This window comes from Rhinichthys klamathensis, unplaced genomic scaffold (genome assembly GCF_029890125.1).
Source record: "Rhinichthys klamathensis goyatoka isolate OS25496 unplaced genomic scaffold, OSU_Roscu_1.1 h1tg000157l_1, whole genome shotgun sequence".
Classification (NCBI taxonomy): Eukaryota; Metazoa; Chordata; class Actinopteri; order Cypriniformes; family Leuciscidae; genus Rhinichthys; species Rhinichthys klamathensis.
The window spans coordinates 3340295-3462190 of record NW_026606692.1 but is presented as its reverse complement, the minus strand read 5'-3'; the positions used below and the strand labels follow the sequence as shown (position 1 = coordinate 3462190).

Here is a 121896-nt window from a genome sequence, read left to right as displayed (position 1 = left end):
ATCTTAGAGGAGTTCTCATGCATAATAAACGATCCTGTTATTTATGGCAGCGGAGGGGCGTATTTTGCGCTTCTTCATGCTTGTGTGTGTGTCATGGACGTTTAGATGTCATAGTCTTATCACTTTGTGTACGAAAAGGACCTCAGAAGGAAATTTATAGGGGTGAGCGTGTTCACAAATGAGAGTTTATCTAAACTATTGCATTGCTTGACTTTTGACTGTGTGATCGATTTTTAAACTATCTTTTAAACTAACCATGATTCTAACATCTAAACTTTACTTCCCTTTTGGCTTTTTCAGGCCTAAACACTCTGTACTAAACGTTTTGTTTTTTCTATTTGTGTAATGGAAAATTCTAAAGTGCTAATGATGACAAATATAAAAAATATACTGTGTGCATTGTGTCATGATATATTGAGCAATCAACTGAACTCTTAAAACTTTCCACTTCTTTTTGATGATTCGAGATAGTTTTGTTTATGCCAGTAACAGAAGGGATAAAGGTGGAGGCTTTCTTTACAAATTGAACCAATCATATTGATAGAAGGTGACAACATGTTAGTCACGATGATCTCATTTGTTGTGTTTGTCTCTATTCTATAAAAACTGTTGTATTCGTGTTAACTGGTGGGATTCTCTATGAAATTTCTCTGAGATCCTCCGGCCTTGTTCCTTCTTGGGGGAGATTCTCTGAGAACTGCTCGGGAAGATCTCCCGGCCGTGATTAAAGCGTTTAAAGGACATTTGCTGAAGTCTGTCTGTCATTACTGCTGCAAAGCAGGTCAGTGTAGGGAACCAGGTGAGTTAGTTTAGAAAAATAGATTACTGTTAGGGAACGTCCATGTGGAGACGACCCAGGTAGACTTAGACTAGGTACGTGGTTAAGTTTAGGGAAAAATCTTCCACAACTGTCAGCATAAAGCGGCTTACAAAGGAAGAGGCCACAGCTTTTTTAGTTTTATTTATATAGCATTTAATTATTTCAGTTAGCTTTTATTTTTATATTTTAAGTTTACCTTTTAACTTTTAGTTGAACATTTTGTTTTGATTTGTTTTGATTATTTCATTTAGTATTGTTTATATTTCTATGTATCTTTTTTAATTTTTATTTCCGTTTTAGTCATTTAGTACCTCAACTTAAACTTACCAAAGTAAGTTAAGCCAAAGTAACAAGTTTTCCCATCTAATATTTATATTTTATTTTTTATTTCAGCTTTATCAGTTAACGAAAATTTTTTAGTTAGTTTTAGTTAATGAGAACAACACTGAGAGGTGTTCTTACTGACATACAAATCGACCAATCACATTTCACTTTTATTTGTTTGTTTGACATTTTAGGGATGGGAAAAGTCTCTTTAAAGGGGTCATATAATGGTACATGCACTTTTACAAGTTGATTACTGAAATGTGTGTTGGCAGTGCCTGTACACAACCATCATATAATGATAAAAATCCATCCAGTGTTTTTGTTTTAATCTCCTAATATGTTTTCCCCTGCCTCAAATCGAGCCGTTCGACCGTGTGACGTCACACGCTCGGAAGCCCCTCCCACGATTGTTGATTGACAGCAACGTTTCAACACAGACCCGCCCTCGCTCGTGAGCGAGCGAGCTGTCAATCATAGTCTGCGCGGACCGGCGCGGTCATTGTTGATATGCTGGAGCACTGTGTATGAGCAGAATGGCGTCTAAGCGATTGTGGTGTTCTGTTCTTGGGTGTAATAACGAACACAGCAGTCATTTTAATGTTCCTAAATCCGAACCGCTGAAGACGCAGTGGCTGAGTTTGTTTTCGAAAAGGGAATATTCCCCACGAGCAACCTCAATGCTCTCATGTTTGCGTGAATCATTTCTCACACCAGACTGCTTATAAATGAGGGTCATAAAGCTGGTTTTGCTAAGAAGCTGCTCATGAAAAAAGGATCGGTACCAGCTATTCCTGTTCCTGCTGAACCTCTAGAACATCTGAAGTGAGTGTAACGTTTTATTAAACTTTATATTAATATTTATATTAATCTTTGCAAATCGCTAGCTGCACGCTTCACAATAAAATGCGTCTAAGGTTTACACTTAGGGTACATTACGGCATGTTTTCTATGTATGATGGTAGAATAACATCTTACAATACTAATGAGAATTTCTAAAGTATATTACAAACTTTTAATTTAGACCCTAAAGAATCAGCTTGCACAAAAATGGCATTATTATGACCCCTTTAAAGCAAGTCATTTCCCTTGACAGCCATATTTGAAATCAAAATCTCCAAAACTTTTGGTCAAAGTTGTTGCTCAATAGCATATTTCAAATCAGGAATAAAATTTGACAACAATGTGACAATATGACAACAATCACAAATTGTCACAAATCATGCAAAAATAATTTTCTGGCTGCATGGTCTAATGAGGATATGTGTTCTACAGTAAAAAACAAATGAATCGGCTCTTAAATGTATCAGGACTTATTGTTGACTTTTGCACTGCTTCCATCATAAAAACAATTGACTTAACTTTTTAATGCAGCCATTTAATTTTTCTACCATTTATTGTTGCCCATTTCTATGGAGATTCATTTCCGCCACAGAATAAAAAATAAAAAAGGTAATTCTGACTTCAGACTTTTTTTGTTGTTGTTGCAATCGCGAGTTTACAATTTACAGAATTTACAGAATTGCTTGATATAAACTCGCAATTTCATGTTATAAGGTCAGAATTGGGAGATATAAACTCACAATTGCGAGAAAAAAGTGAGAATTGCAAGTTATAAAGTCAGAATTGCGAGATGTACAATCGCAATTGCAAGAAAAAAAAAGTCCGAATTGTGAGATAAAAAGTCACAATTATCTTTTATTCCGTGGTGGAAACAAGCTTCCATTCATTTCTGCTTTAACGTCTCCCTGAAGTAGCTTGTAAATAGTAGTGTACGGCTGATACTGGTTCATCTAAGATTTGAATCTTTATAGAAATGACTTTTAAGACTTGTAGAGAGAGTGATGGTTGGGTTTTGTTTTTTGCTGCTAATCTCCAATAAAGAGTACAGACTCTTTCATTTGTATTCTTAATGTGACAGCACTATACCGCCAGCCAGGCCTTTCGCACACATCTGTTCCTCATCACTTTTCAATTATCCCCGTGAAAGTGACCCAGTCCCTTAGCCGTCACCCCATCACATTCTCAGTTTGTGCCATTCGAATGAAAAACAAACCTATACTCCTTTTTTTGGTGTAATGTTTTCTTACTTTTCCATTCTTCATTGATTGATTAACATTTTCAGCACACTCCATGTGTAAATGTTTGGTGACAGTCCATGAAAACTATGAAGCTGAAATGTCACATTTCTTGTGGTAGCCACAAATACCACTGTTGGTTTAATGTGGTATGCTGAAAGACTTTGCTCTTTCCCGAACGCTAAAACACAGAATAAATGAAGAACGAAAGAAGAGTTACTGCTGCCGTCTATGTGTAAAGTCTGTCGAGCAGAAATCAAGGTTGTGTTTCTCAATCAACTCTTTTGTTAAGATAGACACAGAATATGATCTGAGTATCACCCTTTAGGAAAGCCAAATACGAAGTGAAATCTCTTGAATATCTCAATTGTTTTTTTTTTATTATAAGCAATGAGATCAAATGGTGAGTAAATATCACCTTTTCCCAGATGTTTCAGTTAAAGTAGATATCTCAACAATGTCTCAAATTCAGCTCAGAATTGCCCAGATTCTAAGTCTGGATTCAAAAGCCAGAGATCTCAATATGAACTTCAGAATTTCTCATCAAATTCTTCCAAAATCAACATTTCTCATCAAATTCTTCCAAGATCAAATCATTTAGTTTTATGTTTGTACTCTTACTGTATGTCAACAACTGTCTTATTTTGTGTGTATTTTAATCTTCCAAAGTAATTTTAGAAGAAATTAAAGAAGTTAATGACATTTTAGAAGTTAATGCTCCATTATGTCTCGAAATAGGAACGCTAAACCTCAGAGCATTAAATGTACTTTTATGGTGGTACGTTTGCCTCATGTTTCCCAGATTCTTCCATGCATGGATGAAGAAATGAGACGTGTGGATGGGCATAAAACATAATATTGCAGCAGTGCTTTTGGAAGAAGAGGGCTGCACGAATGGGATATTTAATGTTGACGTGTAACGGAGAAGCTATGACTCACGCCCTTGTGTAAATACCGAAGTTCCCCTGAGTGCTTGGCAATGCCACAAGCAATACATGTTCATAAGTGTTTATGCATTCATGCAACACAAGGAAAGGAAGTGCACGGGAACACCAGGGAAAAATCCGATACGTATTCATTGAATCATACGTACCTTCATCTAAACTAATTACTCACAGGATGCATTCTTGCAATCTGTCTTCGCTGTTTTCTAGCAGGTTTTCTGTGTCCACATGCGTCAGAGCACACTGTTGTCACAATTTTGAGTTTTTATAAAAAAAAAAATGATTATGAAGTTAGAAAATCGTCCTTCGTGAACGGCCCCTTATATAGTAAGAAAAAATAGAAGTCTCAGAACCTCATTTAAACCAAAGATGTATTTTAGTGGATAAAACAAACAGAGGAGAATGACAGCAGGCTTATGGAGTGAAACAGGATATGACCTCATAGTCTTTGAAGCCCTGCCATTGCTCCTGTGTAGAGAGGGGTGTTGAGTGAGAAAGACCTGATGACCAATTGTACACATGGTGCTCTGTTCCTCACACACTGGAAAAATGATTTTGTGGTGATGTATATAATAGAAAGGATTCAGTACTTTCTATTCTGAATATATGGTAGCATTTTATTTTACAGTCCTGTTCTGCATGTCCATACTGTACTTATTATAGCAATTACAATGGGTTCTAACTACTAACTCTGAACCTTCACCTAACCTTAACCCATGTACTGTAGTTACCTTATATTACCAGTACTTTCTTGGGTAACTATATATTATAATGTTTGAAAATATTAAGTAAATCTTATATTTGTACTCAGTTCAAGCATGAAGAAATGCTCTTGTTTGTTATGTGTCCTCAAGACTTGATCCAAAAGTAACATAACTCTTTAAAATACGTTTACAGAGTAATGCAATTAAATAAAATCTAGACAATTTGATGGTGTTATAAAGTCATGTTATCATACAGATTAGACAACATGCATTCAGTCCACCACATTATTGTGCAGATTTATAATGTTCCTTAAACAAAAGTCTATGACTGTTTGTATATATTTTTGTTATTTTGAAGTTATTTTATGTGCTATCGCATCAGATATGTGTTATTCTGTCAACTGAAATGCTGTAAGATTTAAACTAGAGTTTATGTATTGTTATATTTTTGACATTTCCCCCAAAAAAGGCAAAACATGTGCAACATTTTAAATGATATCTCTCACCTTTTTTTGTTTAAGTCATATATGCACGGATATGCTCAGACAGACAAAATGCACAAAATCAGCCACGCAGGAACCTTTTCGAGATATGTTGATGGATGTGATTTTCAGAGGTGAAATTATTATTTTAAATGTGAAGGTAAAGCTGTGCTCACATTAAAGCTCAGGTCACAAAACATTATAAAACACCCATGCATTATAATCGAAAAAGTTTCTAAACAACCATAATTTAGTTTATAATGACTATTTCGACCTTCTAAAAGTTTGTGTTTGTTGTTGTTGCTAATATATCTTTAGGATTTGCATATAAATGGAATCTGTTGTGATTGGCTCTTCATCATATGTGGCCAGAATATCTGAAATTATTATTGGAATTTTTTTTTATTATTATTATTATTTAGATTTTTAGATTGTGGCATGAAAAGCACTCCAACCTTGTCTGCTTAAAGTTAACTTAAAGTTGCATACATGCATAAAACTATGTAAAATTAGTCCAATAAATCGGCCCATTGAAGTACTAAAGCTGAATGTTAAACACTCTGCTGTGTTGCATGAAAATCTGTCCTTCCACTTGACTACTGTAAATTCCTGGTGTGAATGCCTCCCCAAAAGCAGTTCTCAGTGAAGTATTTTCGGCATGGCATAGCTCTGCTGTGTCATTATAAAACCTCTGTCTGTAGTTAGAGCTTGATTGTAGAGCTTGGTTTGGGTGGGGTGGGTTGTGTTCTGTGGCCGCCGGTCCAGAAACATATGACATTTCGGCCTTAGCTCACGTTTGTCATTTAGTCTGTGCCAACGGACTGAGAAACACACCTTTAATCCTTAAATTGTGTGTTTGGCACAACAACAAAAAAACATTCATGTTGAGGCTTTAAAGTATGGAACATTATACTTCACTGTATACATTTTTACATAAAAAGTTAAACAGTAAATTATTCTATGATTTACGGCAAGTTTAAGATTTTATGCTAAGATTTAATGTGAGTGGCATTTAGTTATCATTTTGGAAATTAAATAGTCTTGCATGTATAAGTCTTAAACTTTTGTCTCAACTATGAGTGAAAAAAGAGATATTGGGGAGTTATAACTTTTGGTTCAATCGGAAAGGGAATGTTGAGCACATTGGATTCTAGGAATTATGTTCTGTTGTGTTTTGGACAAATGGTGATTTAAGTATTTTATGCAACACAAAATTTGCATGCTGTATATACAGTCAAAACAAAATTTATTCAGACACCATCAACATTTCTCACATTATCACAGTTTATTCGCTATAGTTTAGAAAATGGTAATACAATATGTCAAGAACTCATAGTTATCAAATCACTCAGTTGATACACTCCAAACAATGCTGGGTTGTTTTAACCCAAATTTGGGTCAAATATGGACAAACCCAAATGTTGGGTTAAAAATGTAATTTAAAATTTTAACCCAACTTCAACTTTCACTTTCAACTGTACATTTTTTAATTACATTTTTAACCCAACATTTGAGTTTGTCCCTATTTGACCCAAATTTGGGTTGAAACAACCCAGCATTTTTTAGAGTGTAATACCAATTTACGGTCAACCAATTACCAAGCAATGCTTAATTTTGTTCAGTCTGTGGTGTAAAAAGGTCGCAGTAGCAATTAAAGGAAAAAACACATGGTCAGGTCAAAGTGTCTAAATCATTTTTGGTCCCAAATTTGTATACATTTTACTTGTATTTTTGGGTATAATATGTCACAGTTTACTTTATTTTGCTCACCTCACTTACATGAATGAACTATATAGTGTCCTGCACCCACTAGTAAAAAAAATCAAAAATGATATCTGGTGTCTGAATAATTTTTGGTTTGACTGCATACTGCACAAATAATAAGAGTACTATTCTCTTCTGAACATGAGCATTGTGCATGAGTGAGGTATAAGAAAAATGAAATCCTCAATGTATCCTTTAACAGTCTAAAAGGATGAGATTTTTTGAAATAAGAAACCGTGAAATGTTAGTTCATCAGGAAGGAATGGCTATGCACTAGACATTAATCTAGTCCAACTGCTGTGAAGGTCGACAGATCTGGCTTTGCTCCTGCTCTGCCCTTGACGACCCGTGTGGTCAGGTCTGTCCCCCTGCAGGTCAAATCAGGCAATGACTTCTGGGCAATGGCAGAACATGAAATAAACATTGCCACACATTGCCTCATGTAGCCTAATTGTCCATTGCCCACATTGTCTCATATCACGATGACCATTACTATGCACGTGCATGGGCAAGATTGTGAACTTTGCATTTGTGTCGCGTGCATGTCACCTTCCTAGAAAGGTGAACTTGAATTTGTACCATTTATCATAGTTTCATCATGTCATATGATATCTCGAAAGTTAATTGCATTTCAGGCTGTGTATTGCTAGAGAGGAAGGCCAGTCAAAATCCAAAAATAACATGCACTGTAGCTTTGTGTGAGTGTGCGAGTGTGCGTCTGAGTTACTGGAAACTGATGAGGTACACAAGTGTGTGTGTATGAGAGAGCGAGAGGGGGGGAGAGAGAGAGAGAGTGCTGATGTCTGATTCACAAATGAATCATTGCTTTTGAAACAGTTAAGTATCTGTACGTCACATGACTCTTAGAGAGAACATTAACAATTTGTCTTCAAATTGTGTTCAAAAACTGATAAAAAGTTATCACAAGGCTATGTAATACTTCTCATTGTTAAATTGCTGCATTCAGCAAATATGTTTGTAAAGACAATAAACTGAATAATGTACTGTTGTGCTTTATACTTTACAGTAGCCTACTTGTACTTGTATTCGAAGTAGTGATAAAAATAGGATTTCATTTCAAATAAAAACATGTAGGCAAAAATGCACCAGTTTTGTGCCCAACCAAAAAATAAAATAAAATAAATAAACAAATGATTTTTTAAAGAATTCATTGAAATTAAGCGATTCGCTCAAATGAATCCGAGTAGGCTATCAGTGCTTACGCGAGAGAAAGAAGGATGATTCACTAAAAGATCAACAAATATTTTAATAAATCGCTTGAATCATTCACATTTATTTAGTTACAACAATAATAATAGAAATATTAATACATGTAAAATTTCACGCTTCGACCTCTGTGGTAACTTTGAGCGACGGCCGTTTCTATGGACTCGTTCATTGAAATGAACCGAATTGTTCAAATGAATCCGACTCTCAGCACTCAGAACTCAAGAGAACAGGTGTTTAACAGATGTTTCAGAGACATTTTCATTCAATACTTTATGTACTGCTTAATACAGCGAATACATTATTTTAGAATAAAGTTCAACATAAGCCTATATTATTTAAATACCATAAGTGGGGTCTATGGTTTTAATCAGTTTTATTTTGATGAATATAACATTGTGACTACATGAAAATAGCTTTTACTGTTATAAAAAGACGGATTTGTGAGCATTAGAGGAACTGAAGGTGCAGAATAAACACGAAACACAAGTGATAGTTGTCATGCGGTGAATCCGTCCAATCAGGGAACAGCTGTGTTATTATCAGAACTCTGGAGAAACTGCGATGGCTGAGTCAGCCGTCTGCTCTCTGCGCTGTCTCAAGTCAGACAACATTTCTAACCAGCATGCAGTGCATGAAGCAGTGCATGCTGGTTAGAAATGTTCATGCTGGTTAGAAATGTTCATGCACTGCTGCCTCGATCTGAGCAGCGCTCCATAATGCCGAACAAGATTAAAGAGAGATCATTCAGGTAATGATTTAGATTACAGCCCGGAAAGTGTGTAATTAAGAGGAATTTACAGTGTAACTTTCTGTAATTATAGTGTCCCTATAAAGTACTTACATGTAAGTATAAGGGAACAATATGTAAAGTTTGGGGAATAAAGGGGTAACAACCAGGAGAATTAAAAAAATATTTACACTGTAAGTATTATAGAACTAAGGGGTGCTAATTCTACTATTATACAACAATCTTACATTTGGGAGCAATTTAGCAAGAACATACACTGCGTACCTTTTTGTAACAATTGTGTACCAATACATACTGTATAGGCTTTTTAAAAATTATATACATATCTATGCATATCTATTTTTTTTTTTTTTTTTGATAGTGCAGATGTTTATGTTTGGGCTAACATGTTTCAAGGCAAGAAAAGCTAAGACTATTGCAATTTTTTTTAAATATGGGAAATATATCTGGTTTTATGTGGTTACAGGGTAAGGGGTGCTTGTATAATAAATAAAGGTTTCCGAGTCAGTGATATAAGATTGTGTGTATGCATTTTTATTGTACTTACCCTGTAACTACATGCACAAGAGGGTAACAAGAACCACTTTAATTTACAGCCCGCAATGTCACACTTACCCTGTAACTACATGGAACAAGAGGGTAACAAGCACCACTACATGAAACAAGAGTATATTTCCCCAATATTTAAGCAAAAGTTGCAATAGTTTTTGTTTTCAGTGCACTTTTGTTAAAAAGATTACTTTATAAATGCATAGATATGTACCCTGTGATTTTTTAAAAGCCCATACAGTATGTACTGGTTCACCATTATTTCAAAAAGGTACGCAGTGTATGTTCTTGCTAAATTGCTCCCAAATGTAAGATTGTTGTATCATAATAGTAGAATAAGTTCCCCTTAGTTCTATAATACTTACAGTATAAATAATTAAAATAAATTCTCCTGGTTGTTACCCCTTTATTCCCCAAACTTAAAATATTGTTCTCTTATACTTATATTGTAAGTACGTTATAGGTACACTATAATTACCGAAGGTTACGCTGTAAAATCGCTTTAATTACGCAGTACTTTCCAGGCTGTAATCTAAAGCGTTACCATAATTCAAAAACGAATATAAAAAAATAAAAAATAAATAAAAAATTGAATCACTGGAACCTTCTGTATTTATTTAGCTACTATGCTAATAATAATAATTGGTCACGCGTAAAATGGCGCGCGGGACCTGTGGTAACTACTTGTACAATGACCAATTCTATGGATCCGTTCATTGAAACGAACTGATTCGCTGAAATGAACCTAACTTTTAGAGAGAGAGAGAGAGAGAGAGAGAGAGAGAGAGAGAGAGAGAGAGAGAGAGAGAGAGAGAGAGAGAGAGAGAGAGAGAGAGAGAGAGAGAGAGAGAGAGAGAGAGAGAGAGAGAGAGAGAGAGAGAGAGAGAGAGAGAGAGAGAGAGAGAGAGAGAGAGAGATGTTCTCTAATCAGTGACAGAGGGGAGGCGGGCCAAGAAAGCTCAGTGTAATGCGATAGCTGCGCCGCTCAGAAATGCTATTACACACATACTGACTCACTCACTCGCGCTCTCGAGCACATACATCCACACGCGCTACTGCCACAGCTCTGCGCGAGCACACCAGTGCGCTTCAACACGCTTCTGCGCAACACCAATCCCTCTCCAGTCTGCCAGTTTGGACAAAACTTGGTGCCTCCTGAGTGTGATCGAATGACTTACGAGAGCAAGAAGATATCAGAACACTCAAGCTGTGTCCGGAGGGCAGCGTGTTTTAAGCAGACGATTAAGGGACAAATCCCTGCGGAAACCTCTATCAACCCATCGGAGACCAATAAGGCAATGGAGCGCAATAACGCACGCAAATCCGCGACTGCTTTATAACGGAATACAGCTGAAGACCTCTGATTTATTTTAAAACAGGCTGTTTTATGACAAGGCATGACTTTTTATCAATACATGACATAGATCATGTCATGCACAGTTTGCATTTGCTGTGCGCAATGGGCTCAACAGAACTGCCTCTGAAAAGGACATTCTGAGCATTATAAAGACAAAACGGCTTATTTTGTTTTCTTTTCTTAGTCTGAATTATAGACATTTGTTCCTTGAAGAAGATCACTAGTTGAACACAGGTCACTTCTTCAAGGCAGCACATTTTTGGAAAGATGGATTTCTGGATATCTCACCAAGGGATTGCATTTATCTTTTGCTTCGTTCTGAAAGTCAGCGCAAAAGAAAGTAAGTTTGTCTTTTTCTTTTTTCTTTAACTTTCATAACGGTATCTGTGTGTCTAAATTCCCATCCAGTGAGGCTATCCGCAAATGGCAAACAGATTTCTCTCCTGGCGAAGCGAACGTCTGCTGTCCGGGCAAACCATGCCGAGGAAAGGAGTGCTTCTGGTTTTATTTAGTGAAGAAAAAGAACAGCTTTATATCTAACAAAGGGAAAATGAATGGTACAGATTATTTGAGCCATGACCTGCGTTCCCTCGCACGTTTAATGATTCCTTAAAATAAACGTTTTGCTGAGACATTAGCCTACCTATTTTTCCACAATATTCATTAAGATGAAACCGAGACGGACTTAGGAAGCTGGACAACTTAGACTTCCAGACCAAACTGGGCGGTAATTAGTTAATTTATAATTATAAAAAGTTTGACTAAAAAACTTAAAATAAAGGCTTTTAGAGCCGGATGTCACATGATAACTTTTTTTAGTTTCTCAAATAAATCATAATGCAGCTCTATACCCGTAATGTAGGCTATTCAATAAAGAACCATATAGCCTAGCAAATGGGTCTAGCATATTGCAATAAAGAACGATTGAAATACATTTTTAACAGGAAAAAGCAGAAATCACAAAGTGAAATCTAGCCATGTTCACTGCAACCTTGGCAGAAAATATCACTACGTCGCGTTACGAGTTTAGTGTAAGTGATTTTGGGTATTCAACTGTTATGTGTAAGTTTTTGCGCTTCTTTATATGGTAGCTATAGGAGGCTAAGATATACCGGTTGTATGAAACTGAATAAGTTAATTACGATTTTCATGTTCCATGATATTTGCGGTATTCGAAGTAGGCCTACTTCACAATATAGCTAGTGTTTTGAAAGGCAGTGCCATATAGTTTTGTTAGTGTAGCTATTGTTGATGGTTTATCCGTCCTAAAAAAAGATTATTTAGGTTTGCGCGTGAAGAACATCAGCAGATTTTTTACTTTAATTTTTTAATTAAAAAGGTCTTTGTATACTTGGTTCCTCACCGTTGAATAGTGAACAGTCGTTGAGGACGTTTTGAAACGGTCATCGTTGGTCTTCATAGAGGCTTTTACTGGAAAACAGAGTCAAGGCGCGAGCGGACGGCAGCACGCATGTACAAAACATGTAGCCTATCGCGCATTTGTTCATTACGATGTGTTTCGCCCATTTCTCCCGGAATAGCAAAACAATGGTTCATTAGAAGCTGTTAAATAAGCAGAAGTGATAAGTCTGCAACAACACAATGCCGTCCAAGTTTTCTCGGGAGATGTCAACAATGCATTTTTAATTTTAACGTCAACTGCTACTAAAAGAGAAATTAAGCATTTGAGTTGGCTAATTGGTCTTTTGACTCAAAACCTTATTACTGTGACAATATACATCTTAACGATGTTTTGTGTAAGTGGGCAGTGGGCACTACCATGTTCAACGACCTATTAAACTGTCATCTGTCCTAGTCATCTCAAAGAATATGCTGTATTTACACCTGCAGTTTTAGGCCAACAGGTTAAAGAAATGATGAAGCAGCTTAATAAGTGAAAGGTCTTCAAATGAAGGAAAGTTGCAGCTGCAGATGAATGAACCCTATAGAGTCTTGGATGATATGAGAATATAGATGACATTGTGGCTTGACTTGGACTCTCCACCAATGTTGCATTATTGCTCTTAATAATACAAACTTTCACCCAAAAGCTGCTGGCTTATGGCATTGCAAATGCTATTTCTACAAAGGAATAACCACTTTAAAGTGGCTGACGCTTTAGAAATGGAGCTCATAATTTGCAGTAGCTAGTGTGAAGAGCAGATGAATATGAGATGGCGTTTTACATTATTGTTTATTTTCTGCAATCACTTGAAAAATCTGTAATTACAATTTGATAATTATGTTCATATTTATTTGGGGAGTAATTCATGTAAACTGTTTTGATTTGTGAGCTTATATCTTGTGCATACAATGGCAATATTTCAAGGTCAGGGGTTAAAAAACCCATTTGGACTAATGCCTGAAACTGCACACATGCAGCGGTATCTGAAACGCCCCCTCCCAGAGCAGCACCGACTGCAACAAGCTCAACACAATACGCTGAATTATGGACAACAAAGACACAAAATCTCTTGTTTGAGGACCATGCCTTTAGGGGCCCTTCGCAGTTTCTGTCCTGGCCAAAAAATGACACGTTGACCCACATAGAATGATATCAGACAGTCCATATGTTAACAGTGTCTTAGCAATGGCTCGTTTTCTTTTATGATCAAAAGCACTATATTCACTTGCCTCTCATTTGTACCTCCCAATCACACCTCTTATTTACAACTTGTCAAACACTGCCCTCAAATCTGGAACCTTTACTAGGAGTTCTTCCAGGGAGTTTACCCGATGTTTACCCTAGACTTTTCTTGAAAAGTCCTGTTTAAAAAGAAAAAGGTTCAGGAGGATTACATTGATGCATTTTGCAGTGTATTGCAAGTTTTAGGGGTTTAGCTGATGTTTTTAGAGGGAGGATAGTGGGAGAGAGCATTTTTACTCTTTTGAGTGATGTTTTTTCATGCATAACTTGCTGCCATGATGCTAGGGTGTTTGCTATATGTTTTTGCTTGGATATTTTTGGTAGTTACTTAAGAAAAAGAGCCAACCTCCAAGTCATGATGTTCTGGTACTTCTATGGGATGTTTTTGCCAATTTGATCACACTCCAGGCAAACATCCCAAGTCTTATGTCTTAGAAAAGTAATGGCATGCTTCTCCAAGTTGCACAGTTTGAGGTATCGCCTGTGTATGTAGCGCAAACAGTGCAGTTTTAACCAAAGTAAAATGTTTAGGATTAAGGGTTTATTTAAATCGATTCTTAGCATTAGTGATAGTGATATTCACCCTAGCAGCTTTCCTTTACCTCTAAGACAGCTTTTTTATGTCCACTGTTTAGCTTGACACACCTGATTAAAGGATGAAAAGACACATATAAATACTTCATGTGAACAAACAAAGCACTTAGTTCTCCCCAGCGTTCCTGCAAATAGACTGAAAGACGCACACACGTATCTACTCACACGTACACACGTCGTCTTTTCATCTGCGACACCCAAAGTGGTTGTGTATGCCGTTTCATCCTATTTTTCTGGTGTTCATGAATAGAAGAGGTACTAATCTATGCAGAAGCTAGCAGTCTCAGCTCGGAAAAGAAGGTCAAAAATTTGCATTTGAGGCCAGGAAACCACGACCGGATCAATCCCTGCAGAGGCAGTGGGTGCTGAGTATTCCCTGGATTGCTTGAATTGAGGAGGAATTAAAAATATAGCATAAATAATTGAAAGGGCCCCTCCTAGTTAGTGTCATTTTGAGCTTTTAGTGGAGCGTGCTTGTGGGTGTAAGAGGGAAGACAGATAACGTGACACATTGATGTTTGTAAATTAGGACACCGCAGAAGTTCTGGTGAACAGTAACTGTAAAATTCACGATGCATGATCAGATGTGCACCGGGAATTGGTGACTGGAGTGTATTATAAAATCTGTACAATCTGATTGGACGACGCACTGCCTTCAGAGTCTTTGTAAAATAGCTGATGCATATACACATGTGACCGCACATCATTGGAATTCCATGATAATTTAGCAATTGTTGTTCTTTGTTTCTTAGAAACAGCCTAAAGTTGGTCTAAAAAAACTGTATTGGTTGCTTATTATGATTACTTTTATTACATGTTATTATTTATTAAATATTGATGTATTTTAGACTATTTATTTCTGGGCTAATTGTTGGTCTTGTGGTTTACAGTGCTGTTTATAAAGTTCTGTAGCTCTTCTAAAGAACATAGAAAAAGTGAAGTCAGGAAGTTTCAGCAATGAAAATGAAAAAGGGAATGTTCTTTAAAGGGATTCTCTCAAAAATGACAATTCTGTTATCATTTACTCACCCTCATGTTTTTACAATATGAAAAAATTAGACCATAAAGGTACAATGAAAGAGGCCAATAATACTTTAGTCTGTTATATTTCATGTCATGTGAAGCCGTTTGAAAGCTGTGTGTGAAGAATAGAATGAAATTTCATTCGCATGGACTCTTTTGGTAGCAATGAAACTTGTGAAAAAGAGAACGAGAAAGAGTGCGAGTGAGCAAGAGAAAGAGAGAGCTTTGGTAAGGATGAATGGATCGGTGCTGATTTCCTCACCGCGGGTGACAGCACTTTTTAATTAAGGTGCGAATGGAAGGATGGAGAGAGAAACGGAGAGAGAAAGAGCGGGAGAGCAAGATGGAGATATATCATGCCCTCTCTACATGGATGCAACTTATCGCAGCGGTGACAGCTCAGCACAGCGATGATTCCATTAATAGAAATTAATACCAGCAGAGATGAACAAAAAAACATCTGGGCACACACACACACACACACACACACACACACACACACACACACACACACACACACACACACACACACACACACACACACACACACACACACACACACACACACAGCGATTGGCATATAGGGAGCTGTTCATTTAGGTCCTTTGGTTTTTCTGCATTTTGACTCTTTTAGTCTTTTAAATGCATCAACTAGAACCTCGTTTTATTTAAGGGTTAGACTAAAAAAATGAAAAATTGATCAATTATTATAATCTTTGTCGTTCAAAATATGTTGGTCTTTCAGACTGAAAATGAGTCATTATTTACAATTAATCCTTCCCTCTAGTGATCCATAACTACTGCCACTGGATCACCGAGTCAGTGAATTGAACCTGAGAACTGAATCAGTCCGATCTGTGAGAAAAATATTCAGACTGGTGTTGTAAACTGGATTAATTGGAAAGATATGACTCAAAAGAAGGTTTTGTTCACAAATCGGACATGGCTACACCTCTCAGAGATTGATTAAGTTTGAACTTTGTGAGAGAAGTGGCGATGTGCATTATGAACAAATCATTCAGTCAGATGTCAGATCTTTTGAATGAATCGGTTACTTCAGGTCTGAAATGTTTACAAAGACTCACTAAGCCAGGGATCCTGTCACAGTTTACTGTTAATGACTTTTTTTCAGTGTGTTCCTCACAAAAAAAGATGGTGTACAAATCATATCATGTTTATGGATTTTATTTTGGGATGAACAAACCATTTAAAATGACACAAAGCCTTATTTTTATTATTTGTTCATTCCAAAAAAACAGGTCTGAAATCTCTTCTCGAGGCTGTCTGTAGCCCCTCTCCCCTTCTGTCTCCCTACATGAAAGGACAGATCTGTCTAAAAAAGTGCAGAGCACGCAAAATCCCCCCTCATGGATTAATCCTCAAGACCCTCTTCCCTGAAAACACACAATGGAGCGGTAGACACAGCCAGAGAATACATGCAGACTGAATGAAAATGCTAGAAAGATTGCTATCTTTCTGTCCTTTTGTGTTCCTGTAATATATTGGGTAATAATACCGAGATGAGGTGAGGAATTCATAGGAGGAGGGCTGGAAGGGAACTGTCAAGTTATCTTTATAAAAAAAAAAAAAGGAAAAAAGAAAATGAAGCCTATTGTTAGAACCATTTTTCTCCCATTGTGACATTATTTTCATGATCACTATAACAACAAACCCCCAATACTCATTAATCTAATAATTTGATTTAAATGGTAAAGTATTTATCATCATATTAACATTTCCTTTACATTTCTTTTATAAACTGGCTTTGCTGATTTCAATGATTTCAACCATTACTGTAATGGTTTTCAAAATCAGCTTAATTTTTTGTATGCTATAGATAGATAGATAGATAGATAGATAGATAGATAGATAGATAGAGTCTAATTGTATACAATTGTGATTTTTTTTCATGAGTATCTATGTGTGCGCTTGGCTTTTCCTCTTCAGATGATATAGTTGAAAGGGTTAGAAGGATTCGGTTGTTGCCTTAAATGCCACCTCATTTTTAAGTGCACCTTTTAAAGAGACATAATAGCAGTGGAAATGTCAACACTTGAAAGAAGCCCCAACCATCCTTATAGCTTTTATTCAGACTCTTATGACTGGCACATCAGCACGTATGGGAGTCTTGGCTTCAGGCGATAGTCAACTCCTTGTCTCAAGATTTTCCACCACACCAATGCATAGCGCTGAAGATCTTTAACGTGGTTCTAGGATGCCCTGCAGCTCGCTTTTGAAGGGCAATTTCACAAGTTTTCTGAAAATTCGTGGATATTGAGGGTTCTGGAGTTGTGCATTTGGGGGTTATGAGTCTCTTTGTGTCTAATTTTTACTGAGTCTCATTTGAATTTTGATTCTTTCTGGCTTCATCTCTATTCCTTTGTTGCTTTAATATCAGAGACTCGAGCAATGTTAGAAATTCTAGATTCTGTATAGATTTGGTATAGATTCTGTTATGCACTAGCTTTTACCAGTTGTGGGGTAAGGATGTAGTCATGAAGTTTGTTCAGTCAGAGAGAAGGAGGAGTTTTCCTAACGCTTGCTAGACAGCCGTGTTTATCTATATTTGCAGAAGCCAACATCAGACCCAGAACTGTCAATCAAACCACCCTCTTCCTCTCTGAACCTGCACTATTCCCACTTTCCCTTTCCGATGAGTGCTGCGATGTATCCTTCTAAACATAAGTGTGTTAGTGAGTTCCACTCACCTTTTGTGGAGGTGTACATATCGTTTTTTTATCAGACAGAAAATATAATCTTCAGGCTTGTGGTTGACGGTAATAATCATGTGCAACCAAGTTCTCAATGTCTTTATGATGTCTCTAGTCATTCACTTTATGCAGTACCTTTTTAACTCTGTAATGAATATGCTTCTATTATATGAAAAATAAAATATGCTCAGTTCAAGCTCAGCTTACATATACATATATAGTGCGTGCGGTGCGTGTGTATACCATCTGTTTTTAAAATGTTGATATTATCAAACTGATTCCTGTAATTTGGAATGATTTAGGCATGTTTTTAAGCTGCTGTATTCTCTACAATAATGATGTCACTTCCTGGAGGATGATGTCATTCAGGAACTGGCTTTTGTAGGTTAAAGAGTTTTTACTGAAGACTAACAGGATATAAAGTGAAGTGCACGAGGAGACACATTAATAACCTATGAATTGATCACCAATTTTAAACAATATTTCAAAGAAAAGTTTAGTTAACAAATAGCTATGAATATTGCTAACAATGTTTAATTAGTATGTTCCTAGTTTTTAATTTTAGAGGAGAATATCACACAGAGACATGACAAGTAAGGCATCATCAGTTCAATCTTAAAGTGTGAACTAATTTAAAATGAATATAATTGGGATGTAAAAGCAAACAAATTTATTTGATTTGCATTTTTACAAATTGTCAAATATTCAATGAAGGTTACGTGAAAATGTGCTGCTTAGTAGGAATGACCTGTCTACTTCCTCAGTTGTCCTTTGGCTGGTATGTGCTTAAAAACCCCTCACCGCACGGTTGTCATGGTGAAAGACCAGAAAGTATTTCTGTCTCCTAATCTTAGCTCCATTTAGAATAATAATGACCAGAATGATATCTGCTATGTGTGAGGGCGGCATAAAAAAGGACTGTTGCGCATGTTAGAATGAACGCTAGCATGTGGAAGGAGTGTTCGGTGAAGAGAGCAGGGAAAGGACATTGGGTGGGGTGATAGAAGAAGGCTTTGTTATGCTGGATCCTATTGCAGCTTTGGGGATGACCCCTGAACCTCCAGAGAAGAGCCCTGCATGTCACTTCCTGTCTTAGAGTTGGCTAGACTATAATATTTTGTAGAGAGCATCATAAATGTCTTGAATGCTTCTATTAGCATTGTGTAGAAAGGTTGACAGAAAATAAGGTAATTGGAATAAGGTAAATGTTATGAATTGTCAAATTAAAACTTTATTTATTGTAGGTATACAGTATCCGCACAGCAATACCATTAGGGAGATATTATTTTAGCTTTAAGTCAGCATTCCCGAACAGTTTTACTTCTATAATGTGATGTAGCCTGTTTCCAAGAGACCTTGGTGACATCATCCAACATGCATTAGTTAGTTGCATAGGAACTTATATTAATGAAGGAAATATGTTTAAGTTTAACGTCATATAGCAGTGTGTTTGTCTCTTGTGTGTTTTGACAACTTAAGTATTCCTCTTAGCCATGCAGTGCTCACAGAGGGATTTGGTAGCACTTGTGATTTATGTATTTAATTTGCCTTGCGTTCACGCCGCTCTGCTTGGCCAAACAAGCGTTAAGTATATGTGGCTAATAACTAACTTATCTGAAACACTACCTCACCTCACTTTCTTTCTGTTTGTCTCTTTCCCATTTGTCTTAGTTGAGACATGTGGAGGCCACCTGGATGCCAGCGATGCCGGTTACATCACTTCTCCAGGATACCCTCTGGAATACCCGCCCCATCAGAGCTGCCAGTGGGTGATCAGCGCACCCGAATCCTCACAGCGCATCGTGCTCAACTTCAACCCCCACTTTGAGCTGGAACGACTGGATTGCAGGTGAGAACAATGTGTGGGATAAAGGAAATTAGATTGAAAAAAGGGGAAATTAAGAAGTAGTCCTACAGAATGACGAACGATAAGGATGTGTGTGCAATTAATTTACCTCCGATGGAGCATTTGCAAACCCTGTCCTGTGTGCTGAATTGTTGATGAGGTGAAAGTGGAAGATAAGGGAAAAGAGGGTGTGAAAGACGTAGATGTGGAATATACTTAATTTATTGGATGAGAGAGAAAGATGTGAGTCAGGGGGAAGGGAGAATGTGGAAAACAGAGATATGTGGTATGAAGACTTTAAGAGAAAAGGGCGACTTGAAGAGCAGAAGTGCAAGGTGGAACTTAGTGAAAAGAGGAATGCCGCTAAGAGAGATATAATAGGGTTCAGAGTGAGCCTAAAGGGCTTATGCAGGGATGCAGTGCAGCTGTCACTGGGAAAGGGGGTCGTCTAGAAGGCTTTTTGTGGAACTGTTTCCCCTCAGCTGTAAAATTAATTATGTTCATCCACAGGCTCTCACTTCTCAGAGTCTGACTCACATTATGACCAGTAAATCAGTTCTACCAATGTCAAACCGTTTCTTTTACCCTTAGGTATCCTAAAACAGGGGTCAATCCTGGTTCTGGAGGGCCATTATCCTGCAGTGTTTAGGTCCAGTTCTAATTAAGCACATCCAAACCAGTTAATCAAGGTGTTCAGGGTTGCTAGAAACATTTAGGAGAATGTGTTGGGGCAGGTTGGAGCTAAACTCAACAGGACAGTGGCCCTACAAGAGCAGGATTAGACACCCTTATCCTACAAGCTATTTGTTTAATACATTTCTTAAGTTTTACTGTTGTACAGATGCCAAGATATATTCTGTTCATCAACAAATTAAAAATTTTAATGGGGTGTAGAACTGTAAATGGCCTATCACACTTGCAATAAGAATAGTGAGAGCTAGCAACGAAACAAAGTTGAGTAGATCGCAATGTGGCAATCTATTCCCCAAAGTCATGACAAATCTGGACAAGGTGTACATCGTTAAAGGGATAGTTCACCTGAAAATGAAAATCCTGTTATCATTTACTCACCCTCATGCTGTTCCCAACCTGTTTGACTTTCTTTCTTCTGGGAAATTTAAAGGGATATTCTTACCCTCAGTTTTGAATCAACATGAGACTGAGAAAACAGGGTGAACTATTCCATTTCATTTTTGGGTGAACTATTCCATTAAGTCTCTCTAAAAGACTAGTGACAAATGGTCTTGCACTTTGGATACATTAGTCTAAATTACTCTCTGTGAATTTATTGTCTGAAATTACAATTTGTCTTCTTCAGGGCTGCATTGTCCCTGCTGGTGTGAAATGAATGTTGTTTTTAAGCACTTTCCTTTATGAGTGGTTTAAACCCACTGTGGCTTCCCCATGGGCCGCCAATTTGTATAGCAGCAGTGGGGGAGGGCGTATCTCAGTTACATCTGTAGGATTCCCCTAAAAAACAACCAGCTGTGAAGATACAGGCACCATTTTAAATTGGGCGATGTGCCAAGTCCTCATTTATGTGTATGTAAGCAAGCAAGATATTCACTGCTTTATGCTTTGTGGTACATTTGGAGATGTATCCAAACAGTCAAGGAAGAGACATTGGGAGAAGGGGGAATAGATAGAGAGAAAAGGACAGACACCAAAAATACACACCTCAGTGGTTGATATATTCTGCTGATACAGCTCAGGCTAATGCCCTCTTCACTCCCCAAATAAACATTTTGCTTTTGGTGTGTACAAATGTCCAATCTCTTTTCCTGCTTGGGTGGCTTCATCAGGTTGGACAGCTCCACCCTGTATTTGTTGTTCAGATTAGGCTTCCTAAATGAGAAAGAGTATACAGAGGTTTCAGAGAGGGACAGGAACAGGTAAAAGTGCCAAGAAATGTAAAGGTGGTTGGTTGCCCAAAATTCTGTGAATGCGTTAGTATTGATATTCTCTTGCATGGTCTACAGTAAAACAGGAGTGTTCAGTCCTGCTCTTGGATTGCCACTTTCCTGCAAAGTTTAGCTCCAACACACCTGCCAGGAGGTTTCTAATGATATTGAAGGCCTTGATTAGTTGGTTCAGATGGTTTAATTGGGGTTGGAGCCACACTCTGCTGGAAGATGGTCATACAATAGCAGGATTGGACACCCCTGCAGTTGTTACCTCATTTAGCCATTTCAGAGTTACTGATTGGAGGCAACATGAGTAACAGAGACTGTTGATTATATGACAACCAACAGTACAGCTGTATACCAACCTTCAGTGCGGATGCTTCCGATCTTAGTAGTCTGGTGTAAAGATAATGTGCAAATGTCCTTAGGCATATCTTGGTTACTTGCAAGTGTCTGAAACAAAACTATTTATTTATATATCTTTTTATATATGCCAATAACATCCCAAATCAAGCAAGTAGTTCCTTGGAAGTCTCATTTCCTGACAAACTGATATAAACCTGCCCACCCTGGATATTGAGTAAAACCAGCCCATCAGATTAAAGTTTGATGTTTTGGGAAAGCTCTTGCCTTTTTGTGTGCACAGTGTGCACCATACACTATCAGAAACAATGTTTAAAAATTGTATTAGGTCTACTACTGCTTGTCACTGGGGTAGTACCCTTAAAAGGGCAAAATTGTACTTCATCTACCCCTAAAAGGTGCATATTGTCTTAGAATAGTGTAATATGTATTTTTGAGGTACTACTATGAACCTGTATGGGGTAAATAAATGTCCTTTTGAGGGTATTGCCCTAGTGACAAACTGTTGTACCCCCAATGGTAAAATGTTTGCACATTTGTTCTGAGAGTGTAAAGTCTGTCTAAGGTTGATACTAGATATTAGCAGGGAATGTTTTTATTTGCTGTCAGTTCAGTAGTGGGCTGAAATTGAGCTTTTGTAGTTGTGGTTTGAGAGATTACGGTAGCACAAAATACACACTGTCCATGCACCACTCTCATTCTTAACCCTCATTACTCTGGTCCACTGAAAGAGTGTGAGAAAAGTGGCAAGAAATCAGTGATGGAAAATCTGAAGAGGTGTCAGATGCTTTACGATACTGTGCTTCGTAAACAGGTCTCTTTCTAATGGTCCACTTCTAGCGCCCATCTCCTCCATCTGTTTTTTGCTATATAAACAATGAGTCATCGTCAGCACATTTAAGCGATGTATGATTGAAAGGCCTGGCTCCGTCTTTTAGATGGCAAACACTCACACACACACATTTAAATTCACCTTGTGCTTATGAGTGCTGGCTCGGAGTCTCCGTTGCTCGGAGGAGCTGCCTCAGTTTAGCTTAGCTTGCACAATTTACTCTAGACAAGGTCAAAGCAGCTTCTTGTGCCCTAAACCATACTAACTAATGTGCTTCTAAAAAGCATCTTGTGGCTCACATGATGTAGTTAGGATAGGTGTGGTATTGACGACATATTTCAAGGGGTACTTCAACAGGCAATTTTTATTCCAGTAGCAAACCCAGATGGCTTTTACCTGGAGGGCTATGAGCAGATTGATCTGAGATAGATGCAATAAAAATGGCAAATGAAATATCTGGCCAAATCTTTAATGTGATACTCTTCTCCTTTGAAATGAAAGAAAAAGTGTGGTCAGGTCAGAGGAGATCTTTCCCTTTTTTACTATCTATCTATCTATCTATCTATCTATCTATCTATCTATCTATCTATCTATCTATCTATCTATCTATCTATCTATCTATCTATCTATCTATCTATCTATCTATCTATCTATCTATCTATCTATCTATCTATCTATCTATCTATCTATCTATCTATCTATCTATCTATCTATCTATCTATGTCTGTCTGTCTGTCTGTCTGTCTGTCTGTCTGTCTGTCTGTCTGTCCTTCTGTCAGTGCAGTCCACCCATTTGTCTCATTATCATTCTCCAAATAGATCTCCAATATATTTTCTCACCCTAACACATTACTCTATATGCAAACTGCAGGTTCCTTCTGAATGCTAAATACTGAGTTCATGTAATGAATACAGAGGGAAAAGTAAATTGTTGTAGAAAGATTTAAATGCTGTACTGCAATGGAAGGGCTTAAATCGAAACCAGATCGGATTCAGAATCACCTCTCAGACATACAATATTGACAGAGAGACAGTTGTTGGGCTGAGGAGGGAATCTAGAAGAATTACTGTAAGAGTGAGACAGATGTGAGCGATGAAGTCTGCATCACTCAAGGGAGTCTACGCTTCACTCTAGTGATGAAAGTTCTCGCGTTTACTATGCAGTGATATTTGCAGATGTTGAGGTGCTAAGCTATTGAGCAGCATCAGCGTTTCTAAATTGCGAGCATGATATCACCCTATTTCCACTTTTCCTTGGGGACAAAGGATCAATGCGTGTCCTTTGCCCTTAATGAAGAATCAATGGACCCAGCACGTTCAGAAGAGTGAGGTCATGGTCAAGAAGGTCAAAAACCAGCGAACCAAAGGCCACACAGGTCATATACACAAAACGAGCATCATATAAATGAAAACACCACAGTTACAATGAACAGTATAATAATGGCTATTCTTAAATCAATCATTAATCAACAAAAATTATGAATTGTTTCATAATCTGATATACCTAATGTCAGACCTAATGTAGGCTACATAAACCTGTGATTGCATATCAGTTCATTTCATACCACAGCTTACTTGGATATGCAACTATGTGTTTGTCAGCATAACTGGCAATTGGCATAAATTATTCCTTTGTCCAATAACTGGCCACAGTTAATACATTTTCTGGATAGCAATTGTCTTTAAATATCTATACATCACAGTTAGTAAAGGCTTGTCTTAGTAGAGCTTGATGGTGATTTAATATGCTTGATTCAAATAGGTCAATAATGTTTTTTTAGGACACAGCAATTTCAGTGATGTTTTTAGGGCATTGGAAATATATCAGCAACCCCGGAGTGTATCAAGATATTGATAGCTCAAAAAATGCAATCAATCTGGAGCAGTATAAAGTGACACATTTGGGAATTCAAAGATAAAAAAAAAGTATATTTTTGCCCAGAGAAGCCAATTTTCCCCCAAAAAAGTTTTAATATCGTTGATGGAAAAAAGGACCTAATGCATTCTGATAAGGCCTAAGGCTTTCATTGGCAACATAATGGGAATTGGGAGACGGCACGTTTTTTAAGGGGAACATACTGAAACCCGGAATGCCAGAAAATTCTCTTTTCTAAAGGTGTGAGTTTTGAGGGAAAAAAACACACACACAAATGTTGCTTTATAGCCAGTTTTAGTGTTGTTTATGAAAGCCTCAGGCTCCTGAGGTCTACCCCAGTCATCTGTAAATGTCAGCGCTGTATCGGACAGCCATGCTATTTGTTTCCCGACCGGATTGAAGATGGCATCCCTCCCTCCCCCTTGGGAACCCTCTCCGGCATCTATTTAATATTTCACAGGCACTTATAACTTATTAGGCAGCCCCCCCGGGGGCCAAGCGTGCAGCTTTCCATGCAGACTCTCAGCATTATTTAATTTCAATTTTAGTGTCTTGGCCAGTTGACGAGCCGTCCTGGAGCACGTCCTGCGGCTGCTGTCCTAAAAGCATGGCAGAATTCAAATGAGTGGCCATTGTGTTTTTTGATATTGAAAAGCCAATGTGATTGTGTGTCAGACTGAATTATATTCTGAAAGCCGCTGAGTTCGAGAAAGAGAGAGCTACTGGGCGTCTTCTTAATAAAGATACGCCATGCAGCCTATCATAATATCTATCTATCTATCTATCTATCTATCTATCTATCTATCTATCTATCTATCTATCTATCTATCTATCTATCTATCTATCTATCTATCTATCTATCTATCTATCTATCTATCTATCTATCTATCTATCTATCTATCTATCTATACGCCATGCAGCCTATCATAATATCTATCTATCTATCTATCTATCTATCTATCTATCTATCTATCTATCTATCTATCTATCTATCTATCTATCTATCTATCTATCTATCTATCTATCTATCTATCTATCTATCTGTCTGTCTGTCTGTCTGTCTGTCTGTCTGTCTGTCTGTCTGTCTGTCTGTCTGTCTGTCTGTCTGTCTGTCTGTCTGTCTGTCTGTCTGTCTGTCTGTCTGTCTGTCTGTCTGTCTGTCTGTCTGTCTATCTATCTATCTATCTATCTATCTATCTATCTATCTATCTATCTATCTATCTATCTATCTATCTATCTATCTATCTATCTATCTATCTATCTATCTATCTATCTATCTATCTATCTATCTATCTATCTATCTATCTATCTATCTATCTATCTATCTATCTATCTATCTATCTATCTATCTATCTATCTATCTATCTATCTATCTATCTATCTATCTATCTTCCGTCCGTCCGTCCGTCCGTCCGTCCGTCCGTCCGTCCGTTCATCCATCTATCCATCTATAGCAGTGTCCATTATACATAATATTACTCACATATTTTTTTGAGCAATGGGCGCCTGAGCCAAATATACGATTTGCCAGTGACTTTTTCCAAGCCGGAGGGTCTTATGATTTAAGGAACACATGCTGAAGTGTTGTTTATTGTGTAGGTAGTCGGTTTCAGGCGGTTCAGAGATTAATGGGGTCCAGGCTTATGTTACGCCCAGTGTCACCAGGGCACATCTCTCTTTTTTTATTTGATCACTGGCAGGATACAAACACGCTGTAGTACTGTATATGCACAAGACAAACAAGGATAGTAGCATCCGTACCCCTGTGTATCTGTCTGTCTGTGGATTTCTCCAGACAAACTGCTCTTTAGGGCAGCTAGAGACATCTCGGGGGACTGTGCAGGCCTGGAAAAAATGCTTGAAAAACACCGTAGGTGTGAAAAGCAATTAGCAGTGAAGAGGCTGGAGGGGAGAGGAGACAGAAAGTGAGATTGGAGAGGAAGACATGTCTGAACATGAGACAGGGACACGGGGCCTTTGCCCTCCTCATGTCAAGCCTCTCTTCCCTGCGAACACTTACAGACATACCACTGTCTAGGGCAGGGGTCTCAAACTCAACTTAACTGGGGGCCGCTGGAGGTAGAGTCTGGGTCAGGCTGGGCCGCATCAAGTATTCCACAAAAAATAGTATTCAAGTATTCCAAAAAAGGAGCACAACTGATCCAATCTTTATTATTAACGTTTCTTCTGAACTGTTCCTCTGATTTTGAACATTCCTTTCTGTACACGATTGGTTCTTCATGAGCTGTCCTTCTGACAGTTGAAGTTCATTTTTACAAACTTTCTTTGTCTATAACACATATTTGTGATATTTATATTTGCTTATGTCCTTTTTATTTTCTTTATACAACACATTAATGATATTGAATGTTTTTTTTTTTTGGAAGGCACATTTCCTTTTATTATACTTAGAAAAACAATTATTGCTTTTGAAATACAAATATTTGCGGTCATGTCTGCCCGTCTTATTGAATTCTTTCTACACATGTATAGTGTCTGACTTTGCACAAATCAAAGCAAACCGTCTTATCAACCTGTTGGACACATATTACAAGCTCAAAATGATTATTCTCACATTGTTTTAGAGCAGGGTCTCTCTCCAACACGTCGCTCGCGAGCTACCAGTAGCTCGTGGCCTGATTGGTGGTAGCTCGCCAAGGGGCCGTTCACATATCGCGCTCACATATTTTCCGCGCTCAAGTTCGTTATTTCAAATGTAGGCGCGCGGCAAGCGCGCTCATAATTGAAGCGACGCGCTCATTTTTTCCAGGCGCAGGATGTTTGTACTTCGCGGTTGTCATTGACAACTATTGACAACAAACCCACCGTAAGCTGTCACGCAACTATCTATGGTAGCCCATAAGGGATAAAAATAATATATAATAAAATATAAAAATAATAATATAAAATAATATAAAATATATATAAAAAAAATTTTTGCACACGCAATGACGGGCCGCACTAACATTAAACTTTAATGTCAAGTAGGGGGCCACAAAATATCACCCCGCGGGCCGCAAATGGCCCGCGGGCCGCGAGTTTGAGACCACTGGTCTAGGGAGTTTTTATTGCCTCCTGTTGCACCTGAATAACCATTGAATCGTGCATAATTAGCATGCATAATCACAGCTCTATTGCACCGCGGTAAACAATTTGAGCTGCACGCCTATAAAACAACGTTATATTGCTGTGATAATGAGAAAAGGCTTCTTGCGTTCAGTCACAATTGCTGTAAAATTGATATACACTTGATTTGAGGCATTCTATTTTGCAAGGTAAATAAGTGATCCAGGCACTTTTGTTGATCAATGGGCATCCTGGTTTGTTTCCACTCTCAAGCGTGTCTCGAAATGCACCGGAGCCAAGTGGAGGCGTCTAGAGATGGTCAATATCCACATTTGACACACTCACTTGTCACTGCTAATCCAGGAACCAAGAGCCCCTACAAAATCAATTACAACCTAATTACCTTTGCACACAGTTTACAAGCCTTCATCCCAGCTTTTCTAGTGTTTGAGGTGAGATGGACACAGAAAGAGAGTGAGTGAGTGAGAGTTTGTGTGTGTATGTGTGTGTGTGTCTTTCCTCAGTATAGCTTAGAAAGCTTGTTCCCAAAAGTTGTCCGGGGAGAGGCTGGGTGATATATTAAATATTCAAAATATATATGAAACATTCTCATACACCGAGATGATTTTGATTAAGCCATTAAGTTTCCTAAAGTTGGCGTAATTAGTCTATTTTTACTGCTAATCTATGATTGAAACTTTTAAAACTTTCAAGGTCAAAAATTATTTGTAAATGTTAATTGTCTCATTTTCACTCACTCAGAAAATTGTTACTGTAAAGTTTTTTTCCCTTACAAATGCAAAAAAAAAAAAGTTTATTTGAGGTGTTAAGGTAAGATTAGGGTTAGTTGATCGTATTTTCTAATTAGATTTTATGATTTATATGTCCTTATCTATGTGTGTGATATTGAACAAAAGACTTGATAGTGATATTTTGTTCAGACAGTGTTTATAACATGTATATATTATAAAACTCTTGTGCATCTCTTATGCATTCAGATGCTGTACATAGATATGTACGCGTTCTTGTGAATGTGTATGTTGTTTAGACGTCTTAGGTCTAAATATACTTCGCTGTACCTGAAGTCTCCAAGTGTGCGGTCGGCCAGGGGGGTCCAGAGAAATGAAGAGTCAGAGACACCTGCCTCTCTATGTCATTCTGAGGGGCCCGGGGCCGTGTCAGGTTTACACACACACACACACACACACACACACATACACAGAGTGACGTGGAGCCAGCAGTTATGTGGCTTAACCATGGATAACTCGGTGCCGATCGACAAGGAACGATTAAAAACAGCAAAACATCATGTCTTCATTCTTTTGTGGTTTTGTAGGAAAAAAGCTCAGACACTTTCATTCACATCATTGTGTTTTTGAGTTTCTGAACAATGTTTTTTTTTTTTTTGGGCTACTTTAAAGCACAAGTGCGATGATGTAAAGAACTAGAGAATTGAAAGTAACATTTCAAATTCTCATTAATTTACTGAATTGAATTCTCTTTTTTTGAAGCTGCATGTTGTGATCCCGTGATTTATATCGGTTTGACTGAATCATTTATTTGAATTGTTTCAAAAGAATCATTTGATTGGGATTCAATTGGCACCAGGCTGTAAAATATCATCTTTATTGATATAAAGTTTTATTTTTTAAGTGTTAAGCACTAAGTTAAATCTAAACTTGCAGGATTTTGAAGGAACTCGTCTGCCTCCTACAAAGACTGGGGTCGTTTTAAAGCTGCATAAATTCATTTTCTCAGTACAGAGGAAGTCTGGTCAGCATGTTGAGCTCTGAAGCAGTTAGGTTGGGAATGATGGCGTGTGTTCACAAGGATCTTGTTCTTGTTTAGGGGTTAAATGGGGCAAGCATTCCTGAGGTGTGAGAAGAAGTCTGACTCATGCCTCTCTATGGCCAGATTTATTATAAGGAAGCTCTCATGCAGACAGCCGGCTGGATTTTTGGGAGTCTTTTGCCTCATTTAGACATTGTGTGTGAAGTGTTTTGGCAGAAGAGGGCAACGGACATTAAGGGATTATTTTGGCTGGACAGGTGGTCATTGTCTCAGCTCCTTCAGTCAGTCTCTGAAGTGACATGAAAAAATGTGTGTTTGTTGTGATAAGGCAGCAGTGCACTGAGGGTCAAAGGTCACCCCAGCTCAAATTAAAACAACTCCTAGCAATTCCTTCACAGTTACTCATCCCAGCAGAAGATATTGCATTGCACTTCATTGGGTTTTTAATGCTTGTCTGTTCCAGAGGAACCTTTATTGCTCAAAGGTTGCTCTTTTATTGCGTATGAGGCTTAATAATGGAGATCTCAGTTATCAACTTTATCTGATGTTGATATTTTACAGTACTTTTGCATTAGGAGAAATAGGAGATTTTTCATTAGGAGAAATAAAAATAGACAACTGTTGACTTGACACACCATAAAAGTACAGAGCTAGCAGCTCAGATCATTTGGTCTTGGAAGAAATATTTGAGTTTATTTTGAGAATTTGAGATATTTAACGCAGACTTGGGTATTTTGCGATGTTAAGGATGCAATCTAAAATTCAGCATTTAAGCTTGCACTGTTTTCTGCTTTTAGGTATGACTTCATTGAGATCCGAGATGGGAGTTCTGAGTCCGCGGAGCTGCTGGGAAAGCACTGCAGTAACATCGCTCCTCCTGCCATCATTTCCTCCGGTCCCGTCATCCACATCAAGTTTGTGTCTGATTATGCGCACCAGGGTGCTGGATTCTCCCTGCGCTACGAGATCTACAAGACTGGTGAGCGAGCTCAATCCTGCTGCTCCTATGTGCTTAAGGAAATGGATCATTTGAGGAACACTTTTTCCAAGGAAAATTTTCTATTCCTGACATTGAACAGCTCAAGCATTCCCATTATTTCCTTTCACAGGTGCTTAGACTTTCTCATGCCATGTCTATGGGACACTAAATTATGGCTATATATTATTTATAAAAAAAAAAAAAAATCAATTTATAAACACCAATTTAAATTACATTTTGAATACAAATGGATTTCAGAGAAAACATTTTTTTTTTTTATTTTTTTTTTTTTTTACTATTTTTGAAGTTTGGCTTGAAGCTTCCAGCTCATTTGAGAACATTCTGTGGTGACATGCAGCTTACACACTTTCAGTCTCAGTTGTGTCTGCTGTAGATGTGTTGTGAGGGTCCTGCTGACAAGAATTCTGCAAATGTTTGGATTCTGCCTTTTGAAAAATAATGAATCCAGTTTATCCTTTCAACGAGGCAATATTTCTTAAGAAACATTTGGAACACTTCGCATAAGCCATTATTTTTTGGTCAGTGTCTCTCCAGATGTGAAGACAAGCAACACATTTCCTCTAGCTGTTTTCTTTTGTCGCTCAGTGATCTTGGTGTTTATGTGTGAAGCCTCTTGCTCTTTGATTGATGGTTGATTGGAGCAGGCTGGTTTTTGAGGGTCACGAGTGGCTCGGCTTGATTTTGGAGGTGCTCTTGTTACGCTGTAAATCTCGTTAGCGGAATGACCTCATGCGACCTTTAACTCGCGGTTCCAGAAGGTCGCGGCTCCTCCGTCCCGCTGCAATGCCGTCAGACACGCTGATTCTTAAATGTTCCCTCAAAGTTTCCGAAAAGCTCCCAGACCAATTAAACATCAAGGGAGAGAAGAAAATAAAATAAACTGAGTTTAGAGGAAAGGCGGGGAGGGGCGACACTTAACTCTTTTCATCCCTCCATGAGCATGCCAGGAATGCCCTCTTAATTGGACTCTGATCTCTTGTCCTTGGGGAATTCGAGTTTGGAGTTCCTGGCAATTTGTATGTGGACTTTGGAGCCATTTGGAGCCATCTGTAGGGATTTTACTGTAGAAGTATACTAACAAGGCATCATAAAATGTGAGGGCATTCGTTTATGTATTTTGCCGGATTGGGTCCAGGGAGTTCTCGGGGGTTAGGTATTTTTGTTACAGGCTAAAGTCAAAAGAGACCACCTTTAAATGACCACCTTTAAACACCTTTATATACTGCTAATATGCAACATTCTGCTAAAGGTTCTGGGTGGATGCTAGGTTTTTTTTCCAAAGGACCACCCTTTATTCTCTATTATATTGTGGACTGTAGATATGGCTCAGGTCCCTTCTTTAATGTAAGTCAATGGTATTACATTTAGCTAAGTATAAGCAAAAGTAATAGTGTTATTTGTCTTGGCAAACACACTTAACTAGCACTATAGCGTTCCATCAAAAATATTGCTCTAGCCTTTACACTCATGGGAGTGCAGCGATAAATGTTGTTTTGCAACAGCGATGATTAGCCCGGTAACATAAGCACCGTGGCTTCATCGTGGCTGATGGGAAAAACAGCAGAGTTATTCTATCTCTAAGCCTTCACCTCACCTCAGTAATTGCTGAAATCATCACCATTGCCCTCAGGTACTGTTACCACAGATACAGTTGCTAACTCTAGTAGTATGACTCACGTGATAAGCCCACAATCTCATTTTACACTAACCAGAGACAGCCCAAGAACATCTTTTAATAAAGGCATGATATGCTTTTTTCTTTTGGGATGCTAATATAGCATGTGTGGGTGTAGAGCGATGGAGCGAAGACGATAGATTTATGACTTGTAAATGTTTTATTTGATCACTTGCCGTTTTTGTGTTATGCTGACTTCATGTCATTTCAGAATAATCAATAATATACTGTGTGTGAAGAGTTCAGATGCAAAAGCCTCTAAGTGCCATTTGAAATTTTCTTCTAGAATGATAATTTTTATCAAGCTTGTATATGTAAGTTCAGTAATTTCACTTAAATGACAATTAATAGGTAATCTTCAGTGCCATTTAAGTGAAATTACTGAACTTAAATATACAAGTTTGATCAAAATTATCATTCTAGAAGAAAATTTCAAATGGCACTTAGAGGCTTTTGCATCTGAACTCTTCAAGGGCGTAGATTTGGTTTGAACATTGGGGGGTTGAAGTTTGGGTATGCCTCCTGATATTGTGATCATGGTATAAATAATGGGGGGGTTGTAATGCATAGATTTAAATATTGGGGGGGGGGGTTTGGGGGGGGGGGGGGGGTTATATCCCCCCCACAAATTACGCCTCTGGAACTCTTCATATATATATATATAAACATACACTGCTCGGCCCGGCCCAAAAGAAGTCGATGTTTGGATTGAAATAGGCAAATGCTTAAGAGTCTATGATTGGATCATTATTGAAGAGATTATTATGTTTCTGACATGTTATATGTTTGGCAACAGTTCTTCTAAGCCTAATTGATGGAGTGTGTAGCATTTTATTTCTTAAACAACCATGTAGGAATACACACCATGGCCATATTCCATATTCTTGATGGAAATAAATGTTACTTGTGATGTTATTTTAGTGATCACAAAAATATGTATACACTGTAATATATGGAGTATCATATTAATATATTTTCTTAATTTATCTTTAATTTAATTTAAATGAATGATGAATCAATTAAGTAGATTAAAATTTTATTCATATTATTACATATTCATGTTATTATTAAATATTAGCCTGATTATAATTTTTAAACTCATTAGGAGCATCTTAGGAGAAGGACATGGAGGCAGCATTAGTGTTTTGTTTAAGATCTTCATGTTAACTTTGATGCTAAAGGCAAATGACTGACGGTTCCCTTTTCCTGCAAGACACAAAATAATGGTTGTTTATCTGTTAAAATCCAGGTTTTGAGGCAGAGTAGTTCAGAAAATCCGACTTTACAGGTTTTGAAAGATAAAGGACCTGTTGTTTATACAAACTGCTCCGTTCACTGGAGTTGTGGGAAAGTGTTAGCGTGGGTGAGTCTCAGCGTTTATGTCTGTTTATATGGAGAGGCGTCGCAGAGATAATGATCTCTGGTGAACACTTTCCTCCGATGCATGTTCTCTTATCCAGCACTGGGAGCGAGAACATCAAACCCTCGTTCACGTTCATGCAGAAATCCCGGTCTCCGGCAGACCCTCGGGTAGCATGCAGTCACACTATTATGTAGATGATCTCTTAGGGCCATTACGGCTGACTAACGCTCCTTGGCTTAGAGCAAAAACACGTTTGAAACTTTCAAAGTTAAACAGTGCTGACAAGACACCTTAAAAAAGTTTACAACATGCAGCTTTAAGTGGATTAGCCCATGCTTTGCTTGGTCATGGACAGAATCTCCACAGATAACTGCAGAATCTCAACTGTCTCGCCTATCATTCATAAAATGTGGCGCATGCCCTCCGCATTGCATGCTCATTCATTTCATATTTTGGCTAATTAATGCTTTAAGTATCATTGTAATTCCCTCAACTCAATTGAAGTTTGCAGTTACAAACTTTGAAGGAGATTTTGCGCGATAGAAATGAGTAAAACACGCTTTGAGGGTGCGGAAAGAGCTGGTGATCGGATGGGAATATAAACGGACTGGGAATTAAGTGGGAACACGCCTTTTGATGTTCCAGACACATTGATATGAATGCATTCACAGCCTTGTCTGATGCAGAGTGAGCTGTTGTGTGTAAGGGCAATTAAACGGGTAGTTCACCCAAAAATAATAATTCTGTCATTGTATCCATTTAGAGTAATCTCATCCTCATGTCTACATTGCACGTTTGAATCTTGCTGCAAAGTTGTTTCAACCTCTGACCCTTTATCTCCCACGGTCATATGTTCCTCAATCCCGGTCCCCTTTGCTGCCCCATTTCTTTGCCCCAGTTTATTGAGGCCAGATTTTTACCCACAGTGGCATGTGCAACACAACAACCCCTCCTGCCCCAGTCACATGACTGTGACGCTGTTGCTACGGTTACTGCGGAAGACTTCCCGCCGAGCAGCCTTCGGGCCAAGCGCCGCTGAGTGCACACTCAAAAGAAAGCGCTAGAAGAAGCGATCAGGGCCGTAGGTCTCTGTCGCTCTGGGTAACGTCAGTACCGCCCCCCACCTGTGCCGGAGAAGCGCTCTGGAGGCTTTCCTGGCTGTCCAGTGGAATTTACTACCACTTTAACAGTTGCTTTCAATCAGGTGCCATCTGCCTCGCTGTCTCGCTTCCTCTTCTCCTATAAAACGCCACATTTAAAGCCTTCAGCTCTAACTAGCTCTTCTTAAAGCCAGCAAACCCAGCTTTCTCAGATAGCATTGGCATGAAATGGAGAGCAAATGGATGGATTTCTTCTTGGATTTTTCTTTTAAAGGGATACTCCACTTTTTTTGGAAATAGGCTCATTTTACAACTCCCCCAGAGTTAAACTGTTGAGTTTTACCGTTTTTGAATCCATTCAGCCGATCTCCGGTTCTGGCGGTACCACTTTTAGCATAGCTTAGCATACATCATTGAAGTAGACAAGACCATTAGACGGAAGGTAGCCTGAAAATAGGTTACCTTCCGTCAACACAACAGAACTATTTTCAGGCGCTGCGTCATATCATTACGCCTGCTGCACTCATGGTACGGCAGTAAAGTTTCTTGATTATTACGCAGGAATGAGAGTATAGTTCCTAGCCAAATCAGCCTAGAAAATCGCAACTTTACATTTTCCGTCGGTCTTAGTGCACGATGTAACTACAGAAGAGTCAAGTTTTAAATAGGAAAAATATCGAAACTCTTTGGTCATTTTTATTTTAGAAAAGCTAATGGTCTTGTCCACTTCAATGATGTATGCTAAGCTATGCTAAAAGTGGTACCGCCAGAACCGAAGATCGGCTGAATGGATTCAAAAACGGTAAAACTCAACAGTTTAACTCTGGGGGAGTTGTAAAATGAGCCTATTTCCAAAAAAAGTGGAGTATCCCTTTAAAGTCCCCCCGTAGTCAATCATTTTATCCCTTAAAACTCATCTTTGATCACCAAAATGACATATTTAAACGTTTTTTCCTTGAAAGAAAAATCTTCATGCCTTAAAATAGCTCGAATGTAACTCCACACCCTTGCCTCATTCAGTACAGTATATGCGGCTCTATGAATATGCAAATGAGCCCCACCTCCACTCACTCACAGCAACTCAGAGATTCACTCGTTGTCGATCACACGTTGACCTGATTGGTTACAAGGTAGTTTGTGACGTCAGAAACACCAGCGATTTCAAACCGTGATTTTGAGACTGTCTTTGGTTAGTGTATAATCTATCTACATAGTAAGTAGTGTGTCAGATGCCTATGCTGAACTGTCTGTAGAATGTAATGTTCAAACTATGTTGTTTACTGACTCAAGTGCTGTTCTCCATTGATCTTCCTTCTCTAACATAGAAGCAGATTTTAGACTTAATGGCTTAATTAGAGGCAGCGCTTTTCAATTGTAAGCACAGATAATCTATTAATACAACTGTTTAATCTTACAGAACTCTATGGCAAACCATAACCAATCTTCTGGGAAAATATTCAATTTGTAAAAAAAAAGAAAAAAGAAAAGAGTAGCCTACTGACAGCAAACCTGCTGCTCGCTCAACTTAGCAGAATGATAATTTTCCATTTATTCGTTCAATTTAACGGATAGATGTGTGTTATTTTTATTTTCACACGTCCCAGAAGTCCTGGGATGGATGAAACACAGAGAGCAGAAACGTCAGAGATTCACTGCATCGAGGTGATCTCGACCGACTGGTGAAAATGCGTGAATAATGCGGTGAGTGAACACAGACTTTGTCGTCCCACGAGAGGTCAGATAGAGGGAGTTGAACGAGCGACAGACAGCAGAAGGGGAAAATCCCTTGAACGTTGAGTGTGAGCACTCACGCCACCCCAGTTTCTGCCCGGCAACTAACCCTTTCATTGCCACGCCTCCTTCATTACTGTACGGTCAACTGTAGTGACAAGCGGGCCGCAGACACTGTAGCGCAGCGGGAGGCATGTCCCGAGGAGGAGGAAGAGACTGTTTTTGGTGTGTTCATAAGCATGAACTAATAAGCAGTAAGGGTGGGCGCTCATGCATGCATGCTCCCCGTGACTGCGTTTTACACACACACACACACACACACACACACACACACACACACACACACACACACACACACACACACACACACACACACACACACACACACACACACACACACAATGCAGTCATGCAGTGGCGGTATGCATGGCAGGGTTTGAGTGTGCGGGGCAACCGGCCAAGTGGAGTAATCGAAGCAGACTTTGACGGGACGACCCACTGCTACTGCATACAGACCCACTATGTAAGGGAACTTTATTTAGAACAAACACAGACATAAACGCTTACCAAAAGCCATGGTGCAGTGAGTTATGCATGCGCCTCACAGGGTTCAAACCTGGCCTGTGTCATGTCCCACTTCTCCTTATGCTTGTCCTCCTTCAGTGTTTCTGTGTCTCTCCACTGTCAATTAAATGAGAATATATAAATACTGTTTTTTTTTATACTGCATGATTTCAACATTCTTGTTCATCATATTTAAACATGTATCAAAGTACATAATTTTATTGTTAATTAATTTTGATTAATATAATGTTTTGTATGTCAAAAAACATTGACTATATCACAATCATAGGTCAAATTATTTAATTTTGCCACAATATAAAACCATAATGTTTTGCATTAAGATCACATGAAAAAAAAGAACAGATGTCCGCACACTGAACTTAAGCTCCAGAAAGTTTATTCACAAAACAGCGCAACATTTCAACAAGTTAAATACATGAGACACAGTTCTAGAAAGTTCTAGAAGCACATTTTAAAAAAAAGTTGAACTTCTTTTAACTTAACTGCCTCGTTTTTAGTTTGCCGTGTCATATGCAAGACACTGCAAAATACGCGAGTGCAATGGTTAAAACGTCCGATTAGCGTGTTATTACATTGAAAACAATGAAAAAATAGTCCAGTGTAATGGAAAAGTGCATTCTGTGTGAACTGCCCCTAAGTGTTCATTGGTTTAAAGAAATTTGATGTATGTCTCATTTACCCTTCTTAAATTGAATTTTATTTTTGTTATACACTCACCTAAAGGATTATTAGGAACACCATACTAATACGGTGTTTGACCCCCTTTCGCCTTCAGAACTGCCTTAATTCTACGTGCCATTGATTCAACAAGGTGCTGAAAGCATTCTTTAGAAATGTTGGCCCATATTGATAGGATAGCATCTTGCAGTTGATGGAGATTTGTGGGATGCACATCCAGGGCACGAAGCTCCCGTTCCACCACATCCCAAAGATGCTCTATTGGGTTGAGATCTGGTGACTGTGGGGGCCATTTTAGTACAGTGAACTCATTGTCATGTTCAAGAAACCAATTTGAAATGATTCGAGCTTTGTGACATGGTGCATTATCTTGCTGGAAGAAGCCATCAGAGGATGGGTACATGGTGGCCATAAAGGGATGGACATGGTCAGAAACAATACTCAGGTAGGCCGTGGCATTTAAACGATGCCCCATTGGCACAAAGGGGCCCAAAGTGTGCCAAGAAAACATCCCCCACACCATTACACCACCACCACCAGCCTGCACAGTGGTAACAAGGCATGATGGATCCACGTTCTCATTCTGTTTACGCCAAATTCTGACTCTACCATCTGAATGTCTCAACAGAAATCGAGACTCATCAGACCAGGCATCATTTTTCCAGTCTTCAACTGTCCAATTTTGGTGAGCTCTTGCAAATTGTAGCCTCTTTTTCCTATTTGTAGTGGAGATGAGTGGTACCCGGTGGGGTCTTCTGCTGTTGTAGCCTATCCGCCTCAAGGTTGTGCGTGTTGTGGCTTCACAAATGCTTTGCTGCATACCTCGGTTGTAACGAGTGGTTATTTCAGTCAAAGTTGCTCTTCTATCAGCTTAAATCAGTCGGCCCATTCTCCTCTGACCTCTAGCATCAACAAGGCATTTTCGCCCACAGGACTGCCGCATACTGGATGTTTTTCCCTTTTCACACCATTCTTTGTAAACCCTAGAAATGGTTGTGCGTGAAAATCCCAGTAACTGAGCAGATTGTGAAATACTCAGACCGGCCCGTCTGGCACGAACAACCATGCCACGATCAAAATGGCTTAAATCACATTTCTTTCCCATTCTGCCATTCAGTTTGGAGTTCAGGAGATTGTCTTGACCAGGACCACACCCCTAAATGCATTGAAGCAACTGCCATGTGATTGGTTGATTAGATAATTGCATTAATGAGAAATTGAACAGGTGTTCCTAATAATCCTTTAGATGAGTGTATATCAGAATTGGCCATCATTCACCCTGATATCTACAATGTCCTCAGCCATTTGAAATCCCTTTTTTTCACAGGCCTAGAGGACAAAACATGGCTCATCTTACCCATTCTCCCCTATGCTCTTCTTTTTATCATTTGCAATCGATTTAAGAGACTTTTCTGCAATTTATCCATATTTATCTTGATATAGGTTCCTTTCTTTGTGTAATATGGAGGCATGGTGTTAGCGTCCTCCACACAAGCTGCAGCAGTGATATTTCCATCACTGTGTGGGAGAGCGCCAGAGCGAAGGTAGCGTTTGAAAAGCAGGAAGGCTTGTGTGCGTTTGTGTGTGTGTTTGTTACACAACATCTCATCTCATTTTTGCTTTCCTTCCTTCTGCTTGTGTGGCTTCCCTGGGGTTTTGTCTGTGCTCAAGTGAGCATGTGCACCCAACACATACATTTACCGCGGTACCAGCCGTCATTCACGTATGTGTTGAGTGTCACAAACATACTGGAACCTGCTGTTCATTTGGCCTGGAGTTGCACAGGTCCGCTGCTCCTCATTAGACACGACGAGACACTGACCTCTTGACAGCCGCCACAAGTACCTGTAAGACATGTCTCTTCTTTTTATAGAATTCTGGGTAATTTGCTCCCCTCCACATAGGCTGTTTACCACAAGGAACATTTCAGTGGAGGAAACACGTTGGTTAGATGGTGTCACTGGTGCGAGAAACAAACAAGGGAGACCACGAGTCATTTTCACATGGTTTTACTGAGAAAAATCTGATTAGTGGCCGTATTAGACACAAGGAGCCAGTCTCAGAGCTCCTTAAAGGTACAGTTCACCAACAAATGACAATTCTGTCATCATTGACTCCAAAAATGATGTCATCCTCATGTAATTCCAAATCCAAGACTCTCTTCCTTCTGTACAACCACAAACGGACATGTTAGGCAGGCGGATCATGCTGTTCTTTTGCATAATATTATTTTAATACCTCACCATATATATTTTTATTTATTTTCTAGATCTATCGAGTGTTGTATAGGTTTGAAGTATTTGACATACAATAAATAGGCGGCATGCTTTGTGTTTTTACTTGTTTATAAATGAAATGCCCACATCATAGTACAACTGCCCCTGGAAAACAGTTCCAGGAGGCAAATATTGCCCCTGAATGAAAGTATTAAATGTTGTCACTGAACCTAACATCAGGGAACATCATAAGTGTCAGTTTCTATGATATCAATGATCTTTGATCCAGTAACACTGTTAGCACCTTATATAGTTTTGTCTCACATTTGAGAGCAAGGCATGATGGGCCACATATTTGCTCAAGGTGAGCAGCGTACATAATCTGTATACTTTACAAACTGCGTCCATCTTCTGCCACCCACTTAGACTTGTTTGTTTAGTGTAATCTCTCTTTGTCTCTCTCGCTCCCCTCTGCCTCATATTCGCTCTGCATTCAGACGGCGTGCCAAACGCGGTGGCATCGCGAGCAGGGGAGTGGAGAGCTTGAACAGCAGGTTGAAATGTGAATTAGAGGGGGAGAGGGGCGTGCGAGAGCTCTCCGAGGCCAGGAATCAGTAACCACGCTTTCATTTTATGACATTCTCTCGCTCGAGTGTCTGGCAAACTCATGCACAGAATACAGCACAATAACACACCGCTGAACAAGAGAAGAAACGTTCACCAGAATATCCCTGAAGATTTACGAGTGGTTGAGGAAATGTGTCTATTTTGTAAAACATATTTACAACAAATGGTTTCGTTTAGCAAACTGAATTTAAAATGTACGATTATTCATTGATTCTGAGCTAAAGATAAATGTTTACATATTGTGCTAAGTTGATTAAATGAGGTGTAAAATCATTCATTTTAACACTCATAAATATATTATGATATTGTGTTTATATATTATATTAATTATATATACATATATACATGTGTATACTCTTTACATTGAATACTTTTGACATTTTCTGATAAAAAAGTGTTTTTTTCCAAACAAATTGTGCTGCCATAATGTGCGCAGTAAGCAGCACTAATGAATTACTCTGTCAGAGTTTTCTGAATCCACGTTTCTCTTTTGTGTTGTCTGTTTGCACTGCAGGAGCCGAGCACTGTTTCCGTAATTTCAGTGCTTCAACTGGAGTGATTGAGTCTCCCGGTTTCCCTGACAAGTACCCTCATAATTTGGAGTGCTCCTTCATCATCATCGCTCCTCCTCAGACGGAGGTCACACTCACCTTCCAGACCTTTGACCTGGAAAACGACCCTTTGCTGATGGGGGAAGGAGAATGCAAGTACGACTGGCTGGACGTTTGGGACGGTCTACCACAAGGTAAGCGTCTGTTTTTTTATCCAGATATCCATCCATCCATCCATCCATCCATCCATCCATCCATCCATCCATCCATCCATCCATCCATCCATCCATCCATCCATCCATCCATCCATCCATCCATCCATCCATCCATCCATCCATCCATCCATCCATCCATCCATCCATCCATCCATCCATCCATCCATCCATCCATCCATCCATCCATCCATCCATCCATCCATCCATCCATCCATCCATCCATCCATCCATCCATCCATCCATCCATCCATCCATCCATCCATCCATCCATCCATCCATCCATCCATCCATCCATCCATCCATCCATCCATCCATACATACATACATACATACATACATACATACATACATACATACATACATACATACATAATATTGAAAACAATTTTTTAGAACGGTATCTTTATCGTTATCGTTATACAAAATCAGCATAGGCCATTCGAATGATTTCTGAAGGATCATGTGACACTGAAGACTGACGTAAAGATGCTGAAAATTCAGCTTTTCCATCTAAATAAATTAAATAAATTACTGTATTCAAATAGAAAATTGTTATTTTGAATCGTAGTAATATTTCACAATACTAAGTTGTTTACCATATTTTTGATCAATTCAGTCTTGGTGAGCATAAGAGACTTTCAAAGACATCTTCAGCTCCCAACTTTTGAATGGTATTGTGTGATGTCTTAAAGATTTTCCTTTTACCTTCTTCTCATATCTTTTATCAAGTCGCACAAATAGTGTTTAGAAGATAGCGTTCATGCTATTGTGAACATCTCAACTACTTGCACAGTCCCATCTCACACGCTATCAATCTGGGATCAAACTCAGCTCTTGTTGTGCTGACATCCAGGGATCACAGGAGGAAGGGAGAGGGACAGTAAATCAGGGATAAGTAAGAGAGAAATCAGAGGAATACCATGAGGAAAGCTGGTAATCCATGGAGCTGGGGGAATTTGAGGCACGCGATGCCTCAGCAGATCCACTTCACACTGAGAAATGCTTCTAGCCTCACTAACTGACCTGGGATCAGCTCATTTTCCCCTTTCCACCATTTTCTTGTGTTCAGTGGGACCCCTGATTGGACGATACTGTGGGACGAAAATCCCTCCAGAGATCCAGTCTTCTACAGGTCTTCTGTCGCTTTCCTTCCACACTGACATGGCTGTGGCCAAAGATGGTTTCTCTGCCCGCTATAACATGACTCACAAGGAAGTTAGTGACAGTAAGTTTAATTTGTGTTTCTTGGGTTTGTTTTATTTTTTAAAGGTAAAGCCTTTCCCAGCAGCTATAAGTAAACACTGATGCATATACAACTATTTTATATGGAAGCTTGTTTCTGCCACGGAATAAAAAAATAAAAGAGGTAATAATTACAATTTTATTTCACATTTGTGACTTTCTTTCTTGCAATTGGAAGTTTGTATCTCACAAGTCTGCCTTTTTTCCCCTCAGAATTGAGTTTATATCTCTTTGGACCGTATCACTATCAATTGTAATTCAATTGTAATTCTCTTGCATTTCCGAGTTTATTTCTTGTTATATATAAACTCGTAATTGTGAGAAAAAAAGTGAGATATAAACTTGCAATTGCAAGAAAAGTCTGAATAGTAAGTTTATATCTCTCAATTCTGAGTTTATAACTCACAATTCAGACTTTTTTCCCCACAGAATTGTCAGATATAAACTCGCAATTACGAGTTATAGTCAGAATTGCGAAATACAAACTCACAGTGGCAAGAAAAAAGTCTGAATTGCAAGTTTATAATTCGCGTTTTCAATTTTATAACTTGCAATCAAAAAATGTTCTCAGAATTGTGAGATACAGCGAGTTTGAAGTCTGAATTGCGAGAAAAAAAGTCGTTTCTGAGAAAAAAAATTCACAACAAGCTTTCATAGAAATTACATGAAATGACATTCACAGCACATTTAAACTCCCATAATGTGACATTTCTGAGAGAAATTTAGAAAGTATAAATAGGGTCATTTATTAAGAAAGTGAATATGGTCTATTGTGACTTCAAGTTGTCTTTAAATATATAAATAAAATATTTTTAAAAAGTAATTATTAATAATTTCATCTTAAAAATAAGAAAAAATAAAGATAAAGAAAATGAAAAATAACAAAAATAAAGTTAAAAAGTAAATGTTTTAGTTTGTCTTAACATCTCTCTTTCTCATTCAGCATTTCACTGTAGCAATGCATTTGGAATGGAGTCTAGTAAGATCTCTGATGATCAGATTTCGGCCTCCACCTCGTTTTATGATGGTCGCTGGCAGCCCCGTCAGGCCCGTCTGAACAACGAGGACAACGCCTGGACGCCTGGTGAGGACAGCAACAAGGAATACATACAGGTGAGCCAATCGCACATTACACTATTAAAAATTAAGATGCTGTGAAAACCCCCTTTTGGAACCTTTTAGTTTCAAGAGTGTAGAGCTTATTGGTGCATTTGACATACCTGCAACATTTCATTTATATTATATGATATATTTCATTTGAAAAACGATGTGGTGATGGAAGTACTATTTGTTCAATTGGTCTTATTCATGAAAAAAAAAAATCTATATAATTGTTCAAAAACCATTTATATATGCAATTGCGCTTTATGACCCTCACAGCCTCATTTTAGTTTGCGTCACATTAAATATGCCATTTACCCCGTCCTTCCATTTAATCCACTGGGATTCTCAATCTCACACACACACACACGTGGTATATTCTACATTTCCAGGACCCTCTACACCCTCTATAGTGCACTCCATCTTGCCCGTCAGCATACGCCCCTTAGCTTGAGTGCTGCGTTTGTTGTGTTGGTGCAGACCGACGATGCATGGAAGGTTGCTGTGATGCTAACTGCTCGATGATGGATGGGGACAGTCTAGAGAAATCCGTAGTTAGCAACCTTCTCCAGCGCTATTGATTTCAGAGTTTGTACCGTCCCTCCTTACACCCCTCACCTGCATCCAGGATCCTGATAGCATGAGGGTCTGGGAGCCTTTCCTCCTTACATGTGACAGATGAGTAAAGACGGCATTGCCGGCATGTGTAGAGGTCAAGGAGTTTTAATTAGACCAGTGATGCATCATTTTGTTGAATTCTACTTTTATTGCGAATTTGATATAAAACGGTATGATATATATACAGTTAAATCAAGAATGATTGGACATATGCAATGTATGATAAATGCAATTAGGCAAAATCATGAAGTAGCATTAAAATGTCAAATTGTGAAATTAAAAATGTCAAGGTTTTTGTTAGCCAGCCTACTGTACATCTATGTAGGCTAACAAACTGAAATTCATATTTAAAAAACAAGCTAATAAATTATTTATATTTTATAATTGTTTATTTGCATAAATAAATGCAATTATTAGATGTCGTCATTTAAAAAAAAAAACATTTGCATGGCATTTTTATTTTGCCATGCAAAAGTCACTTCCATGATTCTAGGATGTTGTTGTTAAGGTGATTAGCATGTTTAGTGTGTCTATAGATGGGTTTCATGCTGAACTCTAAAGTGTAGCTATGGTTTATTTAAAATAGCGCCCTTGTTTTTTCCAGCCACAGATATGGTGTCACTAGGACGAATAAACTTGTTATCCACGTCCTTCCTATACATGTTCATGATTTATATACTGCAAAGGAACTGTTCATTACTCACATCAGAAATCTTCATTGATCGGCTGTCGAAAGAAACTAAATTTGGTCCGATCAGTCGGGCGTTGTTATCGCTTCCTATTTCCCACTTTCATCAATCACCTTCCTTTCCCAGGTGGATCTTCAGTTCCTTAAGGTTCTGACCGGGATCGCTACCCAAGGAGCCATCTCCAAGGAGACTCTTAAGTCCTACTACGTCACCACCTTCAAACTGGAAGTCAGCACTAATGGAGAGGACTGGATGATCTATCGGCATGGAAAAAACCATAAGGCAAGGACCATGCAATACATTTAAGCGGCAAAAGACCATGACTGCAATATCCTAATATACCTAATTTATTGATAGAGAAAAAAGGCAATTAATAAGCATGCCAAGTGTACCACTGATAGTTAGCAGGCTTTAATTCAGGTGAATCCAGCCAGGTCTAATAAACACAAACACAACAATCCACAAAGAACTATGTTTAACTACACATAATACTAAAAGATTTTAGTCACTATCCCTTCCCAAATCATTGTTTTCACTAAAAATGTGTACTTAAATGGATAAATGGAATCAGTGGTTAAATATTCAGTTTTTTCCTCAAATCTTTTGAAATGAATAAAAATAAGCTGCTCTACAGTTGAGCATCTGCAGGAAGAAGTAACTCTAGTTCCAGCCAGGTGAACTTTGTTGGTCTGAACAGAGAAAGTGACATGGGAACAAGTTGAGAGATGGTTATCTGGTGGTGGAGAACAATGAGGCTCTCTATGCACCCTTATCTCTCTGGCCGTTCCTAATGCCTGTGAGCTACCCGCCGTAAACACACCTGCGTGACCGGTCACACCTGGACCAGCTTGGGATACGCTGATACGTGTTCATACATTATCGGAATTCAGGGTTTCCTCTCTTGATTTTGTCCCATTTGAAGACCAGTAAGACTGCTTCAAATAATATTTCATTTCTAGACTGATCCTATTAGGACTAATATGATTTTTGCTTCGAAGAAGGCAGGAATTTCCCAAATTCAATCACAGAGCTTTGGACAACCCTCAGTAACTCCATCAAAAAAATATTTAAGACGGATATAGCGCATTTGGGTTGTGAAGATTATTGCGGCAAAGTCAAATTATGATGAGGACACAACTGAGCAAACTCGACAGAAATGCTTTTGTTTGGCTTGCATTAAGCCCAGCTAGTAATTAAAGCATCAATCAACCGCCGTCGCTTCATTTACCCCGCCTGCTCGACCACATCCTAATCTCTGTTTGTTCTGACGCTGACCACCGCTTGAAAGTTCGTCTTTCTCATTCCGTGACGACTAATCCCACTGTAACCGCGTTGGCCACAGTTCAATCAGAGCCTCGGAAAGATGCTTATGCATTTTAACTCTACGTTACGCCAAGGGGCGCCGTGTAATAAAAGTGCTAGGATTAACCTTTTGGTCGTCTTTTTAGTGGATCTGCTTTTGATTAAAAGATCAGTCTCCTGTTTGGGAGTAAGTCGCACGTGAAAGTAGTACTGACCTGCGGAAATGCCTGGGATTAGAGATCCGAACATAATCCTGGTCTCAAATCACTTTTATGATATTGGGTGGGATGGAAATTGTATACTAGTTACTAAATTATTTATAGCCTATATAGTAATGAGGGTTGGTAAATTGTTTCTTGATGTATCGAGCCTTTTGACAATAGTCAGTTTATAATGGAATTATTTATATTAAAAAAATCTATTTGAATATTGTCAAAAGGCTGGAAATTATATTAGGGGCCAAGCAAAGAAGGTTTGAAGGCACCTATTATATCCTTTAGTGTTCTTGTTCTTCCTTCCACTCTTGTCAATGGCAGCCCATATACGTAACTGCTTGCTGAAAAATGGTGACATTTGGCACACAGATAGTGGACAGTCTGAATATTAAACACAACAAATTTTGAATCTCTAACTAAATTCCTCCAGCGCCACCAACTCTCCAAAAATTGCACTTACGTTTATGCTAATAACTTTTTTTCCCTCTGATCCCTTGGCTCAAGACTATTCGAATGGACCATTGGGACAAAACAAAAAACAATTAGAAAATAATTTACTGATGCAAATTGTTGTCAAATAGAGTTTTTTTATGTAGGATTTTTTAACTTATTCCCTTAGTTTGAATTTATTCATGCTACTGACATTTGAATCAGAAATGCTTCTAAAACATTCTTGTACTTGCCAGTCATGACACAAGTAATGATTGTAACATTATTCTGAGGATAAAAGAGCCTTAAAATGTCACAATATTCACTTTTTTGCTTAATTTGATTTATACAGTAAAGTCGTTGCACATATTTCATGAATATTCAATATACTGTACCACCCAGCATTTTTGGATTGAATCACTCAATAAATGGCAAAAAGGTTCCACAAGCACCAAAAATTGCAGCATATCCTGTTTATTATTGAAATTCCTATAAATCCCTTGTGAACAGCAAGTAATAAATCTGTCACATACTCACTTGATACTTGATGAATATGGCATATAAAGGCATTTAGCCTCTGCGTTCACCGTCTGTGAGAGAAGTGACGACTGGGAGAGTGTAAAAGGATGGAAGGAGAGACACAACGATGCAGGAAAATGAAAAACGAAAAGATGAGAAGAAATTTGGATTAAGGGGGGAGTCTTGTCATTTCTTTCCCCCATTGAGAGCAAGCTCACTGGAGGGGGAGCAGGCATATTGTTCAGTAGTGAGAGCATTTCATTCTCTCTCTCTTTTCTTAGCAGAAATTTCCATTTTAGTGATTTTGCTGCTTAGTGCTGGTTTAGCCGGCTGTCCAACTTTATTATTTGTAGGTAGTTCATCAAGTTAAAGCTGCAGTCTGTAAGTTTTTTTGTGTGTTCAAACTTTACAAAATTTATATAATAAGTGAGTACATCATGAATCCATTTTTCAAACCGTGTTTTTGTCTTATCATGAATTACTGCGGTACACATATAATAAGTGTTTATATTCAGACTAGTCTGGTATTTTAGTCTGCATACGTCTTTTTCCGCAAGACGTATGCAGTTTTGTTTATTAACCACTAGAGCGCCAAAAGTTAAGGACTGCAGCTGTATGAAGACGGGTGAATAGGAGATATTTCACTCTAATCTTATCCACCAATTTCTTTTTTAATTTTTAAATTTATTTGTTTACTTGTTTAGACAACTCTATTTAGACTAAATTTTATTTATATATTTATTATATTTTTGACATTAAATGTATGATTATTTTTATTTATTGAAAAGAAATATTTTTATTTATTCAATTATCGGTTTAGGACTCGCAAAATACTATTAAAAATGTAATATTGTGTTTATTTGACATTTAAATATATTATTAATCATTTTTATAGTACGGAAGACATTTTTATTTGGTTTTAATTTGTTTAAAAATGTAATTACATCTTCAGGTACTCGACGTAAATCATTTAGGTCAAAGGCGTTCAACAAAAAAGGGAATCATGTAATTAATATGAATATGAATAAACAATGTATTTTTTATAGGGCTGTCAAATGATTAATCGTGATTAATCACATCCAAAATAAAAGTTTTTTTTACATAATATATGTGGGTGCACTGTGCATAATTATTTTATATATATAAATACACACACATGCTTGTATATATTTAAGAAATATTTTCATGTATATACTGTATATAGATTTTTATATAATTTATATTGTATATAAATATAAATATTTTATATATAAATAATATTTTTTTCTTAAATATACATGCATATGTGTGTATTTATATATATACAAAATAATTATACACAGTGCACCCACATATATTATGTAAAAAAAAAAAAATTTTGATTCGTGATTAATCATTTGACAACCCTAATTTTTTATTTTTCTTCTTTTTTTAATGTCACAAGTGTTCTAATGTAAATGATCAAATCTGAACATGCTTGGCACCAGACATCATAACACACACATTTACTCTTTCATCAACTTGGTTTCTCTACTCCTGTCTTGGGCTAGACGTGCTCTTTCACGACTTTCATCAATACTTAAACACCTCGAGACCTTTTGTCCCCTAGCAGTCTGCGTGGGATGTCTGCTCTGACCGACCCAGGGGTGGAGACGGGCTCACGCAGGGTTTCCCCTCCCAGCATTGGAGGGACAGTAGAAAAGGGTCTTTATAATTTCATGATCTATCACTCGTAGACCCACAACATGGCAGGTTTAATTATTTAGTTACCCTAGCTTGCGTTCTACTTTAACTGGATGGGTGGGACCATCCTGCCGTGGGACGCCCCGCCACCAACACTCTTGTTGTCAGGCAGATTTTGGTCTTGTTTACGACTTCAAATGGCTTAAAGCTTAAACGGCTTATGGCTCTATAGCTTATTTGAAATTTGGTTATGCAGTGCCATTTTAATTTAAAACACATCTTTAAGGTTTAGTACTAATCATTTACTGGTTATTCCTGTATTGTATTGAATTGCGCAACCTTTTCTTATAGCAAACACACAATGAATTCCTCTAGCAAGAAAGCCAGCTTGTTATTCTAAAGACCAGTTCTATAGGAAAGATCTCCCATTATCAACAAAGAAAAATAGTCTTCGATTGATTTGTACAGGAAACGGTCATTATTCAAGCTGACTTGGTCAGACATCACGTGTTGCTCGGATCTCTTTATGATCTTAATTAACCTTTGGACTGTGTAACTAGGCTTATTGACAGGGGTCAAAGATCGCCGCTGAACCACTGATGGAATCTTTGATCTTAGCAGGTGAAGAAAACCTGAATGCATTAACAATATGCAACTCGACCTCTGACCCCCCCTTGACTGCTCTTAAACTGTACCATATTTCTTTTCCGTATGTCTTGTGTTTGACGTACATATTTTCTGGAGACTTTTTTTGTGTCTAATAGATCTTAGTAGATGCCATTTGATGTGAACAAAACAAGAAAAAAGTGGAAAAAAGAATCACAGTTTGTTCATGTTGGACTTTCTTGAGTTTACGAATCTAGGTTACATTTCATTTTCACAACCCATTTTTTTCAGTGAAAATGTGTGCAACTACATCATTCCATTGGTTTTACAACAAAATGATACCCAGGTACAAAAAAATATGCGCTATATTCATGAAACGCAAAAATGTACATGCAAATGGTTTTACGAATAATTTGCACAGAAATGTGTTATATAAATTAATGTAAAAATGGTTTTATGCACAATTTACACATAAATGAATTGCACAGGAGTTATGTAAGAATGTTTTTTTTATAAATTTATTATACTTTTTTGTTTAGACATTATTATAAATTGTATAGAAATTACACATATAGTGCAACATTTTTAATTGTTTTTTTCATGTAAATTGTTATATTCGTCCGTGAATGTATATAACACATGGTTTTTACAAACAATTTACACAAACAGTTTTATGAATGATTTACAAATACATTTGATATGTTATTCATGTAATTTTACACTATAATCATTTTTTTTCGAAGCTGTAAAAGATTATTGGAGTGCTTTTAACAAGAAAATACTACAGTGTGTCAGTCTTTTTACTTCAAATGTGCTACTTGCTGTTTCTTGGTATTTATTTGTTAAATTTATTAGCCATTTTTCTAAGTGAAAATTGTTTCAAAGTAAACCGGATTTTTTTCAGTCTGGTTATAGGAAAAATGTAAACAGAAATGAATGAGTCCCACTGAACGGACTGTAATTCTGTCCCACTCAATGTTCATTCTGGTCAAATTAAAAATGCCATTTAGTAAATATGACTGTGGGCCGGTCCTTCTTTCTCATACATTTCCAGTTGTCCTGGTGATATTTTCGTCCCCATGATTTTTCCGTCTTGTTGATTGGTCTATGTTATCATCTCTCAGACCCCACGCTCCTCCTCCAGTCTCTTTCGTTTAACCTCTGTCTTCTCTTCCGTCGTTATCCGTGAACTCTGCAGAGCTGCCACAATGTTTTGCCACAGAGTTGAATGGCTGAATGCGCCTTATTCCAGCATCTGGAAAGGGGTCATCCGTCTAGTCCGGCTGTCTTGTCTGTCTGGCTTCAGCAGCCACAACACACTCGAGATCAGCATTTTAAAAAAGGGTTTGAGAAAACCTTCCCCCCACCTCTCCATCCTTCCGCCACTGCATCATTGAAGCATTATGATTGTGGTCCTTTGTGAGTGTGCCGAATTCCCCTACTGGGAATACACACACACACACACACACACACACACACTCACACAGAGTTGATAAAGCAGCCTTGAGCGTTGAGCACAGAAAAGGGATTCTTCCATATGGATTACTCTGCCCAGAGCCCGTAACTCTCGATGGGACGTGACTTGTGGCCACTGGATGGAGAGGATGAGGCGAACAATGGGGATGAAAGAGGTTTAGGCCTTGAGGAAAAAGGAATAGGGGGAAATTTAACTGTGGTGAAAACAAGCTCAATAGACTCTTTGTTTGTCTTTATCTAATCCACTACTTTTTCTAGTGCCACTTGACTTAATCAACCCGTTTCACTGCCTCACTGGTGTCTGTCATAGTCACAGCTTTGTAAGTGAGCCAGGATACGTGTGTGTGTGTGTGTGTGTGTGTGTGTGTGTGTGTGTGTTCGCTTTCGAAAGCCCTTACAGCCCATCTTGGCCTATGTTACACTTCATCTCAGTTGAGGAATGTTTTCGGTTGGCTAAGATACATCCATCGGTAAACGTCTCACATGGATGGAAGAACACGGATGTGTGTGTGTGTGTGTGTGTGTGTGAGGGGGGGGGGGTTTCAACCGTTTTAACAATCATAAGTTCCAGTCTCCTTTGTATTTTTATTTGATTCTTTTATTTGACTTTTGACACACACATGCACACACGCACGCATACACACACACACACACACACACACACACACACACACACACATACATACATACAGGATTTTAACCAACGCATTCTCATCCTTTGGCGTCATATAGGTGACGCCATATGACATTTCGTCGAAATCTTACGCACATGGCATCCTTTAGCGTCAATATAACACGCACTGTTATGGGTAGGTTTAGGTCTGGGGTAGGGTACGGTTATGACGCCTTGGGATCTGCGTCTCATATTGACGCTAAACGATGCCATGTGCATAAGATTTCAACGAAATGTACAAAGCGTCACATGTATGACGCCAAAGGATGAGAACGGGCTGTTTTAACTGTGACAAGGTGATAGACAGGTGCCAAACAGTCCGTTAAAGACGCAATTATGACAAAGTATACGTCCTGAAGCTTCTGCTACACACTCAAAAGTATGTATTTTTTCTTCACAAAAACGGGACATACTGTTAGGGCGTAGTATAGGTAGGTGAATTGGGACAACCAACTTTATGACTGAGTCATTGAATAATTTCCTTAACCGATTTGTTCAAAACAGTGATTCACTCATGAACAGAAAACACATAAATGGTCTTGTGAATCCAGTCACCTGTTAAGTCGATGGCTGTGTCAGAAATCGCAAACTCTCTTGAGTGGGTACTTACTGTCTTTTGTCACATACTGATTATCGCCTATCGCCTTAGTAGGGAATTATGCGATTTCGGATGCAGTCACTGGCTTTATGAATACGGTCAGCTTTATGAAGTCGAGTCATTGATTCAAAAACACTGCTTCATTCAGGACTGAATTAAGTGCCTGTCCATATGAGTGGGTCTTTGAATCATTCGCTCATCCGATTTGTTCAAAGGAACCATCTTTTTATCAGTGAGTCATTAAAACATTGAATCATTCGCTCATTCGATTCTTTCAAAAAACACTGATTCATTACAAAACAAGGGACATGCTGAATTCAGAACCGCATGCTAGTGTACTTATCATACTGCATTTACAATATATTTCTATGGCAGACATAATTAGAGTAGTATGCTATGCGGATCCGAATTCAGCAACAGTCTTCATGAGTGAGTCACTGAATGATCATTGATTCATTCAGACATGCTGCTGCTGTGTGTTGCTCAAAGATGTGTAATACTGTAGCTGATTCTGCTATGGCTTTGTTTAAAGCTAGTTTTGTTCGTGGCGGGACAAAAAGAGACAAAGTAACTGTCAATACTGTGTCTAAAATGCAAGTTACTCTTCAATAAGAACTTGTTTATTGGGACTGTTGTATAATTCTTTGTGAAGTTTATGCAGTGCTACTTTCGGTAGCTTTAGAAACATTGGATCCTTCTTTAAAGCCTTAATTCTTATCCTCCAGCTTCGATACATCTGTCGTTATGTAACCTCAAGCTCACTCACTGCACGTCTTGCGTTTTCTAAATCTAAAATTGTGTTTAGATTTCAGTTATCAGTCAACCATTCGACTCTACATGGGAAGTTCCTCTCTTATCTACAGCAATTTTTCACTGGTATTCATTCTAATAGTCTTTATCGCACTTTACAGAGACATTGTCATATCTCTTGTGGTTCTGAGGTATGTGAATGAGAGAAGGATTTAGTTATGTTTTATCGCTGCCGGTTATAATGTCCTCTCCTTTAATTTGTAATGCGTTTAAAGGGCTGTCTTTGAAGAAAAAAAAACTTAATAGCAAAGAAAACATTACATTCTTAATGTGCATATCAAACTAAGATGTCCTTCAGATGAATACCTCTTACAAACTTAAGGAATAATGTTTTATTCCTCCTGGCCATTTTTCATGCAGAAAAACACAAATCTGAGATGGGAATATCATGAAAGGACATGTTTCCTTTTGGGAAGAACTCTTTCTAGAGTTTTGCGATTTCAATGAATAGACTTGGTGATGCTTTGCAGCAAGTATAATCTGCGTTGTGTGTTTTCTCTCTTTTGCAGATTTTCCATGCCAACACTGATCCATCTGAGGTGGTTTTGAATCGTGTTCCTCAGCCAGTTCTGGCCCGATTTGTTCGTATTCGACCACAAACGTGGAATAATGGCATTGCGCTGCGCTTTGAACTTTATGGTTGCCAGATTACAGGTGACTGTTTATACTCACATTGTTTTAATCATTTTACCATACAATGCAATGAGGACTAGATGCAGTGCAATGAGGTCTTTCGTCTGTTAGTGGAAAAAAAATATTTGCTGAAAATGAAAAATAAAACACCCTGTAAAGCCTGACACATGACATAATAGAAAAATCTCTTTTTTTTCACTGGATACGTTTATTGAAGCTTTAGACAAAATATTTAAAAAGTTTGCATATGTTTGGTGAGTATGATATTTGATATATCAGGCTTTTATAGTATGATATAGTGATAATATGGAGCTCATACTTGAAGGAAAATCATCTCAGTTTTTATTCAGACGTCCAAACTGAGCAAAAATATGCAATTTGGTGCATTTGCTGATGTTTATATGGACAAAACTATCTGATTTTTTTTTTGATAGCTTGTAATGTAAAGATCTTTATAACAGGATAGCAGACTACTTGCACACAATGCATATAAAAAATCAGCTGTAAAATTAGTTTTTAGTAGTTTTTAATAATACAATGCAACAAATAATTAAGTTCAAATACAATGATGATTGAGACATACACAAATAAACATTCCTTAAAAGGAATATGTTCCTTCATCTTGAAATATTTTTAATAATATAAAAGTCATTCTTATATTTGCTTAAAAAAAAAGTTAAGATTTCTCAGCAAAACAACCTGGATATTCTTAAAGGCCTTTTGCTTGCTAAAAAAGTATAAACTCTCAATCAGATGACATGCGGTATGTAGTAGATTGTGTCCTATAGGTTTTTCAGCAAAGTTTTGATCAGTTAGAGTCCTTAGAAATTTGCGTATCAAATATGATACAATAGGCTTAATAAGGATAACTATTCTTTATCCTCAAATTTCCAGGTAAATCTGTAATAAGTGAAGAAACTTTGGATAAAAGTGTCTGGTACATGCCCATTAAAGGCTGAAGTCGGTGTGTACATCTCGCTCTCTTTTGTCTCAGATGCTCCATGTTCAGAGCTCCAGGGAATGCTGTCCGGGCTCCTCCCTGACTCCCAGATCTCAGCGTCCTCAGTGAGGGACCTTCACTGGGCCCCTGGAGCGGCACGTCTGGTGGCCAGTAGATCAGGATGGTTCCCTGCCCCTGTCCAGCCTATAACTGGAGAAGAATGGCTCCAGGTGGACCTCGGGACACCCAAGACGGTGCGAGGAGTGATAACCCAAGGAGCGCGTAGCGGCGAGGGAGGAACCAGCTCTGAGAACCGGGCTTTCGTACGGAAGTATCGCCTTGCACACAGCCTGAATGGGAAAGACTGGAACTTTGTAATGGATAGCAAGACTAGCATGTCAAAGGTATTTCATTTGTCTATAGCATAATATAAACATATGCAAAATATCATTACTGGAGTAGTGATGTTGAAAATTCAGCATTGCATCACAGGAATAAATTAAATTTTAAAATGTATTAAAAACAATTATTTTTAAATTGCAATAATGTTTCACTTACTGACCCCAAACTTTTGAACAGTAATGTAAGTGGCTTGTTGCTTTTCTAAGATGACCTTCACATCTTCATTCAGCTGCTGGTTTGTTGCTGGTCCAGGTTGGTTTACCAGTCCTTGCAGTCTTGATTAAGATGGTCTACAAGGCTAAAGTCCACTTGCTGGTAGTCCAGTCTATCAGTCATCTAGACTAACTTAAAAACCTTGCAACCATTTTCTGGGATTTTCCAGTAGGGAATCAACCAAAATGTTTCCAACTAAACATACCATCCAAATTCTTTTACTAACAGTCTCCTGTGATTCCTGTTTAGATGTCTAAATTCAGTAAGTGTGTGTGAGTAATCTCTTTTTTCCTCCCGTAGCTTTTTGAGGGAAACACACACTATGACACCCCAGAGCTGAGACGTTTTGAGGAGCTGCCTGCACAGTTCATCCGCATCTATCCAGAGCGCTGGTCTCCGGCAGGGATCGGAATGAGAATGGAAGTCCTGGGCTGCAACCTGCCAGGTAGGTCACAGGCCTCAGTTACACCACTGTTGTGAAATCATAAGCTAAATTGCTTGTTGTTGATTGGGCAGTGCCAGTTGCAGGGTGAAATGTATTCTCAGTCTCTACGACACTGAGCTGTTTCCCAGAAACGCACTGTCAGCCGAAAGTTATTGCAGCCTGAACAATTTTTTTTTCTTTTCATTTATGGTGGGGAGAAGTAAAAGAAAAAAAAAAGGATAGGACAGGTTGACGTGAGGAGAAAATAGAAACATAGAAACAATGATTTTCTCTAAGAGAAGAGGATGGGAGAAAACAACCATTAAAAATTGGTGGCTGGATGAATTTTGTAAGGCAGAAGCTTTAGTGTGACGTTTCTGTTGTTTGTGTTCTGCATTACACTACCGATCAAAAATTTCTTTAATACACTAAAAACTGTAATATTGCAAAATATTATTACAATTTAAAATATTTGTTTTCTCATTTAATATATTTTAAAATGTAATTTATTCCTGTGATCAAAGCTGAATTTTCAGCATCATTACTCCAGTCTTCAGTGTCACGTGATCCTTCAGAAATCATTCTAATATGATGATTTGATGCTCAGCAAACATTTATTATTATTATTATCAATGTTGAAAACAGTTGTGCTGCTTTTGATGAATAAATATTTCAAAAGAACAGCATTTATTTGAAATCTTGAAATCTTTTGTAACATTATAAATGTTTTTACTTTTGATCAATTTAATGCATCCTTGTAGAATAAAACTATGAATTTGTTAAAAAAAAAACAGTCTTTCTGACCTCAAACTTTTGAACGGTAGTTTATGTGTGGGATATTCTAACTCATTTAAAGATTTGGACTTTTTTTAGACTTTCGTTCTTCTTCTGAACACATATGAAGATCTTTCCCATTAAATCTGAGAGCTTTCTGTCACTCCATCGACAGCTTACGCAACTACCACTTTCAAGCCACAGAAAGGTAGAAAAGACATCATAAAAGTAATCCATGTGACTTAACCTCAACTGCGTATTGATATAATTATAATAATTTATTAGGGATTGTATGTGTTTATCTGACCAGACTTGCTAGAGCATCGACCTGCACGAATACACAGTTCCCATGTCTACAATATTATAAGCATGAAAGACACAGACAAACACACTCACGCACGCAGCTCTACTATAATCAGACAGCCCCCCGTGCCAATTATCCTCTATGTTGTATAATTTATCATAGAGCTGCTGGAGAGACATCTGATTGAGTGTGTGTGTGTGTGTGTGCGTGTGTGTGTGCAAATGTACAGTATGCTCTACTTTTAGGTGTGAAAACCAAATTCTCAAAATTCTAGAGAACTTCGGCATAGATTGATTGATCAGAATTGCAAATGTAGAAACTCTCACAATTACATAAATGTACTGTGGCGGTACTAATGTTCAGTGAAGTTTATGGAGGTGAAAAAATGATTATATAAATGTCATTTCTGGGTGAACTGTCCCTTTAAGAATCACAACCTTTCTCTCTAGCTTCCACTCTTTTGTTTTATAACTTTGTTTTCTAATCAGTCTCTCTCTCTGTTCCCACCATTTGATCTTGCCTGTGTAAATGTTTTTCTTCTGGTCTTGCTCTCCTCACTTCTCCTCCTCTTTCTGTTTCTCATCAGAGACCATGTTACTCTCTTTCCCATGTACTCTCTCCCACACATACACACATTCACTCATATGTTATACATGTTTATCCCACAGAACAGCTGTTGTAGTGTATGCACACATATAGGCTATACCTGCTTAGTATGTACTTGTGAATAAACAACATCTCCCAGAAGTAATTCCTACAGTGTTCTTAGTGGTTGCTTTGTTCTTTATAAAATAGAATTTGAACTTATTTCTTGGGTTTAAATAATGAATCAATCTTTTTGTATTTTATCTCAGCCATGTGTCTGTCATCATACGGATCTGAGCATACTCAGTTCCGCTGTGATCATCATGAAACAATCAAATGCATATGCTGTAATATAGTACACTGCATGAGTCTCTCTCAGGTGAATTACGGGGCCCTAAAGGCAGCTGTTTTATTTTCCCAGCATGCACTACTGCTCTTTGCAGCCCTGCCAAACTCTGGCTAGCACGCTGAAATATGCAGACAAGCTTTATGCATAATTGAGGGTGTTTTATTTATTTATTTATATATCTATTTTTCATTATTGAATTATCTTTTTTTTTTTGCTGAATCAGGTTCTTTGGAGAACTATTTGACAGCTTTCCTTAAGGATGGGTGAGAATTTGATGAAAGCAGAAATGACAGGACAAGAGTAGAGGGAGAGAGAAGAGAATGATGGGATATGAGCTGAGAAAGGGGGAGCAGAACGGAATGGATGGAAGACAGATTACAGCTATCAATAATATGCTTTCATTTCTTTGCCTTACTTGCCATTACTTCCAACACACTCAGACACACACACACACGCACACACACACACACTGAAGGCAATGATCTTCCCGCTAGTCTTAATCACATTAAGGCAACTGCAGCCTGCGGTGAGGTGTACAGTTACACGTACGGTTTAAAGAGATAGATAACATATACAGCCATTTTGAAACAGCAATAGCCTTCACCCTGAGAAAAAAAAATGAAAATATGGCCCGACGTACAGTGTTAGTACGAAGAAGACATTTTCTATATTGATTGATTTTCACAAGTGTTTTAACCATATTTTGATTTACACATTGCCTTGTGTTGTGTTATAGGGTTAAAGGGAATGTCTGTAAACTTACAGTGTTTTAGTATAAGCAGAAAGAAAATGAATAAATGAATCAATGAATCAATGAATCAATTCAAGGGGTAATTTGAAAACTTAGCATGTTTTTTTTTTTTTTACACATTTAACTAATGTGGCATCATAGGATTTAAAAAAAAAATTGTGCTACATGAAAATAGTTCATACACCAGTGTTGTTATTGTTAACTAAAATGCAAACTGTTGAAATTCGTTTCCGCTGAAAGTCTTTTAAAGGTAAGATTTTTAAGTTTAAGTTTTTCACCTAATATTTATATTTTATTATATTGTTTTATTATTTATTGATAAAAAGCTTAAACTTAAAAAAACTTTAAATAATAAAAATTAATTTAAGCTAAAAAGAAATATACAAAAATGACAAAACAAACTTACATTAAAATGAAAATGAAAACTGAAAATATAAAAATAAAAACGTATGAATTTTTTTTATAGATACCATAATATTATATAACAAATACTAAAATAACACTGCCATGCACATCTTACTCTGTATGCAAAATCATAAAATATTTGAATTGACGTGCTTCTGTATTTTTTTTTTTATTGACTCACACACAATGTTGGTTCAAAGTTTTTAGTGAGCCCATCCCAGAGCATTCTTAGATTGCTCTGAAAGCTGCATACAAAGCTGTTGAAGATTTTAGAAGGATGCATAATTATGTTTCCTAGCTTTCAGAACAGCCTTGTAGTGTGACGCTGGAAGTACAGCTCTTTGTGTGACGACGTTCCATGTATTTGTCTTGTATGTTGTGCTGACACAACTGTCACATCTCTGAAAGGTCAAGATCATTACACCGTGACACAGCAACCTTTAAACCCTGACAGAACATCTTTGCGGCGCCGCGTCGTGCGTACGCGTGCGAGAGCACAGTCCCGCGCAGGTGATGGTATTTATCCATCACCCCTGTACTAATTGAATCAGAAGACAAAGAACAACAAATGGATGTAGACTGCAGGTGTGGAGGCATATGAAAGAATGATGGAGGGAAAGAGGATGGCATAGAGAGGGAGGCAGTTAGCGATAGGGCAGAGGAAGTGGTATTAGCTGGCTAATTGCTTCAGAAAAGGCCATGGCATTACAGTGACAAATATCACCAGCTGTGGCTCACCTTTTATGAATTCAAAATATTAATGTATGCACCGATTCGCTTCCTTTGCAGATACTACTGTGTGAGTGACCGCTCAGTTCATATACTATGGACTTCTGTTCTTATTTAAGTCTAAAACCTTTTCGTTTAATGCAGTTTATTTGTTTCCAAGGCAGGTTTCAAGACTGCTAAATTATTTCTACCCCCTAAAACGCTTATTTTACTGCAAGAAAGAATAATCACAACTGACATATCATGAACATAACATGTGTGTGTGTGTTTTAAACGCACCTTTAAAAGTTATTTTGGTGCCTGTATATTTTACAGTTCATAGCACTTTTTTGAAAAGCTAAAAATTGCTGATACTTTTTTTTTTTTTTTTTTTAGCATAATGGATTGGAGGTCCTATATATTAGTATGTACACATTCAACACCCCATGGTTTGTCTGGTTTTTCTCCCTACAGCAACGCTATCCATCAGTCTGATGTCATCATTTAAGACAGATGTAAAGACCTGCTGGCGATACAGGGACCACATTATAGTTTTTGCACAGTGTTGCATACTGTGCACATAGTTAATGTTCCCCTCTGCGCTGACATAAATTCCGAGTTTGGAGCTTTATGATTTAATTTATGAATATCTGACTCATGGCTGGCTGCATAATTAAAATGAAAGGGAATCTCATTTGAAATGGAAAGAAAAAGAGATTTGTTTGAATGGAAATGCATTCAGTTCTGAGTTCGGATAAGATTGTTAATTATGTGTTTCCATCCACAGAAACCTCCACACCAGCTGTAGAGACATCCAAACCAACCCACCCTTCCTCTGTAGAAACCACCACAACACAGAAACCCAGTCCAGGTTAGTCGTTTTTTTTACTCTCAATACATTTCATAAACACCATCAACCTCCAGAAATCATCCACGTTTTAGTAAAGTGTGATCGCTGTGTAAATGGTACAATATAGAATATATCACAACAACATAAATATGTGACCTGTAAGCACACTTACACCACGTTTTTATTCAATAAATATCCCTTTCCCTTTAACATAAGTAAAACTATCATGATTTTCAGTGGATTGTTTGGCAGGATTGTTGTCATTTCTTTATTTTTGAACAGCTGAAGTGAAAGGTCAGAGCTCAGTTTAGCTTAAAGTGCCTTTAGCCGTCCAATGTTTTGCCAGGGTTGATGAATATTAATGCGAATGTATTGATGTATTCTTTTCAGTTACTAGTGCTGCCCTGCCATCTCACAAAGGACTGTGTGATTTTGAGCAAGGATTGTGTGGTTGGACCCTTGACCCGGATTCTGACCTCAGCTGGGCGCTACACAGCTCCAGCAAAAGCACCGCCTTGGGTCAAAGTCAAGATCTCTCCATGGGCTCAAACAGTGAGTATTACACACACACACACACTGTGTGCACAAATACACACATTTGCATGCATAGAGAGGTTGTCATGCCTGTAGGCTCTTGTCTGTTTTTATGCTTGGAAACGCATTGCATTTACACAACAAGCATTTTTTTTTTTACATTATATTATTTTACATTACATTAAGTTACATCATATTATAATATGGGACAACAGTTAACAGTTTAGCGTCATTATACAAAAATGTAATATATTTAAATAAATTATAATTGATCATTTTTGTTTCTTTATTATATTTTAAGATATTCTTTTTATAATATTTATACTGATTATATATATATATATATATATGAAATATATTTTATAATATAAAGTAATATTAATTTACATTTACAAAAACTTAATTAACTATAGTTCAGCATCATTAAAAATATTATATATATAGTATATATATATATATACAGTATATATATATATATATATATATATATATATAATTAAATACAAAAATAAAGTAATTAAATAAATATAAAATATAAATCAATTGTATAATATTTTCTAGTTTTTACTAGTTTTACAAGCTTTACTGCCATGCTCAACCAGCTTTTCTATTAAAGATCATGCTGGCAAAGTTTTGGCAATGAACATCTTGGCTTGCACTAAACGAGTACTAACCAGCATAAACCAGCCTGGATCCTCATAGAAATTGATGCCAGTGTAAACTCACTCAGCAGACTATTGTGTGTGTAATATGACTTCATTCTGATTCCAAATCAGTTTCTTATTAACGTTTTCACGCCTCACCCCAAAGACAAGCACTTGGACTGTTCCCAGAGCAGCCTTTTCCCTTTCTATCCCCAGTATGTGCTCTGGTAAACTCCTGTGACCTCATTCCCTCTGTACACGGCGGTCTGCTTTCCACATGTCAGACACTGGCATGGGATCTAGAAGAGGAAAACAGGATAAATGCTCGGCATGCTTTCTCTCTTCCTTTCTCCCTCCCGAACACTGTCACACTCCCTTTATTTCTATCCCATGACACATCGCAATTAGAAGTGTACACCAGGAACAAAGCATGACAGTGAAGAAAGATATGATCTTGGAATGCTGAAACAATCACTTTTTGATTGAGAGCACATTACTACGTTTGTCAATAATAAAGCAAAAATGACCATATTTACAGTCTTAATACACCTTTATGGTCTTGTTGTGAATGATTGTGAAAGAAAGAAATGATGAAATGCAAAACTTTGCTTTTAACGTTGTCTCAGCCTCCCCTTTTTTCAAATCTGGCTTCATTCCACATTTTCTATTTCTTTTCTTCATCAGTATTTGGTTTCATTCTGGAATACATCAGCTTACGGAAGTAAAATGGGTTACCATTTCATGTTGCCTTTAGTAAAGCAATATGCCACTCGAGGGCTTGTGTTACAGTGATTTCACCATGTTTGAGTCAGGTGTTGACATGGTAAAATCACTGTAATGCTGGATCTCTCTCGAGTGACATATTGCTTTTATAAAAAGGCAGCAACCGCAATATGACGGAGACACAAATGTTCACTAAATAATTGCATTCATTATTAACAGTAAACTATAAATAATTCTTTCGCCTAACTATAGGCTGTCTAAGGTTGCCAAACATTAATATAGAATTCAATTGATGTGAGGTCACTGGTTTGCATATGTTGGCTGTTTTACAACAGCTTCAAATGTGGCTCATTCTGTCCGATTTTAGAGCTGAAACAATTACTTTCATAAGTTTGCATTCATGTTATTGATTTGACATTTTTGTATATTTTCAATTATGCACCGCCATTCAAAAGTTTTCTATTTTAATGTATATTAAAAATATATATATATTAATTTAATTCATTCCTGTGATGGCAAATCTGAATTTTCAGTCTTCAGTGTCACACTATCCTTCAGAAATCATTCTACTATGCTGATTTGCTGCTCAAGATTTTTTATTTTTTTTATTATTATCAATATTAAGAACAGTTGTGCTGCTTAATATGTTTGTGAACAAAAGAACATAAATTACTCTATGTTTGATCAATTTTGATTAATGTAATACATCCTTGCTGAATAAAAGTATTAATTTTTATTTTTTTTAAGAAATTACTTACTATCATTATAGCATATACAGTATAATATAATATAACATATGTGATGTAGACATTGCTAAGCAATACTCTTTTAATCATTAATTGAATTTCCAAACCATTAAAGAAGTAGAAGCATTGCAATTTCCCAGAACTCCTTTCTGGAAGTTCAATAACCCCTTATATCAGTCTCTTTCAGCTGTTGTGTGGCAAAGGGTTAATTCCGAGTATCTTTATTTGACTTCAGAGGCGGAGATTCTTGCGGAAAAACTGCATTTCCAATGTATTCCAGTCCTTCACCTGCCTTCCAGGCGGATTTTTGCATAGACTTCCATGCACTTAGAGCCTCTTTCAAGAGATCATTATTCATTTCCCCTTATACATAGTACTTATGATCAAAAAGGGGATTTTTTTTTTCACATCAATAAAAGATATTCACTATTCCCCCCTTCACATCTCCTCATATATGCATTCCCAGTGACGTTAAGGGGATTGTTATCCTAAACCTATTTTAAATTCATTGCCTTGGAAATTTTTAAATGCTCTCTCTGAAAGACTTAACAAGCCGTGCCGACAGCTGCAAGGTGTTATAGGCGGTTTTTGACAGTTCTCAAAATGTTTAAGACTCCATAGGTCACATGTCTCCTCCTCGTTCAATCGGATCACTCAGAGAGATGGCGGCCGCCACCACATGAGCTGTCTTTTGACCTTGAAACGTCTGGAAAGATTATTCACGAATATATAGAGAGATAAAAGAGTGTGCACCTGTCTCGCCGCTCTTTCTTCACCGTAGGGGTCATGCCTTGCTCCCACTTAACGCTCTTTCACTCTCGGCTTAGCAAACAGACACCTCCCGTCACCTAAAAAGCCTACAGTAGAGCCCAGTGGGCTACCGTCGCTCACGAAAAACACTAATACTAATGACGAGGCGCTTGACTTTTCCCACAGTGACACACTTGACTTTTCCGTATAATCACACAGCGTGATGTTTAGGCGAATCATGTTCCTCAAAAACATAGTTTGGGTTCAGGAAGTGCTCACCGGCTGTTTGATAGGTTAGACCCAAAGTGACATAATCCAGACTGTTTAAATGTCATGTGTTAAAAGGACATCTTGCCCAGTAGGGAATAAACAAGATTACATGCCGCTAACCAAAAGGCTTCAAGATTCTGTCACTGTCAAATTAAACAGATGTGGATTTAAACAAGTAATTTCACTCGGCGGCCATCTTTGAAACGCCTCTCGGGCAGCTATTTCAGTCATGCATCCTCTTTGAATGGGGAAACATCAAATTCTCCAAAGCTGTTCACCAAGCTTACGATTAAATGTAATATTTGAAATCATAAATGCAATTGTTATGCTCAAATAGCATTAAAGAAGCACTGCTGGAGTGCAATGGCAGTACTTAGCGCGCGTCTCAGAACATTCACTGTTTCTATAGATCTTTTTCACAGCAGCGCCATCCTTGATTTTTAATGGGAATGAAAGCGAGGCTGTGAGGGATTGATATACATCTCTTCAGTGGGTTATTTAATTTGTTTTTGAATTGTTCTGCTGACGAAACGCTGCAAAAATAGGCTATTTTTTCCAAGAAATTTCAGTGGACAAAAAACTCAAGCGGATGTCATTGAAAACACAGTAAGGGTGTTCACACCTGCCTTGTTTGGTTCGATTGAATCGAACTCTAGTTCGTTTCCCCCCTTGGTGCGGACCTTTTGGGCAGGTGTGAATACAGCAATCGAACTCGGGTGCGGACCAAACAACCGAACCGAGACCCAGCTGAAGAGGTGGTCTCGGTACGGTTCCAAACGAACTCTGGTACGGTTCGTTTACGGTGTGAACATGAACCGACCCAATTGCAAGAAAGCACTGCGCCTTTGAGTTAACAGGCTTCCGTAGTCGGAGATTTTGGCATAATGGTTTGTGTTATTGTTGTTCAAGTGCGAAAGAGAATTCTATTCCGGCGCGCTGTCTGGCCACACGATACTGTTGCGCGTCTTTCTGCGCGTCGTGTGTGCGTCATTGGAATGGAATGGATGAATGAGTGTGTGCATCAGGACATTCACACACAGCGCGTTCTCTTTAGTCTAATCGCGCATAGATGCAAAAAAAGCTTTTGCAGTTCATATAATGTAACGATAGTTACAAAGCAAGGATGATGCTGCGTTAAACTGGACAAACTTAATCGCAAGCGTTAACATTGACAGCACTTGCTAGCAGTATATACAATAAGAATCTCATTATTTGAATGTGTGAACATAGCCCCTCTCTATGAATGAAAACTTTATACCTTATCCGTCTTCTGCGCAGTTTCTTCATATTGCGTTTGTACAGAATAACACAAAATTAGTAAAATAACAAATATTGCAGTACGAAATATCTCCATGCTGAGCCTTTTTTGCACTTCCTGATTTCCCTACTTGAGAATCCTTGTCCAATGAATGGACGACCTTAGCACACGTGTGGTTTTGTTTACAAATTTTGGTTCACTTGCAAAAAGAGCAGTGTGAAAGCGAACCGTACCAAAAAAAAAAAAAAAAATTTATTTGGTCCAGACCAAAGCAAGTGAACTATCGGACTTTCCTGGTGTGAATACACCATAAGTCTATCCCTCACAGCCTCGCTTTCATACCTGTCCATGGCGCTGCTCTGAAGAAGGCCTATAGCAACAGGAGCATCTAACGGCAGCTGCAGTGACGTGATGAATTTACTAGTCGCCGATTGGCTCTTTTATTTAGGAGACGGGACTAATTCCGGCATATTGCGTATAGAGAGCCTAAGTCCCTCCCCTTCCGGTCGACCACCATAGGACCTTATATCGGAAAAATATTATATGGTAGTCAATGGCGAGAGACAACAAATATTTTGATCTCGTTTGAATTGTGCCCTGAATTACACATATGATGTTTGTCAATTTAAAATATACATTTTAAAGTCAAGAAAGTCGAAGTTTGATGTAAAACTGTTGAGGAATAAGACTGTGAAAATACGTAATTACAAAGACTACAAACCCAGAAGGCGCACATTTTCTCTCAATGAATGAAGCTAACTTTACTGAAGCTAACGTCTGTCATTTTTTTCTATAGTCTTACGTTATAATCGTAACGTAAGTATAACGTTATGTCATTAAGCCTGAGTGTTGTGTACCAGACTGCACACACACGAGCAGCGGATCTCGCTCGTTGTTTCGCTTCCCGGGAGATGTAGTTCACTGAGCGATTTTCACATAAAACTAAATGTTACTCTTCTGTTTTATGACAAACTGTGACTTTCTTGACTTTCATAATTATCTTTTAAATTGACAAACATCATATGTGTAATTCAGGGCACAGTTCAGACGGAATAAAAAGATAAGTTGTCTCTCGCCATTGACTACCATACATATTTTTTTCCGAGATGAGCCGGAAGCGGAGGTGAGGGACTTAGGCTCTCTATTGCACTTTCTCCCATTCATAGTAATATGAGTGCACTGTCTTCATATACCGGTATATAAAGTCTTTGATGCTGACATGGACAGACTGTATGACACACTTTATTGTGTTTGTTCTTTCATAGGTTTGGGAAACTACCTTTACATTGAGGCCAGTCCTGAGACCCAGGGCCAGAAAGCCAGGCTGTTCAGTCCCAGTGTGGATCCTGACACCGGACCTCTCTGCCTGATCTTCTCCTATCAGCTGGAGGATCAGGCAACACTCAGGGTCCTGCTGCAGAACAAACACCAAGAGGAAACCCTCCTCTGGTCCCTCCGTGGAGACCAGGAGCCCATCTGGAAAGAAGGACGGACCATCATACCTCGATCTCCAAATGAATTTCAGGTAAGCAGATTAGACACGATAAAAAGTTGAATATCTGATGTTTGGTAAACAGAGTTCTGTCATTACAACTCTCGGAGAGATTGGCATGGTAATGGATATGGCAATGTTAATTAACTTAAGACATGTAGACATGCTGCGGCTGCACATATATCATACATGAAATAACCTCCGTGGCAGATGTATACATTGAGGAAGGTGGAGGGTTTCTGGAGGGCACTGCAGACTGCTGACAGCAAACAATTCCAATATTTGAATATTGAGCAGAAAGCTCATTGGCTGCTGATGCCACAGCAACCAATCAGCTGCACGATGTGATCGCTAACAAATTGATTTAAGGACCTATCAGCCTGCGCCATCAAGAGTTTAATGACAGAAATTTGTATTTGGTAAATCTTTTCAAAAAGGACATTTAGGCTGTAAAATTAGGGCTGTCAAGTTAGCATGCAAAAAAATTATTAATAATGTTTAAAAGCAGTATTATTACATTTTGTCTTGTTTTCTCAAGACAGTCTTGTTTTCTTTATTGTAAACAAACTTATAACTTATGTTGATATAACAAAGAAAATCTGGTTTTGGTCTTGAGAAAACAAAATAATTATTATAATGGTGGTGTTCAAAATTTGAGATTCTCACATTTCACCCCAAATTTAAAAAAAGGTGTATTTTGTCTCTATTAACCCAAAAGTCTTTTTTGTTTGTTTTTAAGCCTATTTAAAGATTAATTAATTAAATTGTGGAGTATTTATACATCATTGTAATATTTGTTGTACTACTTTTGTACTATAATACAAATCACATGGGATTATAATGGAAATTCAAACAATTAAAAAGGATAATGAAATAGTGTCACAATGCAAAAATTCACGGTCCCAAAACATTCTTATTTTCTTTCTTTTGATTGTGGGGTAAAATTTAATATTTTAGTGAAATCCACCCCAAAACGTGATTAATTGCTTAAATCTATTGTCCAAGTGATTACTTGTTTGAAGATTAGACGCCGTTTACTTTTATCTGTTAGTCTTGGTAGCCTGACAGATTTCATGGTGACATTTTCTGTTTTCTATGTGCTCATGTTTCATCACACAGGTGGTAATCGAAGGATTTTTTGAGGGTGCCAAAGGCCACATTTGGATTGATAATATCCACATGAGTGTGAACACACCGCTGGAGGAGTGTACTCGTAAGTCTGCACCTTTCATTTTTTCTCTTCCATCATTAGTTTTATCCTTTATACTTTTGTTGTCATTTATAGCGGCAACTTAAGCCAACGGCGTGCATTATCTCTACCAGATGTTTCTCCCTGCCACGCTCTTTCTGGTTTCCTGTGAAGTCACCTTTATCTCTTCATTACAGATGGCACATATTCCAGTTCCACCATTTTCACCATAATTCGTTTAGATTCTGAAGACACTCGCTCCATAAACCTCTCCTTTTAATGTGATCAAACCTAGCCATCACAGCCACTATCTCAAAGAGCTTCTCAAAATAGAATTTATTAACATGAAAAGAGGACACACACAAAAAAAATTGTGCGCTTCATTGTTTGCCATCAAAAGCAAAATGTAGAATCAAATCTAGGCCACAAATGCCCCTGGGCTCCGATGCTAATCTATGTTTCATTATTTCCTTCGCGCTTCTCCTTCCATGTTTGTAAACAGAGCTTTTTGACGGAATTAGTTGATAGCCAGAGCTTTTTGAGGACGAATCTTGCACAGAAGCTTTGTGGTTTATGGTCTTAAGGATATCAGAATGTGACCATGTGCTCGTCGCTACTCCGATTCCTGGTCCATAACTAGAAACTCTTGATTTAGTCATTTTTGGCTCGCAGCATTGTCGCTTGGCTCACTCTGAGGCTACGGGACTTGGTGGTTTATTTCGAATCCAAAAATTGGAAGCCTCCAGAGCTCATGTTCCACCACGCGCCTGCTGTGATTCTTCCCAAGGCATGCTGGGAGAATTCTTATCGACCCGTCCAGTTGGACTTGCAGTCCCCGCCAAAAAGAGACCCCCGAGCCGCTGGCCCTCACGATAGTTCCTCGTCTTTTTCTAATTGTTTGCGTCTCAAGAATTCAAGCAATCTCCTCTGTTTCTCCATGTTCGCTCTTCAAAACAAAACCTTCACAACATGAAAACAACTTAAAACTTGAAAACGCGCTCCTCTGCCAACAAATTGAGAATCAAAATACCTTATCTGATCACTGTATGAGGATGGGACAGAGAATTTAGCTGAAGAAAAAAATGGAATCAGCACCTGTGTGAATCTCAAAACCTGTCAAGAACATGTCCAGGTCATATTCCATCCCAAAAATCAAGGACTGTGAAGATTTTGTTGCATTGTTACATTATTTTCATGACCTCATGGAATATTTGTGCTTTTTAAAGATTCATTAGCAACACAGCAGGACTACTTAAATGATCTAGTGAAGGAAAATGGTGATTAAGAGCGGTATAAAACTTGGAAATGGTGACCAGTTACTAGAATGGTTTATTTAAAAAATATAGATATCATTTTTGGGGGAAAAGTCAATAATTTACAGTATTAGTATTTGTTTTTGTTTAATATTTAGGTTTAAAATTAATTTTAAAAAATAACAACACTGTACTTTGTACTAGATTTTTTTTATTATAGTAATTTATTATTATTATTAATTTAGCATAATGGAAATAATAATACATAGAGAATATGGCAATTGGGAATAATAAACAATAGATATTGATGGTAATAATAATATGACGCCATGAATTTTTGAAAACACTAAAGTAAACATCTGGACACATTACAGTAATGAGAGTTTTGTAGTAAATTAATACGCTGAATTATCATGAAAATAATGCCACAATCCACAAAATCGCAATGGCATTGTATATTTCTTTTGATTTGAGGATGAAATATTTCCTGAAAAGTCTTTTGATGTCCTCTGTGTCCTCATTTGATTTCCTCTGTAGTCTCTGATGTGGGTTATTCATCATTTTATGAAGTTCAGTGCATGTTTTCAGAGTCGTCAGCCTCTGATACAGTAAGGCAGGGATGTACCCCGCCGTTAACCTTGCATTACATATTAACATTTTACTCTGTTTGTCTTTTTCTCTTTCTCTGTCTCTCCCAATCCGTCTCTCCCTCATCTAGAGCCTTTTCCCGCGTTCCCTCCGGACATGACCGGTGAGTTTAAACTCTCTGCCTCGGGTGTGAATGTTTGCACTTCCTGCTCTCTGCCCTGCTCAGCAGTTATTGTTAACAGGGAAGATCTAGGGTTTGTTTTACTTCCTAGCATGTGGTATTTATGCAGTGAGTTGAGGAACCTGGGGTTGGGTCGGTTATTTGAGGTGACCAATCCGTTTCAGATATATTTTTTATTATTAAGGTCCCAATTGGGAAAGATGTCCAAACGTGGACTGTCAGGCTGCTGAGCCCTTGAGGCTCATGGCAGAGACCCGTTTGTGCCACAATGTGACACGATTTGACATTCAAGGATTAATTCCCCAGAAATCATTGAAATTTTCCCCTTATGTCATTTCAAAACGTACTTTCTTGCATGAAATATTTCAGTCATTATTCACAGAACATTGTCCCCTCAAATCTCATTCAGGTTGTGTCACAATTGTAACGTTTGATGCCATTGACTCAGTACATGGCCTATTCGTATCAGTCCTAACGTGATGGGCATCCCGTCAGTCTATTTTGGAGCCATCTTTCTCCCTTCAGCCTGTTAAGCAGCTATACTAACACTTGTGCAATTTTACAGTTACGAAAAACCTGGGAAACATTTCAGGGTTGAAACACTTTTAAAGAAATTGATGCTATATTCAAAGTCTATTGGAAATAAAGAAAGGGCAACTTCCTTTGTGACTCGCTGGATGCCAAATGTCACTAACGAAAACCGTTTCTTATGGGATGCGAGGTGCTCTTAAATGTGGTCTGTTTAATTCTTAGTTCCGTATGTGAATGCATGTGCATTTGTGTTTTATTGGAGACATTTGAACTCTAAAGTGCATTATCTAGATTTGTTTTAGAATGGTTGATCCTGTGTTGACTTCATTTAGACCTTTTTTCATTAGCAGAGCAAAATAACTGCACACAATTGTACATGGACAGTTAAAAAGAACGTTTTATAGAACTGTTGAATAAAAGCAATATCATAGTCGCAATCACCTGCATGCTGTAGTATTTTTTTGCTATCGTGCTTAATCGTTTATCTGGAGCGCATTAAAGGGATAGTTCACCCAAAAATGAACATTTTGTCACTCACCCTCACTCACTCACCCTCACTGAAACCTTCAGTTTCTTTTTTCAGTTGAACACAAAATAAGATATAAAGAATTTTGGTAATCAAACAGTTGATGGTAGCCATTGACTTCCATAGTATAGGAAAAAAAAATACTTTGGCTACTGGATACAAGTCAATGGCTACTGTCTTGTTATCATCATTCTTTAAAATATCATCTTTTGTGTTCAACACAAGAAAGAAACTCATACAGGTTTGGTGAAAACAAAATAATGACAACATTTTCATTTTTAGGTGAACTATCCCTTAAATTAGTACCTGACATAGAAAATCAAATCATCAATCGAATGATTTTTCTAATGAAAAATCCTCATCCGTAATCACAAACGACTAGAAAAGTCATGGGAATTGTTGGAAAGGTGTGGGATCCCAGTATCTGTCAGTGTATACGGACACATAGACGTGAATTTTTCTTCTTCAAATGACTGCAGTCCAACAGTGGACAGTTTGATGGTTTTTATATTTGGAGCTCTATTTCATTTTTATTTTGGGTTTTAAAAATCCTTGCATTGGCAAGAATACCTAAACAAGCTACCAGCATATTAGCACCTCCACTTCCTTTTGTGAAATGAGTGTCAATAAAAGACACAGGCAGCCAAGTCGCTCTCCCTAATGAGTGTCTCAGTCATGCTCCGTGGCTGAATATAGCATAACAAGATGTCTGCCTGTGCCGGGTTCTGCTCAGATGGCAGCATTGCATCAGAGACTCAGGGTATGTCTCGGAGTCCCTGGAGAACTGTTTTTTTTCATTCTTTTCTCAAATGTTCGCTTCTCACACTGTGCTTACTAATCCATGAGATAGACAAAGCAGAGCTGACAAGACCTTCTGCTTCCTTCCACTTGTTGTGTGATCATAATGTTTGTGCTATTTTGGTTTCTTTCGTCAAGATGTACGGTTGTTTTTATTTTCAGTGTCAGAAATTGGTCAAAGCTTTTTTAAATTTAAACTCAACATGCGGCGTTTCACGTCAGCTTTAAATTCTGCTTTTTAGAGGAGTTGAGTATTCAGTAGCATTGTGGTTTGTGTGAAAATTATTGCAATTCCTTGAGTTTTACACTAGATGGTAAATGGTTGTAATTTAACTTACAAGTTGGATGTGTGTAGATAAATTCATACATCTAGCAATTTTTAATAATTTTTCTCATGATATTGCAACTTTTTTAATTTCATTAACTAATGTTTTTTTAATTAATTTATTTAACTTTTTATTTATTTATTTATTTGTGTGTGCATTCATATAATTTCAGTAGTTCAATTATTGATAATCAAATTTCATCAAATAAGTAATTACAACATTTTTACGTACTAAAATTGAAAATATCAAAGTGGTGCCAAAGTTGCAGGTTCACTGCACTTTTCAGCCTCTCTGAATTGAATCACTAATAATAAAAATTTAATTGAAATGCCAGAATTTCTTTTTTTGTGTGTGATTGATGTAAGTTTGATGGTTAGAAACATAAATGCATGTCATTATAATAATTTAAATCAAAATTGGAGCAAAACCAAAAAAGAATCAGAATCAGTCTTGTATGCGGTCACATCGAGTCTCTCTCAATCTCAGTTGCAATCCATTTATGATATAGTGATGCATCACAAGATATTGACGAAGTTGGCGATGCCCAGCCCTGTTACAAACTCCTGCTATAGTCAAGTATCTGTCAGCGTTCTGCAATAAGCAGAAGACGAACTGAGGGAGAACAGAATGCATGTGCCTCTGCTTGGCAAAACAGCCTCTTGTTTGAATGCAGCCCCAATGTACCCCTAAGACATAACGGTTTAGAGGTCTCTGCCCTTTGAGTAGTCCTGGAGAGCCGCTTGTCCCAAATCCAGCATGCAAAAAATATGATTTATAGTACGGCATCCCCACTCCCTAGGACTAGAGCCTGGCGGTCTTTATTTGCAACATGCTTGGACTCTGACTCAGGTGCCTATTTGAAAGCACGTTACATAACAGCACTGCATTCACACCCATTGTTTCACTGTACACGGTGCTATGCAACCCAACTTTAGATCCCTCAATAACAGTTCCTCTACTGGAAAGCGATCATTTCATGTTGATTTCGAACAGTGAAACATGGAGCATGAAGCTTCTACCCTACACGATCGTATGCCAAAACAGTCAATACAGCATCTTTCATTAGTGTGTTTGCATTTGAACCTAGCAGTAGTGTGGCGTGTTTCACAGTTTGTATATCTCTCCACCAGGGGGAGCCCTACCTGGCAAGAGTGAGCCAACAATAGATACGCTGTCAGTACCGCCCGTTTTGCCCAACTGGTATTACATAATGGCTGGTGGAGGAGCCATCTTGTTCCTGATTATTGTCATTGTCATGGCCGTTAGCTGTCGCCATCTTACGGCCAGGAGGAACCAACCCACAATGGCCTACTACAGCCCCCACAGTGCACATCACCCGAACGGCGGCGTGCACAGGTCTGGGGTGACACCCAAATTGACTGTATGGGTTGAGAAGGGCGATGGGAATTCCTACTGGTGAGAGACCTGGACTAAAGGTTTAGAGGTTTGCCTACAAATGCTGACTTCATGAAGGAAGTCCTTGATGAAGCAGATCTCAGACTGAAGAGTTGGAGGAGAATGCTTATTAAAGAACGCTTCCAGATGCTTGGATTTGGATGCATCCAGATGAACCCAACACTTCGATTTTTCTGTTTCCTCATTCTCTCCGTGTTCTTTTCTTCCTTGGATACTAACGACCCTGTCTTACTGGTGTGCTCAGCTTGTTTACCACATCTAGCCAGCTCATACTCATCTGGAGGGACCTTCTCCAAGAGTGAATCTGTATCCAGCCTCATGATGGATGCCGAGCCAAGAGGACGTGTTATCCAATGACCTCAATCACTGATCCTGGACTGACTTTGATCCAGTCTGCTGTACTTATGTTAAATCAATGTGGTCAGAACATTGGGGAGTTAAGAGCTGTTGTGGACATGCTGTCTGACACAATGTTTGCACTTTGACTAGTCCATGAGATTGATCACGAGTACCTCTTTACCTTATTATAGCAGAACAAGGGAACAGACCTTTGGTGAAAGAGAGAACACAAAGCGTTCAGATAAATTAAAGCATACAGGAGGGAGCTCCAATACTGAGAATGTGCTTCTTAGCACTTTTTGAATACAACGCAAGCATGATTTAATTAGTAATAAGGGAAGGTGAAGTATTGCATAAAAGGTTTCTGCATGTAAACAACTTGAGTTAAGACTAAAAAATGGAGAGCCCACCTAAGCTGTCATGATGAACATTGCCGTAAAAGTCAACATGAAATCAAAATTGAGTTTCTTAATCCGTGTTCTTGGTCTTATTGTGAGTGATTGAGCAGTGCGCATTATTTCAACAAGAAAAATTGTGTGTAATGAGTTTCCTTTTCCGCTGACGTCGCTTAGATTGTGCCAATTATTGGTAAACCTTATTGGTAACCTGTTTTAGGCTGTTGTTGTAGGTAATGCAGCCTTTCTAAAACCTTTTCAATATTTAACACTGAAGATTAATGCCGGTTTTCAATTACATAATAAAGACTGCTTTAAACAATGATAGATTTTTAAAAAAGTAGGTTCTGCTCCGCAATCCACTGAAGGCCTTTTCCAATAAATTCTTGATGAATAAAATGTCTTCCCGTCTTACAGTTTTTCTCAGTTTAATTGGAAATGCATCATTACGGAAGTAAAACGGATTGCGGATGTTCTTTCATGTTGACTTTAAACATTAGGCATGGTTTCATATCAATGATGTGCTAAACTTAAATGAATTGATGGCGCCACCTTTGAGTTAAGAGAAGGGGGGATTGTGTAAGGGAGTCTTCATGTTTTGTGTTCATTTCTGTGTTCTCTGTGGCAGTATCTAGGTTATTCCTTTGTATCTCACATTTCTCCCAAAAGATCCCTCAAAACTGCGTTGGCGTGTGTTATTCTGAGCAAACGCTTGCTGGTGTGGAGGCTCCAAAAACAAGTCCCATAAACAAAGACAGCTGTTTCCTTTCTCCGTTTCCATGCGATGAGGAAGCACTGAGCGCTGGGGTGGGAGAAAACTTTGTGTAGATATCAACACCTGGTAGCAATTTTGGTTCACTGAAGCATCATGAGGCTTTGAGAATGATTAGCAGTGAATGGTGTCCAAGACGGCCATGTGCTTTTTCATAGCCATGTTGAATCACTTATTGAATTGAGTTGTCATTCAGTTTTATAGGTTAAATGAATCAGTTATGTATTAGGACAGGGTGAGCAATACAAACAAACTGTGGACGTACCATTTGATTAATATATGTGCCATAGTATTGAATTGGTACTCCACGGTATTACTATATTACAAATGTCCAAAGCAGTAACTATGTCATATTTTTTTTAAAGGAATAGGTCACCCCAAAATGAAAAGTCACTGTCATGTTATTTCAGACTTAACTTTCTTTTATGAGCTTTTTTTCTCTCTGTGAAACACAAAATGAAACGTTCACGCTGCTCCTTTATGTGAACATTACACACAACAAAACTCGCCATATAATCATAAAAGTAGTTTGTATGACCATACGATGGCTTCACGTGAGCAAAAATAATGCAATTATTTGCTAAAGTTTGACAACAATAACACCAAGCGACGATGGTTTTCGGATGTCATTATCAGAATTTTCTGTTATTTTTGACAGCGTTCATTCCCTTTTGCGCTTTTATTTTTATAGAGAAACAGTGTTGACATTTTTCATCTTTGTCTTTCACATTTGAAAGAAAGTCATACAGGTTTGGAACGACACGAGGGTGAGTGAATGATGACAGAATTTCCATTTTCGTGTGATCTATACCTTTAAGAACATTCAGCAGATCTAACATCAGGTGTCAAAGCATTTTAATATAGGACATATAGAGCTGTTCAAAATGGAAATAAAAAGATAAATCCTCCTGGCTCCTCAGGGCCTTTTTAATGCCATTTCGTGAGGTGGTAAGAGATGTTTTGGCACCGTCGAGCAATGTGCTTTTAAAGCAGCCACTTTATCGCTCTTTTCTTCCCTAAACTGCGTCCCCAACTTCTTTCTTCACTCTTAATATTTTTTAATTAGTTAATGGACCAGATAGCGTTTATTAAAGCTGCTATAGGCGTTCCGGCCCCCTCCCTGTGCCTCTCGTCGATTCGGGAAACCACATTAATGAGTGCGAGCGTTCTCTTGAGAACACTGTCCACATGTCACCCAGCGAGGCGTCATGCCAAACAGCCATTCTTCTCAGGCTCTTAAATACATCACGTATACTGAACCGAGAAGCTTCTAATTAAGCAGAACAGTCTATTTTTCAATAAGCGGAGGATTGCGGTTGATGCTCAAACCCCTGCAAATGTCTCCTCAGATTCAAATGACTCGCTCTACTTTTAGACACGGGCGTCTCAGGGGTTGTCGAACAGTCAACAGCGTTCTCCTCCTCGGACGTGGGGAGTTTGGTAGAATAGATCGCTCACAATGGATCCAGTCGGGCTACTGCCTTCGCATCCGTGGAGTGCGCGCTCTCACATTGATTTCTTTGCTTTTAGACACAGCAGGCTCCGACTGGGACATTTTTGGAACAAAGCAACGCTGATCCATAAAGCCATTTGAAAGTTATGAGCCTTTTATTGCACCGCAAAGCTTACTTAGGTGGTGGTGGTGATGCTTCTGATACTGACTATGAATTTAATCATAATGAGGATGATGATGATAATGCACTTTGCTTTATGAAAGTACCTTCTAACTGTGGTCAGCCTATACCTCAACTTTGAAATTAGTAAATTGTTTAAAAAATGCGAATGTGAACAAAATATTTTTGCTTGATGGATTTGTGTCTTGAAAACCTGCTTTTAAAATGTGACAATAAAATCTTATTTTTCTAATCGTCACTTCTTTTTATGTCCATTTATATCAGTGCAGTAATAGACATTGGCCTATTTTTGCTGCTATATTTGTGTGTGCCCTTAATGTCCAAATGCTGGTGGTGTGCTTCAATTAGTAATTATGTAGGTCACATGATGTTATTTTCTGTACTCTGTAATTATGTTACAAATCTTTCGTACCTTTAATAATTTATTGCTTTGCCTCAAGTCTCAAAATATACTTATTTAGATCTCCGTCAATTCAAGACTCACGACTCTAGTACGCAAGTATGTGAAAGCGAACGTGAATTGTGTAAATTAGTAAGTAAATTAGCAGGCTTGCTGAAGTCAGTTACTGTAAATCTGAATTCTGAATTATCAAATTTTGTTTTTATTATGTCTGGCACAGATATTTGAAGAATGCACGCCAAATATGTAGTATGCAAACATGTGCATGAGTTGTGCAATGAGTTAGCGTCTGCATACTTGCACAGAGTATGTTTCTGGCCCAACATTTATAGCTAGTTTGCAAATTAATAATAAGTAATATTCCTTTGAGCACAAAACACATTATATAATTTTGTATAATTCAATACAATGTCTTCGCTTCTATCCACAGTTAAAAAGCCAACAGTTGGAAATGGGCGTCTCTTTAACGGGAAGGACCACATAAATGCAGGTTAGTTCCCACGATACATACATTACAATATACTGCTTCCCGGCAGGCTATATATTTTAAACACGTTTCAAAGAGCAGGAACCAGAAGTGATGAGAATCTATTGAGAGTTTTTTCTTATGGTTTTAAGATTATAAAGCCAAAACAAATACAGCTAGTTTGGACACATTTAAAGTGAACATGAAATCAAAATCCACCCTAATTACTTCAATAATGCTTGTTTTTGTGGTCTTATTGTAAATGATCTCTCAGTATGTATTAGTTTGAATATTTGTATCAATTCTCAATATTTTTTTCCTCTTTGAAATCCTTTTTTTTTTTTTTAAATACATCACATTATGTAGTTAATTGGGTTTTTAAAGCCGCTTCCCATTCCGTAATTTTTCGGCACACACTGTGGAACTCCACAGCGATTCTGTGCATATGTTTGTATGGCATGTTTGTGTGGGTATGTACTGTACGTGTTTGTTCACACTCATATCACCCTCACCCCGCATTTCTGCACAAAAACAAAAAACGTCTCCGGTTATCAGACTTTCCGCCCTCCTCCATCCTGCTATCGCACAGTTGGAATCCATCTAACTCATAAAGATGTCTTTGTTTGGGCTCTTAAATAAATAAATAAAAAGACAAGGATGAGTTAATTACCCAACCGAAATCTGTTCATCCTTACAGAGCGTCAACCCCCTCCGTCTGTCTTTCTTTCACTCTCCCTGACTTCCTTTATCTATGTATTCAATCTTTTTCTCATTTTCCCTTCTACTCTAATACAACGTAATGAAGTCTATGTTTAGCTTACGCTCTACACAAGATGTCAGTCACCTCGGAACACATTTGTTGGAACTAAAAGGGCAAAGGGAAATTTGCTTTAACAAAATGCAACAGATATCATTCAATGTGCAAAAGCGGCTCAGCTGGTGTGAGTTTTGGCATCGGCTCGCTGTCAAAAGCAGCCTAATTAAGCCGAATGCAACCGCTAGCAAGCGCAGGGTGCCACAAAAGAGTTTACGGCTTAGTTTTGTCAGCTGAAAACAGCCATGCCGACACTGTTCCCCCTCAGACCAGACCAGACCATTAGTTTGTTATACTGTATGTGTCATCCTCCATATGATAATATGCAGGAAAACAAACAAAAACTTCTGTTTAGCCTCCAAAGGATCAAAGATGCTAGAACAAAAGATGCCTAAAATGCATGGTATAGATGTAATTCCACTGGTTTCTATATTAATTGATCAAGGTATATGTAATACCATGGTATGCTTTGAAGTGCTTTAGAGTACCATGGTATTTACTCAAATAGTTCAAAGAATACTGTAGTACTACCATTCTAATTGTTTCACTTACAAAAATGTTTTTTTTTGACATGTGGTATTTTAAACATATGTCATGCTAGTTCTATGGTATACTTGAAAAGTATCAAGTTTTGCGACAAAAAAATCATCATATATAAATTTAAGTTTCTTGGTTTTACGATCTTATGCCATTTCTTTACCATGGTACTATGACAGTGTACAATCTGACACCATCACTATATTTTTAGGGGGAGATGAAACTCTTTTAAAGAACATGGTAATGCCATGATACTTTTTTACTTACAAAATTGGGTTTCGGACATGGTACTACTGTGATATTTTGGACATGTGCTATGGTAGTACCATGGTATTCTTGAAAATACCATGGTTTACCATATAAAAACCATGGTACATGAATTTCACTCGTTTTTTGTAAGGGTACCATCTGATATCATCACTTTTTTAGGGGGAAATGATACTCCTTTAACGTAAACCATCGTATTACCATGGTATCATGCTCAAAAAAACAAAAGTTTATGTGCATGATTTTGTTATAAACATCCTCTCAATGTGTTCTCCCTTCCTCATGTTGTTGTAGGTTTCCAGTTTCCAGAGTGGAGCACAGCCGAAACGCCATCAGAGCCTCCCGTGACACATGTGGTCGATAAGGACAACGCATGGCTGTACTCCCTGGACCCCATTCTCCTGACCATCATCGTCATGAGCTCTCTGGGTGTTCTCCTAGGTGCCGTGTGCGCCGGTCTCCTCCTTTACTGCACCTGCTCGTATGGCGGCTTGACATCACGCTCGTCCACCACCTTGGAGAACTACAACTTTGAGCTGTACGACGGGATTAAGCACAAAGTGAAGCTCAACCAACAGCGTTGCTGCTCTGAGGCTTGAGGAGAACAGATGGGGAGATATCAAGTATCCTAAAATGACCTCCAAGTAACCCGATTTGACTCTTTGAAGAGACGAGCCTCATCTCTTAGTATTCCTGGAATGCATGTCCATCTCAGCTGGAGAGCTCCTAGACTGAACTTCTCCTGGAGCTTATTTTCCAAGCAGTCATGCTTACTCAGCTCTAACGCTGCTGCTCTTTCACTGGATTACATCAAAAATAGAGCATTTGGTGCCACAAGAGTGATCCCATGGCTCAGCCTCAAAATAAATGTTGATACATATCAATGTTCTGCTGTTCCAAAAAGATGAGAGTATATCAGCTTAGATTTCTAAGAGGTCTAGTTTTTAAAATGGGAGACCTGAGGCTGGACTTTCAAGCCACAAACGTCTGTCCCCCATCATTCCCAAAAGTACATTTTGTGGCCTAGGATGTGGTGCATTGTTTTTAAAGGCTTTGATGGATTGGTTTAATGTTGCTTTATTGTTTTTTCGTCACAGAGAAGTTCAGTAGCCCAGGGTGATTATACGTCATCATTATTGTGTGTTTACAACCCATTGCTTTCAGCCCACCATTTTGTTTCTCTTGTCATTCTGACAGTTTGGAAATGGAAAAGTAAGACAGATTAAGGAGTGAATGGTTCGTAGATTTAGTTTTAGGCACTGTGTGTTTGGTGAATTGTGTTCTGGAAAAAAAGTCACCACACTTGTTTGAAACGACTAGGGATTTTGTCAGTGCAACCTATGGATTGCTGTAACTGGGAGACAAAGACTGCCAAGCTAATGTGTGAGCTTTGAGCTAGCAAACAGGCATTAAATAATGTGAAACAATGGTTGAAAGGCCGACACTTAAGTGATGGGTTTGAAATACAATTTCTCTCATTTTTACTCTGGGCCTTCAAGAATGCTACAGTTATTGGCTCAGAGATGTTCAGGTCCACTGTTTGTATTTTGTAAAAGAAAAGTTTCAAAAATAGACTGAAATCTACACTGGTTTGCTGTGCCAGTCATGTACAGTATATCTTGGCTCTTGGGTCAAACAGATATTTTTTACACATCAAAATGTTAAATAGAGCTAAAGTAGTTTAGATTTGGATCAATTTGAAGCAAAAAAATAGTGTATACATAAATATTTAATATATTTTTTTCAAATCCTTTTTGAGTGGCCAAGATGAGTCTTACAAAGCCTGTCAGTGGTGAAAAACATGAATTAAGCTAAAAAAAATATTATTAAGTTGTTATTCTTTTAGGTTATTCTCATACCGGTTAGGACCTAACACAGAGCCTTGAGGAACACCAATACTTTCAAATGTACATCATACAGCACTTTCCTTTGTTTCATTCTCAATTGAATTTTATCCCTCTTTTACTCTGTTTTATGTTTCCATGCTAAGGCTTTATGTTAACAGGAGACAGGTTTGGTTGTAAATCTGCTCCCCTGTGGTTTTCAAAGACTGGGAAAAGGTGGAACACAGATGCCGTAAATCTTTACCTACTTGCTCAGATGGGATTCCTCACCCTCTAAAACTAATTGTTGGAGTTGGTGAAAGTAAATGCACCCAAAGCACACCACACCTCTGCAGAATAAGACACGTTATGAGAGTCTGGGATCTTCGATATGGAGTTTTGAGACACTGATAGGCGAGCCTAGATGTTTCTACTGAATCCTGCTTGATCCATGTACTCCTTATCTTCTTGAAGACTCTTGCTACTGGACCCCTGGACTTTTGCAAGTGCCTTGGAGCTAGTCTGTTCCAGCCTCGGCTCTGGACCTGAAAAAGACTGCTTTGGAGCTTTTGTCTGTCTTAAACACTCGAAATACTTGAGAATCACAGCACTGGGTATAATTCCAGTCTCTCTTTGGACACTTTGTACAGAAATTGTGCTTTTTATGATGATGATTATTGTTATTATGATTATTTAATAAAGGATGGTTAACATAGTGGGTTGATGTGCTGTTGAATACTCCAAGGTGGATCCAAGAGGGACATTCCAAGGTGACTGAGTTTGATGTTTTACAGTGCGTCTTGATTTTCTAGGTTACAAGAGCAAGGGATAATGGGATTGTTAAATGATTAGAATAGACATTTCTCAACACACTCACACACATGCAATTGATGTTACAAATACCAGACCACCACATAACGTAACTTCACTGACAACAAAATAAGGTCACCAATAGACTCCAATAAACATCATCAACACATTAAATCCCAAATACACACAAACTCCCTCACTCATTCTCTCTTTCCAGCTATGTCTGCCACAGTTTCTCTCATCTCCCCATGGGCTCCCATTAGCACGGACCTTCAGTCGCCTTCATTTAGGGGCTCACAACATCAAAGCTTTGATGTGCCTTACTGTTCCACCCCCTAAAGTTCCCTTCATCCCTCCACCTCATCCAACCACCCAGTTGCATCCATTTAACTATTCCTCAGCTTCCTCTCTGCTCCATAGTGTGCCTGCCTTTGCCTTTACCACTGTGGCTGTTTTACTGACTAATGATGTGTGCAGTACGATCTAGTAAGGTCAACCGAATCAGCCGAGATCCCGAGAAAATCAAAGACATTATTGTGGCAGACAAATACAATATTGAATAGGTCTTAAAAAAATCATCATCAAATATAAACCTATAACTGCCCTACAGTCCACAGCCATCCATTTTACAATCAAGTTTTCTTCAGTGTCATAAGAACCATGTCAAAACAGCATGTAAAGTAAAAAACGTTTAAAACACTTGTACCATTTTTTCATCTTAAATTATTAAAATTACACTAAAATAATGTTTAATTCACAATTGCTGTAGAAATGTAGGACATAGACATAGAAACTTTTGTAGAGTCCAAGAAAAAAGGGGTCGCCAGTAGGAACATATGGACATCATCAGACTCTGGACATGGACTCTACAATTCAAATACTGTACAGTCAAGCTTTGACCATGATGTAGATCTTGAGAAAAATCATTTAGCCTTCTCACGCTTCTTATTGCACTCAAGATCAGAATTATGACTAGCACATCTGACTAGTCATTTCAAACGCAGAATCTAAAAGGCATTTTAATGAAATAAATCAACGTTTTTCTTGACTGGAATAGTAATTTCCAAATATTTCAAAACGTTCTATTGGCTGATTCTTGATTAATGAAGTTCGGTCTTTAAACTCAACACAAGGCATCTGGATGTTTGGCTTTGATCGGCAGGCTAGACTGAGCGATGGAGAACCAGGAAATTGCTCTGAGGAGCCCGGCCGTCGGGCTCTGCTTTTCCACCCAAATTATTCTAAACTTTTGTTTCGTAAATGTTGTTTTCCCTCCCTGTCAGATTGAAATCTAATTCTCCACTGGGGCCTTGCTGGCGAAGATCAGAGAGCTTTCCCTCTTTCTCAGTAAGCCGGACTTTCCATCAAAGCTCAGCCTTGCACGCTTGAAGCTTATAGGTGATCAGCTTTTGAAGGGGCCGCACTGAGAAATACAAAAAGCGCGGGGCTAATTCATCTCTAGAGAGAAGAACCTGACAAATGACGGAGAACTAGAGGCATGCAACTGTACTCCTCCATTCCCAGATGCTTTATGAATCTAATGTCAGTTCTGATGTAAAGGGTTTTTGGCGTCTGAGCGTCTCTGTTGAGGAAGAGCTTTTCATGTTGCAGATTCTTTCTTTACTTTAACTATTTAAACAGATGCTGTTTCATAGCTAGGTCACTTACAAGACCTCCTCAGCTCGGGTAAACCTGGTTTTGCACACCAGAACAGATGCAGAAAATTTTAAGATCAATAGTTCATGGCTTCTATCTTTAAAAAACTGCAAATTGTGCCATTGAGAGTCAATAACAACACAACATGCTCTACGGGTACTTTTCACACCAACACGTATTTCTCTGAGCTGTCCTTGTACATCCAACGGACTGAACTGTTTCCAAGTATCTGAGGTCTTAGGAAAAATAACTAAATGTGCAAAATTCATTAGACTCCATGACCTTCTTCAACTCTCATTGCAACCATTAGGTGAATCAACAGCTTGATATGATTTTGTGGTTGGTTAGGTATAATATATAATTTTTTTGGACAAGTAGAGAAAATAATTACAATAGAAAATCAAGATGGTGGACAAAACAAGAAATATGTTGATTAAAAATGTATGTAAAAAATGTATGCAATAAAAGCATTCATAAAATAGTTAAAATAGTTAAATAATTAATATCAATATTTACCCCCAAATTACATGTGCTATTAATATTTAGATTATTTTTAATTATGATTTTTTTTGTATGTATATACTATGCATATTTTGACAAGCTCAGAAAATAATAATAAAAAAAAAAAATCCAAGATAATGGACAATACAAGAACAATTCTTTGCTGATTGTATTCTTAAAATTCATGCAATGAAAAGTATTCATAAAATAGCTTTAAATAATTTAAAACAGAATATTGTACCACAAATGTATGTGTGTTATATATATTGTCTTATGGTCAGTTTATTTTATTTTTCATGGACTTTTAGTTCGTATTCACTAGTATCCTGCTTTCCTTTGTACATTGTCCTGCCACTCCTTGGTTATTATGCTTTCAGTCATTGTGAGTTGGTTGGTTTCAGCTGTGTTTAATTAAATACCTTGTTTGTCAGTCTATTTAAGTTGTATCCTTGCCTGCACTCATTGTCTGGTCACGTCTAATGTTTAGTGTGTGTTGATTCTCCCTGTTTTTTTTTTTTTTTTTTTATGTTTTTTTTTTTTTTATGTGCTATACATTTTTTGACAAGCTCAGAAAATAATTTTTGAAAAAAAATCAAGATGGTGGACAAAACAAGAGAAATGTTGACATTATATATTCATGTAATACTGAAATGTTTCCATAAAATAGCTTTAATTTAATAATAAAAAATTAATGTTCGGTGCTATGTATAATTATTATTTTTATGTTTATTTTTTTGTGTGTGCAATGAATCTTTTTGATTATTATAATGTATTATTATTTTAGCAACACTTTACTACGTGATGTTTCATTTGTTAACATTAGTTGACACGAACTAACAGTGAAAAATACTTTTAAAGCATTTATTAATCTTAATTTCTACATTTACTAATACATTTTTAAAAATAAAAAATAAGATAACATTAGTTAATGAACCGTGAATTACCATGAACAAATAATGAACAATTGTATTTTTGTTGCTTTGTATGTTATTTACCAATACATTGCAAATGAAGGACTAGGTCTATATTGTCTGTCAAATAGTATATATAAATTTTCCACATCCTTCTCCCCGTCTCAAGCTCTAGTCGGGCCTTTGGCTCACTCATCAGATTGTGGGACGTCCTCCCAGAGAAGCAGCTCTCCAGCAGTTGAAAGCTCTTATCTGGGTCAGTCGAGGGGTATAAGCGGGATCTGTGTTTCCACTGGAGCTGGTGACAGCAGCAGTCACTGCTTCAGACCTCCTGCTCTCCTGCATCTTCATCTTCATCTGCGCAGGAAATCAGCTCTGGAGGGAAATAAGCAGAGGAACTGGATTAGAGAATTGGCTAGTCAATGAAAATTAATGAGGTTTATCAACAGTTTATTGTGGATTGAAAATAATCTTGGGAAAGGAAGTTCAAATGCTGAAAATCATGTCAAATTGTCTGTATTAAAAAGTACCAAAAACATGGTGCTATTGTAGCACCATATGGTGTGTTTCTCTTTGCAATAAAATGTATGTGCTATTCAACTTTTCAGAAGTGAATTGAAAATAAGAACATGAAAATGCTGTGTTTTATAAAGAATATTTATACTTCCTCTGGCTAAGCATTTTAATCACGGCTGTAAATAGAATGGCCATTGTTAAAGTTAAAGTGAACTATCATACTGTGCTTCACAAGCTGTAGCTATACATAGTTTCACTTGCTCAGCAGACTCTTTAAATACAGTATAGACTGGAACAGATGTTAAAAGAATTACATGAAAATGTGTTACAGCTTTGAATGATGTGTCAATTGAAAAAAAGTAAGACTCAAGAGTCTCAGGAGAGAATGTTCTGCTCAGCTGTTTGGACATTTAGTGTTGTTTCACCTTCACCAGAAGGTGACACTTAAACATATTCATCAGCAAACACTCATTCAAACGGAGTCTCTGACCAATTTATTAGGTACACCGGTTCAACTGCTTGTTAACGCAAATGTCTAATCACTTATCAGCCAATCGGCAGCAGCTAAATGCATTTAGACATGATCAAGAAGATCTCCTGAAGTTCAAACTGAGCATCAGAATGGGGAAGAATGGTGATTTATGTGACTTTGAATGGTTGAAAGTTGACTTTGGTGGTTGTTGGCATAGATATCTATAATAAAGGCTAGATGTCTCACGGCGGAGTCTCTATCGTCATCACCGGCGGCCATCTTGTCACAGGCAAGCTTTCTGGCGGACTCTGTGGTGCCTGATGTAAGATGAGTGATCAGCACGAACACAAATACTCTTATCTCGTTGAAATCTTGACGGATTTACAAACGGTTTGGTTTCTTACTAACAATATTAACGTGGCTATAATTCTGGATGATTGTTTATTTATACACTTATTATTCATAAGTATGCAGTGTCATAACTACATATCTGACGTTTATAACAAACCAAACCGTTTGAAAATCCGTAGAAAATTGAGCAAGTTATGGTTATTTAAAAAGTACATGCGCCATTAAAACATAATGTTACGAGTGAGCGAGCTGCTTGTGACAAGATGGCCGCCAGGTGCGGACGCCGACCTCCATTGGCCAGCAGCGCAGACGAGACATCTAGCCTTTATTATGGATATCTATGGTTGTTGGTGCCAGACAGGCTGGTCTGAGTAACTGCTGATCTACTGGGATTTTCAGTTCTGTGGTTGAAAATGCCTTGTTGATGTCAGAGGTCAGAAGAGAATGTCCAGACTGGTTAGAGTTGATAGAAAGACAAACAGTAACTCAAATAACCACTCTTTACAGAAGTTCTGCAGAAGAGCATCTCTAAATGAACAACACATCGAACCTTGAAGCAGATGGGCTACAGCAGCAGAAGACACACTCCTGGGAACTGAGAACAGGAAACTGAGGCTACAATTCATACGGGCTCAACAAAAATGGACAATAGAAGATTGGGGAAAACATGGTCTAATAAATCTCCATTTCTGCTGCAACATTCAGATAGTAGGGTCAGTGTTTGGTGTAAACAACACTAAAGCATGGATCCATCCTGTCTTGTATCAGTGGTTCAGGCTGCTGGTGGTGTAATGGTGTGGAGGATATTTTCATGGCACACTTTGGTCCTCTTAGTACCGATTGAGCATCGTATAAACGCCACAGCCGACCTGAGTGTTGTTGCTGATCATCCTTTATGACCCTTTATGATCTTCTGATGGCTTCTTCCAGCAGGATAACACGCCATGTCACAACTCTCAAATCATCTCAAACTGGTTTCTTGAACATAATGAGTTCACTAAACTCAAATGGCCGCCACAGTCACCATGATCTCAATTAAATAAAGCGTCTTTTGGATGTGGTGGAACGAGAGAGTCACGTCATGGATGTGCAGACAACAAATCTGCAGCAACTGTGTGATCATGTCTTTTTAATATGGAGAAAAATCTCTGAGGAATGTTTCCAGCACCTTGTTGAATCTCTGCCATGAAGAATTAAAGCAGTTCTGAAGGCAAAATGGAGTCTAACCAGATACTAACAAGGTGTAATAAAAAGGCTCGTGTGTGTTATACCGCTCTTCCAACAGAACCATGCAGTGCTACTTTCTTGTCTGTCGTATAACTCCACAGACTCTTTCATGCAAACGCATGCGTCTTAGTTATTGATTGTCCTGAATATGACCACAGATGACATCAGTATATAGCCTATTACTATTGAAATTATTGTTGTTGCTAGATCATTTTTGCTAAATGTGGGAAATAATATTATTAAATAAGCTTTTTACTGGCAGTGCATTTGACTGGCAGTGCATGTTTGTGAAGTCTAGGAAGTTCCCTTTATGGAGGTCCATCATCATGTGGACTGAATGGAAATGCAGGTAGTGAAAATACTGTCGGCTCTGCAGATAGTGTATTGAAGTGTGGGAAGTTGTGAGATGGAAATCTCCGGATGAGCTCAGGGAGATTTGAATTTTCCGAGTCTGCCTGCAGCCTATGAATCAAGACCATACGATAAAGGCTTTTGTTAAGTAACAAAGAATGTTTCCACAGCAAAATAAGTGAGATAAAGACAAAAGATATCTGTCGAATGAAGGAAATCTAGAACCGTAGCCTATAATGAACAATAACAACAAAAAAGAGTGAAATTGCAGAAAATCCTTTATGCTTCACAGGGCAAAAGCTATAATAAAATCTGCAGTGGAATAGATTTTCTTATATTCACCAATATAGTAAAATTAAAACTTTCCCTAAAAACCTTATCTTTCAGAAGATAAGCAAATCGCACATGTGCAGTTCCTTTCTGCACAACCCACAGACACACACCCTGAGCCAGGAATACACACAACGGCCATCTACAACAATAAACAGCAGAATCCGCACACAAATTTTCTCAATATCCGCTCTTTATTTTGGGAAAGGCGTTGTCATATGTCATTTGTTGGATCCCATGGGGACTCAAGCATCTGTTGGAAAAAAAATGGGCTAGCAAACTTCCTCTTGCTCTCCTACTCATATATCTGTGATGCTATATTGAACAAGGCATTATAATTCATATAGCCTACAGAAATGAAGTTTTACAAGCAAAAGACTACCCAGAGGAAGATGCCCTGACTGCATATTTCTCATGTTCTCATTTATGAGTAAACGGAAGCTCAAACATGCTTGTTTGATGTGCAAGAACCAATGAGGTTCATTCTCGTGTTACGCATCACGTTTGAGCTTCCTCAGGAACCAATGAGGTTCATTCTTGTGTTACGCATCACGTTTGAGCTTCAGCGAGAACCAATGAGGTTCATTCTCGTGTTACGCAGCACGTTTGAGCTTCAGCAAGAACCAATGAGGTTCATTCTCGTGTGTTACGCATCACGTTTGAGCTTCAGCGAGAACCAATGAGGTTCATTCTTGTGTTTCGCATCACGTTTGAGCTTCAGCGAGAACCAATGAGGTTCATTCTTGTGTTTCGCATCACGTTTGAGCTTCAGCGAGAACCAATGAGGTTCATTCTTGTGTTTCGCATCACGTTTGAGCTTCAGCGAGAACCAATGAGGTTCATTCTTCTGTTTCGCATCAGTTTGAGCTTCAGCGAGAACCAATGAGGTTCATTCTCGTGTGTTACGCAGCACGTTTGAGCTTCAGCAAGAACCAATGAGGTTCATTTTTGTGTTACGCAGCACGTTTGAGCTTTCGCAAGAACCAATGAGGTTTGTTCTCGCACGTTAAGCATGTTCGGTTGAACGGTTTATGTTTGCTGTTCAATGTTTTTATGTAAATAAAACCCTAAATTGAATCTGTTCATCATATAAAGCGATTGAGTCTCTTCAGAAAATTTGGACTAAACCGCTCGATTCATATGGATTAGTTTTACGATCTCTTTATGAGCTTTTTGAAGCATCAGTTGCGTCGCTGTCAATCTCAGATTTCATTAAAAATATCTTCATTTGTTTCGAGTCTTTCAGGTATGGAACAACATGAGGGTGAGTAATTAATTGCAGAACTTAAATTTTTGGGTGAACTAACCCATAATTTACATATAGCCATTTAATGTTTTTTATGTTTGTATTATTTTTTTAGACATTGTATTTTTTTTTAAATCTTTATTCAATTTAATAGTTTTTTATTTTAAAAATAAAATGTAATATTTTAAAAACATTCAAATTTAAAAGTCAAGAATTAAGAATAAGTGCACAATAAGTGCAAATCAGGACCAGCCGTTGCTTTCATCTGCGAAGCACACGATGCTTGCAACTTATTTTACTTCCATAATGAGTTAAACGAGAAAAAGAATTGAGACAAAAACTGAATTTAGAAAGCAACAGGTTAAAGTTTGATTTGACTTTAAATGGAAAGCAAATGGAGACGTTCAGTTGGTCTCATTTTGGAGAAAATAGTTGCAATATCAAAAAAGATTGTGATTTGACCCTCTTTCCTCTGATGTGCCTTCCTACAGTCTGCCATTCAGATATGAGATACCGCCATTATATTAGCTGCTAACAAGGATCTTGCTGAATCAAACCGAATAAGCGGGCGGCTGATCATAGACCCTATCATTTGACAAAGTGCCGAGCCAAAAGTATCTCCGGGAGAACATGACAGAAAGCAGAATGTTTCAGGGTGGCAGAAACACGCCTCAGATCTGGTTAAAGCAGTCTTGGTGGCAGTTGTCATGGAAACAGAGGTGGGCGGCAGGACTGTCACAGTCCCATTAGTCGAGGTGATGAGTGTATGGCACGTGGGCAGCTCCGAAGTGTTGCACCGCAATAATAAGGCATCATATACTGTATGATATGTCATATTAGCATTTCATAAAGGTTTCGTTCAAGACCTAGAAGTCCAACATCAAAATGTCTTTGCACTTGTTGTCCGATACACAGATGAGGAAAAAAAATGCATCAGAGGGATGTTATTCGGAAAGGGATTTGAAATGAAATTTAAAAAAATATATATATGTAGGAGGCTGGAAAAATATAAAGGTGGGAGGAGCAACAAAAAGACAATAGCAGAAAAAACAATGGAGAAAAACTACAACTACAATGAGATTTAATGGAGAGCAAAGATACACTTTTTGACATTTCATGCTTTTCAGATTATTTGCATAAAAAATGAGCCCAGTAATCTCACATGTGCCTCCTCAAGAGAATGAGAAGAGATCTCAACAATATCTCAAACTGTGCTCAGATTCGCCAAGACACCAAAATCTCCAATAAAAGTCATTTCATATTCTCAAACATTTCTCATTAAAGGTTCTCTAAGCGATGTCGGGTGACGTCACTTCTTGTTGACGTTTAAAGTATTGTCAAACAAAACGCAGGCTAGCTAGACCCTCCCTCCTCCTCATCCGCGCACTAACCCCCCAAACCCCGCCCCCAAGTCCTTCTTGTCGGTGATTGGCTGGAACTGTTTGTCATGTTTCGTGGAGCGGGTTAGCCCAGTTTGTTTTTGTTGCTGTTTGTGGAGCCTGGGCTGTCTACAGAGATCGCGTTTCTTTACAGTGTGTTCAGGGGACAGGCAGCCAGCGGTTAGTGAGGAGATGTTTGCTGTATGTGACAAAAAATGTTTTGGCCTAAAAAACGCGTGACATCGCTTAGAGCACCTTTAAGTTCTCACAAATGATCTGAGCTATGCTGTCTACATTAATTTCAGAATTATATACTAATATACACTACCATTGAAATGTTTGTGGTCAGGAAGATTTTTTTTAAAGAAGGTAATAGTTTTATTCAGCAAGGATGTATTAAATTAATCAACAGTGACGACATTTATACTGTTACAAAACATTTCTATTCCAAATCAATTTTCTATTTATCAAAGAGTCTTGAAAAATGCATTGTGGATTTCACTAAAATATTAAGCACCACAACTATTTTCAAGACATAATAATAATAATAATTGTTTCTTGAGCAGCAAAGCAGCATATTAGAATGATTTCTGAAGGATCATGTGACACATGACACATTTCAGGATTGAATTATATTTTAACATATATTCAAAAGCAAACATTTATTCTAAATTGTAATGATATTTTACAATATTACTGCTTTCACTGTATCAAATAAATGCTGCCTTGGCTGAGCATGAAAGAGTTCTTTTAAAAACAATATCTTACTGACCACAAACATTTGAACAGAGTTGTAAATAATCATAATTTTATTTTCTCATAAAGAATGTATGACAATCCGAGTCTATACTTACTGTAAATACAAAACTAAGCCTCCTGAGATATAAAAGAGCAATTCTGAAAAAAAAAAAAAAAAATGATTTGAAGAAGATGGTCTCATATGAGGTAATAAAGCGGTTTAGTTACGATTTATGGTTCAGTTATGAGTTTACGATCCAAAAATCACATTCTTGTGATCAGTAGATACATCATGACAAATGGCATGTACTGAATGGTTTGACATTGACTAATGAATATGCCTTAATGTTGCACATTAACGTACAACAAAAACCCAACCAATGGCAAATGAACGCCACAGCCATGATCAAAATCCTTCTATAACCCTCGAACGATCAGTAAAAAAAATAACTAAAAACCTCAAGCCCAGCTGTGCGTCTATCATGAGACGTCAAGTCTGACTTCTATTTTCACCACTCCAAACGTCTCTTCACAGATCTGGCTGGAGCCCAGTGGACGATCACATTACCTTCATGTCACAGCACACAGCTATGATGGATGGCTGTTGTTGGTACTGTAACGCTCATGCACATTATTCACCAGCACTGCTCCTCCACACAGAGATTGTCTTTCTCAGATGAGGCCACCACTGAGCAGGAGGGGAGATTGAGAGGTCTCTGAGACGGACTGTTTCTCATGACGGACTTGTTTTGGGAGATCTAGTTCATGAGGGTATAGGGGTGGCACTGGCATGGTTCAATAGTTAAAGGTTGAATGTCTGCTTCGTGAGATCAGGGGTTCCCAAGCTTTTCTGTCAGCTGAGCTCTTATGATGTAGATCATTTACTTGAACAATTTGCCTTTGGCTAAGCCCCGCCCCCCTTAGTTACTGTTGCTACGTCCGACAAACAAACTTCATCTGGGCTCTCTGGTGTCAACCATAGACAGTATAAGAAATGGACAGAGCTATCTCATTGGAACTCAGTTGAGACAGTTGAAGCCCATTTTTAGCAATTTTTGAGCACTTCCGTTTCTGACGCGCAGACTCAAACCGACTCAAACTAAGCTTGATGACGTGAGCAACCTGTCTGACAGACGTAAATATTCTAGTGGCTGTGCCAAGAGGAATCTGAATCATTCCCTTCCGAAACTTGCAGAGCCGGAGATCGTGAGTATTAGCTGTCCATGAGCTCGCAGCAGGAGCAACTTTACAACTCTCTATGGGCTTCTCCCTTGACTTTATGCCTCCACGTCCCCCCGATTGCGCGCGAGTTTTTACTTCTGTCTATACGGTAATTTTCTCTACTGTGCGCCAGAGAGTCGCGTGTTATGACGCAATCGTTAGCCTAGTTTTTAAAAAAAACGGCTTCTACAGGGCCATAACGTAAGATACAAAGTAATGGAGCCTTTTATACATTGTCGTGTTTCTTTAGAAATAAATAATGGACAAATGGAGTCTTTAAACGCCTCAGATGTAAAGTTATTCACTGTCAAAGTGACGCCAAAATGAATGGGAGTCAATGGAAATGCTAACGCAAGTGAAGTTCTGCTACAAGATGGCGGCACCCGGCCGGCTTCAACTTCCGGTCGATGGATTACCCCCTTGGTGTCAACATGGCTTATGCTGTGACAGCTCTTCCTGCTGAAATTTTATCAAACTTTTATAAAGCAGCAAATAAAGTGTCCGATAGAAGTAGGCAAAAGGGGCTGCAATATACGTTCGAAGGCTATATTCACGACATACAGGTGAAACGCAAGGAACAACAAGGCATCCAACAGAGGTAAAAGCATACCGGTCACAGTAAAAAAATGAACCACCGCATATCCTACTAATCGAGACGGAGGCTCAGACTAACAATATCAAGGAGCAACACTGTTCATGCAAAGCTGGGTAGGTCTCTATTCACTTCTATAATCATTATTACAAAGCAAACGGACTACGCGAGTATAACGGTGTATTTATTAGCAGCGTGTGCTAGACGACACTTGTCAGGATTTGACTTCGGTTTGGGAAGGGAAAAAAAACGCACACCCCCCTCCAACCTCTCTGGGAAACGCGTATCTGTGTTACAAATGCCCCAGGTACAACGTTTAACCATATTTTTGATAAAACTACGACGGTAATATCCTGCCGAGACCAAAAATATGAGACGCCTGTGTTAAAGTCAATGGAGCGCTGTGAAAAGTGTCGGACCACTCCACTGTGGGAGCTCGTTCTTGGCTGCGGTGTGATTGGTCAATCTACATTCTAGGGTGTGGCTTAGCCAAAGGCAATTACCTTGAGACTGCAACTAATATTCTAATCTTTCTATACATATAATGAATAAAAAAATGTAGTGACATTTTTTTGGGGTAACAAGTTATAATTTGATAATATATACAGTATACATATTAAAACCTACCAAATTATATATTCTAAATATGAAAATATTAAAGATAAAGAAAATTATATTTTTATTCATATATATATATATATATATATATATTTTACTTAAAGGTAGGGTAGGCAATTTGTTTTATGAATACTTTTTGTTATAGCTGCTGGTTGAAGCGCTCTTCACATCCTGATAGCAATCAATAATAGAAGTGATCTAAATATTCAAAAATTGATTATGCTAATTTTAGGTTTTTTACAAATTTGGATTCAAACCATTTATTTGCACATATATAACTGGACAACACTCACAAAATTAAACATAATTTGTGACATTTTTATAAAATTTTGTAACATTTTTATTCTAAAAGACAAACTGCATACTGATCCACACATCGACAGTATATAGTATATACAGTATATATTAATATTCCATTCCAGTTAGCTGACGTCCTGATTGGCATTCAGCTTGAATTCACTGGGCAAGCATTGCAAAAGAATGACCCCACCCTGACCTTTGGTGGAATCCTTGGGTTGAAATGAAGTGAGGTATACTTTATACCTTCCATCTTGATCTCTCTGCGAATTGTTAATATCACAAACTCTGTTCTCTTGATTCTAGTCAGTCAGTGATAAATAGAGGAGGGGTTCAGCGAGTCTACAACCGGCCTCAGTGTGTTCAGTAGGACAGCCTTGACACGAGGGAGATCTCATCCCTCATTTCTCTGATGTTTAACTTCTGTGCGGTTAAGGAAGAAATGTCTGATCTGATCTTTCCCAGAAGCACTGATCTGTGTCCCCTTTTCTTTAGTTTTATACCTTTATTGTTTTATCTTATCTGAGGTTGCTGATGTTGACAGCAGTTTATACAAGATTGCAATCGTCTTCGGTGATTTCTGTGTATATACTGCCATCAGCAGGACAAATGGAGCTCTGCGATCAATATTAAAAAACAAAATCATGAAACAAACAATTTCTCACTAATATAGTAATTTTTACAAAAATTAAATGTAATATATTTTGTATGTTTCTGTTTATTAATTATTTTTATGGGTTAGGGTTACCCCGTTTTACCACTTCAGCTTTTTGTAATACAACTGGTTACAATTTCAATCTATAAAAGTATTTGAACATGAGTCACCCTTAAAAATATCTGAATTTTGTTACATTACACATATCAAACCAAGTTGTTTTTCGTTGCACAGTTCTCTTTTAAGCATCAAAGAAATCCTAAAACAAGCAGCTTTGAGAAATAAAAATGCATGATGCGACAAAAAATTTGACAATCTATTTAGAAATAGTGGTCTAAAGCACACTAGTGCTTGATATCCATAAGGCTATCAGTGTTGTCCACAGTGTGGCTGTGACTGTAATTGCTGCACTTTTGAAATTCTTATCATGGACGTAGTTGATGATGGACATTGCACCCTGGTAAGCTTCTTGACATGTGGGCTGGATTTGATCCTCGGGTAGAAGGAAGCCGGTCTGCCCTTCGTCCCGTAACTCAAAGGTGAAGGAGTATGGGATCCCTATGAGTCTGGCAAAATCACGTGAAGAGCCAGAATTTGGATCTGTGAAGAATATTAAAGCATCGTCGCAAGTGATTATCTTGCAAATACGTTTTTCTTCATGTTTTCCTGGGCGATGCAACAAGTAATTATTTTCACAATTCTATAATGTTATAAGTAAATCTTTAAATAAAACACTAAAAACAAACATCAAATGTTTTAAAAGTTACAAGTAAATTTAAACATCAGTATCATAATGTCAAGTATAATAATGGATATTCATTTTGAGATTTGCACCAGCTCTGCAATCAACCGGCATCATGTCTACTGATGAGGTCATTAAAAACACACTGTTATGATAGTTTGATTATAAAGTATATTCGAGACTATAGACTATATAGATCTGACTATGTGAAACTATAGTTTGAATGAATCCCTTTTCTTTGCATGTCACATGGACATTACAGTACAGAATGGCTCTGTCGGCATTATCCTGAACATTGTATAAGCATTAGTTTCATGTGTCACAGAATGGGAAGAGAGGCTCTCGGGAGTGCTCGTAAAACTCATGCAAAAGTCCTTCACATAAAAATCAGCAGCTTTTATAGACAACCTAAGAAGTATTGTTTTTTAAGTTTTGTTGCAAGATGTTTACATATTGGCAATAAGAAAATTCTTTAAGTGAGCTTTCGATGATGGAAATCTAAATGTAAAAATAGACTAAATGATCGTGCATTATTAAATATCCTAAATCGAGTGATTCTTATAAATTCAAAATCTCTAATATCAGCCTATAACTATATAGTTTGCTTCTCTACTTGACAGTGACACCAATTTAATTCAGCATCACAAAAAAAGCAGAAGTTTTGATTACCAATGGCATTGTAAAACAAATACTCTTTTTCAGGTAATTAGGATAATGCAATTTCAACATGGCAGCCACCATGAGCTAGCCTGGTTAAAACCAGACCATTCTCAGTTGTAACTGAGTTATGGTCTGGCAAAGCGTCATAGACAAATCATTTCCAGAGGGGCGTCACCAACGGACGTCGCGGATAGACCTAAAACCAATCAGAGCGATGAAGGAGATGACGTATGCAGAGCGGCGGAGAAACATCTCCAAGTGTTGTTCTTTGCTCGGTTTTTAACAAAAAGGAAACGTTCAAATGGCTTAAAACAGACGCGATAGCTGATTCGAACGAGTGATGTTCGACGGCGGCATCCATCTTTGTAATGTAGGCTACAAAATCTGCTTCAAAATCCCAGCGCTGTCGTCATCGTGTAAAGCCCGCCCCAACGTTTCTGATTGGTGCCTCGATTTCGACAGAATGAGCTTGAATGAGCTCTTTGCCAGACTAACTTTCAGAGCAAATCTAAATTTGCTGGAAGTTGTCTGGGTTTTCCCAGGCTAACCATGAGCGGGGATCACGATAATGTGCAATGAACCAGTTTCTGGTTGTTGGAATGACTGTCTTCATGTTGTATGATTGGAAACCATTTTAAACATACTCACACAGCACATCAGGGGGAGTGCCCACTTTGTAGCTCTTCCCATGAACTGCTTTGATGGCTTTAGCCGCAGCGAGACCAACTTCCATCTGCAAACACATTGACAGACATGCACATTTCATTCGAAACAGTGTACGGTATATTCAGGCTCAACTTATCCCAAACTAATTTTCACTTCTACTTACCAGTTCATCATAATTGGGTGCAGAGATGTTGGGGTGTCCGTAGGGGACAAGGATCAGCTGTCCGTACGAGTGGATGGTGAGATAACAGAGCATTTGGTTTTGATTTGCTCCCAAAAAGTCAGTGACGGCTTTGGCCTCAGGCTCAGACAGAGCAGTCGGACCGTTATAGATCTCTGAACAGCAGTTCCTGGAGATCCCGACCACTATATGAACGAAGACAGATGGACTAGATCATGATCTGATGCTTTTAACAGTACTCTACTTACTGTACATCAGGGTAGGTGTAAAAAAAATAGTATTGGTTGCATGTTTTGCTCTTGATAACTGCAATTTCATGATTCATGCTTGACAGCTACTTTGCAAAATCACAGCAAATGAGAATGAGGGGTTACCCTTCTAACCTAACCTAACTGTTTATTTGTTTACTATTTCAACATTAAGTTTATCTCTTCCACCTTAAGCACGCCTGCAATTTATGTCATGTAGAGGGTGGGAATAGGAAAGACAGGATTAGTACATTGAGTGCTGTTAAGTCATCTGTTAAGTCATGTTTATAACCCTTATCTCTCATATTGCTGGTATTTACATTATTCAGATGCCAAAGAGTTCATTCAGTTGTCTAAACAAAACAAAAAAAATCATTGCTGTAAATTTGTTTTGGCACAAAAAATAGCTTGTGAATATTTCATGCTTTCATGTGGTTTATTATAGTTACCTGAAATAAAACATATATTTAAAAAAACTTCTAAAAAAATTCAGCTTTAGTTCAACTTTTCTCCTTTTCATATTGTTTAACTTGATGAACTAAAATAACTAAAAATATAACTGAAATACAAAAATTAATAAAGACGTACAAAAATAAAAATACCAAAACACAACAAAATGACTAAATCTAAAAATATACTATATATATATATACACTCACCTAAAGGATTATTAGGAACACCATACTAATACTGTGTTTGACACCCTTTCGCCTTCAGAACTGCCTTAATTCTACATGGCATTGATTCAACAAGGTGCTGAAAGCATTCTTTAGAAATGTTGGCCCATATTGATAGGATAGCATCTTGCAGTTGATGGAGATTTGTGGGATGCACATCCAGGGCACGAAGCTCCCGTTCCACCACATCCCAAAGATGCTCTATTGGGTTGAGATCTGGTGACTGTGGGGGCCATTTTAGTACAGTGAACTCATTGTCATGTTCAAGAAACCAATTTGAAATGATTCGAGCTTTGTGACATGGTGCATTATCCTGCTGGAAGTAGCCATCAGAGGATGGGTACATGGTGGCCATAAAGGGATGGACATGGTCAGAAACAATGCTCAGGTAGGCCGTGGCATTTAAACCATGCCCAATTGGCACTAAGGGGCCTAAAGTGTGCCAAGAAAACATCCCCCACACCATTACACCACCACCACCAGCCTGCACAGTGGTAACAAGGCATGATGGATCCATGTTCTCATTCTGTTTACGCCAAATTCTGACTCTACCATCTGAATGTCTCAACAGAAATCGATACTCATCAGACCAGGCAGCATTTTTCCAGTCTTCAATTGTCCTATTTTGGTGAGCTCTTGCAAATTGTAGCCTCTTTTTCCTATTTGTAGTGGAGATGAGTGGTACCCGTTGGGGTCTTCTGCTGTTGTAGCCCATCCGCCTCAAGGTTGTGCGTGTTGTGGCTTCACAAATGCTTTGCTGCATACCTCGGTTGTAACGAGTGGTTATTTCAGTCAAAGTTGCTCTTCTATCAGCTTGAATCAGTCGGCCCATTCTCCTCTGACCTCTAGCATCAACAAGGCATTTTCGCCCACAGGACTGCCGCATACTGGATGTTTTTCCCTTTTCACACCATTCTTTGTAAACCCTAGAAATGGTTGTGCGTGAAAATCCCAGTAACTGAGCAGATTGTGAAATACTCAAACCGGCCCGTCTGGCACCAACAACCATGCCACGCTCAAAATTGCTTAAATCACCTTTCTTTCCCATTCTGACATTCAGTTTGGAGTTCAGGAGATTGTCTTGACCAGGACCACACCCCTAAATGCATTGAAGCAACTGCCATGTGATTGGTTGATTAGATAATTGCATTAATGATAAATTGAACAGGTGTTCCTAATAATCCTTTAGGTGAGTGTATATATATATATATATATAATGAAAAGAAAACTGTTACTTACTCCCCCAGTTAGCGTAAAAGTTGCGGTTGAGATCAGTTCCGAAGCATGTGCAGTTTTCAGTGCCTGGTGATCTGGACTTTCTCCATAGTCGAGTCTTTAAAACACATCACATATGTTTGCTAAAAGTATAATCATCAAATGTCATACTGAAGTACTTAAACGGATGAAACTCACTGTGTTATCCTTCCAGGAATAAATGTATCCGTCCATGTTCAGCACTGGGGTGATGTAAAAGTCCAGATCTTTCAACAATGTGTTTACCTTCGAATCTGATTTGTAGGATCCCAGGATCTTTTTCAACATAAAAACAGTTCAATTATTTTTTATTTTTTATATTAAATATAAAAATAAAGATGGAGGAGAAACATATCAACACAAATTTAACTCTTATATCCACATAACCATCATGATAAAAAAAACAACAACATTATTTTGCCTACTCAAAATACTGTCATTCACTTTTCACTATTTATTTTGCACCATCCATTACCTGATTGTTTAATTTTAGCATGTGAATGCTCTGAGTATGCTGTGTACTTTCTTCCTCTAGTATCATTATTATGGGGACCAAACTACAATAGGAACTTGACATCCATACAGCGGAAGTATCAATATTTGTGAGGTCCTTATAAATCTTTTTGTAGTTCATGTACAGGAAAATAACATAAGCATCCAAATCCAGAGCATTTTTAAACATCTTAAAACATCTTAACTCAGCAGTGGCATTGCATTCAGACAGATGCAGTACATTATAGACAATGGCCTGCCATGTAATGTAATGGATGTGATATTTCTGGGAATAACACTACAGGTGTATGGCATCTTGACCAAGTACATCATAATAACTGCCCTGTATAAAATCTAACCTCTTTAACAAAATGCAGGCAGAAAGCTGGAGCGATCCATTCTCTGGCATGAATCCCACAGTCCATCCAAACGGCTTTCTTTGGTGTGGTGCTATTGAAGCCGATCTGCATATCAGATACAAACAAATGAACACGAAAGTACTATGGTAATATGGCATTATTTTGAGTAGGCTACCTTATTATCATGGTAGTACTTTTATTTTACAGTCCTGTTCCGCATGTACATACTTATTATAGCAATTACAATAACTGGGTTATAACTAACCCTAAACCTACCCCTAAACCTAACCTTAATCCAAAGTGACCTTATATTACCAGTACTTTCTTGGGTAAGTGCACTGTAACCATTATCATTGCATCACGGTATTGCCAAAGAAAATGTGTATTAATCTGAATCGAGTTGTGTATAGTTATAAGCTTAATAAATATGATGATTAGGGTGTTTGAAATCCATTGCGAGAGCTAAAAAAAGTATGTTTTATGAATGTGTGTAGTGTGTGTAGCATTCATTCGCCATGTTGTCATTATCATGTGACCTACCAGCGACAGTTGTTTCGCTTCACTGGCCCTGTCCCAAATGGCGCACTTCATGTGGACTTTCGGTCTCGTGGACTTAAATTGCGCGTGCTTGCGCGAGTCTACGAGTCTGTAGGCCGTCCCATTTAGCATTTTAGCGCTCTGAAGTGTGCTCAGCAGCGCCCCCTTTGTACCCTTGAAGCGGTCTTCCGCGAAGCCCGAATAGATGCAGGCTCCACGCACTTTAACTACCCAGGAATCCTTGCGAAAGGCCAATCAGACAACGGATGGGAGGAGATTTCGCTCACGGACAATTGTTAACATGGCTAAGAAGAAAATATTTAAGTGTAATTATCATTACGGTTTTTATGACAAGTTTATACAAACATTATGATCATCGACCAGTTGTTGATGTCTTAAACATAGGCTAATAATAGCGAGCTGAATAATACGATCACATTATGATTCATTAAATACATAGAACAGAATGTCAGGGCTTTAGTGAGTCATATGTAAACACAACAACAATAGGCAGCATATTTCCCCGAACCTGTAGCTCCTGTCCATAACAACAATCAGACCGTCTTCCTGTTTCCGGCGTGACGATCGAGTCTGTCCCAAAAATACCTCTCAATGCGCCCTCGCGGACTCGCGCTAAGGGCGCTATAGGTCTGCACTACATGACGTCACCGAAGTGTGGACTCTGAGGAAGTCCACAAGTCCGGAGTGTGCCATTTGGGACAGGGCCACTGTCATTCACAAAACCTCTCCCGTGGCATCATGGGATAGTAAAGTGTCCATCGAATGAAAACTTCAGAATCTCACCGGAAGTAGTAACTCATCTGGGCAAATTTTTGCCTACTCTTTTATGAGTACTGTGAATTCAGACATACTACTGGTTTTACTTCTATGTAGTAGGGAAGTGCGATTTCGGACACAGCCTCTGTGTTTTTCTTTAGTTGAGAGCAAATGGACTATTGCTCTACACAGATAGTACCTTTAATAATGTAATGTTCCTCTTCTCATAAGTTTGTCCATACATCATGTTGGACACAACGTCTGGGTTTTCCCTTTCGATCTGATTCATCCAGGATGAAATCTGTGTGGAGAGATTTATTAGGTCAATAAATGTATCAATCAATAAATGAATCAACAGCAGCAAGTACAGGATAATCTCACCTCATCCATGGTGTGGTACTTTGTGTAGTCATAAGATGTGTGTACCAGTCCACCAGCCAATCTGTAATGAATTAAAATACTTTACTGACTGAAATGAGGAAGAGCAGCTGTCTTCATGCATCAGGGGCCGTATTCTCAAAGAATTTTATCTTACCACTAGGAGTACTTCTAAATCGCACTAAAATATTTTTGCTAAGAGTTTTCTCTTAAAACTTATTCACAGCGCCTTTCACACCTACTCTTAGTAAGGAAAAATGACAACTCCTAAACTAAGAGTGAGTCTTCGTTGGATGACGTCAACACTCATGCACGAGCTTCCTCGCAGTGATCACGGTGATTGGTTGTTAGATGACAGGGCCATCATGCGGAACATAACACAGACGCAACAAATCATTGAATTACGACATTTAAATATGTCTGTGTCCTACACAAAATAATAATAGTAATGTCATCGAAATGCATAATGACATGTTTGTGCAGGCCCCAGTGAAGTGTAATTCTAAAAAAGGCAGAGAGAGATAAAAAGGCGTGAATTCAATTAAATTAAATCAACCTATACCCCAATGAAAACCGCCACTTGCCTAATAATGAAAAACGAGACTTGCATTAACACTTGCTTGGTTAATTGACATCCTTTTAGCCTAAATAGACTACTTAAAGCAAGGAAATTTTGCTCCTATTGAAGTAATGTAATAGTTGAATGACGGTGGATTATAACTCGCCAAAACAGAAAAGAAAGCCCAAATGGACGCAGGATCAGTTACTGCTGCTGGCCCAGTTGGTGCTAAAAAAAGGAGTTTTCTCTTAAAAGTTATTCACAACGCCTTTCACACCTACTCTTAGTAAGGGAAAATGACAACTCCTAAACTAAGAGTGAGTCTTCGTTGCTATGGATGACGTCAACACTCATGTACGAGCTTCCTCGCAATGATCACGGTGATTGGTTGTTAGATGACAGGGCCATCATGCGGAACATAACACAGACGCAAAAAATCATGGAATTACGACATCTAAATATGTCTGTGTCCTACATGATTTCCATTACACGAGAGTAGATGTTAAAACGTCATGCTGATTTGTACTCGGCTTTCGCCAAGATAAGCACAAACTAAGACGTAGCTTTACAGCAACCTATGCTTCTCCATCCATTTACGCTTCCTTCCATATGGTGGTGTGACTCCCCTTCTGTCCGGCGTTAACAGCTGCAGTGTACTTGGCGCGTCAGCACACACAACGGCTGCAACTACGGTGTGGTCTCCCTAGTGGACCAGCACGACAACCGTCTGGATTGAGCCGAGTAGGGGACATCTCTAGGGTCTTCAAGTGGGCACCTTCCGTCCTCAGTGTTTCGTCGACAAGCCCACGACACCTCAAGAGGGCTCGACAGTGACTCTGGCGTCCCAGAGTCACCCCCCTCCGTCCCCCACTCAACTCAGCCCAGCTTACTGACCTTTACATCCCTCCTGCTGCTGAGGTTGCTCCTTCCTCATAGTTCACGTGTGACCTAACCACAATCTCACAATCTCTCCGCAACCCAACCATACGCGCCAACCCGTTTCACTAAGGCTGTTGAGCCCCACTGTCTTCGTTAATGTAGGTTCAGTGGCAACGGTTCCGTATGGCATACTACCTACCGCAAAACACAATATCTTCCCAAACACCAACTCTCTATTACGCAATATACACAGGAACGTAATAACTGTAATTACTATGCAAACTATACAAATAAACCAATAGACTCTTCGAGTTTTTCAAGAATTCTACGAAACCGTAGCGTGGCGGCCTGTACACAGCCAGCTAGAATCTTTCCGTCTCAACCACAGCCAGTTGCTGCTCCTCTCTGCTGCTTCAGATAAGTTCTTTACTGTGCGACGCAACTCTTGGCCACTGAATCCGACGTCTCTGAGGAACTGGGTTGTAGAGTGTGCCACAAATCCCCGACAACCCACTTCCACTGGATAAACCTGGACTCTCCATCCTCGCTGTTCTGCTTCAGTGGCCAGATGAGCATACCGCAGTTTATTCCTCTCATATGCTTCATCTACCGCATCCTCCCATGGCACTGTTAACTCTATCAGTTGAACAATGCGTGCTGATCCAGACCACAAAACAATATCTGGTCGTAGGTTAGTGGTGGCAATCTCAGGTGGAAAAATAAGCCGTTGATCAAGATCAGCCAGCATTTTCCAGACCCTAGCAGCTTCCAGTTGTCCTGGGCGAGAATTGGTTTTAACACCTTTTCTTGGTGGTTGCTCGCCTGGGCGGAGGAATATTGTCTTCTGTGTGTAATGTTTTGGCCTGGGAAATGGCCTTTATACACCTCATCCTCTCCTCCTGCTTTCGCACCTCGTTGACTACCAAATTCTCACGCTTAGTTTTGCTTGATATCCCAGTGCTGCTGAGGTTGCTCCTTCCTCGTAGTTCACATGTGACCTAACCACAATCTTACTGAAAGCTCATACTTTGAGATATCAACCTAAAATTTGAAACACAACTTGTTCAGATTTTTGGCTTTGATTTTTTTGCAGTTTTAGAGTCGCCCAGGTTTTGAAAATATATATTTTATATAAAATATGAATAATTACATTTTTTACATTGTACATTTTCATAAACTCAAACTTCTATAACTTTTTTTCTGTTTCACTTTCTTAATTTATTTCACTTCTACAAAAATCTGCCAAATGTCTTCTTTAAAACGAGACCAATCTTACGTCTATTCCAAAGCATTCTTGAATTACAACCATTTAAGTTTGAAATGTGCATTTTCATGTATATTCAAAAAAAGGGGGGTGACACTTAACAGGTTAAAAAAGCCAGATCTTATGTAGGCTATCCAAATCTCTTTGCATTCAGAGGGTATTCCATGTCTCAATGTCAGATTTTCTATTTTACAAAACAGATTATTTGGGAGGCTAGAATGATCTCAACTTTTTAAAACAAGACTTAATGTTTTGTTCTGTCTTAATTAAACCTCTGGAGACCATTAAGGCAAAACCCCAAAATCTTACCTGTCCTGGGCCACTAGAGCCAAGACCACCCAAACAGATATCATTGAGCTCTGCATGGTTCTGGTTGTTATCCAAGCTTGTTGAACCTGACAGTGTGAACCTAGTAAAGACTGACAGTGACTTATAAAGCAATCCACAGTCCCAGACAATACCTCAACGAAGAGAGATAACTGTGTTAATATTTAAACCCAAGACATTTATCCCCATCCAAAGGTACAGCATTTCAAGCAGAATGTTAGGATCGAACTTATCTGGTCTAATGAGCTGTTATAAATCAGGGGCCGTATTCACAAAGAATTTTAAGGCTAAAAGTAGCTCCTAACTGGCAAATTTAGGAGCAACTCCTAAAAATAATGGGCGTGTCACTCCTAACTTTAGGACTCCTAATTTTTTTCACTAAGAGTAATTCACGAAGCATTTTAGCCCTAAAAGTAGCACCTAAGTCTGGGACAGCTTAAAAGAAGTCGAGAGGACTCCTAACTCACTAAGACCTATTCACAAAGGATTGTAGCGCATACCACCACCTTTCGCAGTCGTCCGGGGTCCGCGACACAAGCGGGAATGCTGCATTGATCTGCAAACAAATCCTCTCCCATTCTCACGCTTAGTTTTGCTTGATATCCCAGTGCCGAATTTCACTTTTATTATGTTTTTGGGCCAGCAGCAGTAACTGATCCTGCGTCCAGTTGGGCTTTCTTTTCCGTTTTGGCAAGTTCATAATCCACCGTCATTCAACTATTATGGTGTGTTCACACCGAACGCGAATTTAATTATTTGCGCGAGTAGATTACATACAAAGTCAATGCAAAGACGCGAATAGGCGCATCATTCGCGCCGGGCGTTGCAAATGACGCGAATTGGGCGACGCGTTTGCCGCGAATGTCTTCCGCGCAAGTTGAAAAATTTGAACTCGAGCGAATGTTCAAGCGATAGACGCGTATTTGACGCTTTATTCGCGTTCGGTGTGAACACACCATTACATCACTTCAATAGGAGTAACATTTCCTTGCTTTAAGTAGTCTATTTAGGCTAATAGGATGTCAATTAACCAAGCAAGTGTTAATGCAAGTGTCGTTTTTTCATTATTAGGCAAGTGGCGGTTTTCATTGGGGTATTAGGCTGCTACCTTGATTTAATTTAATTCACGACTTCTCTCTCTCTCTGCCTTGTTAGAATTACACTTCACTGGGGCCTGCACAAACATTTCGATGACATTACTATTATTATTTTGTGTAGGACACAGACATATTTAGATGTCCTAAATCCATGATTTGTTGCGTCTGTGTTATGTTCCGCATGATGGCCCTGTCATCTAACAACCAATCACCGTGATCATTGCGAGGAGGCTCGTGCATGAGAAGTGACGTCATCCATAGCAACGAAGACGTACTCGGTTACTAACGTAACCTCGGTTCTCTCTAGAGAGGGAACGAGTACTGCGTAATAGCTTACGCTAGGGGAAAAACTCTTTTCCACGAGATATTGAAGCCAAAAATACGCAGTACTCGTTCCCTCTCTAGAGAGAACCGAGGTTACGTTAGTAACCGAGTACGTTCTCTTACGAGAGTATCTCTCGTACTGCGTAATAGCTTACGCTAGGGGAACACAATGCAACACGCTGTGCGTACAGGGATCCAACACCAAAGTCCCGGGGGCCGAAGCCCAGGGCTCATGTAGTGCATAATCACCATAAACTCACATAGAGTGGAGGGAGAGAGGCTGGAAGCGTCATTCCCTATAAAAAAGCACCCAGCGGGGCTATCATATGACAATAAAACGCGCAGCCAGGGTGAAAGCTTTCAGCCTGATCTGGGTGGCCATACGTGTGTCAACACTCATGGGGCTGCAGTAAACTCAGCATCTGGGCCGCACAGCGGGGCAGATAGCACTGAATTTTAGACCGCCAAAAGCTTAGCTTGTAAGGCGGGTACCTCCAGGTTATAGTATTTTATAAATGTAGACGGCGAGGCCCAGCCCGCGGCCGTACAGATATCTTGCAGGGAAACCCCGCTCGACCACGCCCACGAAGAGGCCACGCCTCTCGTGGAGTGCGCTCTGACACCCAAGGGGCACTGTAGGCCCTTCGCAGAGTAAGCGAGCACAATGGCATCCACTATCCATCTGGATAGGCTCTGTTTTGAGGCGGCGAGTCCCTTGGAACGCCCGCCAAACAAAACAAAAAGCTGCTCCGTCTGTCTGAAAACAGACGAGCGTGACACATAAGCTCTCAATGCCCTGACGGGGCAAAGGAGACTCGCATCCTCCTCCTCACTGAGAACCGGAAGGGCGGACAGGGAAATTACCTGGGCCCTGAACGGTGTATTGAGGGATTTCGGGACATACCCGTGCTTTGGTTTGAGAATGACCTTCGAGTCATTAGGCCCAAACTCCATACACGACGCGCTTACTGAAAGCGCCTGTAAGTCCCCTATGCGCTTCACTGAAGCGAGAGCCATGAGAAACACTGTTTTGAACGACAGGTGTTTCATGTCCACCAGCAGGATTGGCTCGAACGGGGCGCCTTTCATGGCCTCCAGGACCGTGGAAAGGTCCCACGTCGGGACTGAAGGGGGCCTGGGAGGGTTCAGCCTCCGAGCTCCCCTAAGGAAACGCACGACTAAGTCGTTATTCCCCAGCGACTGGCCAGACACCGGTTTTGCAAACGTTGCTATGGCCGCCACATATACTTTGAGCGTGGATGGGGTCCTGCCCTTATCCAGTAGCTCTTGAAGGAAGGAAAGCACTTCCGAAACCCCGCATTCCACAGGTGAAAAGCTCTGGGCTTGACACCATGCAGAGAAAACAGACCATTTCGAGGAGTAGAGCCGCCTGGTAGACGGAGCTCTAGCCTGCGCGATCGTGTTTAACACTCCTTCTGGGAGGCTAGCGGGTACCCGTTGATGGCCCATGCGTGCAGGGACCACAACTCCGGGCGAGGGTGCCAAATCGAGCCCTCCGCCTGAGAGAGGAGGTCTCTCCTCAATGGTACAGGCCATGGGGCAGTGCTGGTCAGCTGCATCAGGGCAGGGAACCACGTCTGGTTTGTCCAGAGCGGAGCTACGAGCAGCACTGGGCATCCGTTCTCCCTGATTCGTTCCAACACCTGAGGCAGGAGCGAGACAGGAGGAAAAGCATATAGGGGGCAGCGGGGCCAAACATGAGCCAGCGCGTCCTTGCTTTTCGAGAAAAACTCCGGGCAATGAGCGTTTTCGTGGGACGCGAATAGGTCCACCTGTGCTCTGCCGAACGTTTTCCACAGCAGCTGGACCGTCTGCGGGTGCAGCGACCATTCCCCTGCTGGAACATTGTTCCTGGACAGTCTGTCTGGTCCCACATTCAGGTGACCAGGCACGTGCGCTGCTCTCAGTGAGAGCAGGTTGTGCTGAGCCCAGACCAGGAGGCGTTCCGTCAGCCTGTGAAGTTTTCGTGACCTGACGCCGCCCTGGCGATTTATGTATGCCACCACTGACATGTTGTCCGACCGGACCAAGACGTGGTGGCCTGTTACCTGGGGACAAAAACGCCGTAGCGCTTTGTCGACTGCTATCATCTCCAAGCAGTTTATGTGAAGGAGCTTTTCCCGTTCTGACCACAGGCCAGCTAGCGGTCTGCCCTCGAGCAGCGCTCCCCACCCCGAGGTGGAGGCGTCCGTAGACACCACCTTCACACTCGAAGCGGTCCCCAGACTCACACCTGACTGATACCAGTCGGTTATTTTCCAAGGTTCCAGAGCTGAAACACACTTAAGGTCGACCCTGAGGCGAAACAGACCCGCTGTCCATGCCCTGGGTGGAACCCGCGCTTTCAGCCACATCTGCAGTGGGCGCATGCGGAGCAAGCCCAACTGGAGTACAGAGGCTGCTGAGGCCATCAGCCCCAGCATTTTCTGAAACCTTTTGAGCGGAACTATCGCGCCGTGGCGGAAGGATTTTGCGCCGCGCTGAATATTTAGCCCGCGCTCTGGTGACAGGCGTGCTGTCATGGACAGCGAGTCCAACACGGTTTTCCAGAAAGGAAATTTTCTGACTGGGAGACAGTGAGCTCTTCGCCCAATTGACTGTGAGGCCCAGCTCCTCGAGGTGCTCGAGTAATGCGGCCCTGTGTTCTATGAGCTCCGATCGTGATCGAGCTAGAATCAGCCAATCGTCCAAGTAGTTCAGGACTCGCATGCCCTGAAGTCTCAGGGGTGCGAGCGCCGCGTCCATGCACTTCGTAAATGTACGAGGTGCTAGGGACAGGCCGAACGGCAGGACTGTGTATTGATATGCCTGGCCCTCGAAAGCGAATCTCAAGAATCGCCTGTGATGGGACGCCATTTGTATTTGGAAATAGGCGTCTTTCAGATCTATTGACATAAACCAGTCCCCGTGGCGCACTTGCGCGAGGATTTTCCTGGTCGTAAGCATTCTGAACTGGCGCTTCACAAGCGCTCTGTTCAGCTGTCGCAGATCTAAAATGGGTCTGAGACCTCCATCTTTTTTCGGTACCAGAAAATATCTGCTGTGTAGGCCCCCTTTGCTCTGAGCTTGAGATAAAGGTTCTATAGCACCTTTGCTCAGTAGTTTCGCTATCTCGGCTCGAAGTAGATGAGATACTTCGTTTTCCACCGTCGTCTCGACGCGCGCCGTATAACGGCGGGGACGTCGAGCGAACTGTAGCGAATAGCCTCTATTTATAGTGTTCAGCACCCATTCTGATACCCCAGGAAGCTGTGCCCACACTTTCGCGTGAATAGCTAGGGGTAGAATGAGATCTGGGCTCTGGCCGAGACATAGTGACGGCAAGAGAGCTCCGGCGTGCTGTAACGCAGACACTGTGTTTACAGTGTGTGAGGCGGGGGGCGCGCCGATCGCGGCGGGCAGCCTGGCCGCGCTCAAAACCCTTATAGCAGTTTGCTGGGGGAGAGAGAGCGGGGCGAGCCCCGTGGGGCTTAACATGTCTGTGAGTGAATGTGGGCGCAGGACAGCGGGCACATTTACTGCACTGAAAAACACCGTCGGCCTGAGCTGACTGAATGCGTGTTGGTTTCGTTTTCACAGAACCCGTGGGACATGTGGTGTGTAGTGTTTGTGGGCACTGAGACGTAGGCACATTCACTACATTTAGTGCACAATCGACATGAGGCGATTTTGTTTGTGCGAGCCCTGCATTTTTGCGGGCTGTGTTTGTGTGTAGAAATGAGCCCTGGGTTGTAGGCATTTTCAATACACTCATAACACCATCGGCTGTGGCCGGAATACCAGAAAATACACCATTTATGTGATTTATCTGGGTCGCCGTGGGAACAGCATTTGTGTGCAGGCAAGCGGGCATGGTACTGGCTTGCTTACTGCAAAATACACTGGAACAGTCACATTTTCTGGAACTGAACGAGCGAAAATTTCAGTGGAAGTCTGGCCACGGCGAGACTGAAACACCGTCGATTTCCTGGGAGGCTAGGAAGACTTGTGTTGGTTTCGTTTTACAGAAACCGTGGTAGTGTTTGTGGGCACTGGGTTGTGGGCACATTTACTACATTTAATGCACAATTGACATGCGTCGATTTCATTTGTGCGAGCCCTGTACCGTGGCGGGCTGTGTTTGTGTGTAGAAATGAACACTGGGCTGTGAGCATTTTATTACACTTATAACACCATCGGCTGTGGCCGGAAAACCAGAAATACAATGATTACATGATTTTTCTGGGTCGCCGTGGAAACGGCCTTTATGTGCAGGCAAGCGGGCCGTGGTACCAGCTTGTTTACTGCAAAATACACTGGAACAGTCGCATTTTCTGGAACTGAACGAGCGAAAAGTTTTTGGTGGAAGTCTGGCCACGAGACTAAATTTTTATCTGCTGCGAGAGCCGGGATCGAACACGGGTCTCTCGCGTGAAAGCTACGGGTTCCGCCACTGGGCCACAGGGAGAACTACACTTGCGCAAGCAGATAAGAGAATGTCATCACAGTTTTGTGTGTGTCGGCGTTTGTATGCAGGTGTGCGTGTTATACAACAGGCTCATTGCTGCAATAATGACATTTTCAGCCGCTCAAACTAGGAGCTGAGAAATGTTTAAGAAATGGAGATTAGTCCGGCCTCGGCGGGGACTAAAACACACTCTTTTCTCATTTGCCGGTGACGCACGCCCATGGGGGGCGGGGTAGATTTCTTATAACGTAAAGAAAGCTAGCCGCGGTTTTAGGGCTCGCGGTCTTGATGCTGGCCCGTTTCCTTGACGACTCGCGGACAGAAGGCGGAGGTCCACAGAGCTCGCCTGTTGCGCGGCGGTTGCGCGGGCGCCTCCCAATCGAGTCCGATGCTTTCCACGGCCTGAGAGAGCAGACGCATCAGCTCAGTCTCAATGCCGGCTCTCTTACCAGTGGTCTGGCGGGAAACGCTAGCGGAGGGGAGGTCCACGGAGCTCGCCCAACCCTCGCTATCGGATGCCAGAAGAGAACACGCCTCGGTGGGTTCGTCAAACTCGTGGATGGACGCGGCGGCAGGCGGCGGCCGTTGTCCGTCAGTGAGCGACTCGAGCGAAGCCGGCGAAGCTGGCGGGCGAACCGGCGAGCTTTGGCGGGCTGGAGAAAGCTCGGGAGCGCGCTGGGCGCGGCGCTTCTTGCGGCGCGGCACCACGGCGGGCTGCGGTGAAGGCTCGGAGAATGATGCCAGGCGAGTCCTCAGAGTCACCATAGGCAAAAGCTCGCAATGAGGGCATCCGCCGTCAGCGAGCGCGAGAGCCGCGTGATCCTCACCCAGGCAGGAAACACAGATGACGTGCCGGTCTCCATCGCTGAGCGGGGCGCGGCACGAGCCACAGGAAGGCATCTTTAAAAAGACGCAGCTCTTTTGTGAGAGAAGTGTGAGTCGCGTCAAGTAAGCGAGCAAACACTCTCAACAGAGTAAATACACACAGAGTATAAAAGGATATAGAACGCCGGAAAGCGCAGCAGGTACGGCAGTTGAAGGCGGCGAGGCCAGCGACTCCAGAGCTCGTCCCGCTGAAAGGCTTGCTTCGACGGTGCGGCTTCTCACTCCGGATCCAGCGATGCGTGTGCGTCGCTGAAGAGATAAAAATCAGCTTGTACCAGCCTAACGAGCATATTTATAGGGTGAGACCACGCCCCTTCTGGCGGGACGTGACGATATGGGCGCGAATTGCCCCCATTGGTCATTACGTCACGCAGAGTCTCTCTCGATAGGCTGCTGCATTTGCTGCAGAGCAACCAATAGGCGCGCGAGCTGTTTCGCCTATGTCTGCTTGCTGCTGCAAAGCGTTTTACATTAATAAAAAATTAAGGATAATTTTTGGCTTCAATATCTCGTGGAAAAGAGTTTTTCCCCTAGCGTAAGCTATTACGCAGTACGAGAGATACTCTCGTAAGAGAACTCACTCTTAGTTTAGGAGTTGTCATTTTTCCTTACTAAGAGTAGGTCTGAAAGGCGTTGTGAATAACTTTTAAGAGAAAACTCCTAGCTAAAATGTTTTAGTGCGATTTAGGAGTACTCCTAGTGGTAAGATAAAATTATTTGTGAATACGGCCCCAGGACATTGTGATAATAAATGCTATATATCCACTGATTAATCTTTACTGTGCAATCAGCTCATATACTTTCTGCTTCTTAGATATTTCGGATGTTTTGTTTTGTGTGTCGAGTTCGAACTGTGCACTATAACCACAAGCCATCAGCTCACGTCATCAGCTATTATATCTGTGCGATTTAACATCATATATAGACAATATCTAGCAATCACTTATCAACAATAAACAAGTATTTTCCTTGGGCTGGGCATCATTAATTAGCACTGAAGTTCATTTTATTGTGATATGACATTTTATATGACATCCTAGACAGAAGCAGTCCAATGGTCAAAAGGTCATGAGTGTTGCATTTATGACTTTTCTTTTTTGTGGATGCAGTGCTCCTTAGTACATTTGTTTTATATATATAAGAGAATGTATGGATGGATAATAATAATAATAATAGCATTAGTTGTTAATATTATTAATATTATAAGTATTAGTATTATCATCTTCATCATAACTTTCTTTATTTCTCTCTACTTTTTTTGATAATCTTGCTGCTAAATCAGGAGGTCAATGTAATGTTAAAAAAGTATCATTTATACAATTTTTTTTTTTAAATAGCAATGGTGGTACTAATAACAAGCATTAAAATCAGTGTAGTAGGTAAATATACTGAAATATTTTAAATTCAATATTTTAAGTTCATAGTATATTGTAAATAATAGGCTACAGGTAATTGAAACAGAGGCAATTGGTAATCTATTGTATATGTCTTTCTGTGGAATACAACCACTAGATTGAGACAGGGGTTTACTTAAAGCACTTTACAGAAGTTTTTTTTTTTTTTTTTTACATGCTCATCTTTGTATTCATATTAAACAGAATCATCCTAAAATCTTGAGAATTAAATTAAATTAAATCAATTAGTAAAAAAAAAACAAAAAAACAATCAGAAAGTAGTAGGTAGATAGAGCCATAGAGCATGGGTAGTCACGGTGGTGAAAAAAAAAAAAAAACATTTATTTCCACATAACTGGACAACACTCACAAAATTAAACATAATTTGTGACATTTTTATAAAATTTTGTAATTTTTTTTTCTAAAAAGTACCAGACAAACTGCATACTGATCCACACATCGACAGTATATAGTATATACAGTATATACTAATATTCCATTCCAGTCATAGCTGACGTCCTGATTGGCATTCAGCTTGAATTCACTGGGCAAACATTGCAAAAGAATGACCCCACCCTGACCTTTGGTGGAATCCTTGGGTTGAAATGAAGCGAGGTATACTTTATACCTTCCATCTTGATCTCTCTGCGAATTGTTAATATCACAAACTCTGTTCTCTTGATTCTAGTCAGTCAGTGATAAATAGAGGAGGGGTTCAGCGAGTCTACAACCGGCCTCAGTGTGTTCAGTAGGACAGCCTTGACACGAGGGAGATCTCATCCCTCATTTCTCTGATGTTTAACTTCTGTGCGGTTAAGGAAGAAATGTCTGATCTGATCTTTCCCAGAAGCACTGATCTGTGTCCCCTTTTCTTTAGTTTTATACATTTATTGTTTTATCTTATCTGAGGTTGCTGATGTTGACAGCAGTTTATACAAGATTGCAACCGTCTTCAGTGATTTCTGTGTATATACTGCCATCAGCAGGACAAATGGAGCTCTGCGATCAATATCATGAAACAAACAATTTCTCACTAATAAAGTAATTTTTACAAAAATTAAATGTAATATATTTTGTATGTTTCTGTTTATTAATTTTTTTTATGGGTTAGGGTTACCCCGTTTTACCACTTCAGCTTTTTGTAATACAACTGGTTACAATTTCAATCTATAAAAGTATTTGAACATGAGTCACCCTTAAAGGCACATTATGCAGAAATTGTGTTTTAGTCAAACAGTGACCCCTATAGTCGCTGTGGAACACTTACACTGTCGTAAATAGCTATCTAGACATGTGGACATTTTTGGACTGGTCTAATTATCAACAATGGATGAATGAACAGCATCGTAAAAAAATGGCATACAAGCAAGCGCAACAACATAGAACGCAATCAAGTTTAGAAATAAGAGATTTAGGCTACTTAATCCATCAACAAGATCGCCAGGTCAGCATCGCGGTTGAATCCAGTGCTGCTTTTTAGCTCGCGCCAACTAGTGAAAGCCCGACCGAGTGGGACTGTCACAAGGAAATAGTCAAAGGATTCAGTTGCGAGTAAACAGTAATTTATTGAGCACAATAGTAGATATCCGTGTGGGTCAAAATGGAAGCAGACAGAAGAAGACTCAGGCTCGGCAACGCAGGGACGCAGTGGGCAGACACAGATGCAGGAACAGGTAGAAATTCCTCCGGGAAAATCTCAGGAAACCACAGCATGGTACAGGAGTGGAATGCAGGAGAACACGGCGAGTAGAACCCTGGTAGCCTCAACAACCAACTGACAAAGACAGGACGAGGTAACAAACAATATATCGGACATCCTCATTCAAAACAGCTGGCGCTGATCAGCTCATCAGCCGCGCCCGCCCTCGCGCTCACTCGCACAACACGCACACACATAGCGAGGGCGAATCAGGGACTCTTTTCCGGTTCCTCACGCGGTCAGATTCTCTTTTCCTTTTCCAAGTCTCTTCCGACCGCGTTTTCTTTGCTTTTTCCATCGTCAAGTATCACGTCTGAAATGCGCGCAAGTGTCTTCGTGCTTCATATGTGGTTGTTGATGTGTGTGACGTCGTTGCCGTAAAGCAAGTCGTGATTCTCACGAGATTTGTCGGGGGCGCTCCTCTCAAACTTGCATCGCTGGTTTTTCCAGCGGCGACCCCGCCAAGCTTTATTACCAGGATGATTCGCCCTACTATGAGTTTGTTTACCACCGAAATGACTTTGAAGCTGTTATATCAAGGTACAATTCTTGCATAGTGTGCCTTTAAAAATATCTGAATTTTGTTACATTACACATATCAAACCAAGTTGTTTTTCGTTGCACAGTTCTGTTTTAAGCATCAAAGAAATCCTAAAACAAGCAGCTTTGAGAAATAAAAATGCATGATGCGACAAAAAATTTGACAATCTATTTAGAAATAGTGGTCTAAAGCACACTAGTGCTTGATATCCATAAGGCTATCAGTGTTGTCCACAGTGTGGCTGTGACTGTAATTGCTGCACTTTTGAAATTCTTATCATGGACGTAGTTGATGATGGACATTGCACCCTGGTAAGCTTCTTGACATGTGGGCTGGATTTGATCCTCGGGTAGAAGGAAGCCGGTCTGCCCTTTGTCCCGTAACTCAAAGGTGAAGGAGTATGGGATCCCTATGAGTCTGGCAAAATCACGCGAAGAGCCGGAATTTGGATCTGTGAAGAATATTAAAGCATCGTCGCAAGTGATTATCTTGCAAATACTTTTTTTCTTTATGTTTTCCTGGGCGATGCAACAATAATTATTTTCACAATTCTATAATGTCATAAGTAAATCTTTAAATAAAACACTAAAAACAAACATCAAATATTTTAAAAGCTACAAGTAAATTTAAACATCAGTATCATAATGTACAGTATAATAATGGATATTCATTTTGAGATTTGCACCAGCTCTGCAATCCCCCGGCATCATGTCTACTGATGAGGTCTGGGTGATTAGTATTAGCTGAGTTTTTTTAAGTTTAGAGACGTGCTCCAGAAAAAAAGTTCACGGACACGGAGAGGCAGAACTCACACCCTGTTTATTTTCTTTATTTTACAAAAGCACAATATCTTATTTCGATTGTAGGTGGGCACATAAAAAAGTAGACATTTAACAGTTTTTTAAAATATGTTTCATAACTCTGTATGACCAGAAATTATGGAGTAGTTTAAGTCTATTTTTCTGTTATGTGAAAAAAATCTGCCAAAACGCACGGGTGTGTTCTTGGTCCCCAGAGGGTTAATATATAATATAATAATAGTAATCAGCTGATTGTCTCACGAACGTAACCAGCACATTTCTCCCCACATAGCAAACCCATAATACAGCGAGGGAGAAGAACCACATGAAACTATCCAACTACATATTTTTTCTAACAGGGTAGTAAAAGTTTAGCTGGCTATAATGAGCTGTGACTGTGGCTGAGCGGGTTAAAGCGTAAAGCATTGTTTAAACTCGACGCGTCCGCATGAGCCCAAAGGTGTGCGCGGTAAAAATGACGTGATTGTAACAGCGCGCGCGCCTCCGCATCCATAGACACCATTTACTACACACAATAGGCTTTTTTTCTCTGATTTTGAAAACTCTTCGCGATCGACTTAAAATGCTTCCAAGATCGACCGACGGGTTGGTGACTCTTGTAACGTTACTGTTTTACGGTCAATGACAAGAGTAGCCTACTAATCAGCTGTCTCACGAACGTAACCAGCACACCACATAGCAAAGCCATAATACAGCGAGGGAGAAGAACTAAGTTACTACATATTTTACACCACTGACAAGGGAAAAGTCACCACTCACGGTGTTTATGGCTAGCTTCTAGGTTTCTGCGGCTTCTCTTCGTGACGAAACGCGCTCTGTAGCGCTGTTTGTTCGCGTTCTGCTACGGTAAACATGACGTCACATTATGTCGACCTTCATAGAAGGGGTGCCCGCGGTTATGTAGATATAATGTCTCATTCTAAGGTAATAAAAACATTACGGTTTATTAAGTAAGTTCTTTATACACCACTGAAAACATTTATGGATGTCATATTGCATTTCTGTTAATAGATACTCAATTTTTACACATTGCACCTTTAAGTGAGACGTTTTGCTTACCAATGGCATTGTAAAACAAATACTCTTTTTCAGGTATTTAGGATAAGGCAATTTCAACATGGCAGCCACCATGAGCGTGGATCACGATAATGTGCAATGAACCAGTTTCTTCAAGGTCGTTGGAATGACTGTCTTCATGTTGTATGATTGGAAACCATTTTAAACATACTCACACAGCACATCAGGGGGAGTGCCCACTTTGTAGCTCTTCCCATGAACTGCTTTGATGGCTTTAGCCGCAGCGAGACCTACTTCCATCTGCAAACACATTGACAGACATGCACATTTCATTCGAAACAGTGTACGGTATATTCAGGCTCAACTTATCCCAAACTAATTTTCACTTCTACTTACCAGTTCATCATAATTGGGTGCGGAGATGTTGGGGTGTCCGTAGGGGACAAGGATCAGCTGTCCGTACGAGTGGATGGTGAGAAAACAGAGCATTTGATTTTGATTTGCTCCCAAAAACTCAGTGACGGCTTTGGCCTCAGGCTCAGACAGAGCAGTCGGACCGTTATAGTTCACTGAACAGCAGTTCCTGGAGATCCCGACCACTATATGAACGAAGACAGATGGACTAGATCATGATCTGATGCTTTTAACAGTACTCTACTTACTGTACATCAGGGTAGGTGTAAAAGAAAATAGTATTGGTAGCATGTTTTGCTCTTGATAACTGCAATTTCATGATTCATGCTTGACAGCTACTTTGCAAAATCACAGCAAATGAGAATGAGGGGTTATCCTAGTAACTGTTTATTTGTTTACTATTTCAACATTAAGTTGATCTCTTCCACCTTAAGCATACCTGCAATTTATGACATGTAGAGGGTGGGAATAGGAAAGACAGGATTAGTATTTTGAGTGCTGTTAAGTCATCTGTTAAGTCATGTTTATTAGCCTTATCTCTCATATTGCTGGTATTTACATTTTTCAGATGCCAAAGAGTTCATTCAGTGATCTAAAAAAAAAAAAAAATCAGTGCTGTAAATTTGTTTTGGCACAAAAAAAATAGCTTGTGAATATTTCATGCTTTCATGTGGTTTATTATAGTTACCTGAAATAAAACATATATTTAAAAAAAACTTCTAAAAAAATTCAGCTTTAGTTCAACTTCTCTTCTTTTCATATTGTTTAACTTGATGTACTAAAATAACTAAAAATATAACAGAAATACAAAAATTAATAAAAACGTACAAAAATAAAAATACCAAAACCAAAAAATTACTAAATTTAAAAATATACTATATACGTATATTATATATATATATATATATATATATATATATATATATATATATATATATATATATATATATATATATATATATATATATATATATATATATATTGAAAAGAAAACTGTTACTTACTCCCCCAGTTAGCGTAAAAGTTACTGTTGGGATCAGTTCCGAAGCATGTGCAGTTTCCAGTGCCTGGTGATCTGGACTTTCTCCATAGTCGAGTCTTTAAAACACATCCCATATGTTTGCTAAAAGTATAATCATCAAATGTCATACTGAAGTACTTAAACGGATGAAACTCACTGTGTTATCCTTCCAGGAATAAATGTATCCGTCCATGTTCAGCACTGGGGTGATGTAAAAGTCCAGATTTTTCAACAATGTGTTTACCTTCGAATCTGATTTGTAGGATCCCAGGATCTTTTTCAACATAGAAAACAGTTAAATTAATATTTATTTATTAGATTAAATGTAAAGCTTTATAGGAGGAGAAACATATCAACACAAATTGAACTCTCATATCCACATAACCATCATGATAAAAAACAACAACATTATTTTGTCTACTCAAAATACTGTCATTCACTTTTCACTATTTATTTTGCACCATCCATTACCTGATCGTTTAATTTTAGCATGTGAATGCTCTGAGTATGCTGTGTACTTTCTTCCTCTAGTATCATTATTATGGGGACCAAACTACAATAGGAACTTGACATCCATACAGCGGAAGTATCAATATTTGTGAGAACCTTATAAATCTTTTTGTAGTTCATGTACAGGAAAATAACATAAGCATCCAAATAAAACATCTTAACTCAGCAGTGGCATTGCATTCAGACAGATGCAGTACATTATAGACAATGGCCTGCCATGTAATGTAATGGATGTGATATTTCTGGGAATAACACTACAGGTGTATGGCATCTTGACCAAGTACATCATAATAACTTCCCTGTATAAAGTCTAACCTCTTTAACAAAATGCTGGCAGAAAGCTGGAGCGATCCATTCTCTGGCATGAATCCCACAGTCCATCCAAACGGCTTTCTTTGGTGTGGTGCTATTGAAGCCGATCTGCATATCAGATACAAACAAATGAACACGAAAGTACTATGGTAATATGGCATTATTTTGAGTGGGCTACCTTATTATCATGGTACTTTTATTTTACAGTTCTGTTCCACATGTACACTCACCTAAAGGATTATTAGGAACACCAGTTCAATTTCTCATTAATGCAATTATCTAATCAACCAATCACATGGCAGTTGCTTCAATGCATTTAGGGGTGTGGTCCTGGTCAAGACAATCTCCTGAACTCCAAACTGAATGTCAGAATGGGAAAGAAAGGTGATTTAAGCAATTTTGAGCGTGGCATGGTTGTTGGTGCCAGACGGGCCGGTCTGAGTATTTCACAATCTGCTCAGTTACTGGGATTTTCACGCACAACCATTTCTAGGGTTTACAAAGAATGGTGTGAAAAGGGAAAAACATCCAGTATGCGGCAGTCCTGTGGGCGAAAATGCCTTGTTGATGCTAGAGGTCAGAGGAGAATGGGCAGACTGATTCAAGCTGATAGAAGAGCAACTTTGACTGAAATAACCACTCGTTACAACCGAGGTATGCAGCAAAGCATTTGTGAAGCCACAACACGCACAACCTTGAGGCGGATGGGCTACAACAGCAGAAGACCCCACCGGGTACCACTCATCTCCACTACAAATAGGAAAAAGAGGCTACAATTTGCAAGAGCTCACCAAAATTGGACAGTTGAAGACTGGAAAAATGTTGCCTGGTCTGATGAGTCTCGATTTCTGTTGAGACATTCAGATGGTAGAGTCAGAACTTGGCGTAAACAGAATGAGAACATGGATCCATCATGCCTTGTTACCACTGTGCAGGCTGGTGGTGGTGGTGTAATGGTGTGGGGGATGTTTTCTTGGCACACTTTAATTGGGCATCGTTTAAATGCCACGGCCTACCTGAGCATTGTTTCTGACCATGTCCATCCCTTTATGGCCACCATGTACCCATCCTCTGATGGCTACTTCCAGCAGGATAATGCACCATGTCACAAAGCTCGAATCATTTCAAATTGGTTTCTTGAACATGACATTGAGTTCACTGTACTAAAATGGCCCCCACAGTCACCAGATCTCAACCCAATAGAGCATCTTTGGGATGTGGTGGAACGGGAGCTTCGTGCCCTGGATGTGCATCCCACAAATCTCCATCAACTGCAAGATGCTTTCCTATCAATATGGGCCAACATTTCTAAAGAATGCTTTCAGCACCTTGTTGAATCAATGCCACGTAGAATTAAGGCAGTTCTGAAGGCGAAAGGGGGTCAAACACAGTATTAGTATGGTGTTCCTAATAATCCTTTAGGTGAGTGTATACATACTATGTACTTATTATAGCAATTACTAACTGGGTTAAAACTAACCCTGAACCTACCCCTAAACCTAACCTTAATCCACAGTGACCTTATATTACCAGTACTTTCTTGGGTAAGTGCACTGTAAAATAAAGTGTAACCATTATCATTGCATCACAGTATTGCCAAAGAAAAATTGTATTAATCTGAATCGAGTTGTGTATAGTTTTAAGCTTAATAAATATGATGATTAGGGTGTTTGAAATCCAGTGCGAGAGCTAAAAAAAGTATGTTTTATGAATGTGTGTAGTGTGTGTAGCATTCATTCGCCATGTTGTCATTATCATGTGACCTACCAGCGACAGTTGTTTCGCTTCACTGTCATTCACAAAACCTCTCCCGTGGCATCATGGGATGTAGTAGGGAAGTATCAACGATTTTGGACACATCCTCTGTGTTTTTTTTTAGTTGAGAGCAAATGGACTATTGCTCTACACAGATAGTACATTTAATAATGTAATGTTCCTCTTCTCATAAGTTTGTCCATATATCATGTTGGACACAACGTCTGGGTTTTCCCTTTCGATCTGATTCATCCAGGATGAAATCTGTGTGGAGAGATTTATTAGGTCAATAAATGTATCAATCAATCAATGAATCAACAGCAGCAAGTACAGGATAATCTCACCTCATCCATGGTGTGGTACTTTGTGTAGTCATAAGATGTGTGTTCCAGTCCACCAGCCAATCTGTAATGAATTAAAATA

At 39.0% G+C, this 121896-nt stretch overlaps 3 protein-coding genes across 4 annotated transcripts in view; 1 reads left to right on the top strand and 2 right to left on the bottom strand.

Moving 5' to 3' along the window:
* The first annotated feature begins 10637 nt into the window (after nt 1-10637).
* On the top strand, nt 10638-80308 carry nrp2a (neuropilin 2a). Of its 2 annotated transcripts, XM_056258672.1 has the most exons (17): nt 10640-11340; nt 19647-19824; nt 30451-30632; nt 41143-41373; nt 42464-42619; nt 43580-43749; nt 45171-45326; nt 53844-53988; nt 54962-55311; nt 55823-55967; nt 60610-60693; nt 61063-61224; nt 66863-67122; nt 68209-68302; nt 70250-70282; nt 77868-77927; nt 79816-80308. In XM_056258672.1, exons 1-17 carry the CDS (start codon nt 11268-11270, stop codon nt 80118-80120), a joined length of 2784 nt encoding a protein of 927 aa, XP_056114647.1. In that variant the 5' UTR covers nt 10640-11267; the 3' UTR covers nt 80121-80308. The 2 variants fall into 2 exon arrangements, with proteins under 2 accessions (XP_056114648.1, XP_056114647.1); XM_056258673.1 differs by lacking the exons at nt 77868-77927; nt 79816-80308 and adding an exon at nt 73612-74754 and having other exon boundaries at nt 10638-11340.
* Nucleotides 80309-95258: 14950 nt separating this feature from the next.
* Nucleotides 95259-105348, bottom strand: LOC130091012 (carboxypeptidase O). The gene is made up of 9 exons (XM_056258684.1): nt 105198-105348; nt 102190-102250; nt 102008-102109; nt 100495-100599; nt 99803-99919; nt 99629-99722; nt 97447-97649; nt 97266-97350; nt 95259-95815 (listed from the first exon to the last, which is right to left on the bottom strand). The coding sequence occupies exons 1-9, from the start codon at nt 105251-105253 to the stop codon at nt 95550-95552; spliced, it is 1089 nt and encodes a 362-aa protein (XP_056114659.1). The 5' UTR covers nt 105254-105348; the 3' UTR covers nt 95259-95549.
* Nucleotides 105349-115649: 10301 nt separating this feature from the next.
* Nucleotides 115650-121896, bottom strand: part of LOC130091013 (carboxypeptidase O-like) — a 6629-nt gene continuing 382 nt past the window's right edge. The window contains exons 2-9 of the mRNA XM_056258685.1: nt 121818-121878; nt 121636-121737; nt 119722-119826; nt 119054-119170; nt 118880-118973; nt 117858-118060; nt 117677-117761; nt 115650-116074 (exon numbers count right to left, since the gene is read on the bottom strand). Of these exons, the coding sequence (XP_056114660.1) occupies nt 115809-116074; nt 117677-117761; nt 117858-118060; nt 118880-118973; nt 119054-119170; nt 119722-119826; nt 121636-121737; nt 121818-121878 (1033 nt within the window). The 3' untranslated portion in view covers nt 115650-115808. The remainder of the gene's footprint in view (nt 116075-117676; nt 117762-117857; nt 118061-118879; nt 118974-119053; nt 119171-119721; nt 119827-121635; nt 121738-121817; nt 121879-121896) is intronic.

Coding starts and splice junctions, on each gene's coding strand:
- nrp2a (XM_056258672.1), top strand. CDS start 11,268: ATGGATTTCTGGATATCTCACCAAGGGATTGCATTTATCTTTTGCTTC. Junction 11,341..19,646: donor GAAAGTCAGCGCAAAAGAAA/GTAAGTTTGTCT, acceptor CATTTGTCTTAG/TTGAGACATGTGGAGGCCAC. Junction 30,633..41,142: donor CTACGAGATCTACAAGACTG/GTGAGCGAGCTC, acceptor TTTGCACTGCAG/GAGCCGAGCACTGTTTCCGT.
- LOC130091012 (XM_056258684.1), bottom strand. CDS start 105,253: ATGCAGAGCTCAATGATATCTGTTTGGGTGGTCTTGGCTCTAGTGGCC. Junction 99,723..99,802: donor ATTCCTGGAAGGATAACACA/GTGAGTTTCATC, acceptor TGTGTTTTAAAG/ACTCGACTATGGAGAAAGTC. Junction 97,351..97,446: donor CACCCAATTATGATGAACTG/GTAAGTAGAAGT, acceptor ATGTGTTTGCAG/ATGGAAGTTGGTCTCGCTGC.